The sequence below is a fragment of the Mobula birostris genome, chromosome 8, assembly GCF_030028105.1.
Source record: "Mobula birostris isolate sMobBir1 chromosome 8, sMobBir1.hap1, whole genome shotgun sequence".
In the NCBI taxonomy this organism is placed as follows: domain Eukaryota; kingdom Metazoa; phylum Chordata; class Chondrichthyes; order Myliobatiformes; family Myliobatidae; genus Mobula; species Mobula birostris.
The window spans coordinates 2987895-3132073 of NC_092377.1; the positions used below are offsets into that span (position 1 = coordinate 2987895).

General features: G+C 46.4%; 1 protein-coding gene across 1 annotated transcript; it reads left to right on the forward strand.

The window, feature by feature from the left end:
• The first annotated feature begins 33047 nt into the window (after positions 1-33047).
• On the forward strand, positions 33048-78473 carry LOC140201104 (zinc-binding protein A33-like). The gene is made up of 6 exons (XM_072264707.1): positions 33048-33535; positions 52816-52911; positions 58493-58726; positions 62991-63013; positions 65024-65139; positions 72648-78473. Exons 1-6 carry the CDS (start codon positions 33122-33124, stop codon positions 73193-73195), a joined length of 1431 nt encoding a protein of 476 aa, XP_072120808.1. The 5' UTR covers positions 33048-33121; the 3' UTR covers positions 73196-78473.
• Positions 78474-144179: the final 65706 nt, after the last annotated feature.

A 144179-nucleotide genomic window follows, 5' to 3' on the forward strand; every position in this document is an offset into this window, starting at 1 on the left:
CACCACTCTCTGGCTAAAGAAATACCTTCTCATCTCCATTCTAAAAAGACGCCCCTCTATTCTGAGGCTGTGTCCTCTGGTCTTAGACTCTCCCATCACAGAAAACACCCTTTCTATATCCACTCTATCAATGTCTTTCACCATTCAATAGGTTTCAACTAGGTCACCCCTTATTCTTCTGAATTCTGGGGTATACAGGCCCAGAGCCATCAAATGATCTTCATATGACAAGTCAATCAATTCTGGAATCATTTTCACAAATCTCCTTTGAAGCATCTCCAGTTTAAGCACACTCTTTCTAAAGAAAGGGGCCCAAAACTACTCACAATACTTCAAGTGAGGCCTCACCAGTGCTTTATAAAGGCTGAATATCACATCCTTGCTTTTATATTCTAGTCCTCTTGAAATGAATGCTAACTTTGCATTTACCTTCCTTGCTACTGATTCAACCTGCAAATTAACCTTTAGAGAATCCTGCAGAAGGTCTCCCAAATCCCTCTGCACCTCAGTTTTCTGTATTTTCTCTCCATTTAGAAAATAGTCAACCCTTTTATTTCTTCTACCAAAGTGCACCACCATATACTTCCGACACTGGCATTTCTTTGGCCATTCTCCTAATCTGTCTAAATCCTTCCTCAAAACCTCCTGTCCCTCCACCTATCTTGATATTGTCTGCAAACTATTTTTTTTTAGATTATGAGGACATGCAGTCCTCTTTTATTGTCACTTAGTAATGCATGCAACAAACTTCACAACAAAGCCATCAATTACATCATCCAAATCACTGAGATATAGCATAAAAAGAAACTGTCCCAACAAAGACCCCTGTGGAACACCACGAGTCAATGGCCGCCAACCAGAAAAGGCTCCCTTTATTCTCACGCTTTGCATCCTGCCAATCAGTATCTTCTTTCTCCGTGATTTATTGTCATAATCACATCACGATTTCCCAAATACCCTCTACTAAGTCTTTGATGATGGATTCCAGTGTTCCCCTCTCCAGGATGTCCCCTCCTCCCTACATCGTCAACACCCCCCTCCTTCAAGGAGGGCCTCATTGAGTTGTAAGGAGTGCAGTGGAGATTTGAGAGGACGTTGCCAGGAATCAACAGAGAGACGTTGAGCAGGCTAAGGGTTTTATTTATTGCAGTGTGGGAGAACGAAGAGTAATCTTACACAGGTTTATAAAACCTCGAGGGGCATAGGTAGGGTGAATGCACTCACCATTTTTCCCAGATTTGGGGAGACAAGAACTGGGAGGCATAGGTTTAAGGTGAACATAGAACCAAGAACAGTATAGCACAGTACAGGCCCTTTGGCCCACAATGTTGTGCCAACCTTTTAACCTACTTTAAGATCAATCATACCCTTTCCTCCTACATAATCTATATTTTTCTATTATCCATGTGCATATCCAGCAGTCTCTTCTGGAGGACGACTAGATGGCGGCGTGACACAGCGCGCGAGGCCTCTCCGGTAATGAATGTCTGTAATCTGTCAAGTAGGAGGCCGTGTACAATTCTGATTTGATGGAGGCAGACGTGAGAGCACGGAGGAACATGTGGTGAAACTTCTGAAATGCCTGCTTCACTGCCGCTGCTACTGTGTGATCCGAAATCTCCAGAGGGGAAGGCCCCAAATCCTTGGCTTTGCCTGTTGCTTGGCGGCCGGGGCCGGGGTCAAAGTGCTCAGCAGCGATGGTGCTCAGTGTCGGAGGGCTGGTCGGAGGCTCGAAGTTTTCGGACGGACTCAGAGTTGGACTGTGGTCAGGTGCTTCCGGGGTGCTGCATCAGCAAGTTTGCGGCGCTGGAAGTTCATGGCAGGGAGAGCTTCTCCCTTCTACCGTCTGCGTGAGATGTTGGGCTATTGGGACTTGGAGACTCTTTTTTTTTACTGTGCCCATGGTCTGCTCTTATCAAAGTATGGTTTTGCTTTGTACTGTTGTAACTATATGTTATAATTATGTGGTTTTTGTCAGTTTTAGTCTTGGTCTGTCTTGTGTTTCTGTGATATCATACCGGAGGAACATTGTATCATTTTTTAATGCATGCATTTCTAAATGACAATAAATGAGGACTGAGTGTCCTCATAATCTAATCTAATCTATGTCCCTAATGTACCACCCCAGGCAGGGCCTACTAGACACCCATCACCTCTGTGTAAATGTCCTACATCTGACATTCCTCCCTATACTTTCCTTTTTATTCTTCTTCTGAGGGCTCCATCAGTCAGGTTCGATCATGGATATTGCATCCTAGCTGTCCAGATATGCAAGTCAGGGCAGCACGATATGGAGAGCAAGCTCCCTCTCTCTACGCATCTGATGAACCCAAAGGAACAGAAGAGACTGATACAGTTTGGCACCAGCTGCATTGCAGGAGTTGCCAGTTAGCATTGAGCTCAACGTGGGACTCTCTTAGGGATTCCAACTCCAGATTTTTCCTTCGGGGTTTATTCCCAAAGCCTTCCCCATGAGTGGGTATAGCCACAAGTTAGTGGAGGTTTGAGATCAGAGTTTTCTTTCAAGGTGAGCTGCCAACCACAGCTAATGAGTTCCATCTGCCCAAAGCAACTGGTTTTAAAGCACCAGTAACCTGCCTTTGCCCCATCTCCTGTCAGTAGAAACGGTTCCGCTGGACTTAGTAGCTAAGCCGCACATGAAGCCCTAGAGCTGGACTTGATTGTCAGAGAGTATTTGAGACGCACGCCATTGGGAACATTTAGTAGGTAGCAGGAGCTTATGCCCATTACCACCCCCAGTTTAACAACCTTAAAGAACCTTTCCTCCTTATTATGCCCCTTCTATAAGGAATTTTCACCATGTATAAAGGTCTGTAGCTGTCCACTCTATCTAAACCTCTTGTCACCTTCTACAACTCTATCAAATCACCTCTCATCCTCCTTCTCTCTAGTCCTAGCTCACACAACCTATCCTCATAAGACATGCCTCTAATCCAGCCGGAACTCTTTGACTCTATAAATAAAACAGTGAAAGTCATGTTCCAACACCGTCACCATGTTTTACAGGTGTTTACTCTCATTTCTTTTGTGCTTCTTCTATCAGCCTCTATTTATTCAGCAGCCGTTTTAACCACTTTCACAAGCTGACACTAATAACCCCATAGTTCTTGGTTTCTCTACCCTGTTTACAAATGCATCCTAACTTATGTTCTTTGCCTTTGCAGAAGTGAACAATTACAATGTTTAAATGACACTTGGACAGATACATCGATATGAAAGGTGAAGAGTGATAAGGGCCAAACGTGGCTCAGGATTACACCTTGAGAGCCAATGAGAGAGGACAGATACAAGAGAGGGGAGAGATTTCAAAGAGACCTGAGAGGCAACTTCCTTACCCAGAGGGTAGTGACAACCTGGAATGAGCTGCCAGAGGAAGTGGTTGATGGGGGTATTCGGACAGGTACCTGCAGGGGATGGGCTTGGAGAGTTATGGGTCAAATGCAGACAAATGGGATGAGCAGGAAGCAGTTGTGCCGAATGGCCTGTTTCCAAGTCATGTGACTCCATGACACCTTAGTCAGAATGGAAGAGTTGGGCCAAAGGACCTGTTCCATGCCATGTGACTCTATGACACTTTGGTAAGCATTAATGTGTTGGGTTAAAGACATGTTTCTGTGCTGTGTGACTCTATTTAATAAAACGTTAAAAGTCTGCAGTACAAAATTAGACCTGATATTTTTAGATATGTGCATGAAAATGCGGAAGATTATATGAAAGTACAGTTTTGTTTTCTATTTCTGCCAGACATCAAGCAGCCAATAATAGTTCCTTTATTTATAATGCAGAGAACCATGGCTGGCAGTTTTACATCTCTGAAGCATAGTTCAAAGTAAATGTATTTATTTATTACATATGTATCACCAGATACAATCCGACATTCATTTTCTTGCAAGCATTCACAGTAAGTACAAGAAATACAATAGAATCAATGAAAGACCACACATATCAAGACAACCGGTATGCAAAAGGCAACAAGCTGTGCAAATACAAAAAGAAAAAGAGAGTAACAATAATAATAAATACATAAACAATAAATTTCGAGAACAGGAGATGAAGAGTCCTTTCCATCGGTTGTGGAAACTGTTCAGTGATTGGGCAACTGAAGTTATCCCATTTGGTTCAAGAGCTGATGGTTGAGGGTAATAACTGTTCCTGATCTTGGAGGTGTGAGTCCTCAGGTTCCTGTACCTTCGTCCTGATAGCAGCAGTGAGAAGAGAGCATGGACTGGATAGTGGGGGTCCTTGATGATGGATGCTCCATGTAGATGTGCTCCATGGTGGGAAGGACTTTACCCTTGATGGACTTACTGTAAATATTTACCATAAGTTTACTGTAAAATATTTTATTTCACATATAGATCATGGAAGCTCAAATCCCACCTGGGTTTTGACTAGATACTTGAGTCGGCAAATCCAAAATCACTGGCAAGTCTGGAGTCCGAGGCTTGGAGTTTGAGGTCCCATCACCGATGGGTCCTGGGGCCGATGCCAAAGATTGAAGCCCAAAAGTCAAGCAGAAGTCTGGAAGTTGTCAGGAACTGTTGAGGAGGCTTGGCCCAAAAGCAAAGCAGCAGAAATGATTTAATGGTGAGCGACAACTTTACTTGTTGTTGTCGTGGCTATCCCTCGAGGTCGAGGATGATGGTCTTCATCCTGTTGATCTACTTATGGGCTCTCAAGTGGCTGATGAGTCCAATCTTGACTTTGAAAGTTCTTCCGCGTTCAGGACAGGTAGTTCCAGATGGCAGATCGGGCTTTGGTTGTTGCTGCCTCTCTTTCCACTTTCTGCTAATTCTGCACATCTGTTGGCTTCGAAAGTTGCTGTTCCTTCTCAGATGATGGCTTGCCAGAGTTTCCTTTCCTTGGCATTGGTTTCCCAATTGTTGATGTCGATGTTACATTTCTTCATGTTGGCTTTTGAGACGTCTTTGAATCTCTTCTGTTGTCCGCCTCTTTTACGTTTGCCTTCTTTAAGCTGGGAGTAGATGATTTGTTTCGGTAGATGTTCGTCTTGCATCCGAACAACATGGCCGTTCCACCTTAGTTGGTTCTTGATGACTTAGGCTTCAACGCTTGTTGTTTTTGCTTCATTTAGCACACTGACATTGGTTCTTTTAACTTCCCAGCTGATATTTAAGATGTTTCAAAGACAGCGTTGATGGAACTTTTCAAGTGCCTTCAGATGTTGTCGGTATGTTGTCCAGGTTTCTGATGCATACAGGAGCGTTGGGATCACCACTGCTTTGTACACTAACATTTTGGTGTCTGTTCGGATGTCACGATCATGAAAGACTCTTGTTCGGAGACGTCCAAAAGCTGTTCCAGCGTATTTAAGATGATATTGGATCTCGTCATTGAGGTCGACATTGGAGGAGAGATGACTTCCAAGATATGGAAAGTGGTCCCCGTTTTCCAGGGTTGCTTTTCCAAGTTGAATTGATGGTTCTATCCAATTTGTCTCAGTTGGTGACGGTTGATAGATGATCTGAGTTTTCTTGGAATTGATGGTAAGTCCAAGTTTCATGTATGCACGGTTGAAGGCAGTCAGGATCTGTTGTAGGTGGTTTTCTGAAAGAGCTGCAACACTGTTGTCATCTGCGTACTGGAACTCGATGAGGGAACTTGTGGATGTCTTCGTTTTGGATTTGAGATGGGCAAGATTGAAAAGTCTGCCATCTGTTCTGCAGACAATTTCCATTCCTGGGGATAGGTCGTCCCTGATAATGTGGATGGTTGTCGCAATGAAGATGGTGAACAAAGTTGGGGCAATCACACATCCCTGTTTTACTCCTGATCTAACTTGAAAAGGCTCACAGTTACTGTTGCTGACCATGACTGTGGCAAGCATGCCATTATGGAGGAGTCTCGGGATTCGAATGTACTTTTCAAGGCATCCATAGGTGGATAGGACATCCCATAGGAGTTCCCTTGATACCGAGTCAAAGGCTTTGGTGAGGTCGATGAATGCCATGTACAAAGGTTGGAGTTGTTCATGACATTTTTCTTATAGTTGTTGCATTGTGAAGATCATGTCGATTGCTCTACGTGATGGTCTAAAACCGGCTTGTGTCTCCGGAAGGATCTTCTCAGCTAAAGGCTTGAGCCAGTTGTTCATGATGCGGGTGAGGATCTTCCCTGCTGTTACTAACAGGGAAATTCCACGATAGTTTCCACATTCAGATTGATCACCTTTCCTTTTGTAGATGGTAACGAATGCTAAGTCTCTAAAGTCTGCTGGTGAGCGACAACTTTACTAATCAACTGCAAAATAACAAGCCACGAGGGAACATAAAACAAGAGAGAATAGACACTGAACACCACAGGCAACAGGGTAACTGAAGGCCAGGAGCAACTAGTTGCGGCTGGCTGGTTTGATGAGTGAACAAGGATTGTGGATATGAGCTGGGTTGAAATAGGCTGCAGGTGATGAGTTGAAAACTAGTGGCAGATTACTTCTGTTAGCTGGGTGGAGACTGGGAGGTGCCTGTTCGTGCAGGCCTGATAGAATTCAGAGTCCAATAGCCAAAGCCCTGGGTCCACAAGTCTGAAGCCCACTGGAGAAGTCAGAGGCCACCGGAGGTCTGTCCAGGGTTGGAGGACTGTGCGTGTGGGAGAGTGGAGGGGAGGAGCTTTGTTGCTTGTTATGTTCTGTGTTTATTTATTTACTTATTTAGAGATCAGCGCAGAGCAGGCCCTTCGGCCCCTATAGCCACATCAACTAGCAACCTCCCTATTTAACCCTAGAATAATCACAGGATAATTTACAATGACCAATTAACCTACTATCTGGTACTGTGGCAGGAAACTGGAGCACCCAGAGGAAACCCACACATTCCACAGGGAGGATGTACTCCTTACAGAGGATACTGGGATTGAACCCTGATCCCTGATGCTACAAGCTATAATAGCATTACACCAACCACTATGCTATTGTGGCCCCTGTGTACTGTTCTAACAAACACTGTGGACATGCTATGTTGGTGACATATGGGGGCTGCTCCCACCACATTCATACTCAAATTGCCAAATAAACTTATCCCTTCTGCCTACACAATGTCCATACCCTTCCATTTTCCTCACATTCATGCGCCTATATAAACTTCTCTTAAAAGTCCCTGATGTATCTGCCTCTACCACCACCCCAGGCGAGCATTCCAGACACCCACCGCTCTCTGTAAAAAGCTTTCCCCTCATACCTCCTGTGCCCTTTGTTGTTCTATGTCACTGACCTCATGAGGACCAGACCCTGAGCTGAAATAAAGGATCAGAAAGGTGTAGTTTGAGAGGGGTGTGGGTCAAACACAGAGATATGGCATCTGCTCGGGTCAGCAGTGTCGAGATGGGCTGAAGGGGTTGTTTAACTCTGTGGCTCTATGAACAGCAATGCTACCACAAAACACAACAGGGAAGGCAGAAGTCATTTCGCCAAAGGAAATGATTCTTTCAGGTTAACCACAATCTGGACATAACATCACTCAAACAATAAAGTAAAAATCTGGTTTCCACTTCGAATTAGCACAATGCAGTCAGCAGTTAGTGAACTTTTATTAGAAGGAAGCTATTCATCCCACTGTGTCTATGAGAGCAAATCCCCACGTCTTCCATTCCCATGAATTCCAGAAGAGGTTCACGAGGATGATACCGAGAATGAAACTTTTAATGTATGAGGACGTTTGATGGCTCTGGGCCTGTACTCACTGAAGTATAGAAAAATGAGGGAGATCTCATTGAAACCTACAGATATTGAAAGACCATGCTCAAAATGCTGGAGCAACTCAGCAGGTCAAGCAGCATTGATGTAGGGGAATAAACAGGCAGTGTTTCTGGCTGAAACCCTTCTTCAGGACTGGAAGGGTTTTGACTTCTCCAGTGCGTTCAACACCATCCGCCCTGCTCTGCTGGGGAAGAAGCTGACAGCGATGCAGGTGGATGCTTCCCTGGTATCATGGATTCTTGACTACCTGACTGGCAGACCACAGTACATGTGCTTGCAACACTGTGTGTCTGACAGAGTGAACAGCAGCACTGGGGCTCCACAGGGGACTGTCTTGTCTCCCTTTCTCTTCACCATTTACACCTCGGACTTCAACTACTGCACAGAGTCTTGTCATCTTCAGAAGTTTTTGGATGACTCTGCCATAGTTGGATGCATCAGCAGGGGAGATGAGGCTGAGTACAGGGCTACGGTAGGAAACTTTATCACATGGTGTGAGCAGAATTATCTGCAGCTTAATGTGAAAAAGACTAAGGAGCTGGTGGTAGACCTGAGGAGAGCTAAGGTACCGGTGACCCCTGTTTCCATTCAGGGAGTCAGTGTGGACATGGTGGAGGATTACAAATACCTAGGGATACGAATTGACAATAAACTGGACTGGTCAAAGAACACTGAGGCTGTCTACAAGAAGGGTCAGAGCCGTCTCTATTTCCTGAGGAGACTGAGGTCCTTTAACATCTGCCGGACGATGCTGAGGATGTTCTACGAGTCTGTGGTGGCCAGTGCTATCATGTTTGCTGTTGTGTGCTGGGGCAGCAGGCTGAGGGTAGCAGACACCAACAGAATCAACAATCTCATTCGTAAGGCCAGTGATGTTGTGGGAATGGAACTGGACTCTCTGAAGGTGGTGTCTGAAAAGAGGATGCTGTCTAAGTTGCATGCCATCTTGGTCAATGTCTCCCATCCACTACATAATGTACTGGGTGGGCACAGGAGTACATTCAGCCAGAGACTCATTCCACCGAGATGCAGCACAGAGCGTCATCGGAAGTCATTCCTGCCTGTGGCTATCAAACTTTACAACTCCTCCCTTGGAGGGTCAGATACCCTGTGCCGATAGGCTGGTCCTGGATTTATTTCGTAATTTACTGGCATAATTTACATATTACTATTTAACTATTTATTACTATTTTTCTATTACTATTTATTATTTCTATGACTATTACTATTTACTAATAGTAGTATTATTATTACTATTTCTATTGTTATTATTTATGGTGCAGCTGTAACGAAAATCAATTTCCCCCAGGATCAATAAAGTATGACTATGACTATGACTATTTTAAGGTGTTTGGAGAAATGCATACGGGATGGGGGTTGTAAGGGAGGGGTTTGTCAGAGGTATTTGTTTATTTATTTGTTGTTTTTTCATACACAGAGTGGTGGCTGTGTGCAACAAAAAGGTTGGGGACCCCTGGACTAGAGCATAGGACAACATAGAAATCTACAGCACATTACACCTCTTGTGCACCTTTGGTCCACAATGTCATGCTGACCACGTAACCTACTCTAGAAACTGCCGAGAATTACCCTACTGCATAGCCCTCTATTTTTCTAAGCTCCATGTACCTATCTAAGAGTCTCGTAAAAAACGCTATTGTATCCGCCTCTACCACCTTCGCTGGCAGTGCATTCCACACACCCACCATTCTCTGTGTGAAAAAATTTATCTCTGACATCCCCTCAGTACCTTTTTCCAAGCACCTTAAAACTATGCCCCCTCATGTTAGCCATTTCAGCCCTGGGAAAAAGCCTCTGACTATCCACACGATCAATACCTCTCAACAGTTTATACACCTCTATCAGGTCACCTCTCATCCTCCGTCACTCCAAGTCCAAGTTCACTCAACCTATTCTGATAAGGCATGCGCTCCAATCCAGGCAACATCCTCGTAAATCTCCTCTGCACTCTCACTATAGTATGCACATTCTACCTGTAGTGAAGTGACCAGAACTGAACACAGTACTCCAAGTGGGGTCTGACCAAGGTCTTAGCTGTAATATTGCCTCATGGCTCTTGAACTCAATCCCACAGTTGATAAATGCCAACACACCATGCCTTCTTAACAATACTGTCAACCTGCGCAGCAGCTTGGAGTATTCTATCAACACAGACCCCAAGATCTCTCTGGTCCTCCACACTGTAAAGAGTCTTACCGTTAATACTATATTCTGCCTTCAAATTTGATGTACCAGAATGAACCACTTCAGACTATCTGGGTTGAACTTCATCTGCCACTCCTCAGCCCAGTTCTGCATCCTATCGATGTCTTGCTGTAACATCTGACACCCCTCCAGACTATCCACAACACCCCAACCTTTGTGTCCTCAGTAAACTTACTAACCCACCCTTCAATTTACTCATCCAGGACATTATAAAAATCACAAAGAGGAGAGTAACACTCAAAACACGCTGGAGGAACTCAGCAGGTTGGGCGGCACCCGTGAAAACGATCAGTCAACGTTTCGGGCTGGGACTCTTCATCGGGACTGTAGAGGGAAGGGGCAGAGGCCCTATAAAGAAGGTGGGGGGAGGGTGGGAAGGAGAAGGCTGGTAGGCTCCAGGTGAAAAACCAGTAAGGGGAAAGATAAAGGGGTAGGGGAGGGGAAGCAGGGAGGTGATAGGCAACTGGGGGAGGGGGCAGAGTGACATAGGGATAGGGGAAGGGAGGGAGAGGGAATTACCGGAGGCTGGAGAATTCTATGTTCATACCAAGGGACTGGAGACTGCCTAGACAGTATATGAGGTGTTGCTCCTCCAACCTGAGTTTAGCCTCATCATGGCAGTAGAGGAGGCCATGTATGGACATATCTGAATGGGAGTGGGAAGCAGTTGAAGTGGGTGGCTACTGGGAGATCCTGTCTGTTTTGGCGGACGGAGGTGCTCGACGAAGCAGTCCCCCAATTATCCGCTGACACATGGTGTGAGCAGAATTACCTGCAGCTTAATGTGAAAAAGACTAAGGAGCTGGTGGTAGACCTGAGGAGAGCTAAGGTACCGGTGACCCCTTTTTCCATCCAGGGGGTCAGTATGGACACAGTGGAGGATTACAAATACCTGGGGATACGAATTGACAATAAACTGGACTGGTCAAAAAACACTGAGGCTGTCTACAAGAAGGGTCAGAGCCATCTCTATTTCCTGAGGAGACTGAGGCCCTTTAACATCTGCCGGACGATGCTGAGGATGTTCTACGAGTCTGTGGTGGCCAGTGCTATCATGTTTGCTGTTGTGTGCTGGGGCAGCAGGCTGAGGGTGGCAGACACCAACAGAATCAACAAACTCATTCGTAAGGCGAGTGATGTTGTGGGGATGGAACTGGACTCTCTCACGGTGGTGGCTGAAAAGAGGATGCTGTCTAAGTTGCATGCCATCTTTGACAATGTCTCCCATCCACTACATAATGTACTGGGTGGGCACAGGAGTAAATTCAGCCAGCAACTCATTCCACTGAGATGCAACACAGAGCGTCATAGGAAGTCATTCCTGCCTGTGGCCATCATACTTTACAACTCCTTCCTTGAAGGGTCAGACACCCTGAGCCAATAGGCTGGTCCTGGACTTATTTCATAATTTACTGGCATAATTTACATATTACTGTTTAACTATTTATGGTTCTATTACTATTTATTATTGATGGTGCAACTGTAACGAAAACCAATTTCCCCTGGGATCAATAAAGTATGACTATGACTATGACTATGAAATGAAGGAGGAAGATGCCAGAATACAAAAGGAAGGAGGACAAGCTAAAAGGTGATAGGTGAAGCCAGGTTAATGGAGAAGGGGGATGAAATAAGAAGCTGGGAGGTGGTAGAAGAAAAAGGCAAAGGGATGAAGAAGAAGGAATCCGATAGGATGGGAGAGGAGAGTGGAGCATGGGAGCAAGGGAAGACAGAGGGATACAAGGCAAATGTGATAGAATATTGGAAGGCCTAGATAGAGTAGACATGGAGAGGATACTTTCTATAGTGGGTGAGTCTAAGACCAGGGGGCACAGCCTCAGAATACAAGGACATCCCTTTAGAACTGAGATGGCAAAGTGTTTCTTTAGCCAGAGGGTGGTGAATCTGTGGAGTTCATTGCTACAGACAATGAGTATATTTAAAGCAGAGGTTGATAGGTTCCCGATTAGTTAGGGCGTCAGAAGTTTTGGGAGGAAGGCAGGAGATTGGGTTTGAGAGGGAAAATAAATCTGCCATAATGGAATGGCGGAGCAAATTCAACGTGCAAAATGGCCTAATTCTGCTCCTATGTCTTATGGTTTTATAGTTCAACTCCACCACTTACATACACATTGGGGAGGCAATTTACACTGGCCTCGCCAATTAACATACTGAATACCCCACTGTCTCTCCAAATACAACTTTGGAATATGAGAGAAAGCCAGAGTACCCCAAAGGGAAAACCTGCCGTGAGAGTGAGAACAAGCAAATTTCACACAGGCAGCTCCGGGCCTTGGGATCAAACCTGGGTCTTGAGTGCCATGAAACAGTGACGCCATCTGCTGGACTACTGTGCTACCCCTTCCAAACTCAAATGGAGGTTATGGAGTAAACTCAATTATGGTGGTACAGGAGGAGCCGCAAATTAGATTGGGAAACTCCACTGGAAACTTTCACAGTCATTACATTTCAAACTCAAAGTAAATTTATTTTCAAAGTACGTGTATGTCACCATATACAACACTGAGACTTACTTTCTTGCAGGTATTTAGAGAAAAATAAAGAAATACAGTAGAATACAACACAAAGAGTAACAAACAACTAGTGTTCAAAAGATGACAACCAGTATAAATATAAATAAATAAACACAGAATACAGAGACTGTAGGTTGCAGAGTCCTTGAAATTGAGTCTGCAGGTCATAGAATCAGTTCAGAGCTAAGGTGAGTGAATTTATCCACACAGGTTCAGCGGTAGCTGGTAATAGCTGTTCCCCTCCACCATCATGGCCAGTGAAGAGCAGGACTGAGAGAACTGGACTGCATTCCTTGGAGGTTAGAAGAATGAGGGGAGACCTCATAGAAACTTTTCAAATGTTGGAAGGCATGAACAGAGAGGATGTGGCAAAGTTGTTTCCCATGATGGGGGAGTCTAGTACGAGAGGGCATGACTTAAGGATTGAAGGGCGCCCATTCAGAACAGAAATGCGAAGAAATTTTTTTAGCCAGAGGGTGGTGAATCTATGGAATTTGTTGCCACGGGTGGCAGTGGAGGCCAAGTCATTGGGTGTATCTAAGCAGAGATTGGTAGGTATCTGAGTAGCCAGGGCATCAAAGGATATGGTGAGAAGGCGGGGGAATGGGACTAAATGGGAGAATGGATCAGCTCATGATAAAGTGGATGAGCAGACTCGATGGGCCGAATGGCTGACTTCTGCTACTTTGTCTTATGGTCTTATGGTCTTAACACAGAACAGCACAGCTCAGGACTCTGATGACACAGGTCAGGATCGATCTAAGCACCAGTCCGAATCAGAAAGGTTGGGTACAGGCCGAATTGAGGCAACGGGGTCCAGGCCCCAGAGTGGATTGAAGTTACTGAACCCGATGTTTGGACAACTTAAGCATCGGGCCAGTTTGAAAAGGTCAGGGTGTTAGAGTCCGAGGGCTCTGCACTGAACTAGGGGTTCATGAACAAACTCTCTTTGTGGACTTCAGATCAGAACGCATTTGCTTGTGTTTATTGGTTGCATGATTTTTTCTTCTTTTCTCTGTACTTTGGGGTGTTTAACTGTCTTATTTTTACGGGTTATTTTAGGTTTCTTTATTTTATGGCTGCCAGTAAGGAGATGGATCTCAAGGTTGTATAATGTATACATACCTTGATAATAAATGCATTTTAACCTTTGAACTTTGATTGAGATAACAGGTCAGGACTGAGACAACCTTTAGAACATACAACAGCACAGCACAGGAGCACGACCTTGGGCTGACAACGTTAGTATTGATTTTTACTTAGAAATACAGCACAGAACAGGCCATTCTGAGCCTTCAAGTCACACTGCACAGCAATCCACCAAGTCTAATCACAAGACAAAAAAGAAAAAGGAGCAGCAAATTTGTGGCTGTAACCAAGATTGTGGATGTAGTGGACAATGAGGAAGGCTATGACTTGCAGAGGGTGCTGCCACCACAAGTGGCACATGAGAGCTCCATTTCAACGTTTATGAGAAATTCCGATAGGTACCTGGATGGTAGGGGAATGGAGAGCTATGGTCCCTGTGCTGGTGCAGGCAGTTTAAATGGTTTTGGCATGGACTAGAGCAGTGGTCCCTAACCACCAGGCCACAAAGCATATGCCACCGGGCCGCGAGGAAACGATATGATTTGGCGATATGAGTCAGCTGCACCTTTCCTCATTCCCTGACACACACTGCTGAACTTGAAATAACCTACCAAATCACACCAAATAACACATAAAACCTAAAATAACACTAACATATAGTAAAAGCAGGAATGATATGATAAATACACAGCCTATATAAAGTAGAAATAATGTATGTACAGTATAGTCTCACTTAACAGAATCGGGAAGATTAAGCCAAAACCGATTTGTAGAAAAAAAAATCGGCACATACACGCATGCGCACACAAGTGCCCTCGCAAGGCTTCATGGTCATGGTAGTCTTTCTCGGGGTAAACACAAGCATCCCGTATTTAACTAATACTTTTGTCCCTTATTTGGGAGTGAGAAAATTGGCAACCCTACTTGAACACCTCCCCCCCCGACCCCCTGGTCGGCCGGTCCGCAAGAATATTGTGAATATTAAACTAGTCCGTGGTGCAAAAAAGGTTGGGGACCCCTGGACTAGAGCATAGGACAACATAGAAATCTACGGCACTTTACACCTCTTGTGCACCTTTGGTCCACAATGTCATGCTGACCACGTAACCTACTCTAGAAACTGCCAAGAATTACCCTACTGCATAGCCCTCTATTTTTCTAAGCTCCATGTACCTATCTAAGAGTCTCGTAAAAAATGCTATTGTATCCGCCTCTACCACCTTCGCTGGCAGTGCATTCCACACACCCACCATTCTCTGTGTGAAAAAATTTATCTCTGACATCCCCTCAGTACCTTTTTCCAAGCACCTTAAAACTATGCCCCCTCATGTTAGCCATTTCAGCCCTGGGAAAAAGCCTCTGACTATCCACACGATCAATACCTCTCAACAGTTTATACACCTCTATCAGGTCACCTCTCATCCTCCGTCACTCCAAGTCCAAGTTCACTCAACCTATTCTGATAAGGCATGCGCTCCAATCCAGGCAACATCCTCGTAAATCTCCTCTGCACTCTCACTATAGTATGCACATTCTACCTGTAGTGAGGTGACCAGAACTGAACACAGTACTCTAAGTGGGGTCTGACCAAAGTCTTAGCTGTAATATTGCCTCATGGCTCTTGAACTCAATCCCACAGTTGATAAATGCCAACACACCATGCCTTCTTAACAATACTGTCAACCTGCGCAGCAGCTTTGAGTATTCTATCAACACAGACCCCAAGATCTCTCTGATCCTCCACACTGTAAAGCGTCTTACCGTTAATACTATATTCTGTCTTCAAATTTGATGTACCAGAATGAACCACTTCAGACTATCTGGGTTGAACTTCATCTGCCACTCCTTAGCCCAGTTCTGCATCCTATCAATGTCCTGCTGTAACATCTGACACCCCTCCAGACTATCCACAACACCTCAACCTTTGTGTCTTCAGCAAACTTACTAACCCACCCTTCAACTTACTCATCCAGGACATTATAAAAATCACAAAGAGGAGAGTAACACTCACAACACGCTGGAGGAACTCAGCAGGTCAGGCAGCATCCGTGGAAAAGATTGGTCGACGTTTCGAGCCGGAAACCTTCGTCAGGACTGTAGAGGGAAGGGGCAGAGGCCCTATAAAGAAGGTGGTGGGAGGGTGGGAAGGAGAAGGCTGGTAGGTTCCAGGTGAAAAACCAGTAAGGGGAAATATAAATGGATGGGGGAGGGGAAGCAGGGAGGTGATAGGCAGGAAAGGTGAAGAAGGAATAGGGGAAAACACAATGGGTAGTAGAAGGAGATGGAACCATGAGGGAGGTGATAGGCAGCTGGGGGAGGGGGCAGAGTGACATAGGGATAGGGGAAGGGAGGTGGAGGGAATTACCGGAAGCTGGAGAATTCTATGTTCATACCAAGGGACTGGAGACTACCTAGACGGTATATGAGGTGTTGCTCCCCCAACCTGAGTTTAGCCTCATCATGGCAGTAGAGGAGGCCATGTATGGACATATCTGAATGGGAGTGGGAAGCAGAGTTGAAGTGGGTGGCTACTGGGAGATCCTGTCTGTTTTGGCGGACGGAGCGAAGGTGCTCGACAAAGCAGTCCCCCAATTATCCGCTGTCACATGGTGTGAGCAGAATTATCTGCAGCTTAATGTGAAAAAGACTAAGGAGCTGGTGGTAGACCTGAGGAGAGCTAAGGTACCGGTTACCCCTTTTTCCATCCAGGGGGTCAGTGTGGACACAGTGGAGGATTACAAATACCTGGGGATGCGAATTGACAATAAACTGGACTGGTCAAAAAACACTGAGGCTGTCTACAAGAAGGGTCAGAGCCGTCTCTATTTCCTGAGGAGACTGAGGTCCTTTAACATCTGCCGGACGATGCTGAGGATGTTCTACGAGTCTGTGGTGGCCAGTGCGATCATGTTTGCTGTTATGTGCTGGGGCAGCAGGCTGAGGGTGGCAGACACCAACAGAATCAACAAACTCATTTGTAAGGCCAGTGATGTTGTGGGGATGGAACTGGACTCTCTCATGGTGGTGTCTGAAAAGAGGATGCTGTCCAAATTGCATGCCATCTTGGACAATGTCTCCCATCCACTACATAATGTACTGGGTGGGCACAGGAGTACATTCAGCCAGAGACTCATTCCACTGAGATGCAACACAGAGCGTCATAGGAAGTCATTCCTGCCTGTGGCCATCATACTTTACAACTCCTTCCTTGAAGGGTCAGACACCCTGAGCCAATAGGCTGGTCCTGGACTTATTTCCTGGCATAATTTACATATTACTATTTAACTATTTATGGTTTTATTACTACTTAATTACTTATGGTGCAACTGTAATGAAAACCAATTTCCCCCGGGATCAATAAATTATGACTATGACTATGAACATTGAATTCTCCAACTTCTGGTAATTCCCTCCCCCTCCCTTCCCCTATCCCTATCTCACTCTGCCCCCTCCCCCAGCTGCCTATCACCTCCCTCATGGTTCCACATCCTTCTACTACCCATTGTGTTTTCCCCTATTCTTTCTTCACCTTTCCTGCCTATCACCTCCCTGCTTCCCCTCCCCCACCCCTTTATCTTTCCCCTTACTGGTTTTTCAACTGGAACCTACCAGCCTTCTCCTTCCCACCCTCTCCCCACCTTCTTTATAGGGCCTCTGCCCCTTCCCTCTAAAATCCTGACGAAGGGTTCCGGCCCGAAACATCGACCGATCTTTTCCACGGATGCTGCCTGACCTGCTGAGTTCCTCCAGCGTGTTGTGAGTGTTGCTTTTACCCCAGAATCTGCAGGTTATTTTGTGTTTACAAAGAGGAGAGGTCTGATAACAGATCCCTGCAGAACACCAGTGGGCACTGACCTCTATGCAGAATATGAACCAGCTACAACCACCCTTTGCCTTCTGTGGGCAAGCCAATTCTGGTTCCACAAAGCAAGGTCTCCTTGCATCCATGCCTCCTTACATTCTGAATGAGGCTTGTATGGGGAACCTTATCAAATGTCTTACTGAAATCCATATACACTACATCCACTGCTCTACCTTCATCAATGTGTTTTGCTACATCCTCAAAGAATTCAATCAGGTTCGTAAGGCACGACCTGCCTTTGACAAAGCCATGCTGACTATCCCTAATCAGATTATGTCTCTCCAAATGCTCATAAATCCTGTCTTTCAAGATCTTCTCCAACAAGATCGACTAGATGGGCCAAAAGACATTTGTTTCGGTGATGTACTTCTCTATAACTCCATGATAATTCACAAAGACCAATTAACTATGTCTTTGGACTGTGGGAGGAAACCAGTTCATCCAATGGAAACCCTTGCAAACTGAAAGGAACATGCAAATTGTTTACAGAGGATGCTGGAAATAAACTCTGAACCCCAAAGACTCTCGCTGCCTTCATGTCACGCTAACCTCCACACTACTGTGGCGCCTCTTGTGTTGAGCTAATTCAGCAAATCACAACTAATTCTATCTGCCTGCATATGGTTATATCAAGATGCAGATACATCAGGGACATCTAAAAGACTCCAGGATAGTCACATGGATGAGAGAAAAATGGAGGGTCATGAGGGAGGGTAAATGCAGCAGACCCTCTGCTTTAACTGCTGAGTTTCTGCAGCATTCTGTGTGTGTTGCTCTGGATTTCCAGCATCTCCTGTGTTTATGATTGCAGTGCCTGACTTTTACGGGAAGGAGGCAGGGCAGCTTGTCAGGGACATAGGGCTCTCCAGCAGTGAGATCAGCCTCCCAGAGATCTGGGCAGAATGTGGGAGCTCTCCCTGAGGCTCAGCTGATCTATCAGTGGGTCGCAGCAGCGCAGGTCTGATGCAGTTCGGAATCACAATCAGATTTATTAGCATTAACATACAGTATGCCATGAAATCTGTTTTGTAGCAGCACTGCAATGCTATACAGAGAAAATTATCATGTTACCACAACAAATATGGAAATAGGCAGTGCAAACAGACAGCAAAATAGTGAGGTCCATCCTACCACCAAACACATCTTTACTTAGTCCCACTCTCCACCTTCCATAAGGATTTCTCCTTCCATGATTCCCTTGTCCATTCTTTCCTCCCTCCTGCCATTTGCCTCTGCAAGTGACCATCATGCTACGTCTGGCCATTCACCTCCTCCCACACCTCCATTCAGGGCCCCAGACAGTTCTTCCAGGTGAGGCAACACTTCACCTGTGAACCTGTTTGGTTTGCCTATTATGTCCGGAGCTCCCAATTTGGGCTCCTTCACATTGGTGGGGCCAGACGTAAATTGGTGGACTGCTTTGTCAAGCACCTCTACTTCATCTGCCAAGCCAAATTTACTGGTGGGTAACCATTTTAAATCCTATCCTCAATTCTGTTCTGACATGTCAGTCCATGGCCTCCTCTACTGCCACGATGAGGCCACCCTCAGGGTGGATGAACAACACCTCATATTTCATCTGGGTATCCTCCAACCTCCAATGAATATTGATTTCTCCTTACGGTAATTTATTTTTCTCATTTTTGCTTCTCCCTCCCCTTTCCCTCTTCAACTATTCCCACACTGGCCTCTTTAAGTCTTCTCTTAAACTGGCTGTCTCGTCCCCACCTCTTTTCCTTTCTCCTATGGTCAGCTTTCTTCTCCAGCCCTTTACCTTTCCTAACCACCTGGCTTCACCTATCACCTTCCAGCTCAACCTCCTTTGGTATCTTCCTCCTTACTCTCCAGTCCTGAAGAACGGTCTGGGCCTGAAACATTGACTGCTTATTCATTTCTGTAGATGTTGCCCGACCTGAGTTCCTCCAACAGTTTGTGTGTGTTTCCCTGGATTTCCAATGTCTGCAGAATTTCTTATACGAGTGAGGTAGTATGAGTTCAGAAATCTGATGGGGACGGGGAAGAAGCTGTTCCTGAAATATTGACTGTGGGTCTTCAGGCTCCTGTACCTCCTCCCTGATGGTAGCAATGAGAAGAAAGCATATCCTGGGCAGTGAGAGTCCTTAATGATAGATAACAACTTTTTGAGGCAACACCTTTTGAAGATGTCCTCAAAGGTGGAGAGGCTAGTGCCCATGATGGAGCTGGTTGAATTTACAATACTCTGCAGTTACTCTACAATACTTACTATTTCTGACCCTGTGAATCTTTTTTTTTGGTGTCTCCATACTAGACAATAATGCAACCAGTCTGAATACTCTTGCTGATACATCTGAAGAAATTTACTGGTGTCTTAGGTGACATTCTGCATGATCAGTCATGTCTATCCAATCTTATAGAGTTTTTTGAGGAAGTTACTAGGAAAGTGGATAAAGGCAAGGCACTGGATGTTGGTTACGTGGTCGTTAGCAAGACATTACCAAGACATTGCCTCACTACAGGAAGGATATGGAACCCATAGAAATGGTGCAGAGGGGATTTACAAGGGTTTTGCTTGGATTGGTGAGCATGCCTTATGAGAATAGGTTGAGTAAACTCGGCCTTTTCTCCTTAGAGCGATGGAGGGTGAGAGGTGACCTGATAGAGGTGTACAAGATGATGAGAGGCATTGATCATGTGAATAGTGTGACAAGAATACACATAGATTAAGATGTTAGCTGCCCTGTGCTGGCACTGGTGGGGTCAGCAGTTGATCTGCCACCCGTCTTCAGGAGAGAGAGAGATAAGGAAAACAATGAAGCAGCTATGGGAGATGTTAATGAAGGGGAAGGAGAGCTGTCAAGATCGGCTCCCCCTTTGAACCCTGAACTGTTTGAAGTGATGGACAGGCGATACCCCAGCAGGGGGATAAAAAGGGACAGGTTCGCTAAGGCAAGACACACGACACCCGAGGTAACAAGACCCTGGAAGCGGTGCGTCTCGCACAAGTCGGTGGGAAGTACCGGGCCATAAACGCACAGGGTGGAAAGGCACGATCGGCGGGAACCTGGTGTGTGTCCACCCTTGCCTGGGTGCCAGGTTCACCGCAGGGAAACGATCGTATCTGGAAACGGAGGGGTCACGGTCGGTGACCTCAGATGACATCACAAAGGACTCGCCCAAAAGCTGACTGCGAAGGTCTGTGTGGAATCCTTGAATATTCATTTGTTTTGCTCTCTCTCTCCTTCCCCCCACTGTCCATCGCCACGGCAGCAATTACTGCGAACGGAACTGAACTAAATTGAACTGAACTTTGCGTCACTTTGAAACTGGTCATTTACCCCTAGACAACGATAGAGCTTAATTGATGCTGTTATCTTAATTCTGTGTACATGTATGTTTATCATTGCTGAGCTGTTGCATTTATTATCCTTTTGATTAGAGTACTGTGTTGCTTGTTTCTTTAATAAAACTTTCTTAATTCTAGTAATCCAGACTCCAACTGAGTGATCCATTTCTGCTGGTTTGGCAACCCAGTTACGGGGTACGTAACAATAGTCAGAGGCTTTTCCCCAGGGGTGAGATGGCTAGCACGAGAGGGCACAGTTTTAAGGTGCTTGGAAGTAGATACTGAGGAGATGTCAGGGGTAAGTTTTTTACACAGAGAGTGGTGAGTGTGTGGAATGGGTTGCCAACGATGGTGGTGGAGGCGGATATGATAGGGTCTTTTAAGAGACTCCTGGATAGGTACATGAACCTTAGGAAAACAGAGGGCTATGGGTAACCCTAGGTAATTTCTAAGGCAAGGACATGTTTGGCATAGCATTGTGGGCCGAAGGGCCTGTATTGTGCTGTAGGTTTTCCATGATTCTATTTGACAAGCTGCCGTGTGGGAGGTTGGCCAAGAAGGGTCAGTTGCTCGGCATTCAGAATGAGGTAGTAAATTGGATTAGGCATTGGCTTTGTGAGAGAAGCCAGAGAGTGGTAGTAGAGGATTGCCTCTCTGACTGAAGCCCTGTGACTAGTGGTGAGCTGCAGATACTGGTGTTGGGCCTGTGGTTCTTTGTCATCTATATCAATGATCTGGATGATAATGTGGTTAACTGGATCAGCAAATTTGCAGATGACACGAAAGTTGGGAGCGTAGTGGATAGTGAGGAAGGTGATCCTGGCTCGCAGGGAGATTTGCATCATCTGGAAAGATTGGTTGAAAAATGGTGGATGGAATTTAATGCAGACAAGTGCGAGATGTTGGACTTTGGTTGGACCAGCCAGGGTAGGTCTTACATAGAAATGATAGGGCACTGAGCAGCGTGGTAAAACAAAAGGATCTGGGAATACAGGTACATAATTCATTGAAAGTGGTGTGACAGGTTGATAGGGTTATAAAGAAAGCTTTTGGCACATTGGCCTTCCTAATGAATGTATTGGTACAGAAGATGTGATGTTATGTTGAAGTTGTATAAGACATTGGTGAGGACTAATTTGGGGTATTCTGTGAAGTTTTGGTCACCTACCTACAGGAAAGATGGAAACAAGGTTAAAAGAGTACAGAGAAAATTTACAAGGATGTTGCTGGGACTGGGGGAGCTGAGTTATAAGGAAGGACACCTTAAGAACATAGAAGATTGAGATGAGATTTTATGGAGATATACAAAATTATGAGGGATATGGATAGGGTAAATGCAAGTAGGCTTTTTCCACTGAGATTGGGTAGGACTACAATGCAAGGTCCTGGATTAAGGGTGAAAGGTGAGAAGTTTAAGGGGAACATGAGGGGAACCGTCTTCACTCAGGGGGTCGTGAGAGTATGGAATGAGCTGCCAGCAGAAGTGGTGCACGCAAGCACAATTTCAACATTTATGAGAAGTTTGAATAGGTACATGGATGGTAGGGGTATGGAGGGCTATTGTCCTGGTGCATGTCGTTGGGGGTAGGTAGCTTAAATGCTTTTTACATGGACTAGAAGGGCCAAGGGGCCTGTTTCTGTGTTGTACTTCAGTGACTGGTTGACTGGAAAGAGACACTAGCAGGAAGGACAGCAGAGCAGCAATGGCTGGAGTTTCTGCGAAAAATGAGGGAAGTGCAAGACAGATATATTCCAAATAAGAAGAAATTTTTGAATGGAAGAAGGACACCACCGTGGCTGACAAGTGAAGTCAGAGCCAAAGTAAAAGCAAAATAAAGGGCATTCAAGGAAGCCAAAGCTGGAGGGATATAGAGGATTGGGGAGCTTTTAAAAACTTGCAGAAAGAAACTAAGAAGGTCATTAGGAAGGAAAAGATGAATTATGAAAGGAAGCTGGCGACTAATATCAAAGAAGATACTAAAAGCTTTTTTAAGTATATAAAGGGTAAAAGAGAGTCAAGGGTAGATATAGGACCAATAGAAAATGACGCTGGAGATATTGTAATGAGAGACACAGATGGCAGAGGAACTGAATATGTATTTTGCATCAGTCTTCACAGTGAAAGACATCTGCAGTATATCGGACATTCAAGAGTGTCAGGGAAGTGAAGTATGTGCAGTGAAAATTACAACTGAGAAGGTGCTCAGGAAGCTTAATGGTCTGAGGATGGGTAAAAATCCTGGTCCTGATGGAATGCACCCCCGGGTTCTGAAGGAAGTAGCTGGAGAGATCGCGGAAGTATTAACAATGATCTTTCAAGAATTGATAGATTCTGGCATTGTACCAGATGACTAGAAAATTGCAAATGTTACTCCGCTGTTTAAGGAGGGTGCGAGGCAGCAGAAAGGAAACTATAGACCTGTTAGCCTGACATCAGTGGTTGGGAAGTTGCTGGAATCGATTGTTAGGGATGAGATTATGGAGTACCTGGAGGCACATGACAAGATAGGCCAAAGCCAGCATGGTTTCCTGAAAGGAAAAACCTGCCTGACAAACCTTCTGCAATTCTTTGAGGAAATTACAAGTAGAGTAGACAAAGGAGATGCAGTAGACGTGGTGTACTCAGATTTTCATAAAGTCTTTGACAAGGTGCTGCACATGAGGCTGCTTAGCAAGATAAGAGCTCATGGAATTACAGGGGAGTTACTAGCATGGGTGGAGCATTGGGTGATCGGCAGAAAACAGAGAGTGGGAATAAAGGGATCCTATTCTGGCTGGCTGCCGGTTACCAGTGGAGTTTCACAGGGGTCAGTGTTGGGACTGCTGCTTTTTACCATGTATGTCAATAATTAGGTCCATGGGATTAATGGATTTGTGGCTAAATTTGCATTTGATACAAAGATAGGTGGAGGAACGGGTAATGTTGAGGAAACAGAGAGCCTGCAGAGAGACTTAGTTTAGGGGCATGGGCAAAGATGTGGCAAATGAAATACAATTTTGAAAAGTGTATGGTCATGCACTTTGGTGGAAGAAATAAACGGGCAGACTATTATTTAGCTGGGAGAGAATTCAAAATGCAGAGATGCAAAGGGACTTGGGAGTCCTTGTGCAGGATGCCCTAAAGGTTAACTCCAGGTTGAGTCAGTTGAAGGCAAATGCAATGTTGGCATTCATTTCTGGAGGTATAGAATATAAAAGCAGAGATGTGATGTTGAGTCTCTATAAGGCACTCGTGAGACCACATTTAGAGTATTGTGTGCAGTTTTGGGCACCTTATTTTAGAAAGGATATATTGACATTGGAGAGGGTTCAGAGGAGATTCACAAGAATGATTCTAGGAATGAAAGGGTTACTATATGAGGAACGTCTGGCAGCTCTTGGGCTGTATTGCCCGGAGTTCAGGAGAATGAGGGGGCATCTCATAGAAACATTCCGAATGTTAAAAGGTCTGAACAGATTAGATATGGCAAAGTTATTTCCCATGTAGGGGATTCCAGGACAAGGGGGCACGACTTCGGGATCGAAGGACGTCCATTTAGAATAGAGATGCAGAGAAATTACTTTAGTCAGAGTGTGGTAAATCTGTGGAATTTGTTTCCACAAGTGGCTGTGGAGGCTAAGTCATTGGGTGTATTTAAGGCAGAGATAGATAGGTTCTTGATGAGCCAGGGCATCAAAGGGTATGGGGAGAAGACAGCAGAGTGGGGATGACTGGGAGAATTGGATCAGCCCATAATTGAATGGCGGAACAAATTCAAAGGGCCGAGTGGTCTACTTCTGCTCCTATATCTTATGGTCTTATAGAATGGTGAGTGCTTAGAACATGCTGCCAGGGATGGTGGTAGAGGCTTTGAAGACACTAGGGGCTTTTAAGAAACTCTTAAGACAGGCATATGTATTGTAGAAAGATGGAGGGCTATGTGGGAGGGAAGGGTTAGATTGATTTTACATTAGGTTAAAGGGTCAGCACAAGATGTTTGATGTTCTATCGGGTTGTTGACATTAACTAATTCACGCATCAGTGCCCTACAATTTTCAGTTTTTAGTAACATTCCAGCATACATCAGGTCTAGGGGCAATGTTTCATAAGCAGAGCCACTGTGCTCTATAGGTGACCAGCATTGAAGGGCAGCGGTTAACTGACCGCATCAGGGATCCAGCCACATGGATTCAAATCCCAGCAACGGTGCTGCGAGATTTAATCTCTGTTTCAATTCTGGAGTTTAGGATCATATGTTTCATAGGTTCTCAATTAGTCAGGGCACCAAAGGTTACGGGGGGAAGGCAGGAGAATGGGGTTGAGAGGAATAATAAATCAGCCATGATGGAATGGTGGCGTAGACTCAGTGGGCCGAATGGCCTCATACTCCTCCTACATCATATAGTCTTATGGGCTACAGTCTTTCAAGTTTAATAACCTCTCTTTCTTTAGATCAAACATGGGCAAACAGAATGGACTCGGTCAGGAAACCTGGTCAGCATGAATAAGTTGGGCTGAAGGGCCTGTTTCCATGCTGTATGACTCAATAGGTCAAGAAAAATTTGGGGTGGCATTGCAATGAAGCTGAAGTTACCAGACCTGTCCCTCTTACAGCCAAGTCTCACTAATGGCAACAATATCATAATTCCAGGTGTCGATCCATGCCCTGAGCTCATCCCTCTTCCCTACAATATTCCTTCCACTGAAATATACACAACTGAGAACATTAGTCCCACAATGCTCAACCTTTCAATTTCTGTCTTTGTATGTAGGCTTAACAGCATCTTTCTCCACAACCACTCCTCTATCTGTTCTAGTGCGTTGGATCCCTTCTCCCTACAATTCCAGAATATGGGGAGATTGATAGAGGTATACAAAATTATGAGGGATATAGATGCATTTAATGCACGCAGGCTTTTTCCATTGAGGTTGGTTAAGACTAGAACTGGAGGTCAGGGGTTAAGGGTGAAAGGTGATGTATTTAAGAAGAACATGAGGGGGAACTTCTTCACTCTGAGGGTGGTGAGAATGTGGAATGATTTTCCAGCTGAAGTAGTAGAAGTGGGTTTGAAATTTGGATAAGTACATGGATGGCAGGGGTATGGAGGGCTATGGTCCGGGTGCAGTCAATGGGACTAGGCAGAAAACAGTTCAGCATGGGCTGAAGAGCCTTTCTGAACTTTAGTGCATGTAGACTGTATGTATATATGTATATACATATGTATATATGTATGTATATATGTATATGTATATATGTATTTATGTATATTGTATATACATAAAGCTACGCTAGGTGATATGTATGTAGTGGTGGTTGGGGGTGTTGAGGGCTGGGTTGATGGGTGGATGTGTTGATCAGCCTGACGGCTTGGGGAAAGTAAATGTTTTTGAGTCTGTTAGTCCTGTCATGGATGGTAGATAGCCTCTTCCTGATGGGAGTGGGACAAGCGGTCCATGTGTTAGGTTCCCATTCCACCTCAACGTACAGCTGTTTTAATCCTGACCACACACTACATCTTCGGACTTCCCATTCCAGTCAGCAGCTACAAAATTCTCACTGTTTAAATTCAACTTCCTCTTTTATTTAACTTTGTAATCAGTTTGGCTTGTTGGTATTTATATTTCAACATGTCACACACTTAAACCATAAGACATTGGAGAAGAATTAGGCCTTTCAGCACATTGAGTCTGCTCTGCCATTTCATCATGGTTGTTCCATTTACCTCTCAATACCATTCTCCTGCCTTCTGTCCTTAACGTTTCATGCCCTGACCAATCAAGTACCTTTCAACCTCTGCCTTAAATACACCCAATAACTTAGGCCTCCACAGATTCACCACCCCCTGCCAAAAGAAATTGTCCAGAAGCATCAAACAAATAGGCTTTTCATTCCTGGGATCAATCTTGTGAACCTCCTCTGATCCCTCTTGAATGTTGGCACATCATTTCTTAAATAAGGGGCCCAAAACTGCTCACAATATTCCAGGTGAGGCCTCACCAATGCTTTATAAAGCTTCAGCATTACATCTTTGCTTTTATGTTCTAGTCCTCTTGAAATGAATGCTAGCATTGAGTTTGCCTTCCCTACCATCAACGCAACCTGCAAATTAACCTTTAGGAGATCCTGTACAAGGGCTCCTAATTCCCTTTGCACCTCGGATTTTTAAATTTTCTGCCCACTTAGAAAATAGTCTATGCTTGGCTCCTTCTAACAAAGTGCATGACCATACACTTCCCAACACTGTATTCCATCTTGAATGGCAGCGATGCTTCACTACCAGATGAACTAAATGCCTTCTCTGCCTGCTTTGAAAGGGAAAACACAACTACAGCTGTGAAGATCCCTGCTGCACCTGATGACCCTGTGATCCCTGTCTCAGAGACTGATGTTAGGCTGTCTTTAAAGAGAGTGAACCCTCGCAAGGCCGAAGGTCCCCATGGAGTACCTGGTAAGGCTCCGAAAACCTGTGCCAGTCAACTAGCGGGAGTATTCAAGGACATTTTCAACCTCTCACTGCTACGGGTGGAAGCTCCCACTTGCTTCAAAAAGGCAACAATTATACCAGTGCCTCAGAAGAATAATGTGGGCTGCCTTAATGACTATCGCCCGGTAGCACTCACATTGACAGTGATGAAATGCTTTGAGATCTTATTGAATGGCGGGCAGACTTGATAGGCCGGATGGCCTACTCCTGCTCCTATTTCTTATGTTCTTATGTTGAGAGGTTGGTCATGACTAGACTGAAGTCCTGCCTCAGCAAGGACCTGGACCCATTGCAATTTGCCTATCGCCACAATAGGTCAATGGTAGATGCAATCTCATTGGCTCTCCACACTGCTTTAGACCACCTGGACAACACAAACACCTACGTCAGGATGCTGTTCATCGACTATAGCTCAGCATTTAATACCATCATTCCCACAATCCTGATTAATAAGTTGCAGAACCTGGCCCTTTGTACCTCCCCCTGCAATTGGACCCTCGACTTCATAACCGGGAGACCGCAATCTATGCAGATTGGTGATAACATATCCTCCTCGCTGACGATCAACACTGGCGCACCTCAGGGGTGTGTGCTTAGCCCTCTGCTCTACTCTCTATATACCCATGACTGTGTGGCTAGGCATAGCTCAAATACCATCTATAAATTTGCAGACAATACAACCATTATTGGTAGAATGTCAGGTGGTGATGAGAGGCCGTACAGGAGTGAGATATGCCAACTAGTGGAGTGGTGCTGCAGCAACAATCTGACACCCAACGTCAGTAAGATGAAAGAGCTGAGTGTGGACTTCAGGAAGGGTAAGACAAAGGAACACATACGAATCCTCACAGGGGGATCAGAAGTGGAGAGAGTGAGCAGTTTCAAGTTTCTGGGTGTCAAGATCTCTGAAGATCTAACCTGGCCCCAACATATCGATGTAGTTATAAAGAAGGCATGGCAGTGGCTATACTTCATTAGGAGTTTGAAGAGATTTGGCATGTCAACAAATACACTCAAGAACTTCTATAGTTGTACCGTGGAGAACATTCTGACAGGCTGCATCACTGTCTGGTATGGAGGAGTGGGGGAGCTACCGTACGGTACCAAAAGAAGCTGCAGAGGGTTGTAAATCCAGTCAGCTCCATCTTGGGTACTAGCCTGCAAAGTACCCAGGACATCTTCAGGGAGCGGTGTCTCAGAAAGGCAGCGTCCATTATTAAGGACCTCCAACACCCAGGACATGCCCTTTTCTCACTGTCACCATCAGGTAGGAGGTACAGAAGCCTGAAGGCACACACTCAGCGATTCAGAAACAGCTCCTTCGCCTCTGCTATCTGTTTCCCAAATGGACGTTGAACCATTGGACACTACATCACTTTTTTTAATACACAGTATTTCTGTTTTTTGCATGTTTTTTTTAAAATCTATTCAATATACATATACTGTAATTGACTTATTTGTTTATTATTATTTCTTTCTCTTCTATATTATGTATTGCATCCAACTGCTGCCGCTAAGTTAACAAATTTCATGTCACATGCTGGTGATAATAAACCTGATTCTGATTCTTTATTGGCATTCTCCTAATCTGCCTGAACCCTTCTGCAACCTCTCTGCTTCCTCAGCACCACCTGCCCCTCCATATATCATCGTATCATTTGCAAATTTGGCCAAAAATCCATCAATTCTATCTTCTAAATCACTAACATACAACATAAAAAAAAGCAATCACAAAACCGACTCCTGCGGCCAATTAGAAACGGCTCCCTTTATTCCCACTCTTTGCCTCCTGTCAATCAGCCAATACTCCATCCATGCTAGTATCTTTCCTATTATCTTGTTAAGCACCCTCATGTCAGGCATTTGGTCAAAGACCTCCTGAAAATCCAAGTACACAACATCCACTGGTTTTTATTTGTCTATCCTTCTTGTTATTTCCTCAAAGAATTCCAATTGATTAGTCAGTCAAGATTTCCCCTTAAAGAACTATGGACTATTTTATCATGTGCTTTTAAGTACCCCGAAACCATTTCCTTAACAATTGACTCCAACATCATCCCAACCACTGAGATCAGACTAACTGGTGTATAATTTCCTTTCTTCTGCCTCTCTCCCTTTTTAAAGAGTAGAGTGACATTTCCAATTTTCCATTCCTCCAGAATTATACCAGAATCTAATGATTCTAGAAAGATCATTACTAATGCCCCCACAATCTCTTCAGCCACCTCTTTCAGAATCCTGGGGTGTACACTGTCTGGTCCAGGTGACTTATCGACCTTCAGACCTTTTAGTTTCCCAAGGATCTTCTCCCTTGCAATGGCAACTTCACACACTTCTGACCCCTGACATTCTTGAACTTCCAGCATACTGCTAGTGTCTTCCACAGTGAGGACTTATGCAAAATACTTATTCATTTCGATCGCCATTTCCATGTCCCCCCACCCATTACTGCATCTCCAGCATCATTTTCCAATGGTCTGATATCCACTGTCGCCTCTTTTTTAATCTTTATATATCCGAAAAAAATCTACTGTTATCCTCCTTGACATCATTGGCTAGCTTACCTTCATATTTAATCTTAACAAATGCCGGTGATATTAAATCTGATTCTGATCATCTTTTCCCCCTATGGCTTTTTCTAGTTGTCTTCTATTGGTTTTTAAAGGTTTTCCAATCGTCTTACTTCCCACTAATTTTTGCTCTATGATATGCCCTCTATTTTGCTTTTATGTTAGCTTTGACTTCCCTTATCAGCCACAGTCGCATCATCCTGCCTTCAGAGTACTTCTTTGTTATGTATCTATCCTGCGCCTTCTGAATTGCTTCCAGAAACTCCAGGCATTGCAACTCTGCTGTCATCACTGTTAGTGTCCCCTTTCACTCAACTTTGGCCAGCTCCTCCTTCATGCCTCTGTAATTCCCTTTGCCCCAATGTAATACTGATACATTTGACTTTGGCTTCTGTCTCTCAAATTGCAGGGTGAACTCTAACATATTATGACCACTGCCTCCTAAGGGTTCCTTTACCTTAAACTTCTTAATCTAATCCAGTTTATTACACAACACCCAATCCAGAATAGTTGATTCCCTTAATGGGTTTGACCACAAGCTGCTCTAAAAAGCTATCTTTCAGTCATTCTATCATCCAGCACCAGCCTGATTTTCATAACTCTGCCCACAAGGATTCTATATCTTTCTATCCTATGTCACCTCTTTCTGAGGATTCATTTCATTTTTTATCAACTGAGCAATGCTTGCCTACCTGTTCTTTTGATACTATGTGTATCCTTGGATGTTAAGCACTCAACTATAATCTTTCAGCCATGGCCCAGTTATGCCAAATGTTTAACTGCACTACAAGATGATCTACCTTATTCCATATTCCTCATGCATTCAAATATAACACCTTCAGTCCTGTATCCATCACCCTTTTCATCTCCCCCCCCCCGTTACACCACTTCCCATCCCACTGACTGCAATTTTTCCTTTTTCATCTACCTGTCCTTTCTCACAGTCTCATTACACATGCCTCTGCTTGCAAACTGACAGTCCTATCCTCAACCCTATCACTCTGGCTCCCATCACCCTGCCAATTAGTTTAAACCATCCCCAACAGTTCTAGCAAACCTGCCTGCAAGGATATTGGTCCTCCTCAGGTGTAACCCATCCCTTCTCTACAGGTCATACCTTCCCCTGAAGGCATCCAAATGATCCAGATATCTGAACGCCTGCCCCTGCACCAGTTCCTCAGCCACATATTCATCTGCAAAACCATCCTATTCTTACCCTCACTGGCACGTGGCACAGACAGCAATCCAGAGATTTCTATCGTGGCAGTCCTGCTTTTCAGCTTTCTACCGAACTCTCTAAAATCTCTCTTCAGTGACTCCTCACCCTTCCTCCTTATATCATTGTTGCCAATGTGTACCAAGACCTCTGGCTGTTCACTTTCTCAGTTTAGAATTTTGGGAACCTGATCCAAGATGTCCCTGATCCTGGCACCTGGGAGGCACCTAGATGTCTCCATCGCACCCACAGAATCTTGTGTCTATTCCTGTATCTATGGAATCCTCTATCACTGCTGCAGTCCTCTTCTCCCCATTTCCCTACTGAGCCACAGCACCAGACCCACTGTCAGAGATCCGGTCACTGCAGCTTCATCCCCTCCCCCCACCTGTATGTCGTTGCACTCAGCGGTATGAAAACTGTTACACTTATTATTGAGGGAATGGCCACAGGGGTGCCCAGCTCCCTTCCCTCTCCTGATAGTCACTCAGTAACATAGGGGTGACTACCTCCCTGTAGCTCACATCTATAACCTCCTCATTTTTCCATATGAGCCGAAGGTGATCGAACAGCGGCTCCAGTTCCTTAGCACATTCTCTGACGAGCTGGAGCTCGATGCGCCTAGCGCAGTTGTGGTTATCCCCGAGGTTGAAGGTCTCCCGGCACTCCAATATCTCACACAAAGATCACAACACAGCCCCTGCACTAACTATACACTTACAGATGAGAAAAGAAGAAACTTTCCTTGCCCAAACACATGGATCAAAGCACTGCCCTGCTGAAAAAAAGACCAAATCCTGCGAAAGCTCCTTTTCAAATCTCTCGCTCTTGGACCTGCACGATGCCTGCTGCGCTGTTTGACTATAATAGAATTGCCAAAAATGCTCCTTGAGCTTTTTTTTATTTTTAAATTATTTTATTTAGAGATACAGCTTGGAACAGGCTGGTCCTTCCATCCCACCGAGCCACGCCACCCAGCAACCCACCTATTTAACTCTAGCCTAATCACAGGTCAATTTACAATGACAGATTAGCCTACCAGTCTTTGGACTGTGAGAGGAAAGCAAACTCCTGTCATCGTGGGGCAGGTTTGAAGGACTCTTGTGTTCCCATGAAACATGAGGGGAACGCAGCAGCACACTGCAGTCATTAAGGTTACAATCATCACTACAGCAACTGAATCCATTCCCTCCACTCTCTGTAAGGAGTTTGTACGTTTTCCTTGTGACTGCGTGGGTTTCCTCCCACGTTCCAAAGATGCACAAGTTAGAGGCGCACACACAAAATGCAGCTATCAGAGTGCATGACAATACACTTCCCAACACCATGCTCTATCTGTAAATAAAATGGAATCAGACACCAGCCAACACCCCTGGAGGTGTTGAAGCTCTTCGTCCAGCTTCCAATTGAAGAAAACTGCATCGTAACTGTACTGTGGTGGAGAGGAAGGCTCGACAATGGGCAGTCAAAACTGCCAGTGCACCACTGGCACCAGCCTACCTGCCATTAAGGACATCTACACAGAAAGCTGGCGGAAAAGGGTCAGTGACATCAGGAAGGATCCCACTCTGCTCATGGACTGTTTGTCCCACTCCCATCCACACCAGGACCACCAGACTCAAAAACAATAACTTCTTCCCAGCAGCAAGGCTGATCAACACCTCCACCCACTCCTCGCACCACTCCAGTCACCCCACGTACAGACAGTCCTGTGCCTAGTGTCACTTCATGGACATACAATCAATCTGTGTATATAAACTATCTTATATTGTGTTTTAAATTAGTATTGTGTTCTTTACCTTACTGTGATTTTTTGTGCTGCATAGATATGGAGTAAAAATTATTTCGCTCTCTTTTACACGGGTGTACTGGAAGTGACATTAAACAATCTTCAGTCTTGAATAATATGAACTGACAGAGGGAGCCCTTGCAGTTGTGGAAGAGGATAGGGGGCATTGTAGTACAGTACTGTACAGAATTGCCTGAACCTCCTGGAGGCGGTGCCAAGAAGACTGGGAAGTGAAACGTGCTCAGAGGTTTCTCTCTGTGCCGAGTCCTGTAAACAGGAAGCAGGGTCGTTCAGAGGAGCTTGGGGCAAAATGGAACAGGGACAACAGGTATCTTGGCTGGAGGACGAACTTTCCTGTCCTATCTGTCAGGATATCTTCAAGAACCCCGTGTTTCCACCCTGTCAGCACAACTTCTGCTGCGCCTGCCTCATGTGCTACTGGAAACAGAAGGGAGGCGGCGAGTGCCCCATCTGCAGGGAGAACTACTCCAGCAGCGACTTGAAGTGGAACCGGACGCTGGCCAACATCGTCGACTCTTTCCTGAAGGAGGTGAGCAAGGCCCGGGCGCAGAGCGAGTCCGGGGCGGTGTGTGAACAGCACCGGGAGCTGTTGAAGCTCTTCTGCCAGGAGGACGCCGAGGTGCTCTGCGTCGTGTGCCTGCACTCCAAGAAGCACCAGAACCACAAGTGCCTGCCTCTGGATGAGGCGGCGAAAGAGGGCAAGGTGAGGGTGACGGCCCTGGGGAGGGGAAGCAGGTGGCGGGGGCTGGGAGGGTGGCGAGGATGCCGTTCACTCTCTGTCTCTCACGCCCCCGCCCCGTCTATCGCGATCTGAGCGCTCCCCTCCCCCGCGCGCCCCTCCCCCTCCCCCGCGCTCCTCCTCCCCCGCGCGCCCCTCCCCCTCCCCTGCGCTCCCCTCCCCCGCGCGCCCCCTCCCCCTCCCCTGCGCTCCCCTCACCCGCGCGCCCCTCCCCCTCCCCCGCGCGCCCCTCCCCCTCCCCTGCGCTCCCCTCCCCCGCGCGCCCCTCCCCCTCCCCCGCGCTCCCCCTCCCCCGCGCTCCCCCTCCCCCTCCCCTGCGCTCCCCTCCCCCGCGCACCCCTCCCCCTCCCCTGCGCTCCCCCTCCCCCGCGCTCCCCCTCCCCCGCGTTCCCCCTCCCCCGCGCTCCCCCTCCCCCTCCCCTGCGCTCCCCTCCCCCGCGCTCCCCCTCCCCCTCCCCTGCGCTCCCCTCCCCCGCGCTCCCCCTCCCCTGCGCTCCCCTCCCCCGCGCGCCCCCTCCCCCTCCCCTGCGCTCCCCCTCCCCCGCGCGCCCCCTCCCCCTCCCCTGCGCTCCCCTCCCCCGCGCGCCCCTCCCCCTCCCCCGCGCTCCTCCTCCCCCGCGCGCCCCTCCCCCTCCCCCGCGCGCCCCTCCCCCTCCCCTGCGCTCCCCTCCCCCGCGCGCCCCTCCCCCTCCCCTGCGCTCCCCTCCCCCGCGCACCCCCTCCCCCTCCCCTGCGCTCCCCCTCCCCCGCGTTCCCCCTCCCCCGCGCTCCCCATCCCCCTCCCCTGCGCTCCCCTCCCCCGCGCGCCCCCTCCCCCTCCCCTGCGCTCCCCCTCCCCCGCGCGCCCCCTCCCCCTCCCCCGCACTCCCCCCCGCGCCCCCTCCCCCTCCCTGCGCTCCCCTCCCCCGCGCGCCCCCTCCCCCTCCCCCTCCCCTGCGCTCCCCCTCCCCCGTGCTCCCCCTCCCCCTCCCCTGCGCTCCCCTCCCCCGCGCGCCCCCTCCCCTCCCCTGCGCTCCCCCTCCCCCGCGCACTTCCCCCCCCCCCGCGCGATCCTTCCTCCCCCGCGCGCCCCCTCCCCCGCGCCCCCTCCCCCTCCCCTGCGCTCCCCTCCCCCGCGCGCCCCCTCCCCCTCCCCTGCGCTCCCCCTCCCCCGTGCTCCCCCTCCCCCTCCCCTGCGCTCCCCTCCCCCGCGCGCCCCCTCCCCTCCCCTGCGCTCCCCCTCCCCCGCGCACTTCCCCCCCCCGCGCGATCCTTCCTCCCCACGATCCTCCCCTCCCCCGCGCGCGACCCCTCCCCCGCGCTCCCCCTCCCCTCCCCTGCACTCCCCCTCCCCCGCGCGCCCCTCCCCTCCCCTGCGCTCCCCTCCCCCTCCCCTGCGCTCCCCCTCCCCGCGCACTTCCCCCCTCCCCCGCGCGATCCTTCCCCCCACGATCCTCCCCTCCCCCGCGCGCCCCCTCCTCCTCCCCCTGCACTCCCCCCCGCGCCCCCTCCCCCTCCCCTGCGCTCCCCCTCCCCCGCGCGCCCCCTCCCCCTCCCCTGCGCGATCCTTCCTCTCCCCCACGATCCTCCCCTCCCCCGCGCGCCCCCTCCCCTCCCCCTCCCCCTCCCCCTCCCCCTCCCCCGCGCGCCCCCTCCCCGTGCGCTCCCCCTCCCCTGCGCGCCCCTCCCCCTCCCCCGCGCACTTCCCCCCTCCCCGCGCGATCCTTCCTCCCCCCACGATCCTCCCCTCCCCCGCGCGCCCCCTCCCCCCCTTCGCGCTACCCCTCCCCCGCGCACTTCCCCCCTCCCCCGCGCGATCCTTCCTCCCCTCCCCCCGCGCTCCCCCTCCCCTCCGAATGTGGGGTTACTTTGCTTTGGCCTTACGGTCAGCACAGGCACGATGAGCCGACGGGCCTGTGGCTGTTCAGTGACTCCAGTAAAGGTTAAAAACCCATTGAGTTTGAACAGCAGACTGGATGGGAAAGGATGCTGGTTTTGCCATGGTGACAGCCCAGAGGAGGCTGTTCAGCCTGACCCATGGGAGGTGTTCATATCCTGGCAGACCAGATCTGCCTGGCTTTGCCTGGTCCATCAACATCCACCTGACAACTCCCTGAAATGAAACTTCAGCAACTATAGCCTTCCAGGTGAGGCCGCACTTCACCTGCGAATCAGTTGGAGTTGCCTATTCTATCTGGTTCTCGCAATGGTTCTCCTCTATATTAGACCATAAGACAGAAGAGGCTGCTTGGCCCATCCAGTCTGCTCTGCCATTCAATCATGGCTGATCCTTTTTTCCCCTCCTCAGCTGAGTCCTGACATAGATTGGGTGACCAATTTGTTGAGCATCTCCACTCCATCTGCCAAAAACAGATGGCCAAGCCTTTTAATTCTGATTCCCAATCCCATCCTGACATGTCAATCCATGGCCTCCTCTTCTGTCATGGTGAGGCCACACTCAGGTTGGAGGAGCAACACCTCATATTCTGACTGGATAGATTGCAACCTGATAGCAGGAACATTGATTTCTCCAACTTCCAGTAATTTCCCCTCCCTTCCCTATTCCTCAATTCCCCACTCTGGCCTCTTACTTCTTCCCTTCACCTGCCTATCACCTCCCCCCATTCCCCTCCTTCTTCTCTTTCTCCCATGGTCCACTCTCCTCTACTATCAGATTCCTTCTTCTTCAGCCCTTTACTTTTTTCACCTATCACTTCCCAGCTTCTTACTCCATCCTCTCCACCCACCTACTTTCTCCTATCACCTTGTAGCTTGTCCTCATTCCCCTCCCCCAATCTTCTTATTCTGGCATCTGCCCCCCTTCCTTTACAGTCCTGATGAAGGGTCTTGGCCCAAAACATCAAATATTTATTTCCCTCCATAGATGTTGCCTGACCTGCTGATTTCCTCCAGCATTTTGTGTGTGTGTTACTCTGGAATTGATTCGTAGTGTTAAGTCACTCACTAGGAGTGAAGTGGCTGACTTCCTAACTGGCTACGGGCCAGTGGCCAGCAGCAAGACTCATAAGCTCATTCAGCAGGGATAAAGGCTCTTTGGCCCAAATCCTCCATGCTGACCGTAGTGCCTAACTCAACCCATTTTGCCAAGTTTGGGCCATATCCCTCTAAACGTGTCTAGTGACATAACTTTCCAAATATCTATTAAACGTTGTCAATATACCCACTTCTACCACTTCTTCTGGCAGCTCATTCCACCATCCTCTGTGTAGAAAAATTTGCACCTCAGGTCTCCTTAAAACTGTCTCGGGGACAGCCAGCGTAATCAAAGATCCCACCCACCCCAGGCATTCACTCTTCTCCCCTCTCCCATCGGGCAGAAGATACAAAAGCCTGAAAGCACGTTCCAGCAGGCTCAAGGTCAGCTTCTGCCTGTCTGTCGTGACAATTGAATGGTTCTCTAATGGACTCTTGACCTTCTGATCTGCACCTTACTGCTTATCTGCACTCTCTCTGTAGCTGTTACACTTCATTCTGCTTTCTAACTCACTCTGTCTTGCTACTGGATCCAGATGGGAATTGGGAAGAGAGAGTGAGGCTGACGCTGCGCAACTCTCCCTCACTTAAATCCAAATCATGCGCTAGTCTTGACACCATCATAATGGTGTCGAGGTCCTCATCGACGAACAACTACCTCACTATAATGATTTGATGTGTGTGAGCAGTTTACAAGACAAGCTTTACACTGGATCTTGGTGGCTCGTAAGCCATTTCTAAAACACATGGCCACCTGTGGGCCTCAGAAGTGGCAGGGTGTCTGGGAGTCTGTGAACCTTTGAGCACCGAACAGTACAGCACAGAAACAGGCCCTTCAGCCCACAGTGTTTTGCCAAACCAATTACATTACCAATCAAATGGCTAACTAAACTAATCCCTTCTGCCTACACAATGTACATCTCCTTCCATTTTCCCCACAATCATGTCCCTGTCTGAACGTCTGTTAAAAATCCCCTGTCTCTATCCCCACCCCAGGCACCCACCACTCTGTGTGTAAAAAAAAATGTCGCCCCTCACATCTCTTTTGAAATTACCTCCTCTCACCTTAAATGCATGGCCTCTGATATTAGACATTTCAACCATGGAAAATAGTCTATCTACTCTTAAACTCTTATAAACCCCTGTCAGATCTCTCCTCAGCCTCGGCCACGCCAGAGAAAACAACTCAAGTTTCTTCAACCTCTCAAGCCCTCTAATCCAGGTAGCATCCCGGTGAACCTCTTCTGCACCCTCTCCAAAGCCTTGACATCCTTTCTATAGTGTGGGCAACCAGAACTGTATGATATACTCCAGATTCAAAGATTCATAATACATTTCTTAAAGTATATGTAGTATTCAGCCCTGAGATTCGTCTTGTTTCGTGGCTGCTGGAACAAAGAAACACCATGGAACCCATTCAAAGGAAACATCAAACACCCAATGCGCAAGAGAAAGAACAAATAATGCAAGCATCAAAAAAACGAGTGAAAAACAGAATATAAAGTTATTGAAACAGTCTGGGGTTGTTCAGTTCAGTTTCATTTAGTGTGGTGTTATCCGTTGGCTGCAGATGTGGCCTAACTAGAGTCTTATAAAGTTGTGTCTGAACTGCCTGCCGCAGGGCACCGCCCTGTGCCTCAATGTAGCCCTGGAAAAACATGCATCATTTGGAGAATTCTCCAACACACTCTCTCTCCTCTTGATCAGGTCTGTGCTGGACATGAGTGGTCTCAGCCTTGTCCCTGACACTACAGCCACCAACCAAGCCCATCTTAGAAAGAAAGAAAGATTCGCTTTCCTTGTCACTTTGAAACATCGAAACACACCACAGTGAATTGTGTTGTTTGCATCAACAACCAACACAGTCCGAGGATTGTGCTGAGGTCACCCCACAGGTATCGTCACGCTCCCAGCACCAACACAGCCTGCAAGTTACGACTATAAATAATAGGTGCCAGGCTCATGTAGCAGTTAGTGTAATGTTACTGCAGTGCCAGTGAGCATGGTTCATGTCCCGCAGCTGTCCTTTAAGTAATTTGTACATTCCCCCTGTGACTGCATGGGTCTCCTCCAGGTGCTCTGGATTCCTCCCAAACTCCAAAGACATTGGTCACCTGTGTAGTTGCGTGCCACAGGTTTATTGGTCACGTGTGTAATTGCGTGCCACAGGTTTATTGGTCACGTGTGTAATTGTGTGCCACAGGTTTATTGGGCTGGAAGGGCCTGTTACCATGCTGTATATCTTAAAAAAAAAATAATGCTGACTGGTGCATCTTGAGAACATGGGAGGAAACCAGAGCACCCAGAGAAAATCCACTGGTAACAGGGAGAATGTACAAACTCTTTGTAGATAGAGGTTGGAATTGAACCCCAGTCGCCAGCGCTGAAATCATGACACACTGGCCACTTTGCTAGTGTGCCGTGTTATCTTCTTCATGCTGGAAACACATGTCAGGTCAGACAGCTTCCAAAATTCAAAGTAAACTTATTATCAAAGTACATGTATGTCACCAGATACAACCCTGAGGTTTATTTTCTTGCGGGCATTTTCAGTAAACACAAAGATACACAATCGAATCAGTGAGAAAACACATACAAGATGGACAAAGCCCCAATGTGCAAATTTAACAAAGGAAAACGACTAAGCAATAGATATCAAGAACATGAGGTGAAGAATCCTTGAGAGTGAACCCATAGGTTATGGAAACAGTTTAGTGTTGGGGTGAGTGCAGTTGAGCGAAGTTATAAGATATCAGAGCAGAATTGAACCATTGGCCCTTCAAGTCTGCTCTGAAGTCATCGCCTCTGGTGATAACACATCCAATTAGAGAAAGGCATAATGATTCGGGTTCAGGACGCATCAGAACTGCTCTCCTCAGTATTTTCTGATTTCTGGTTGCATTCGCAGCATCAGCAGGCTTTTTCTGTTTTGCATTACTTTCTGTTCCTGTCTGTGACTGGAGAAATGGGCCCAAAGCTCATTCAGTGTCCAAAATCACGTGTCTCTGGTCTATCATCTGACCTTCTATTTATCTCACCGTACTGAGTACCAACTGTCATTCAAACAGTTCCTCCCATCTCTGTCTGTGGAAGAATACAAGCAAGCAATGTCCTTGGAGAAAGTATAAACAACATGTGAGCAGTCTTCGTCTCTCTCTCTCTCTCTCTCTCCTTTAAACAAGGTGTTTGCGTTAAATAACTTTCTCGCTCTCTCTCAAAAACACATGTCGATGTTAAATATCTCTCTCTCTCTTTTCAAAAGCACAGTTCATAGGGGTAATTCAGGACCCCGTCACACTCAGGTTGGAGGAGCAACACCTTATATTCTGTCTCCAACCTGATGGTATGAACATTGATATCTCAAACTTCTGATAATGCCCCCTCTTCACCATTCCCCATTCCCCTTTCTCATTTCCCCCTCTCACCATATCTCCTTACCTGCCCATCACCGCCCTCTGGTGCCCCTCCCCATTTTCTTTCTTCCACGGCCTTCTGTCCTCTCCTGTCGGATTCCCACTTCTCCAGCCCTGTATCTCTTTCAACAATCAACATCCCAGCTCTTTATTTCACCCCTCCCTCCTCTCCTGGTTTCACTCATCACCTTGTGTTTCTTCCTCCTGTCCCTCCTCACCTTCTAACTTTGACTTCTCATCTTTTTTTCTCCGGTCCTGTTGAAGGGTCTCAGCCTGAAGTATTGACTGTGCTACTTTCCACAGATGCTTCCTGGCCTGCCGAGTTCCTCCAGCATTTTGTGCGTGTTGCTCAGATGTCCAGCTTCTGCATTTGTTCTCTTGTTTTCTATATCCTTCCATTGTCAATCATGAACCAAAAACCAGAGGGCATGGCTTAAGGTGAGAGGAAAGAGATTTAATAGATACCTGAAGGGCAGGTAATAGATAACTGAAGGGCAACTTCCTCACCTGGAAGGTGGTCCATCTATACAGCAAGCTGCCAGAGGAAATGGTTGAATCAGGTATGTTAGTATTTCAAAGGCACTTGGACAGATGCATTGATAGGAAAGGTTTGATGGATATGGGCAAATGGGACTAAATTAAGTGGAAGATGTTGGTCAGCATGGACCAATTGGGCTGGTTCCCATGGATTTTTATGTATTTTCTTTAGAAATACAACATGGTAACTGGCTCTTTTGACCTAACAAGCCCCATGCTGTCAAATTACACCCATACGACCAACTAACCTAACTCTTCGAGCACATCTACAAGGAGTTCTGCCGCAAAAAAGTAGCATCCATCATCAAGGACCCCCACCAGCTAGGCCATGCTCTCTTCTTGTTGCTGCCATCAGGAAGGAGGTACAGGAGGCTCAGGACTCACACCACCAGGTACAGGAACCGTTACTACCCCTCGATCATCAGGTTCCTGAACCAACTCAATATTTATTTATTATTTTGTATGTGCACAAATTGTTTTCTTTTGCACAATGTTTACTTATCCGTCTTTACGTGTGTGTATTTTTTCATTGAATCTGATGTATTTGTTTGTTCTACTGTGAATGCCTGAAAGAAAATGTATCTCAGGGTAGTATATGGTAGCATACATAATTTGATAATAAATTTACTTTGAACTTGGAATGTGGGAGGAGAGAGGTGCACCCGGAGAAAACGCAACCAGTCACAGGGTCACAATGTACAAACTCCTTACGCAGTGGAATTGACCCCGAGCTGCTGGCATTGTAATGATGCTAGGCTGACCACTTCACGACTACGCCCTGACTCTAGGACCCCAGGACTCCTTTTCCGCACATTTTTAATTACTCTGTGTGCTGTCTGTTGTCCCTTTCTCATTCGACATCTTTGTTCGTTCTTTTGAAAAAGACAGGTCCTTCCCCTTAGAGATGAATAACCGCTTCTATCAGAGTCAGAGTCATCCAGCGCAGAAACAGGCCATTCTGCCCACCTAATCCATGCTGTCCATGATGCTCATCTACTCCAGTCCCTCTTGCCTATGTCTGGCCCACATTTTATTTTAGTTAGAGATATAGCAATGAATAGACCCCTAGGGCTTCAACACCACCAGAAACCCACCTGACACTGGACAATTTACAATGACCAATTAGCCAACTAACTGATAAGTCTTCAGACTGTGGGAGGAAACCAGAGCACCCGGAGGAAATCCACGCATTTCATGTACAAACTCCTTACAGAGGACATCGGAATGGAACTCTGAAATGTGGAGCACCAAAGTTGTAATAGCCACCACGCTACCACAGTGCCGTAGAACATTTCTAACCATAGACCTGTCTTAATGTCATCGAAACGTTGTAACTGTAGTCATCTCCACTACTTGAAAAGAGGATGCTGTCCAAGTTGCATGCCATCTTGGTCAATGTCTCCCATCCACTACATAATGTACTGGGTGGGCACAGGAGTACATTCAGCCAGAGACTCATTCCACCAAGATGCAACACAGAGCATCATAGGAAGTCATTCCTGCCTGTGGCCATCAAACTTTACAACTCCTCCCTTGAAGGGTCAGACACCCTGAGCCAATAGGCTGGTCCTGGACTTATTTCATAATTTACTGGCATAATTTACATATTACTATTTAACTATTTATGGTTCTATTACTATTTATTATTTATGGAGCAACTGTAACGAAAACCAATTTCCCCCAGGATTAATAAGGTATGACTATGACTATATAGCTGTGTCTACTTCATCTGGCAGCCCATGATAAATTATTTTCTGAATTTCCCTCAGTAATCTCCTGTTGAAAACCTTTCCAGCTGTGAGCCAGTGCTGGGCACTTGATTGGCTCATTGGCCCAGTTCCCAGTCTGTCGGAGAAGGGTCAAAGTCCCTTGGTAGCCCTCCCTTCCCTTTTCATCAACCTCTGCTGGTGGCAACACCTCCCTCTCAAAGTCAATGTCAAAGTAAAATTTATTATCAAAGTGCATATATGTCACCATAAACTATCTTGAAATTCATTTTCTTGCAAGTATTTTGCAGGAGAATAAAGAAATCCAATAGAATTAGAACATAACATAGAACATAGAATAGTACAGCACAGTACAGGCCCTTCGGCCCACAATGTTGTGCCGACCCTCAAACCCTGCCTCCCATATAAGCCCCCACCTTAAATTCCTCCATATACCTGCCTAGTAGTCTCTTAAACTTCACTAGTGTATCTGCCTCCACCACTGACTCAGGCAGTGCATCCCACGCACCAACCACTCTCTGAGTAAAAAACCTTCCTCTAATATCCCCCTTGAACTTCCCACCCCTTACCTTAAAGCCATGTCCTCTTGTATTGAGCAGTGGTGCCCTGGGGAAGAGGCGCTGGCTATCCACTCTATCTATTCCTCTTATTATCTTGTACACCTCTATCATGTCTCCTCTCATCCTCCTTCTCTCCAAAGAGTAAAGCCCTAGCTCCTTGGAATTTATGAAAAATTATGCATAAGCACAGATTAACAAACAATCATGTGCAAAAGAAGACAAATTGTGCAAATAAGAAGGGAAAAATACCGAGAACATGAGTTGTAAAGAGTCCTTGAAAGTGAGTCTGTAGGTTGTAGTGTCATTTCAGCATTGAGGTAAGTGTAGTTATCCATGCTCGATTCAGTGTAGGGGTGTCTCCACTTCCTCAGGAAACTGAGGTGAGTTAGGCTCCCCCCCCCCCCCATTCTTACAGGAGCACCATTGACAGTGCCCTGACAGCTGCATCGCCGTCTCATACAGGGATTGCAAAGCATCTGACTGCAAGGTCTGCTGAGAGGATCATTGGTGTCTCTCTTCCACTCATTAGACCTGTTTATCAGGAGAGCTGCATACACAGGGCCCTCTGCATTGTTAGTGATCCCTCCTATCTGTCCAGCAATCTCTTTCCCCCCCACCATCAAGCAGGAGATGCCATGGCATTAGGACAAGGACTGTTCGGATGGGAAACAGCTTCTTCCCCCAGGCCATGAGACTACTGAACTCCCTGCCGCCACCCAGGTCTCTTCACGAACGAAGTATCAGTAGCATTACACTGTTTGCATTTTAACTTATGTCGTAAATGCACCTTATCGTCTGTTAATTTATTTGTGGTTACGTTGCTTTGTGTTATGTGTGTGGGTGTCAGGTACATGTACTGTGTTGTGCTCCTTGATCCAGAGGAACATTGTTTCATTTCGTGATGTACATGTGTACGGTTGAATGACAGTAACCTGAAGTTGAACTTGAACTTGAGTAACATTTCCTGAACCTGATGATACGGGTCCTGAGCTTCCTGTACCTCTCCCATTGGCTAGAAGATACAAAAGCCCATTAAGAACATATGACTAGGCTTAAGGACAGCCTCTATTCACACCACTCCCCGCCATTATAAGACTCTTAAATTCACCTCTTGTACAATAAACTCCTGATCTCCCAGTCCCAATGAAGGGCCTCAGCCTAGAACGTCAACTCTTTATTCTTCTCCATGGATGCTGCCTGACCTGCTGAGTTCCCCCAGCATTTTGTGTGTGTTTCTCTGGATTTCCAGCATCTGCAGAATCTCTTGTGTTTATAACCTCCCAGGCTATCTCATTGTGCGTTTCACAAACAAGAGAAAATCTGCAGATGCTGGAAGTCCAAGCAACACACACAAAGTGCTGGAGGAACTCCGTGGAACGCTGTCCGACCTGCCGAGTTCCTCCAGCCTGTTGTGAGTGTTGCTTTGACCCCAGCACCTGCAGATTATTTTGTGTTTCAGGTGATAGGTGAAACTGGAAGGAGGGAGGGGTGAAATAAAGAGCTGGGAAGTCGATTGGTGAAAGAGATAAAGGACTGGAAAAGTGGGAATCTGATAGGATGGGACAAAAGCCATGGAAGAAAGAAAAGTGGGTAGGAGTGTCAGAGGTGGGTGATGGGCAGGGAAGGAGATAAAGTGAGAGAGGGAAATGGGAATGGGGAATGGTGAAAGGGGGGCATTACCAGAAGTTCGAGAAATTGATATTCACGCCATCAGGTTGGAGCTCTACCACACTCAGGTTGGAGGAGCAACACCTTATATTCCATTTAATAGCATGAACATCGATTTCTTGGACTTCCAGTAATCCCCCCCCCTTCACCTCAGCAGGCCAGGCAAGTTAGATAGCAAGGAAGATTCATGCACAAAAGGGAGACACTGCCTGGCGGATCAGCCATTGACGGAGTGATCTGAGGCAGAGTGGTAGGGCTTCGGTGAGGTAAATGGGTGAGTGGACTTTTTTTTCCTTTTTTTTCAGAGGAATAAAGCGCATGTCGGGAGGGTTAGTACTTTGCTCTGGGTGTCAGATGTGGGAATCCTGGGACTCTTCCGGTCTCCCAGATGGCCACATCTGCCCCAGGTGCACCGAGATGCAGATCCTGAGAGACCGTGTCGGGATCTGGAGCTGTGGCTTGATGACCTACAGCTTATTAGGGAAAGTGAGCAGGAGACAGATAGGAGCAACAGGGAGTTAGTCACCCCGAGGCTGCAGAAGTTAGATAAGTGGGTGACAGTCAGGGAAGGGAAGGCCACCTCTGTGGCCATCCCCCTCAGTAATCGTTATCTCGTTTTGGATGCTGTTGAGGAGGGTGACCTGACAGAGGACGACCACAGCGATCGGGTCTCTGCACTGAGCCTCGTTCTGTGGTGCAGAAGGGAAAGAGGAATGAGGAATGCGGTAGTCATAGGGGATTCTATAGTGAGGGGAACTGTCAGCCTGATAGAGATACCTGCATGGTGTGTTCCCTCCCAGGTGTCAGGGTACAGGATGTCTCAGATCGGGTGCAGAGCATTCTGAAGGGAGAGGGTGAACAGCCAGAAGTCTCGGTACACATTGGTACCAATGACATAGGTAGAAAAAGGGAGGAGGTCCTGAAGAGAGAATTCAGAGGCTTGGGTAGGAAGCTGAAAAGCAGGACCTCCAGGGTGGTAATGTCGGGATTGCTGCTTGTACCACATGCTAACAAGTGCAAGAATAGCACGATCAGGCATATTAATGTGTGGCTGAGAGACTGGCGTAGGGGACGGGGCTTCAGATTCCTGGATCATTGGGGCCTCTTCTGGGGGAGCTATGACCTGTACAAAAAGGACGGGTTACCCCTGAACCCAAAGATTTCCAAAATCCCAGCAGGCAGGTTTAATAGAACTGTTCGGGAGGGTTTAAACTAATTTGGCAAGAGGATGGGGACCGGAGTGATAGGGCTGAGAAAGGGGAAAACAAAAATAAATTAAAGATAGAGTGCAACAGAGATTATAGAAAGAACAGGCAGGAGATGGGGCATAATCACAGCCAATGGCATGAGTTACAGGGCAATAGAGGTGTGGTGCAGTTAAAACAGAAAGCAACAAATACTGGACTGAAAATGTTACATTTGAATGCACACAGTATATGAAATAAAATGGACGATCTTGAAATTCAGCTACAGATTGGCAAATATGACATTGTGGCCATCTCTGAAACTTGGCTAAAGGATGGCTGCCATTGGGAATTGAATGTCCAAGGATATTCGGTGTATCGGAAGGATAGGTTAGTAGGCAGAAGGGGTGGTGTGGCCCTGTGGATTAGAAATAATATTAAATCATTAGAAAGGGATGACAGAGGATCGAAAGGTGTAGAGTCTATATGGGTTGACTGAAGAATTGTCAAGGGTAAAAGGACCCTAATGGCAGTTGTATACAGGCCTCCAAACAGCAGCCAGGATGTGGATTACAAATTACAGCAGGAGATAGAAAAGGCATGTCAGAAGGGCAATGTCATGATGATCATTGGGGATTTTAACATGAAAGTGGATTGGGAAAACCGGGTCAGTACTGGACCTCAGGAGAGAGAATTTGTAGAACGTCTAAGGGATGGCTATTTAATTGTTGAGCCCACTAGTGGATCGGCTGTGCTGGATTAGGTGTTGTGCAATGATCCCGAGGTGATAAGAGAGCTTGAGGTTAAGGAACCCTTAGGGAGCCATGATCACAATAAGATCGAATTCACATTGACATTTGAGACAGAAACTAAATTCCACTGTGTTGCTATTTCAGTGGAATAAAGGAAATCACAGTGGCATGAGAGAGGAACTGGCCAAGGTTGACTGGAAAGGGACACTAGCAGGAAGGACAGCAGAGCCGCAATGGCTGGAGTTTCTGTGAAAAATGAGGGAAGTGTAAGACAGATATATGCCAAATAAGAAGAAATTTTCCAATGGAGGAAGGACACTACCATGGCTGACAAGTGAAGTCAGAGCCAAAGTAAAAGCAAAATAGAGGGCACATAAGGAAGCCAAAGCTAGTGGGAAGATAAAGGATTGGGAAGCTTTTAAAAACTTGCAGAAGGAATCTAAGAAGGTCATTAGGAAGGAAAAGATGAATTATGAAAGGAAGCTGGCGACTAATATCAAAGAAGATAGTAAAAGCTTTTTTAAGTATATAAATGGTAAAAGAGAGTTGAGGGTAGATATAGGACCAATAGAAAATGACACTGGAGATAGTGTAATAAGAGACACAGAGATAGCAGAGGAACTGAAAGCATATTTTGCATCTGTCTTCACAGTGGAAGACATCTGCAGTATACTGGACATTCAAGAGTGTCAGGGAAGTGAAGTATGTGCAGTGAAAATTACTACTGAGAAGGTGCTCAGGAAGCTTACTGGTCTGAGGGTGGATAAATCTCCTGGACCTGATGGAATGCACCCTCGGGTACTGAAGGAAGTAGTTGGAGAGATTGCGGAGGCATTAACAATGATCTTTCAAGAATTGATAGATTCTGGCATTGTACCAGATGACTGGAAAATTGCAAATGTTACTCCGCTATTTAAGAAGAGCAGGAGGCAACAGAAAGGAAACTATAGACCTGTTAGCCTAACATCAGTGGTTGGGAAGTTGTTGGAATTGATTGTTAGGGATGAGATTACGGAGTACCTGGAGGCACATGACAAGATAGGCCAAAGCCAGCATGGTTTCCTGAAAGGAGAATCCTGCCTGGCTAACCTTCTGCAATTCTTTGAGGAAATTACAAGCAGGGTAGACAAAGGAGATGCAGTAGACGTGGTGTATTTGGATTTTCAGAAGGCCTTTGACAAGGTGCCACACATGAGGCTACTTAGCAAGATAAGAGCCCATAGAATTACAGGGAGGTTACTAGCATGGGTGGAGCATTGGCTGGTCGGCAGAAAACAGAGAGTGGGAATAAAGGGATCCTATTCTGGCTGGCTGCCGGTTACCAGTGGAGTTCCGCAGGGGTCAGTGTTGGGACCACTGCTTTTTATGATGTATGTCAATGATTTGGACTATGGGGTTAATGGGTTTGTGGCTAAATATGCTGATGATACAAAGATAGATGGAGGAGCAGTTAGTGTTGAGGAAACAGAGAGCTTGCAGAGAGACTTAGATAGTTTCGAGGAATGGGCAAAGAAGTGGCAAATGAAATACAATGTTGGAAAGTGTATGATCATGCACTTTGGTGGAAGAAATAAATGGGCAGACTATTATTTAGATGTGGAGAGAATTCAAATTGCAGAGATGCAAAGGGACTTGGGAGTCCTTGTGCGGATACCCTAAAGGTTAACCTCTGGTTGAGTTGGTGGTAAAGAAGGCAAATGCAGATGTTGGCATTTATTTCTAGAGGTATAGAATATAAGAGCAGGGATGTGAAGTTGAGGCTCTATAAGACACTTGTGAGACCACACTTGGAGTATTGTGTGCAGTTTTGGGCACCTTATTTTAGAAAGGATATACTGACATTGGAGAGGGTTCAGAGAAGGTTCACGAGAATGATTCCAGGAATGAAAGGGTTACCGTATGAGGAACGTCTGGCAACTCTTGGGCTGTGTTCCCGAGTTCAGGAGAATGAGGGAGGAATCTCAGAGAAACATTCCGAATTGTTAAAATGCCTGAACAAATTAGATATGGCAAAGTTATTTTCCATGGTAGGGGAGTCTAGGACAAGAGGGCACAACTTCGGAATTGAAGGACATCTGTTTAGAACAGAGATGCAGTGAAATAATTTCAGTCACAGGGTGGTAAATCTGTGGAATTTGATGCCACGAGCGGCTGTGGAGACCAAGTCACTGGGTGCATTTAAGGCAGAGGTAGATAGGGTCTTGATTAGCTGGGGCATCAAATGGTATGGGGTAAAGGCAGGGAAGTGGAGATTACTGGAAGAATTGGATCGGCCCATGATTGAATGGCAGAGCAGACTCGATGGGCCGAATGGCCTAATTCTGCTCCTCTATCTCATGCTGTTATAGTCTTATAAGAGTGTTGAGTGCTTTCACCACACTGCCAGGGGGTGGTGGTAGAGGAGGATACATTAGGGTCATTTAAGAAACTCTTAGTTAGGCACATGGATGATAGGAAAATGGAAGGCTGTGTGGGTGGGAAGGGTTAGATTAATCTCAGAGTAGGTTAAAAGGTCATACACTCAAAACTTCTATAGTTGTACCGTGGAGAGCATTCTGATGGGCTGCATCACTGTCTGATATGGAGGGGCTACTGCACAGGACCGAAAGACGTTAGATAGATAGATAGATAGATAGACAGTTACACTTTATTGATCCTGAGGGAAATTGGGTTTCGTTACAGCTGCACCAACCAAGAATAGAGCATAAATATAGCAATACAAAAACCACAAACAATCAAACAACAAAATGCAAACTATGCCAGATGAAAATAAGTCCAGGACCAGCCTATTGGCTCAGGGTGTCTGACCCTCCACGGGAGGAGCTGCAAAGTTCGATGGCCACAGGCAGGAACAACCTCCCGTGACGCCCAGTGTTGTATCTCGGTGGAATATGGCCGAAGTCCAACAGTAACAAGTTCAACATCAGGTCTACAAACACATTCCCTGATCGTAATATGACCCGGATTGCACCATCTGTTGTTAACCAGAACAGTAAGCACCCAACTCCCTCACACTTACCGCTCTCAGTGCACTTCCGGTCAGTCCGAACGGTCTGGAAGCCGTCCATGGAAAAGTTTTGACGGGTATGTCCTCGTGCAGCCCCGTTCCAGTGAAACACATAACACTGCTCTCCCGAAATGTTCTCTGACACCCGGCTAGCGCCGTGAACTCGTCCATTTTATTACCCACCGAACTCCTCTTCTCCACAAGTCTCTGTTGTCTCGACCCGGTCCTCTTTCCTCGACTTAGTGATCCTCCCCTGCATCCGCTGTGTGTTTTCCTCCAGATTTCAGCAGGGGTGTCCGCCACTCTGCTCGCTCAACCTGCCGGCATAAGCTCAATCAGCTGGTCCCTGGAATAAACAATGCGACCATACTGCTGCCCCGCTAATAAGGCGTGTCAGAATGTAACTATTTCCAGCGCTAAAAACCCAAATAAAACTCTCTCTACCAGAATGTTAGAGAGGGTGCAGCTTCAACGTGATACTATGAAAAAAAATACAAAAATAACGTAAGTTAAAAAAGTAAGAATACTCGTTGGAACGGCTGTAACAGGCTGCATGCACGACCGGCGCAATCACACGTCGCAGAGGATTGTAAATTTAGTTGGCTCCATCTTGGGTACTAGCCTACAAAGTACCCAGGACATCTTTAGGGAGCAGTGTCTCAGAAAGGCAGTGTCCATTATGAAGGACCTCCAGCACCCAGGACATGCCCTTTTCTCACTGTTACCATCAGGTAGGAGGTACAGAAGCCTGAAGGCACAGACTCAGCGATTCAGGAACAGCTTCTTCCCCTCTGCCATCCGATTCCTAAATGGACTTTGAAGCTTTGGACACTACCTCACCTTTTTAAAAAAAATACGGTATTTCTGTTTTTGCACATTTTGTAAATCTATTCAATATATGTAATTGATTTACTTGTTTATTTATTATTATTATTTTTATTTATTATTGTTTTTTCTCTCTGCCAGGTTATGTATTGCATTGAACTGCTGCTGCTAAGTTAACAAATTTCACATCACATGCCGATGATAATAAACCTGATTCTGATTCTGTACTGTGCTGCTGTGTTCAGTGTTCCGTGTATATCAATACACTGCAAAATGATTTGGTCGGTATAAAAAGTACTAAAGTCAAGCTTTTCATTTCATTTCAGTACATGTGACAAAAATAAACAAATTTCCCAATTATCAACATTCAGACAGAACCAGAATGAGTTAATATTTCATGAAATTGTCTTCTTGGATGGTGGTAATGCTGTTCTTTTGAAAAAGTTTGTGCATTTTGAAATCACACACACCCCAACATAGAGTCACAGACAACTACAGTAAGAAACAGGCCCTTTGGCCCATTTAGTCCATGCTGAACTATTAATCTGGCCATTCGCATCTACTTGCACACGAACCATAGCCCTCCATACTCCTCCCATCCATATACTTTTCCAAATTTCTCTTAAATGTCTTTTGCATTTTTTATTCTCCATAAGCACCTCATTTACTCTTACCTAGCTATACCTGCTCTGCACCTCCTTCTCCTTCTTAACCAGAACTTCAAGATCTCTCAAAATTCAAAGTTCTCTAAACCTGTTATCCTTGTCTTTTATTCTGACAGGTGCATACAAGCTCTGTACGCTAAAAATGGCACTTGTGAAGGCCTCCCACTTACCAAGTACACCTTTGCCAGAAAACAGCCTGTCCCAATCGACACCTGCCAGATCCTTTCTGTATCCATCAAAATCGGCCTTTATCCAATTTAGAATCTCAACCCGTGGACCAGGCCAATCCTTCTCCACAATTATCTTCAAACTAATGGCATTCTGAACATATTCAGAGAACTGTTGTAGGTAGCTGCAGAGATCAGGACAGAGTGTGGCATAGCAGCAGCACTGTTCCAGAGATCCTGGTTCGATCCTGACCTCCAGCGCTGTCTGTATGGAGGTGCGTTTCCCCGAGTGCTCCTAGGGCACCAGCCGCTCTAAACCATCCCCTTCTGTGTCAGTGAGTCTGCAGGGAGACTCATAGTCCAAGGGTACACTGGGGGAAGCCCACAAGCCTTGCCACATAGTCCGGTGCCAGCGTAACATGCCTACAATGTTCAATAGAACATTCCAATAACAAGATCAACAATTTCAAAACAAAATCAAAAATAAAGCCCTTTTCCACTCTCCCCACCCACCCACCTACTCACAAGCACTGACAGGCATCCAACCCCAGAATAGGCTGCCATGGGGCCTCAACTTCTAAACTCGCCAACTTCAGTCTGTGAGCTTTGACTTTCAGTATCAACTCCAGGGATGATACTGAATACCAGTCTCACTAATCCCATCTGCCTGCACATGGCATAACTCTTTTAAATAACACTGCCCTGTAACTTCACCAAAGATTTCAAGTACATTTATTATCAAAGTATGTATACAAAATTCAACTCAAAATACCATGGAAACGGTAAGAAAACATCAAACACCCAACATGCAAAAAAAGAACAATTTGTTCAAATGGCTAAAAGCAAGCGAACAACACAGAATATAAAACATCAAACTAGGAGTCCAGTAGTAATCAGCTTAGTTCAGTGCAAAGCGATATGGCCCTAGCATTCACCCAATCCACCTGGAAGCACCCAGCACTCACAACTCCCATCTCCCCTAACCTTTCCGCGCTCTCACCTCAATCCTACATCCTCTAGTACAATATTTGACACTTTTGGAAAAGGAATCTTAACATCTGCTCCATCTGTGCCCCTTGAAATCTTATAAAACGCAGTGAAATGCATCGATTGCATCAATGACCCATGCAGTCTGAAGATGTGCTGGGGGCTGCCTGCGAGTGTTGCCATGCTTCTCGTGCCAACGTAGCACGTCCACAACTCACCAACCCGAAGTACTCACTAACAAAGTATTGGAACAACTCACCAACCCAAAGTACTCACTAACAAAGTACTGGAACAACTCAGCAAACTCACTGACCCGAAGTACTCACTAATAAAGTACTGGAACAATTCAGCAAACTCACTAACCCGAAGTACTCACTAACAAAGTACTGAAACAACTCAGCAGCTTGGGCAGCATCTATGCACAAGAGTAAACATGTCAGAATGGGAAGGGGAATCGGGATTGAAATGTTTGGCCACTGTTTGTCCTGCTTCTGGCGGATGGTGTGGATGTGCTGAGCGAAGCGGTTCCCCCAGTTTACGATAGGTTTCACCAATGTAGAGGACATTGAGAACACCAGACTCTAACCCAAACCTGTACTTCTCCTGAATGTGGGACAAAACCGAAGGACCCAGAGGAAACCCAGGCAGTTACAGGGAGAATGTACAAACTCCTTGCAGACAACAGCAGAAAGTGAATCCCGGTGCTGTAAACCATTGTGCTAACTACTACGCTACCCATTTATTTTTCAACTAATTTCTTCAAACTAATATTCTTTCAGGATGTACTGGGGATATCAATTGAAACCCTAAAAGCTAAGAAAGAGAAGTTCCTTGGGATCAAGAAAGAATATGACCTGACTTTAAACCACATTAAGGTGAGCTATTTAACATGGTCTCTGAAAGACTGAATGCACCACAGGCTTTCTTTGTATAAAGCTGAAATCTGCTCTGCTTCATTTCGGTTCACACAACGGGGGAGGTCGAGTTCCGAACTTACAATAAAAATGCAATTCGTGTCACAGAGACACAGTACACTGCAGCACAGAATGAGGGTCTTCAGCCCATCTAGTCAATGCCAACCTGTTTTTCTGCCTAGTCCCTGTTAACTGCACCCTGACCATATCCCTCCATACCCCTTCCATCCATGTACACATCATGAACTCTCTGAGTACAGGGTCCAGAGAAACTGATGTTGCCGTCTCTAGTCACAGACTCTCTGAGTACAGGGTCCTTCTCGGTAAGTCGGGGTTACTGTTGGAGTGGGTTCAGTGCTCAGCAGGAAATAGAGGTTGTCCAGAGTGATCCTGGGGATGGAAAGGTATGAGGTGTGTTTGATGGCTCTCTGAGCCTGTACTTGCTGGAATTTTGAAGGATGAAAGGGGGATCTCAATATCAAATATTGAAAGACCTAGACAGAGTGGATGTGGAGAGGATGTTTCCAACTGTAGGGGAAGTCCAGGACCAGAAGGCATGGTCTCAGAATAGAAGGACATCCCTTTAGAACAGAGATGAGGAGAAATTTCTTTAGCCAAAGGGTGGTGAATCTGGGGTATTCATAGCCAGATGGCTGTAGAGGCCAAGAATTGAATATATTTAAAGCAAGGGTTAATAGATTTTTGATTAATTGGCATCAAAGTTTATGGGTTGAAGACAGAAGAATGGGGTTGCGAGGTGTAACTAATCAGCCGTGATGTTGTGTAATAATCGTATTAGGGAGCTTAACGTAAAGGAACCCTTAGGAGGCAGTGATTATAATATGATTGAATTCATTCAGCAATTTGAGAGAGGGAAGCGTAAGTCAGATGTATGAGTCTTGCAATGGGTTAAAGGGAATTACAGAGGCATGTGAGGAAAGCTTGACCAGGTGGATTGGAGGAGGATACTGGTGGGGATGACAGCAGAGCAGAGATGGCTAAAGTTTCTGGGAACCATTCACAAGGCACAGGATAGATCTGTCCCACAGAGGAAGAAGTTCTCAGATGGCAGGGGTAAGCAACTGTGGCTGACAAGAGAAGTTAAGGACTGCATAAAAGCTAAGAAAAGGGTAGCAAAAGTGAGTGGGAAGTTTTATGACTAGGAAGCTTTTTAAAATCCAACAAAAAACAACTAAAAAAAGCTACAAGAAGGGAAAAGATAAAATCTGAGGGCAAACTAGCCAATAATAGACAGCAGGATACCAAAAGTATTTTCAGTTTTATAAAGAGTAAAAGGGAGGTGAGAGTTGATATTGGACCATTGGAAAATGATGCTGGTGAGGTAGTAATGGAGGACAAAGAAATGGATACTTTACATCAGTCTTCACTGTGGAAGACACTAGCTGCCAGAGGTCCGTGAGTGTCAGGGAGCAGGAGTGAGTGCCATTGCTATCACAAGGCAAAAAGTGCTAGTGCTAGGCATTCTCCGTAACCTTTGACACCCCGACTAATCAAGTAAATTATAAATGGTCTCTGTACTCTCTATGTAAAAAGCAGAGAGGGCTAGTCTGATACAGACACACATCTTGGGCACTGTGTACCAGGTACAGTGTGATCAACTGTAAAAGCATAAATGGATATTTGGATAATTGAGGACCAATTGGGTAAAGTGATAATGGATCAGAGATCTGAGCCTCACACTGTGACAGTTTTGTGTAATTGTGCATTCAATCATATGTTGCTTGGTTCAAAGTTCAAATATACAGCCCCGAGATTCATTTTCTTGTGGGTATTCACAGTAAATACAAAGAATCAATGAAAAGATGCCCACAACAAGATGGACAAACAACCAATGTGCAAAGGACAACAAATGTGCAAAGACAAAGGGGGAGAAAAAGAACCAAATAATAACAAGAATAAATAAGCGATAAATATCTTCGCTGTGCGAGACACTAGCAGTGTACCAGATGTGGTAGAGTGTGAGGGAAGAGAAGTGAATGCAGTTACTATTACAAGGGAGAAGGTGCTCAAAAAGCTGAAAGACCTACGGGTACATAAGTCACCCAGACCAAATGAACTGCACCGTTGGGTTCTGAAAGAGGTAGCGGTTGAGATTGTGAAGGCTGCAGAAGGATTTAGACAGATTAGGAGAATGGGCAAGAAAATGGCAAATGAAATACGTTGTTGGAAAATGCATGGTCATGCACTTTAGTAGAAGAAATAAATGTGCAGACTATTTTCTAAGTGGGGAGAAAATGCAAAGGGACTTGAGAGTCCTTGTGCAGAAAACCCTAAAGTTTAACTTGTAGGCTGAGTCAATGGTGAGGAAAGCAAATGCCATGTTAGCATTCATTTCAAAAGGTCTAGAATACAAGACCAGGAATGAGATGCTGAGGCTTTATAAGGCACTGGTGAGGCCTCACTTTGAGCATTGTGAATAGTTTTGGGCTCCTCATCTTAGAAAAGATGTGCTGGCATTGGAGAGGGTCCAGAAGAGGTTCACAGTTTAAGAATAAGGGGTAGGCCATTTAGAATGGAGTTGAGGAAAAGCTTTTTCACCCAGAGAGTGGTGGATGTATGGAATGCTCTGCCCCAGAAGGCTGTGGAGGTCAAGTCTCTGGATGCTTTCAAGAAAGAGATGGATAGAGCTCTTGAAGATAGCGGAATCAAAGGTTATGGGGATAAGGCAGGAACTGGATACTGATTGTGGATGATCAGCCATGATCACAGTGAATGGCGGTGCTGGCTCGAAGGGCCAAATGGCCTGCTCCTGCACCTATTGTCTTTGTCTATTGTCACAACGTTGATTCTGGGAATGAAAGGGTTATCATCTGAGAAACATTTGATGGTTCTGGTACTGAACTCACTGGAATTTAGAAGTTTGAAGGGGGATCTCATGAAACCTTTTGAATGTTGAAAGGCCTAGACAAAGTAGATGTGGAAAGGATGTTTCCCATGGTGGGGCAGTCGAGGACAAGAGGGCACAGCCTCAGGGTAGAGGGGCATCTTTTTAAAATAGAGATGTGGAGTAATTTCTTTAGCCAGAGGGTGGTGAATTTGTGGAATTTATTACCACAGGTAGCTGTGGAGACCAGGTCATTGGGTGTATTTAAGACGGAGCCTAATAGGCTCCTGATTGGGCACGGTATCAAAACTGACAGGGGTAAGGCCTGGGAGTGGGCTGAAGAGGGGGAGAGCCATGAGTGAATGGCAGAACAAACTCGATGCACCAAATGGGCTAATTCTACTCCTATGTCTTATGGTCTAAGTGTCAAGAACATGAGACGAAGAGTCCTTGAAAGTGAATCCATAGGCTGTGAGAACAGTTCAGCGATGGAGTGAGTGAAGTCATTTCCTCTGGTTCAGGAACCTGATGGTGAGGGGTAATAACTGTTCCCGAACCTGGTGGTGTGGGTCCTGAGGCTCCTGTACCTTCTTCCTGACGGCAGCAGTGAGAAGAGAACATGTCCTGGTGGGTGGCAGTCTTTGTTATTGATAATGTGGCAGTGGTTCATGTAGATGTGCTCAATGGCGGGGAGTGTTTCACCCATAATGGACACTATCTTCTGTTGAAGGACACTGGTGTTTTCGCCCCAGGCTGAAGGTGCTGGGCTCTGTTAGGACTTTATTCCCTATCTGAATGCAGTGAGATTTAATGGAGCAACAGTAGACAATAGACAATAGGTGCTGGAGTAGGCCATTCAGCCCTTCGAGCCAGCACCGCCATTCACTGTGATCATGGCTGATCATCCACAATCAGTATCCAGTTCCTGTCTTATCCACATAACCTTTGATTCCACTATCTTTAAGAGCTCTATCTATCTCTTTCTTGAAAGCATCCAGAGACTTGGCCTCCACAGCCTTCTGTGGCAGAGCATTCCATACATCCACCACTCTCTGGGTGAAAAAGTTTTTCCTCAACTCCGTTCTAAATGGCCTACCCCCCTATTCTTAAACTGTGGCCCCTGGTTCTGGACTCACCCATCAGCGGGAACATGCTTCCTGGCTCCAGCGTGTCCAATCCCTTAATAATCTTATATGTTTCAATAAGATCCCCTCTCAGCCTTCTAAATTCCAGAGTGTACAAGCCCAGTCGCTCCATATGACAGTCAATATACTCACTGCTGTAACACCGTGCAGCTATAGAAGTCTGTGAAAGTTTTAGATGACATGCTGAATCGGCGTAAACTTCCAAGAAAGTAGAGGTGCTGCTGTTCCTTCTTTGTGATGTCACTTACGTGCTGGGCCTAGGACAGATCGTCTGATATGGTGAAGCAAACTCACTAACCAACCCTGTACTTCCTCATCTAAGTCATTTCTAAAATTCTCAAGGAATCCCAGAAATGTCAATAATACAATTATCTAAGGGAGAATCTCTGACCTGAAATTTTTTCTCCATTTCTCTCACAACAGATGCTACCTGACCCACTGAGTATTCGCAACAATTTGTGGTTTTGTTTCAGATTTCCAGCATTTACTGGATTTTTTTGATTTCCCGTCGCGGTTAGCATAATGCTATTACAGCGCCAACTGTAAGATTGGGTTCAATTCCCACTGCTGTCTGTCAGGAGTTTGTATGTTCTTCTGACCACATGAATCTCTTCCAGCTGCTCCAGTTTCCTCCCACATGTGGAAGACGTTAGGATTAGTGAGTTGTTGGAATGCTACGTTGACGCTGGAAGGGAAGCATGGGGACATTTGTGGGCTGCCCAGAGCAATTTTTCCTGCATTTGATTTGACGCAAACAACATGTAGCACTGTGTATTTTGATGTGTATGAATCACAAAAGGTTGGTGTGCAGGTGCAGCAGGCTATCAAGAAGGCAAATGGAGTGTTGGCCTTCATTTCTAGAGAGATTGAATTTAAGAACAGGGAGGTCATGCTGCAACTGTACAGGGCACAGGTGAGACTGCACCTGGAGTACTGTGTGGTGTTCTGGTCTTACTTGAGGAAGGATATACTGACTTTGGAGGCAGTGTAGAGGAGGTTCACCAGGTTGATTCCAGAGATCAGAGGATTAGACTATGAGGAGAAATTGAGTCGCCTGGGGCTGCACTTGCTGGAATTCAGAAGGATGAGAGGAGATCTTACAGAAATATAAAATTATGAAAGGGATAGACAAGATGGAGGCAGGAAAGTTGTTTCCACTGGTAGGTGAGACTAGAACTATGGGACATAGCCTGAAGATTCAGGGGAGTAGATTTAGGATGGAGATGAGGAGGAACTGCTTTTCCCAGAGGGTGGTGAATCTGTGGAATTCTCTGCCCAATGAAGCAGTAGAAGCCAGCTCAGTAAATATATTTAAGACAAGGTTGGATAGATTTTTGCATAGTAAGGGAATTAAGGGTTACGGAGAAAAGACAGATAGATGGAGCTGAGTTTACAGACAGATCAGCCATGATCTTACTGGATGGCAGGGCAGGCTCGACGGGCCGGATGGCCGACTCCTGCTCCTATTTCTTATGTTCTGATGTACATGTGACAAATAAAACTAATTCTTAAATCTTTAATCTTTAGACTCTGTTAACTACTGTTGTTCCAGAGCCAGGCCTCAAGAACGGAACGACAAATCAGACAGGAATTCCAGAAACTTCACTCTTTTCTCCACACGGAGGAAGCAATGCTGCTGGACAGCCTTCGGAATGAGGTGAAGAACCAGGTTCAATCAGTGCAGGAGAAGGTGAAGAGAATCGCTGAGGAGATTTCCATGCTGAAGGCTAATATCAAAACCATTGAGTGCCAACTCAGCCAGCGAGACACTGCGCTCTTCTTGCAGGTGAGTGGGAGAAGCCCCAGCAAACAAAGTTCAACCCTAGGAACAAGTACCAAAACGTCCAAAGTAAATTGTATAAGACATTGATGGGGCTTAATTTGGAGCAGTGTGTACAGTTTTGGTCAGAAAGATGTAAATGGGGTTGAAAGAATACAGAGAAAATTTACAACGATTTTGCCAGGTCTGGAGAACCTAATTTATACAGAAAGATTAAATATGTTAGGACTTTATTCCTTGGAACATAGAAGATTGAGAGGATATTTGATGGAAGAGTACAGAATTGTGAGGTGTATAGATAGGGTAAATGCGAGCGAGCTTTTTCCACCAAAATTGGGTGGGACGACAACCGGAGTGTGAAATGAACTGCAAGTGCAAGTGGTGCATGTGAGCGTGATTTCAAGTTTTAGGAGAAGTTTGAGTAGGTACATGGATGGTAGGTATGTGGAGGGCTATGGTCCTGGTACAGGTCGATAGGAACAGGTAATTTAAATGTCTTGGCACAAACTAGATGGGCCAAAGGGCCTATTTCTGTGCCATACTTCTCTATGGTCATGACTCTAAATTTTGTTACAAAGTACATATTTCACCATATACAGCCCTGAGATTAATTTTCTTGTGGGCATTCACAGTAAATACAATGGAATACAATAGAATCAATTAAAAACCGCACACAAGTTGGGCAAAGAAACAATGTATAAAAGATAACAAGCTGTGCAAATATAAAAATAATAATAATACATAAATAAATAAATAAATAAGGAATGCATATCGAGAACATGAGATGAGGAGTCCTTGCAAATGAGTCTATAGGTTGTGGGAACATTTCAGTGATGGGGTGAGTGAAGTTATCCCCTCTGGTTCAGGAGCCTGATAGCTGAGGGGTAATAACTGTTCCTTAACCTGGTGGTGTGAGTCCTGAGGCTCCTGTGCCTGCTTCCTGATGGCGGCATCGAGAAGAGAGCACGGCCTGGATGGTGGGAGTGCTTGATGATGGATGCTGCTTTCCTGTGACACTGCTAGATGTTGATGAGAGGCCTTTACCTGTGATGGACTGAGCCATATTCACTACTTTTTGTACGAAAAGGCCAAGAGCTGATTGATTCCATTGGGTCCGAGGAACCTCCTGCCTGGGGGCATTCAGCCCCCTCCTGTGCTAGCTCATTCCCACATCCTGCTCCACATCTTCCACACTCATCCACTCCCATGATCAGCCAGACCTGGGATTGAGACCCAATGGTCAAATTGCCCTGAGCAGTGAGCCCTGGGGTCGAAGACAAAGGTCAAAGCCACATGATTGGCCAGTCCTGAGGTCGAGACCTGAACGTGAAATTGCCCTGGTCAGTGAGTCCCAGTGTTAAGGATTGATCATCAATGTCACCTGATCAGTCCTGGGGTAGTCCGAGCACTAAAGTGTGTGAGTCTGGGTCAGGGACTGGAGGCTCAGGGACGGCCTGTCCTGGGGCTCTCTCCGTGTGTGGGTGGGTGGGTGGGTGGGAAAGGGGCTTGTTGTGCTGCTGTTGTTTTGTTGTTATGTTGTTGTTCATGCTTGTGTTGTTCTGCTGACCATTATGGTATGCTACGTCCATGCCAGGATGTATGGCAACACTTGTGGGCTGCCCCCAGCATATCCTTTGGTTGTGTTGGTTGTTAACACAAACAATGCATTTCACTGTATGTTTTGATATCCATGTGAAAAACAAATCTAAATCTATCTAATCTTATCCCCACTGACATCCATAAACCAGTTCCCACTACTTTCTCGGGGATTGATTTCTGGATCCCAGAAAACTGCCATCTCCCTGCTATTCTCTGCCCCCAACTTTGGCCTTTATTTGTGGACCTCTGGCCTCTGGCTATTAGTCCTCTCCAAAGAGAGCTCTTCCACTCGTCTAACCCAACATTTCAAAGTATTTTAAGTCTTCCTAAAGTCACCCATCAGCTTCCCTATTGGAAGGAGACCATTCTAACTTTCTAATGACATGCTGAAATACTCTGGACCATGCTAAGCCATTCCATCTCGCTGGTGACATGCCAGACTATGCTGCACCATTCTGGACTATTCCGACTCTCTGGTGACATGCTAGACTATTCTGGACCGTACTAGACCATTCTAACTCTGTGCTGACATGCTAGACCATTCTGTACCTTGCTGGTCCACAGCAGATGCCATCTCATTGGCTCATTACTCAACCCTGGACTATCTGGACACCAAAGAGGCATACATCAGGATTTTCTTTATTGATTACAGCTCAGAATTCAATACTCTTGCATCTACTCGAAACTAAACAGTAAGCTTCTAGACCTTGGTCTCAATACCTCCTGATGAAGGGTTCCAGCCCGAAACGTCGACCGATCTTTTCCACAGATGCTGCCCGACCTGCTGAATACCTCCTTGTGCTCAATTTGCTTACTTACAGACCCCAGTCAGTTCGGACTGGCAACAACATTTCCTTCACAATCTCCGTCAGCACAGGTACACCCCAAGGTTGTATGCTTAGCTCCTGTCTACTTGCTTTACCCTTATGACTGTGCGGCTAAGCTCTGCTCCAATGCCATATTCAAGTACTTCGATAATAAAATCATTATCCACTGCGATGTACCATCAGACGTTGGAGTGGAATTGGGCCATTGAGCCATTTACTGCTGTACCAGTCTATCATGGCTGACCTATTATCCCTCTGAATGCCATTCTCCGCAGATGCATAACCCTCTGGCTTAAGAATTTCCTCCTCATCTGTGTTCTTCCTTCTATTCTGATCCCACGCCCTCTGGTCCTGGACTCCCCCATTATTGGAAGCATCCTTTTCACATCCACTCTGTATAGGCCTTTAAATATTCAATAGGTTTCAATGTGATTCCCTTGCATTCTTCTAAACCCCAGCGAGTACAGGCCCAAAGCCTTCAATTGCTGCTTGTATATTAACCCTTTTATTCCTGGAATCATTCTTGTGAAGCTCCACTGCATCCATACCAATGCCAGCTCATCCTTTCTTAAATAAGGGGCTCAAACTGTTCACAGTACTCCAAGTGCAGTCTGACCAATGCCTTAAAAAGCCTCAGCATCATATCAAGCAACACACATCAAAGTTGCTGGTGAACGCAGCAGGCCAGGCAGCATCTCTAGGAAGAGGTACAGTCGACGTTTCGGGCCGACACCCTACGTCAGGACTAACTGAAAGAAGAGTTAGTAAGAGATTTGACGAAGGGTCTTGGCCCGAAACATCGACTGTACCTCTTCCTAGAGATGCTGCCTGGCCTGCTGCGTTCACCAGCAACTTTGATGTGTGTTGCTTGGAATTCCAGCATCTGCAGAATTCCTCGTGTTCAGCATTATATCTTTGCTTTTATACTCTAGTTCTCTTGAAATGAATCCTGACATTGTATTTGCTTTCCTTTCCACTGACTCGACCTGTCCACGGTCCCTCTGAGCATCAAGAGTTGTGAACAATGAATTACTCTTAGGGTCTGAGTGGAGAGTCAGTGAGTGGGTTGTAGAATTGTACCATCGTCACCTCGGATTATAAATCTGTTATCCACATGCCTCATGCATCACCAGGAGATGGGACTACATCATTCAGCTTTTGACTTCAGAACATCTCATTGAACATAGAACATTACAGCAAAGCCCTTCGGCCCACAATGTTGTGCAACCTTTTAATCCACTCCAAGATCAATCTAACCCTTCCCTCCCACATAGCCCTCCGCTTTTCTATCATCCATGTGCGTAGTCTCTTAATTGTTCATAATGTATCTGCCTCTACCACCACCCCTGGCAGGGCGTTCCACTCTCTGTGTAAAGAAATCACCTCTGATATCCACCCTATACTCTCTTCAACCTCCTTAAAATTATGGCCTCTCGTAATATCCATTTCCGCCCTGGGAAAAAGTCTCTGGCTGCCTACTCAATGTATGCCTCTGGTCATCTTGTACACCCCTACCTAATTACCTCTCACCCTCCTTCACTCCAAAGAGAAAAGCCCTGGCTCGCTCAACCTTTCCTCATGAGACATGCTCTCTGATCCAAGCAGCTTCCTGGTAAATTTCTTCTGCACTTACATGCTTTTATAGTGTTAGGCTGCATTTTTAACCTATAAAATATGCTGCATTTCTTAATGTTCAGAGACAGCTCATCTTATTTGCCCAAGCCTGGGTCAACTGCCAGTACCTCGGTAGCGGGTTTGCCCGAAACATACGCGGTGTATTTAATGAACTTTGGATCCACACTATTCGTATAACTCAACTAAATCCTCTCTTCTTTTTCTTCTAGAATCTTCCAGCAACCAAGAAAAGGTACGAACAACATGTGTACATTTTGTGATTTTTGGTCTTGCTTTCAAATTCAAGTTCAATTTGAAGATTATTGTTATCTGACCGTACATATATGGTTGGTATCCGACTGTCTTGAAGGACAATAGGTGGTGACGATGATCATCACAAGCCTGGATGGAAGGTATGGAGATCCTAGAGATGCCCAGTCGTCAAGACCCCTCTCAGCCTCACCAGTGTAGTCCAGAGGAAAGCTTATGAAACAATACGCTTGGCACCTTCTGGCTGCAGGAGCTGCTGGGAGGATGTTCAATGACGTCCCGCTGCCTTAGGGTCCACTCCGAATTTGCTGTCTGGGTTTAATCCTGTAGCCTTTGTATCTCCTGAGGCTGCCCACAAGGCAGTGGGACTATTTACCCACAGCTGGGGATCTGGTTCACAAGCACCAGGGCCTGCGTGCTATGTGTGCAGGGGCCAGACCTATTCCCCGTCCCCTGGAGTTCAGCCTGAATCTGAAAGAAGTTCAGTTTCCATGTATCGCCAGCGAGGAGGCACTACACAAGGCTTGCTGTTGGAGAGGCAAGGAGGGAGACTGGCAGGGAGAGACCTACACATCCAGCTCTCCTTTTCGCAAGACTGCTAGCCAGCGGTGGAATCTGAAAGTGAGAGTGACAAGCACTACCCGCTACACTACCACACTAGGTACATCACAACAACCATTTTGACACCATGTACACAACCAAACGAAACAATAGTCCTCTGGACCATGGTGCGTCCACAGAACATAAGTTAAATATAATTCAAAAATGTCGGTAGTGTGCAACACAGGTAAACAGTAAACCCCTCACTGTCCTGGTGATGAGACCTCAGTGTTGACAGGGTATTCATTAGTCTCACGGCCTGACAGAGGAAGCTGTTACCCAGTCTGACAGTCCCAGTCCTGATGCTCCTGTCCCTCCTTCCTGACTGTAGTGGGTCAAAGAGATTGTGGGATGGGTGGTGGGGATCCTCAACAATGCTTAAAGCTCTTCGTCTGCAACACTCCTGGTAAATGTCACAAATGGGGGGGGGGGGAGGGAGACCCCAGTGATCCTCTTGACAGTTTTTATTATCCTCTGTAGGGTCTTGCGGTCCGATGCCTTGCAGCTTCCGTACCACACAATGATGCAGTCAGACAGGAGACTGTTGGTAGTGCTCCTGTAGAAAGTTGTTAGGATGGGAATGGGAAGTCTTGCTTGCCTCAGTCTCCTCAGAAAGTTTAGACGCTGCTGTGTCTTCTTTACTGCTGAGGAGGTGGTGTGAGTCCAGCCTTGCCCTCCTCACTCACTGTCCATTGAGAATTAAAAGGGAATTGAGGTACAGGAGGCTTGGGAAGGTAGAGGCTGGTTTACTGAAAGGCTGCCAGCATGCAGAGGATCCGAAAGAGTTCATGTGGTGACAGTGGGCACAGAGGAAAGCAGACGGTTCTTTGGCCTTTGTTGGAAGATAGTTTGTATTCATGTGTAAAAATATCCTGCTATTATTGTTCAGAATTAGAATTAGGTTTCTTATAAGACCATAACACATAGGAGCAGAATTAGGCCACTCAGCCCATCATGTCTGCTGCGCCATTTCATCATGACTGATTTATTATCCCTCTCAACCCCATTCTCCTGCCTTCTCCCTATAACCTTTGATGCCCTGATCAAGAATCTATCAACCTCTGCTTTAAATGCACCCAATGACTTGGCCTCCACAGCTGTCTATGGCAATGAATTCCGCAGATTCGCTACCTTCTGTTGTAAGGTGATGCCTCTCTGTTCTGAGGCCGTGGCCTGTGGTCCTAGACTTCCCCACTATAGGAAACACCCTCTCTACTTTCTCACTCTCTAGGCCTTTCAGTATTGAGCAGAATACTACAGCAAGTACGGTGCCTTCGGCCTACGATGTTGTGCTGAACCATATAAACTTACTCCACCATCAATCTAATACTTCACTGATTCCAGATGGAAATTCCTCCTCGTTCACCCTCTCTGATATCTTCTCTCTTTCCAGGGCTCAGTGTGCTCTGGAGGACCCAGAGCCACTCTCCGCGATGATCAACGTGGGATATTACGTGGGTTCACTGCAGTACCGAGTCTGGAGGAAAATGCTGACAATCATCAATGCAGGTTTGTGCCCCTCACCACTGACCCGAGACCGGAGTGCTCCCTCCGTCAGTGCCTTAAACCTGGAACATGAGGACACAAATTCCCATTTCTGTCCGCTGAAAGCATTTGAGGAATTTTATTCTTTCTGGAGGGTGATGACCAGTGGTGTTCCACAAGAATCTGTTCTGGGAACCCTGCTCTATGTGATTTTTATAAGTGACTTGGATGAGGAAGTGGAAGGGAGGTTAGTAAGTTTGTAGATGCCATGAGAGTTGGCGGCGTTGTGGACAGTGTAGAAGGCTGTCATAGGTTACAATGGGACATTGGCGGGATGCAGAGATAGGCTAAGAACTGGCAGATGGAGTTCAACTCAGAAAAGTGTGAAGTGATTAACTTTGGAAGATCAAATTTTATGGCGGAATACAGGGTTAATGGCAGGATTCTTAACAGTGTGGAGGAACAGAGGGATCTGGGGTTGTCCATAGATCCCTCAAAGTTATCGCTGCTGGGTAAGAAGTCATGTGATGTGTTGGCCTTCGTTAGTCAGGGGATTGAGCTCAAGAGCCGTGTGGTAATGTTGCAGCTCTATGAAACTCTGGTTAGACCAACTTGGAACATTGTGCTCAGTTCTGATCCCCTCATTACAGGAAGGACATGGAAGCTTTAGAGAGGGTGCAGAAGAGATTTACCAGGATGCTGCCCGGGTTAGAGAGCATGGATTATGAGGGTAGGGTAAGCAAGCTAGGGATTTTCTCTCTGGAGTGAAGGAGGATCAGAGGTGTATAAGATAATAATAAGTGGCAAAAATCTAGTTGGCAACCAGAGATATTTTCCGAGGCTAATGCTCAGCTCACATGAAGGACATCATTTGAAGGTGACTGGGGGAAAGTACAGGGGGATGTCAGAGGTGGGGTTTTACAGAGAGTGGTGGATATATGGAACTCACAGCCAGGGCTGGTGGTAGAAGCAGATACATTAGGGACATTTAAGAGATTCTAGATAGGCATATGGATGATCGAGGAGTGAAGGTCTACATGGGAGGGAAGGATTAGTTTTATTTTATTTTATGTATTTATTTAGAGATCAAGCGCAGAACCAACCCTTCCAGACGCCCAGCAATCCACCTACTTAACCCGTTCCTAATTTACAATGACCCATTAGCCTACTAACCGGAACGTCTTCGGACTGTGGGAAGAAACTAGAGCACCCAGAGGGAACCCACGAAGTTACAGAGAGGGCATACTGACTTTCTTACAGAGAACTCCGGAATTGAATGCCAAACTCCAATGTCCCAAGCTGTAATAACATCACGCTAACCACCATGATGCTGGTCTTGGAGTTGGTTAAAGCGTGTCAGCATCGTGGGCCCACGGGCCTATACAGTGCGGTAATGTTCCAACTGGGTTAGGATGAGGGCAATACTGTTGGAAGAGGCACCGTGGTGAGAAGGGGTTTAACGAATGAGGAAGGGCAGCTCCCGTCAGCCATGGTCCCTTTGGAACTCGGAGCTGTTGGCCTCAGCTCCTACTGAGACACAGCCTGGAGATTCCCAGACACTGCACACTGGGCAGTGACAGGACAGATGGAGGGGGGGAGTACTGGGCCGACCGTATGCTCCTCTGAGTTCCTCCAGCTCAACTACGAATGTTGCATCCCAGCTCTCTACACTGCTTACGCAAGCCAGTACAGGACGATATGGAGAGCAAGCTGTGGCCCGTACAGCAGGCTCTCCCTCCCCACACAGCTGATACAGTTTGGCACCAGCGGTGTCGCAGGAGCTGCCAGTCAGCATTGAACTCAACATAGGACTGCGTTAGGGAGTCCAACCCCGGATTTTTCCTCAGGGTTTACTCCCAAAGCCTTCCCCCTGTGTGGGTATAGCCGCAAGGCAGCAGAGGTTTGAGATCAAAGCTTTCCTTCTTCTGGATGAGCTGCCAATGATGGGTGATGAAACATAGAAATATAGAAAATAGGTGCAGGAGTAGGCCATTCGGCCCTTCAAGCCTGCACTGCCATTCAGTATGATCATGGCTGATCATCTAACTCAGAACCCTGTACCTGCCTTCCCTCCATACTCCCGGTCCCTTTAGCCACAAGGGCCATATCTAACTCCCTCTTAAATATAGCCAATGAACTGGCCTCAACTGTTTCCTGTGGCAGAGAATTCCACAGATTCACCACTCTCTGGCTAATGAAGTTCCACCTTGTCCACGTCAATAAACAATAGGTTGATGCCTGAAGCTTTATGCAGCATTGGTTAGACCGCACTCAGAATACTGTAAGCAGCTTTGGGCCCCTTATCGAAGGAAAGACAATGGAGAGGGTCCAGAGGAGGTTTACGAGAGTGATCCCAGGAATGAATCAGAATCAGGTTTATTATTACCGGCATGTCTCGGGAAATTGGTTAACTTAGCTGCAGCTGATCAATGCAATATAGAAGGGGGGAGGGGGGGGGGAGGTAAAAATAAATAAATAAAATCAATTTCCCTATATGTATATTGAATTGATTAAAAATCATGCAAAAAAACAGAAATATATTAAAATGTGAGGTAGTGTCCAAAGATTCAGTGTCCATTTAGGAATCGGATGGCAGAGGGGAAGAAGCTGTTCCTGAATCACTGAGTCTGTGCCTTCAGACTTCTGTATCTCCTGCATCATGGTAACAGTGAGAAAAGGGCATGTCCTGGGTGCTGGAGGCCCTTAATAATGGACACTGCCTTTCCGAGACACTGCGCCCTAAAGATGTCCTGGGTACTTTGTAGGCTAGTACCCAAGATGGAGCTGACTAGATTTACAACCTTCTGCAGCTTCTTTCAGTCCTGTGCAGTAGCCCCTCCATACCAGACAGTGATGCAGCCTGTCAGAATGCTCTCCATGGTACAACTATAGAAGTTTTTGAGTGTATTTGTTGACATGCTAAATCTCTTCAAATTCCTAATGAAGTATAGCCGCCTTCTTGTCTTCTTTATAACTTCAACTATATGTTGGGGCCAGGTTAGATCGTCAGATACCTTGACACCCAGGAACTTGAAACTGCTCACTCTCTCCACTTCTGATCCCTGATGAGGATTGGTATGTGTCCTTCGTCTTACCCTTCCTGAAGTCCACACTCAGCTTTCTCGTCTTACTGACGTTGAGCACAAGATTGTTGCTGTGACACCACTCCACAAGTTGGCATATCTCTCTCCTGTACGTCCTCTTGTATCCATCTGAGGTTCTACCAACAATGGTTGTATCATCATGAAAGGATTAATGTATGAGGAACATTTAATGGTTCTGGGCATGTACTCCAAAAGATATAGGAGCAGGATTAGGCCATTTGGCTCATCAAGTCTGCTGTGCCATTTCACCATGGAAGATCCTTATTTACTCTCAACCCCAATCTCCTATCTTTCCTCTGTATCCCCTCATGCCCTGAACAATCAAGAGTCTGTCAACCTCTGCCTTAAATGTACATAAAGATGTGAGGTCCACAGCTGCCAGCGAATTCCACGGATTCACCACCCTCTGGCTAAAGAAATTCCTCCTCATCTCTGTTCTAAAAGGATGCCCTTCTATTCTGAGGCTGTGTCCTCTGGTCTTACATTCCACCATAATAAGAAACATCCTCTCCACCTAGACTTTTCAATATTCGATAGGCTTCTATTAAGGCCGTTCACCAGTTGATGGGTTTCAATTAGGTCACATTTCAGTCTTCTGAATTCCAGTGAATACAGGACCAGAGCCATCAAACGCGCTTCATATGACAAGTCATTCAATCCTGAAATCATTTTCACGAGCCTCCTTTAAATGCTCTCCAGTTTCAGCACATCCTTTCTAAGACAGCTATATCGGACCCCGGTCAGACCCCACTTGGAGTACTTTGCTCAGTTCTGGTTGCCTCACTACAGGAAGGATGTGGAAACCATAGAAAGGGTGCAGAGGAGATTTACAAGGATGTTGTCTGGATTGGGGAGCATGCCTTATGAGAATAGGTTGAGTGAACTCGGCCTTTTCTCCTTGAAGCAATGGAGGATGAGAGGTGATCGGATAGAGGTGTAAAAGATGATGAGAGGCATTGATCATGTGGATAGTCAGAGGCTTCTTCCCAGGGCTGAAATGGTTGCCACTAGAGGACACAGGTTTAAGGTGCTGGGGAGTAGGTACAGAGGAGATGTCAGGGGAGTGTTTTTAACACAGAGAGTGTGAGTGCGTGGAATGGGCTGCTGGCAATGGTGGTGGAGGCAGATACGATAGAGTCTCCTGGATAGGTACATGGAGCTTAGAAAAATAGAGGGCTATGGGTAAGCCTAGTAATTTCTAAGTTAGGGACATGTTCGGCACAACTTTGTGGGCTGAAGGGCCTGTATTGTGCTGTAGGTTTTCTATGTTTCTATGACAAGGGGCACAAAACTGCTCACAATACTCCCAATTGAGGCCTCACCAGTGCTTTATAAAGTCTCAACATTACATCCTTGCTTTTATATTCTAGTCCTCTTGAAATAAATGCCAATATTGCAATCGCCTTTTTTAAGAACATAGGGAATAGGAGCAGGAGTCGGCCATCTAGCCCATTGAGCCTTCTCCACTATTCAATAAGATCATGGCTGATCATCTCCACCTACCTGCCTCTTCCTCATAACCCTTAATTACCCTAACTATTCAAAAATGTATCCAACCTTGTCTTAAATATATCCTCCTCATCTCTATCCTAAATCTACGCTCCTGAAGCTATGCCCCCTAGTTCTAGTCTCACATACAGTGGAAACAACTTTCCTGCCACTATCTTATCTTATCTATCCCTTTCATAATTTTATATGTTTCTGTAAGACCTCCTGTCATTCTTCTGAATTTCGGAGAGTACAATCCCAGGCGACTCTATCTCTCCTCATAGTCTAACCCTTCAGCTCTGGAACCGACCTGGTGAACCTCCTCTGCACGCAGTACTCCAGGTGCAGCCTCACCAGTACCCTGTACAGTTGCAGCATAACCTCCCTGCTCTTAAATTCAATCCCTCTAGCAATGAAGGCCAACATTCCATTTGCCTTCTTGATAGCTTGCTGCATCTGACAGACTCACTCTGTAAACTAACTTTCTGGGAGTCGTGCACGAGGACTCCTAAATCCCTCTGCACCTCTGTTTGAACGCTCTCCCCATTTAGGTAATAGTTTACACTGTTGTGCCTTTGACCAAAATACATTTCTCAACACTCTATTCCTTCTGCCACTTTTTTGCCCGTTCGTCCAATTTGTCTGTCCAGGTGACTCATCTACCCTCAGACCTTTCAGTTTCACAAGAACTTTCTCTCTATTAATGGTAACTTCCCACACTTCTTGACCTCTGCCACATGGAGCTTCCAACTTGCTGCTCGTGTCTTCCACAGTGAAGACTGATGCAAAATACTCACGCTTTTTGTCCACCATTTCCTTGTCCCCCCACCCCATTATTCCAGCATTGTTTTCCAGTGGTCTGATATCCATTCTCACCCCTCTTTTACACTTTATGTATCCGAAGAAACTTTTGGCATCCTCTTTCATATTATTGGCTAGCTCACTTTTGAGTTCCATCTTTTCCTTCTTACTGACTTTTTTATTTGTCTTCTGTTGGTATTTAAAAGCTTCCCAATCCTCATATTCCTGCTAATCTTTGCTCTATTATCTGCCCTCTCTTTGGCTTTTATGTTGGTTTTGACTCGTCTTGTTAGCCATGGTTGTGTCATCTTGTCTTTAGAATATTTCTTTCTCCTTGGGATGTGTATATCCTGTGCCTTCCAAATTGCTTCCAGAAATTCCAGCCATTGCTGCTCTGCCTTCATCCCTGCCACTATTCTTTTCCAATCAGTTCTGGCCAATACCTCTGTCACGCCTCTGTAATTTCCTTTACTCCACTGTTATACTGATACATCTGACTTCAGCTTCTCTTCGCAAATTTCAGGGTGAATTCGGTCATGTTTCCCATTAAGGTTCTTTTACCTTAGGCTCTCTAATCTGGGGTTCTAACATTTACCTGTTGTTCATTCTTTGGGGAAACTCCTCTGTTTTTGTGGATGGTTGTGAAGAAAAAGCATTTCAGGATGTATATTGTATACATTTCTCGAACATTAAATTGTACCTTTGAACCTTTCAAAGTCTGGTTCATTGCACAGCACCCAATCCAGAATAGCTGATTCTCTAGTGGGCTCAACCATGAGCTGCTCTAAAAAGCCAACTCGTAGGCACTCTAGAAATTCCTCCTCTTGGAATCCAGCACCAATCTGATTTTCCCAATCTACCTGCATATTGAAATCCCCCATGACCATTGTAACATTGCACTTTTGGCATGCATTTTCTATCTCCCGTTGTAACTTGTAGCCCACATCTTTACTACTGTTTGGGGTTCTATATACATCTCCCATCAGGGTCTTTTTACCCTGGCGGTTCCTTAGCTCTATCCACAACAATTCAACACCTTTCGACCCCATGTCACCTCTTTGAATGATTTAATTTCATTTTTACCAGCAGAGAGCACATGCCACTTCCCTTTCTGCCTTCCTGCCTGTCCTTTCGATACAATGTGTATTCTTGGACATTAAACTCCCAGCTGTAATCTTTCAGCCATGATTCAGTGTTGCCTACAACATCATACCTGCCAATCTGCAACTGTGCTGCAAGTTCATCTACCTTATTCCACATACTGTGGGCATTCAAATATAACACCTTCAGTCCTGAGTTAACCCTTTTCAATTTTGTCTGCCTTTTACGTCTCCTGCAACCTAGGGGTAACTATCTCTCTGTAGCTCCTGTCCATCAGCTCCTCATTCTCCCGTGTGAGTCGAAGGTCATCGAGTTGCAGCTCCAGTTCCTTAATGCGTTCTGTCAGGATCTGCAACTCGATACACCTGGTGCAGATGTGTTTATCCAGTCTCTAGACTCCCTACATCCCACACAGAGTACAAAACACTGCCCCTGGAGCCATTCTCACTAAACTAGGCACTGATAGATGAGGAGTGAACAAATAAGAACAGAGAGGAAGTAACTTACAAGTCAGTTTACCTGGAGTTGAGAAGAATGATGGTGGATTGCATTGAAACCTATTGAATATTGAAAGGCCAGATGGAGTGACTGTGAAGAGGATGATTCCTGTAGATGATTCAGAATAGAGACGTCCAGTGAGAGTAGAGATGAAGAAGATTTTTTTATTCATGGGGTGGTGAATGTGTGGAATTCATTACCACAGGTGGCTGTGGAGGCCAAGTCATTGGTGTATTTAAAGTGAAGGCTGATAGGTTTTTGATTAATATGGGGGTCAAAGGTTACAGGGAGAAGGCAGAAGAATGGGGTTGAGAGGGATAATAAATTAGCCGTGATGGAATGGAGCAGAAGACTCGATGGGCCAAATGGCCTAATTCTGTTGCTATGTTTCATGGTGTTATGGTCTGGGAGGCTGGAGTTGACGTGTGCCATGGCCTGCCTCTTAAAGCACTTCTTGCAGATAGATATTGATAGACTGGGAGGTAGTCATGAGAGAACATAATTGTGTTACCTTGTTTTTCTGGTTTCCCTGGATGGCAGTGCCAGTCACACTGGACCCGAATACAGCCGCTCCCTGGCTCCAGCTCTCCGAGGACCTGACCATGATGGGCTACTTCCCGTCCAAGCAGCGGCTGCCGGACAACCCCGAGCGGTTTGACTCCTGCGTCTCGGTACTGGGTTCGGAGGGATTCACCATGGGCAGGCACCACTGGGACGTGGACGTGAAGGGACAGAGCGGATGGTGCCTAGGAGTGGCCAAGGAATCCGTCCGGAGGAAAGATGTTCTTCAGGTTGACACGGAGAACGGGTTTTGGGCCATTGGCATGATGGATGGAGGGGAATATTATGCCTGTACGTCGCCCTGGCGCACTGAATTGTCTATTAAGCCCCAGATCATCCGTGTCTATCTGGACATCAAGGGAGGAAAGGTGTCGTTTTATAACGCTGAGAACATGAGCCTTCTCTTCAGCTTTACAGACACCTTTACTGAGAAGCTGTACCCTTACTTCTGTCTGTGCTTGGAACCAGACACCACCAAGCTCGCCACAATGAAAATCTGCCCACTCAAGTTGACTTTACCAAATTAGAGTCCACTGTTTCCTGCTGGAACAGGGTACGGCTCTGACACCATCCTGCCATTGAACAGTAAACACAAGACAGTCTGCAGATACTGGAAATCCAGAACCGAGGCCCTCTACTGCTCAGGGTCAACTATATGTGCTGTGTCCTGTCGCCTATCGCCTATTGGTGCTGTGTCCTATCTGTCTGTCAGTCATGGGTGTTGTGTCCTATCAGTCTGTCACCTATGGGTGCTGTGTCCTATCTGTCTGTCAGTCATGGGTGCTGTGTCCTATCGGTCTGTCACCTATGGGTGCTGTGTCCTATCAGTCTGTCACCTGTGGGTGCTGTGTCCTATCAGTCTGTCAGTCATGGGTGCTGTGTCCTATCAGTGTGTCACCTATGGGTGCTGTGTCCTATCAGTCTGTCAGTCATGGGTGCTGTGTCCTATCGGTCTGTCACCTATGGGTGCTGTGTCCTATCAGTCATGGGTGCTGTGTCCTATCAGTCTGTCACCTATGGGTGCTGTGTCCTATCTATCACCTATGGGTGCTGTGTCCTATCAGTCTGTCACCTATGGGTGCTGTGTCCTATCTATCACCTATGGGTGCTGTGTCCTATCAGTCTGTCACCTATGGGTGCTGTGTCCCATCTGTCTATCACCTATGGGTGCTGTTTCCTATCAGTCTGTCACCTATGGGTGCTGTGTCCTGTCTATGACCTATCGGTGCTGTGTCCTATCAGTCTGTCACCTATGGGTGCTGTGTCCTATCAGTCATGGGTGCTGTGTCCTATCAGTCTGTCACCTATGGGTGCTGTGTCCTATCAGTCTGTCACCTATGGGTGCTGTGTCCTATCTATCACCTATGGGTGCTGTGTCCTATCAGTCTGTCACCTATGGGTGCTGTGTCCTATCTGTCTATCACCTATGGGTGCTGTTTCCTATCAGTCTGTCACCTATGGGTGCTGTGTCCTGTCTATGACCTATCGGTGCTGTGTCCTATCAGTCTGTCACCTATGGGTGCTGTGTTCTATCAGTCTGTCACCTGTGGGTGCTGTGTCCTATCAGTCTGTCAGTCATGGGTGCTGTGTCCTATCAGTGTGTCACCTATGGGTGCTGTGTCCTATCAGTCTGTCAGTCATGGGTGCTGTGTCCTATCGGTCTGTCATCTATGGGTGCTGTGTCCTATCAGTCTGTCACCTGTGGGTGCTGTGTCCTATCAGTCTGTCAGTCATGGGTGCTGTGTCCTATCAGTGTGTCACCTATGGGTGCTGTGTCCTATCAGTCTGTCAGTCATGGGTGCTGTGTCCTATCGGTCTGTCACCTATGGGTGCTGTGTCCTATCAGTCATGGGTGCTGTGTCCTATCAGTCTGTCACCTATGGGTGCTGTGTCCTATCTATCACCTATGGGTGCTGTGTCCTATCAGTCTGTCACCTATGGGTGCTGTGTCCTATCAGTCTGTCACCTATGGGTGCTGTGTCCTATCTGTCTATCACCTATGGGTGCTGTTTCCTATCAGTCTGTCACCTATGGGTGCTGTGTCCTGTCTATGACCTATCGGTGCTGTGTCCTATCAGTCTGTCACCTATGGGTGCTGTGTCCTATCAGTCATGGGTGCTGTGTCCTATCAGTCTGTCACCTATGGGTGCTGTGTCCTATCAGTCTGTCACCTATGGGTGCTGTGTCCTATCTATCACCTATGGGTGCTGTGTCCTATCAGTCTGTCACCTATGGGTGCTGTGTCCTATCTGTCTATCACCTATGGGTGCTGTTTCCTATCAGTCTGTCACCTATGGGTGCTGTGTCCTGTCTATGACCTATCGGTGCTGTGTCCTATCAGTCTGTCACCTATGGGTGCTGTGTTCTATCAGTCTGTCACCTATGGGTGCTGTGTCCTGTCTATCACCTATCGGTGCTGTGTCCTATCAGTCTGTCACCTATGGGTGCTGTTTCCTATCAGTCTGTCACCTGTGGGTGCTGTGTCCTGTCTATCACCTATCGGTGCTGTGTCCTATCAGTCTGTCACCTATGGGTGCTGTTTCCTATCAGTCTGTCACCTGTGGGTGCTGTGTCCTGTCTATCACCTATCGGTACTGTGTCCTATCAGTCTGTCACCTATGGGTGCTGTGTTCTATCAGCTATGGATGTTGTATCCTAGCTGTCTACACAAAACACAAGCCAGGGCAGTACGATATGGGGAGCAGCCTGCTGCCCATGCTGCAGACTCCCCCTCTCCTCTCGGCTGATGAACGCAAACGAGCAGCCGAGACTGATGCAGTTACACAGCTCAGCATCAGTAGCATCACAGGAGATGCCCGTCAGAGTTGATCAAAAACATAGGACCGCCTTAGGGATTTCATCCTCGGATCTTTCCTCGGGTTTACTCCTGTAGCCTTCCCCGTGAGTGACTTGTTTAAGGCACCATTAATCTGCTCCTGTCAGTAGAACTGGTTCCTTTAAGCCACACATTAAGACCAGGTGCTGGACTGGTTGTCAGAGGCTATTTGACATGCACGCCATTGTGGAGCATTTAATAGGTCATGGGATCTTATCCCCATGTGCATTCGGGCATACTTAGCAAATCTATAGAACAATAACTGAAAACAGTATCTGTAAACTGTAAACAAACTGTGGAAATGCAGATAATAAATAAATAAATAGCAATAAATAACAAGCATGAAATAACAATATAAGAGTCCTTAAATGAGTGTAGCTATCCCTTTTTGTTCAAGAGCCTGGTGGCTGAAGGCAGTAACTGATCCTGAACCTGGTGGTGCGAGTCCTGGGGCTCTTGTACCTTACACTGGATGGCAGCAGTGAGAAAAGAGCAAAGTCTGGGTGCTGAGGATCTCCAATGATGGATGCTGTTTTTCTATGTCAACTTTTCATGTACATGTGCTCAATGTTTGGGAGGGTTTTACCCATGATGTACTCGCCCAAATCCACTACCTTTTGTAGGGGTTTCCATTCAAAGGCATTGGTGTTCCCATACCAGGCCATATCCAACCAGCCAGCACACTTTTCACCACACATCTAGAGAAGTTTGCCAAGGTTTTCGATGACATGCCGAACCTCCGCAGACTCCTGAGGAAGTAGAGGTGCTGTTATGCTTTCTTCACAATAATATTCAAATGATGGGTCTCGGACAGGCCCTCTGAGATAGTGACACCCAGAAATTTAGAGTTACTGAATCTCTGCACCTCTGATCCATCACCGAGTTCCCCATCGCAGATCAGTGGAGGACCAACAGTTGGTGAAATGAATGACATGCTACAGTCAGGATAGTGGCTTGGTTGTTAGATTGCTGGGCCCCGGGCACCATCCAGAGGTCACAGCAAAGCCGCAGAGACCCCAAGTTCCAATCCCAAGAAGGCAGCCGGGCATCCAATTTATTAACTGTAAGCTTAATGTCAGACATACCCACCCAGGGTATAAATGCCACCAAATTTAGCTTCTCGTAGCAGTAAATATTTAAAGAGCAAGACACATAAAATACTGGAGGAACTCAGCAGGTCAGACAGCATTGATGGAGAGGAATAAGACCATAAGACATGGGAGCAGAATTAGGCCATTCAGCCCATTGAGTCTGATCTGCTATTCCATCATAGCTGATTATTAATCCTCTCAACCCCATTCCCCTGCCTACTCCCCATAACCCTTGATGCCTTTACTAATCAAGAACCTATCAATCTCCACTTAAAATATACCCAACGATTTGGCTACATCCGTCTGTGGCAATGAATTCCATAGAATTCACCACCCTCTAGCTAAAGAAATTCCTCTGCATCTGTTTTCTAACTGGATCTCCTTGTGTTCTGAGGCTGTGCCCTCTGGTCATAGACTCCCACACTGCCGGAACACCCGTGCATCCTCTCCACATTCACTCTATCTGGAATAAACAGTCAATGATCCATTCTCTTTGCCTATTAGATTCCTCTTCTTCAGCCCTTTACCTTTTCCACCTGTCCCCTCTCAGCTTCTCAGTTCACTCACCTACCTTTCCTCCTCACTTGGACTTGCCTGTCACCTGTCAACTTGAACTCCTGCCCCTCCCTCCACCTTCACCCTTAATTTCCAGAATTGATGATGCGTCTCAACCTGAAATATTGACTTTTTATTCCGCTCAATGGGTGATGCCTGACCTGTTGAGCTCCCCCAGCACTTTGTATGTGTTGTTCTGCATTTCCAGCATCTACAGAATCTCTTGTGTTAAAGATTATAGATTAGCATCTTTTGTCAGGTGTACATCGAAACATACAGTGAAATGCACCATTTGTATTAACGACCAACACACTCCGAGGATGTGCTGGGGGCAGCTGGCATTGGTCACCGTGATTCCAGTGCCAACATAGCATACCCACAACTAACTAACCCTAACCCGTACATCTTCGAAATGTGGTATGAAAACGGACCACTGGGAGAAAGCCACATGGTCACAGTGAGAATGTACAGTCTGCTTACAGACAGCAACAGGAATGAAATCCTGATTGTTGGCACTGCAAAGCATTATTTTAGCCACTACACTACTGTGCCAACTGGAATACAATACAGTCGGACTTTTCAGGCGTGTTCAACAGCCTGATGGCAGTGGGGGAGAAGCTGTTGTTGAACCTCAAGGTGTGGGTCTTCAGGTAGTGGTACCTCCTGCCTGAAGGCAGAATTGAGCGGACGGCACGGCCCAGACGGTGGGGTCTCTGAAGATTGACGTTGCCTTCCTGAGACATCAGCTCTTGTAGATGTTCTCAATGGTGGGAAGAGTTGTACTCATGATGGAACTGGTTGAGTCCTCCACTCTCTGTAGCCTCTTGTGTTCCTGTACACTGGAGATCACACACCAGAACATGGTACAACTAGGTGTGATCACACTATCCCCTTGTGTTCCTGTGTACTGGAGATCACACACCAGAATGTGGTACAACTAGATGTGATCACACTATCCCCGTGTGTTCCTGTGTGCTGGAGATCACACACCAGAACGTGGTACAACTAGATGTGATCACACTATCCCCGTGTGTTCCTGTGTGCTGGAGATCACACACCAGAACGTGGTACAACTAGATGTGATCACACTATCCCCGTGTGTTCCTGTACACTGGAAATCACACACCAGAACGTGGTACAACTAGGTGTGATCTCACTGATCCCCTTGTGTTCCTGTACACTGGAGATCATACACCAGAACGTGGTACAACTAGGTGTGATCTCACTGATCCCCTTGTGTTCCTGTACACTGGAAATCACACACCAGAACGTGGTACAACTAGGTGTGATCTCACTGATCCCCTTGTGTTCCTGTACACTGGAAATCACACACCAGAACGTGGTACAACTAGGTGTGATCTCACTGATCCCCTTGTGTTCCTGTGTGCTGGAGATCACACATCAGAACATGGTACAACTAGGTGTGATCTCACTATCCCAGTGTGTTCCTGTACACTGGAGATCACACACCAGAACGTGGTACAACTAGGTGTGATCTCACTGATCCCCGTGTGTTCCTGTACACTGGAGATCACACACCAGAACGTGGTACAACTAGATGTGATCACACTATCCCCATGTGTTCCTGTACACTGGAAATCACACACCAGAACGTGGTACAACTAGGTGTGATCTCACTGATCCCCTTGTGTTCCTGTGTGCTGGAGATCACACACCAGAACGTGGTACAACTAGATGTGATCTCACTGATCCCCTTGTGTTCCTGTACACTGGAAATCACACACCAGAACGTGGTACAACTAGATGTGATCTCACTGATCCCCTTGTGTTCCTGTGTGCTGGAGATCACACACCAGAACGTGGTACAACTAGATGTGATCTCACTGATCTCTTTGTGTTCCTGTACACTGGAAATCACACACCAGGCAGTAATATGACCAGACAGAATTCTGTCCACTGTACATCTATGAGGCTTGTTGGAGCCTTAAATGAATGTAGTCAAAGCCTCTTCAGCCAAAACCTCAGAATGCAAATCAGGTTTAACATCACTGGCAAACTGTCTGTCATGAAAGTTGTTGCATTGTGGCAGCAGAACAGTGCAATGCATTATAATAAGTATGTTTTTAAAAAATGAATTAATCAAGTAATGCAACAAGAGAACAGAAAGTAAAACAGTGAGATAATGTTCATGGGTTTACAGACCGTTCAGAAATCTGATAGCAAAGGGGAAGAAGTGGGGTCTTCAGTCTCCTGCACCTTCCCCCTGATAGTAGCAATGAGAAGAGGGCATGTCCTTGCTCCCATTTCAAATGCCTGTTTTTTTTTAATTCTTCCTGCCAAACATCATAAATAAATAAATAATTCACCCATTTCTTTATCTTTCGTGGAGCCTGGTCTGTGCCATTGCTCGCTCTGTCTCCTGTGCTGTTAGATTCAGACTGAGATCAGTCTCCTGTGCTGTTAGATTCAGACTGAGATCAGTCTCCTGTGCTGTTAGATTCAGACTGAGATCAGAGTCTCCCGTGCTGTTAGATTCAGACTGAGATCAGTCGGATTCAGAGTCTCCTGTGCTGTTAGATTCAGACTGAGATCAGAGTCTTCTGTGCTGTTAGATTCAGACTGAATTCAGAGTCTCCTGTGCTGTTAGATTCAGACTGAGATCAGTCTCCTGTGCTGTTAGATTCAGACTGAGATCAGTCTCCTGTGCTGTTAGATTCAGACTGAGATCAGAGTCTCCTGTGCTGTTAAATTCAGACTGAGATCAGTCAGATTCAGAGTCTCCTGTGCTGTTAGATTCAGACTGAGATCAGAGTCTCCTGTGCTGTTAGATTCAGACTGAGATCAGAGTCTCCTGTGCGGTTAAATTCAGACTGAGATCAGTTGGATTCAGCGTCTCCTGTGCTGTTAGATTCAGACTGAGATCGGTCGGACTCAGAGTCTCCTGTGCTGTTAGATTCAGACTGAGATCAGAGTCAGATTCAGCGTCTCCTGTGCTGTTAGATTCAGACTGAGATCAGAGTTTCCTGAGCTGTTAAATTCAGACTGAGATCAGAGTCGGATTCCTTTATTTGTCACATGCACGTTGAAGCCAATAATTAAATGTATCATCTGCATCACCGACCAACACAACTGAAAGATGTGCTGAGGGCTAGCCTGCAACTGTGGCCACACATTCTGGCATCACCACAACAAGCCACCTATTCTCGGCAGAATAACACAAGAAGCACCAATAACAGCAACAGAGAAACAGCCCTTCGGCCCATCTTGTTATCCTCTCACGTCCCATCGACTCACATTCAGATCATAGCCACTCACACTCTTCCCATCCGTGTACCAATCAAATTTCTGTTGAACTTGCACCCACATCCACGACTTCCACTGGCAACATGTTCCACACTCTCACCACCCTCTGAGTGAAGAAGTTTCCCCTCATGCTCCCTTAAACATTACACCTTTCACCCTTAACCCACGACCTCCAATTCTCGTCTCACCCAACCTCAGTGGAAAGAGACAGCTTGCATTTACCCTATCTATACCTGCACATTATTTTGTATACCTCTATTAAATCTGCCCTCATTTTCCTATGCTCCAGGGCTAAAGTGCCAACCTATTCTATCTTTCCCTATCCCTTAAGTCCATAATTCCCAGCCACATCCTTGTAAATTTTCAAAGCTCAAAGTAAATATATTATTAAAGGAGATATATAGAGTCATAGAAAATACAGCATAGAAACAGGCCCTTCAGTTCACCTAGCCCATGCCAAAAGCATTTAAACTACCTGCTCCCATCAACCTTCACTGCAACCATTGCCCTCCATATCCCTACTATCCATTTACCTCTCCAAACTTCTCTTAACTCTTGAAATTGAGCTCTCGTCCGTGACTCATGCTGGCAGCTCATTCCACACTCTCTTGACTCTCCCATCTCCTCGATTCAGTACTTTCTTTTATGAAGACCAATGTGCCGAACGCTTTCTTTCCAAACCCGTCTACCAGTGACACCACTTCCGATGAATTATGGACCTGAATTCCCAGATCCCTTTGTTCTACTGCATTCCTCAGTGCCCTGCCGCTCACTGTGCAGGAGCTACCCTGGTTGGTTCAACAGAAGTGCAATTCCTCGCATTTGTCTGCATTAAATTCCATCTGCCATATTTCAGCACACAAACACCAGGAATTCTGCAGATGCTGGAAGTTCAAGCAACACACATCAAAGTTGCTGGTGAACGCAGCAGGCCAGGCAGCATTTCTAGGAAGAGGTACAGTTGATGTTTCAGGCCGAGACCCTTCGTCAGGACTAACTGAAGGAAGAGTGAGTAAGAGATTTGAAAGTTGGAGGGGGAGGGGGAGATCCAAAATGATAGGAGAAGACAGGAGGGGGAGGGATGGAGCCAAGAGCTGGACAGGTGATTGACAAAAGGGATATGAGAGGATCATGGGGCAGGAGGCCCAGGGAGAAGGAAAAGGGGTAAGGGGGGGAAACCCAGAGGATGGGCAAGGGGTATAGTGAGAGGGACAGAGGGAGAAAAAGGAGAGAGAGAAAAAGAATGTGTGTATAAAAATAAATAATGGATGGGGTACAAGGGGGAGGTGGGGCATTAGCAGAAGTTAGAGAAGTCCATGTTCATGCCATCAGGTTGGAGGCTACCCAGATGGAATATAAGGTGTTGTTCCTCCAACCTGAGTGTGGCTTCATCTTTACAGTAGAGGAGGCCGTGGATAGACATATCAGAACGGGAATGCGATGTGGAATTAAAATGTGCGGCCACTGGGAGATCCTGCTTTCTCTGGCGGACAGAGCATAAGTGTTCAGCGAAATGGTCTCCCAGCCTGCGTCGGGTCTTGCCAATATATAGAAGGCCACATCGGGAGCACCGGACGCAGTATATCACCCCAGTTGACTCACAGGTGAAGTGTTGCCTCACCTGGAAGGACTGTCTGGGGCCCTGAATGGTGGTGAGGGAGGAAGTGTAAGGGCATGTGTAGCACTTGTTCTGCTTACAAGGATAAATGCCAGGAGGGAGATCAGTGGGGAGGGATGGGGGGGACGAATGGGCAAGGGAGTTGCGTAGGGAGCGATCCCTGCGGAAAGCAGAGAGGTGGGGGAGGGAAAGATGTGCTTAGTGGTGGGATCCCGTTGGAGGTGGCAGAAGTTACGGGGAATAATATGTTGGACCCGGAGGCTGGAGGGGTGGTAGGTGAGGACCAGGGGAACCCTATTCCTACTGGGGTGGTTGGAGAATGGGGTGATAGCAGATGTGCGTGAAATGGGAGAGATGCGTTGAGAGCAGAGTTGATGGTGGAGGAAGGGAAGCCCCCTCCTCTAAAAAAGGAGGAAATCGCCTTCGTCCTAGAATGAAAAGCCTCATCCTGAGAGCAGATGTGGCGGAGATGGAGGAATTGCGAGAAGGGGATGGCATTCTTACAAGAGACAGGGTGAGAAGAGGAACAGGCCAGGTAGCTGTGAGAGTCTGTAAGCTTATAGTAGGCATCAGTAGATAAGCTGTCTCCAGAGATAGAGACAGAAAGATCCAGAAAGGGAAGGGGGGTGTTGGAAATGGACCAGGTAAATTTGAGGGCAGGGTGAAAGTTGGAGGCAAAGTTAAGGAAGTCAACGAGCTCAGCATGCATGCAGGAAACAGCGCCAATGCAGTCGTCGATGTAGTGAAGGAAAAGTGGGGGACGGATACCAGTATAGGCTTGGAACATCGATTGTTCCACAAAGCCAACAAAAAGGCAGGCATACTTTTACTTTTTTAAGCCTTCTTTGAGTGATCCAATTTTTTTACTTTGGAAAAATAAAGGTATTAATTCTTTTTTGGATTTATTTAAAGAAGGTAGACTGATGTCCTTTGAACAATTAGTTGATAAATATTCTCTTTCATACTCACCCATTTTACAATATCTCCAACTTAGACATTTCTTACAAAAATATTTAAGTAATTTTCCTCACATATTGGATGCTGACCTGTTAGATGCTATTATGAGTATGAACCTTTCGATGAAGGGTTCCTTTGGAAGAATTTATAATTTACTATTGCAATGGGATAAGTGTCCTTTATTTAAGATTAAACAAGATTGGGAAAAGGAATTCATTTGACTTTTACAATGAAAGATTGGACGCGGATTCTGAACTGGTTAACTCTTCTTCGATCTGTGCTAGTCATTCACTGATTCAATTTAAAATTGTACATCGTTACCATTTGACGAAGGAGACATTGTCTAAAATATTCCCTGATGTTGATAGTTATTGTGATAGATGTAAAACTGAGACAGCTACACTGACACATATGTTTTGGTCTTGTTCTATACTGGAACAGTTCTGGAAGTCAGTTTTTTTTGACAATTTCTAAAGCACTTAAAATTAATTTACAACCTAACAAATTAACTGTGCTTTTTGGAATAATTTCTCAAAATGTCCATGGTATCTGTGTCTGACCAACACATTATTGCATTTGTTACATTGACAGCTAGAGGGGCCATTTTGTTGAAGTGGAAGGATACATCAGCTCCCACGTTATCACAATGGTTCTCTCAAGTGATGCTATGTCTTAGTTAGGAGAAAATTAGAAGTTGAACCTTTGAACCTATGTTTGATTTTGAGAAAAGATGGGGCTCATTTGCTCGTTATTATCATTTGAGTTAATTGATGGATTCTCCATGATCTAATTTTAAATTTTTTTGGTACTTTTTTTTTGCTGGCGGTTTGATGTTGATCTTTAGAAGCTTTATGTATGATGCATGGCTCCGGGGTTGAACACCTAATGGGATTTTTCTTTTTTCTCCGCTTTTCTTGCTTAGTAGCAGTTTTTTTTCATCACAAATTTTTTTCAATCTTTATATAATTTTTTTTTCTTGAGACATTGTAAGTGTTGGTTACTTCGATGTACTCATGTTTATTTTGAAAAAAATAATAAAAAGATTTGAAAAGAAAGAAAAAGGCAGGCATAGCTGGGACCCATACGGGTGCCCATGGCTACACCTTTAGTTTGGAGGAAGTGGGAGGAGCCAAAGGAGAAATTATTAAGAGTAAAGACTAATGCTGCTAGACGGAGGCGAGTGGTGGTAGAGGGGAACTGGTTAGGTCTGGAATCCAAAAAGCAGTGGAAAGCTTTGAGACCTTCCTGGTGAGGGATAGAGGTATAGAAGGACTGGACATCCATGGTGAAAATAAGGCGGTGGGGGCCAGGGAACTTAAAATCATTGAAGAAATTCAAAGCATGAGAAATGTCATGAACATAGGTGGGAAGGGATTTAACAATGGGGGATAAAACATTGTTGAGGTATGCAGAAATGAGTTCAGTAGGGCAGGAGCAAGCTGAGACAATGGGTCTACCTGGACAGGTAGGTTTGTGGATCTTGGATAGGAGGTAGAAACGGAAAGTACGGGGTGTGGGAACTATAAGGTTGGTGGCAGTGGATGGGAGATCCCCAGAGCTGATTAGGTTGGTGATTTTTATTTATTTATTTAGAAATATAGTGCAGAATCAGTCCTTCCCATCCTTTGAGCTGCTCTACCCAGCAAACCTTAACAATCCCGATTTAATAATATTAACAGATAATAAAAGATTTTCTGTTGACTTAAAGTGCATATATGACATAGTTAAACATGGAACAATGTAATGCTTCTTCCTGCTACATCGTTCTAGCAGGATGTTCAGAGGCTTCACAGCTTTGGGGCAGAAGCTGTTACCCAGTTTAACAACCTTGTTCTTATGCTGCAGTACCTTCTGCCTGATGGTATGAGGTCAAAGAGATTACTGGATAGATGGGAGGGGTCATTGACAATGCTGAGGGCTCTGCAACTGTTCTGGACAGGGGGAGGGGGAGAGACCCTGAAAAATTTTTTGGTGGGCTGCAATCAGCAGTATGTTGGTGACACAGAACAATGTTTGTAAAGAGCTCAGGGCCTTTCCAATGGGCTGCAATCAGCGCAGGGCCAATAAAAAGAAAGGAGGTGTAGGCGGAGCGGCCATTGTGGGAGTGGGGCAGTGTTAGAGTGGTCTGGCTTCAGTACAACAGGCTCTGCAAGCACAGGTGGAGGTTGTAAGTAAATTTCCAGTAAGTTCTTTATTTTGTCAGTATATAGTGCACTGAGACTGGATTGGAAGGTAGTGGTATGTTCTTTGTGTAAGATGAGGGATCTCCAGAACACCTCTTATCTCCCTGGTAACTACATCACGTGAGGTGCATTGAGCTATTGTTCCTTAGACCCTGTGTTAACGAACTGGAGCTGCAGATCAATGGCCGTCGGCTCATACCGGAGAATGAGGAGGTTATTGATCAGAGATATAGGGAGGTAGTTACCCCTAGATTGCAGGAGGCAGGTACCTGGGTGACTGTTGGGACAGGGAAAGGGGATAGGTAGCCAGTGCAGAGTACCCCTGTAGCTGTATCCCTCAATAATAAGTGTACCACTTCAGATACTGTTGAGGCAGACAACCCACGGGGGGTGGGGATGGGGGGGGGGAGGGATCTACAGCAACCGGCTCTCTGACACTGAGTCTGCCTCTGTGGCTCAGAAGGGAAGTGGGGAGAAGAGAATTGCAGTAATGATAAGGGATCCTATAAATAGAGGAGCAGAAAACTGATTCTGTGGACATGAAACTGATACCAGGATGGGACTGTATGTTGCCTCCCAGGTGCCAAGGTCAGGGATGTCTCGGATCTGGTCCATCGTGTTCCAAAGGGGGGAGGATGAACAGCTGGAAGTTGTGGTACATATTGGTACCAACGACATAGGTAGGAAAGTAGAGGGGGTCCTACAGAGAGAATATAGGCAGTTAGGCAGAAATCTGAAAAGCAGGACCCTAAGGTAGCAATCTCAGAATTGCTTCCTGTGCCACAGGCCAGTGAGGGAAAAATAGGATGATTTGGCAGATAAATGCGTGGCTGAGGAACTGGTGCAGGGGGCAGGGTTTCAGATTTCTGGATTATTGGAATTGATTCTGTGAAAAGTGAGGTGGGGGCCTCCGTTGGTCAGAGTTGGCCATGGATATTATGTCCTAGCTGTCTAAATATGCAAGCCTGGGCAGTACGATTTGGAAATCAAATTGTTGCCCATGTGTCAAGTTCCCTCTCTCTAAGCAACTAATGAACCCAAAGGAACAGCAGAGACCGATACAGTTTGGCACCAACAGCGTCGCAGGAGTTGCCAGTCAGCATTGAACTCAATGTAGGACTGCCTTAGGGACTCCAGCTCCGGATTTTTCCCTCGGGGTTTACTCCCGAAGCCTTCCCCATGAATGGGTATAGCTGCAAGGCAGCGGAGGTTTGAGATCAGAGTTTTTCTTCTCCGAGATGAGCTGCCAACCACGGCTGACAAACCCCATCTGCCTGAATCGACTGGTTTTAAGGTGCTTGTAACTCGCCTTTGCCCCCTCTGTCAGTAGAAACAGTTCCACCAGACTTAGTAGCTAAGTTACACATGAAGGACAGGAGCTGGACTTGGTTATCAGAGGCTATTTGAGGCACACGCCATTGGGAGCATTTAATAGGTAGTGAGAGCTTGCCCCCATTACTACCCCCGGCTATAACAACCTTAAGGAGCCTGTGAAAGCTACAACCTGTACCAAAACAGTGGGCTACACCTGATCTCAAGGGGGCCAATATCCTAGTCGGCAGGTTTGCTGGATCTCTAAGGGAGGGTTTATACTAATTTGGCAGGGGGGTGAGAAACAGTGATGAGGCTGAGGATGAGGCAGCTGCTATACAAGTAGATGCAGTGTGTAGTGAGACTGTCAGGAAGGACAGGCAGATAATAGGGTAAAATTCCAGTCAGTGGGATGAGGTGCAATGTAACAGGGAGACAAAATCAAAAAGGGTGACGAATACAGGACTGAAAGTGTTATATTTGAATGAATACAGTATACGGATTAAGGTAGATGATCCTTTAGCACAGTTACAGATTGTCAGGTATGACATTGTAGCTGAAAGAAGATCATAGTTAGGATCTTAACATCCAAGGACACACAGTGTGTCAAGAAGACAAGCAGATAGACAGAGGGTATGGGATGGCTCTTTGCTGTTAAAATATGAAATAAAATCTTTGGAAAGAAGTAACATAGGATTGGAATGTATAGAACCCTTGTGGGCAGAGTTATAAACTTGTAAGTGTAAAAAGACCATGATGGAAGTTATGTACAGGCCTCCAAACAGTGGCCAGAATGTTGACTGCAAGTTACAATGGGAGATAGAAAATGCGTGCCAAAAGGGCAACATTTTGATAGTCATGGGGATTTCAAAATGCAGGTAGATTGGAAAAAATAAGTTGGTGCTGGGTCCCAAGGGAGGAATTTGTAGAATGCCTGCAAAATGGCTTTTCTAAGCAGCTTATGGTTGAGCCCACAAGGGGAATGGTAATTCTAGATTAGGTGCTACGTAATGACTCAGATTTGTTTGGGGAATTTAAGGTAAAGGAGCCCTGAGGAGACAGTGACCATAATATGATATAATTCAGCCTGCAATTTGGGAAGGAAAAGATAAAATCTGATGTATTAGATTAGATTCAACTGTATTGTCATTGTGCCGAGTACAGATACAAAGGCAATGAAATGCATTTAGCATCTGACCAGAAATGCAAAGAATAGTGTTATTTACAAAATAACTGCGAATAGAAAAAGTGCTACAGCACACAAATATAAAAGTACTGAGACAGTACAATACGGATGCAATACTGCTTAGCGCTGTGATGTGAGGTTCAGCAGGGTCACAGCCTCAGGGAAGAAGCTCTTCCTGTGCCTGCTGGTGCGGGGGCGGAGGCTCCTGTAGCGCCTACCGGATGGGAGGAGAGTAAAAAGTCCATGGTTAGGGTGAGATGTATCCCTGATAATGCTTTTCGCCCTGCCCAGGCAGCGTTTATGGTAGATGTTCTCAATGGTGGGCAATTGGGTGCCGATAATCCACTGGGCAGTTTTCACCACACGCTGGAGTGCTTTGCAGTCCGATACGGGACAATTGTCATACCACACTGAGATGCAGTTGGTGAGTATGCTCTCGATGGTACAGCAGTAAAAGTCCATCAGTATCCTGGGATAGAGGTGAGCTTTCTTGATGCTCTGCAGGAAATAAAGGTGCTGTTGCGCCTTTCTGATCTGGATGGGAGTTCAGGGACCAGGTGAGATCCTCGGAAATGTGGACATCAAGGAATTTGAAGTTTGATACACGCTCCACTACAGTTCTGTTGATGTAAATGGGGACGTGAGTGTGACTTCTGGCATTATTACAGATAATACTATCAATATTACAGTGGAGTAAAGAGAATTACAGAGACATGAGAAAAGAGCAGGTCAGATCTGATTGGAAAGAAACACTAGCAGGGATGATGGCAAAACAGCAATACCTGGTGTTCCTGGGAGAAATTCAGAAGGCACAGGACAGCTCCATCCCCCAGATAAAGAAGCATTCTAAAGAGAGGATGTGGCAACTCTGGCTGACAGGGAAATCAAAGACAGCATAAAAACTAAAGAGAGGGCATATAATGTAACAAAAAATAGTTGGAAGGTGGAGGATTGGGAAGCTTTTAAAACCAACTGAAAACAAGTAAAAAAAAGGCTACAAAGACAGAAAAGATGAAATACGAAGGTAAACTAGCCAATAGTATAAAAGAGGATACGAAAAGTTATTTTCAAATATATAAAGAGTAAAAGAGAAATGAGAGTGGATATCAGACCTCTGGAAAATGATGCCGGAGAGATAGTAATGGGGAACAAAGAAATGGCGGACAAACTGGTTAAGTATTTTGCATCAGCCTTCACTATGGAAGGCACGAGCAGAATGCCAAAAATTCAAGTGTTGGGGGGCAGAAGTGAATTTAGCTGCTATTACTAAGGAGAAGGTGCTTGGGAAACTGAAAGGTCTAAAGGTAGATAAGTCACCTGGACCAGATGATGTCCATTCCGGGGTTCTGAAAGAGGTGGCTGAAGAGACTGTGGAGGCATTAGTAATGATCTTTCAAAAATCACTAGATTTTGGAATGGCTCAAAAGGACTGGATAATTGCAAATGTCACTCCACTCCCTAAGAAGGGAGGTAGACAGAAGGAAAGAAATTCTAGGCTAGTTAGTCAGTGGTTGGGAAGATGTTGGAGACTATTATTAAGGTTGAAGTTTCGGGGTACTTGGAGGCACATGATAAAATTGGCCAAAGTCAGCATGGTTTCCAACAGGGGAAATCTTCTCTGACAAACCTGTTGAAATTCTTTGAGGAAATAGCAGGCAGGATAGACAAAGGAGAGTCAATGGATTTTGTATATTTGGATTTCAGAAAGCCTTTGACAAGGTGCCGCACATGAAGCTGCTTAACATGTTAAGAGCCCATGGTATTATAAGGAAGGTACTGGCGTGTCAGAGATTGGCTGTTAGAAGATACTCATCCTGATGAAGGGCCTTGGCACAAATCGTTGACTTTTTTCCATAGATGCTGCCTGATCTGCTGAGTTCCTCCAGCATTTTGTGTGTGTTAGTTGGATTTCCAGCATCTGCAGATTTTCTCTTGTTTGAAATTAATTTCAGGTTAAGTCGGTGTTAAAGAAGGGAAATGGAATGTTAGATTTCATTTCGAGAGGATTAGAATACAAAAACAATCATGTAATGCTGAGGCTTTAGAAGGCATTCATCAGACTGCACTTGAGAATTATGAGCAGTTTTTTGGGTTGCATTGGAGAGGGACCTGAGGAAGTTCACAAGAATGATCCCAGAAATGAAAGGGTTAACATATAAAACCATAAGACACGGGAGCAGAATTAATCCAGTCAGCCCATCAAGTCTGCTCCGCCATTCCACCATGGCGGATCCTAAATCCCACTCAACACCATACACCTGCCTTCTCGCCATATTCTTTGATACCCTGACCGATCAGGAAACGATCAAATTCCACCTTAAATATACCCACGAACTTGGCCTACACTGCAGTCTGTGGCAGAGTGTTCCACAGATTTACTACTCTCTGGAAATTCCTCCTTACCTGCGTTCTAAAAGATCACCCCTCAATTTTGAGTCTGTGCCCTCTAGTTCTTGATACCCTCGCCGTAGGAAACATCCTCTCCACATCCACCTTATCTAGTCCTTTCAACATTCCGTAGGTTTCAATAAGACACCCACATTCTTCTAAATTCCAGTGAGTACTGACCCAAAGCTACCAAAAGCTCCTCATATTTTAACTCTTTCATTCCTGGAATCATCCTCGTGAACCTCCTCTGGACTCTCTCCAATGACAACACATCCTTTCTGAGATATTGGGCCCAAATCTGTTGACAATACTCCAAGTGCAGCCTGACTAATGTCTTATAAAGCCTCAGCATTATCTCCTCGCTTTTATGTTCTATTCCTCTTGAAATAAATGCTAACATTGCATTTGCCTTCTTTACCACAGACTCAATCTGTAAATTAGCCTTCTGGGAGTCTTGCACGAGGACTCCTAAGTCCCTCTGCACCTCTGATGTTTGAATTTTCTTCCCATTTAGATAATAGTCTGCACTATCGTTCCTTTTACCAAAATGCATTATCATACATTTCCCAACACTGTATTCCATCTGCCACTTTTTTGCCCATTCTTTTTTGCTCATTTGTCTAGGTCCTGCTGCAATCACATAGCTTCCTCAGCACTACCTGTCCCTCCACCTATCTTCGTATCATCCACAAACTTTGCCACAAAGACATCAATTCCATTATCTAAATCATTGACAAGCAATGTAAAAATCAGCAGTCTCAATATTGACCTGGAGGAGCACTAATCCTCAGAATCCCTCAGTTCTCTCACTGAGCTATGAAACAGGAGTTAACATCACTCACTGGGTCTGACAGGCAATAATAATCATAATAAATGAATAAGCAATAAATATCAAGAACATGAGTCCTGAAAATGAGTCCATAGGTTGTGGGAACAGTTCAGTGATGGGGTGAGTGAAGTTGAGTGAAGTTCTCCCGTCTGGTTCGGGAGCCTGATGGTTGAGGGGTTATAACTGTTCCTGAACCTGGTAGTGTGAGTCCTGAGGCTCCTGTACCTCCCTCCCAATGGCAGCAGTGGAAAGAGAGCATAGCCCTGCAAGAGAGCTCCATGTAAATGTACTCAATAGTGAGAAGGGCTTTACTCGTGATGGACTGAGCTGTATCCTCTACTTTTTGAAGGATCTTCCAATCAAGGATGTTGGTGTTTCTGTAGCAGGCTGTCAATATTGAGGATATTGAAATGCTGCTCAGCCAATAAATGTTCTTTTATATGCCATCCCTTCTTCCCCTCCCCACCCCACTGCTGTCTGTAAGGTGTTTGTATGGGTTAGTAGGTTCATTGGTCACATGGGTGGAGCTGAGCATGCAGACACTTGGAGCTGAAAGGGTCTGTATCCCTACATAATCAAAATGGAGATTTGGGCTGGTGCTTCTGGATCGAGGTTTTGTCTGTGAGGTGACTTCGGAGAACCTCATCCTCCAACAGACATTTCATCGTGAAGATTCGAGAATGCGTCACGAAAGCGTTTATCATTATCAGAGCAGACTTCGAACATGGAACAGGATATTCAGTTCATAATGTCATGCTGAACTAATAATTAACTAATAAATAGGTAATCAATTGCTGACTAAACTAATCCCTTCCACCTACATAAAGACCATATTCTTTTATTTTCCTCACATTCATGTGCCCATTCTTAAACACCTGTAATATACCTGCCTCTTCCACCCTGTGGGCAGCGCATTCTAGACAAATTGAACTCAGGTCACACACATCAAAGTTGCTGGTGAACGCAGCAGGCCAGGCAGCATCTCTAGGAAGAGGTACAGTCAACGTTTCGGGCCGAGACCCTTCGTCAGGACTGGTTGACCTCAGGTCACTGGTTCTGTAATAGTGTTACACTAACGGCTATGCTACTGTGGAGAACCCATTTTACTTACTCCATTGTCTTCCCTGGAGTAAAAGATTTAGATCAAGCCTCGGTTGTAATATGTTGAACTTTTGCCTCTCTGCTTTTGTTTTCTGTTGCCGTGCTAATAAATCCCTGAGGGGAGCCCTCATACTGGTACGTTCCTAGTTCAGTGGACTGCTTACTAACGTTTAGACAGGCCCCGCCGATATGAATTCCTGTATCACAGCTCAGCACAAGGATAAATCTGCCCTCTGAGCCAATGACACTTCTCAGTTTAATCAGCATGTTCAGCTTCCTCCTGGTTGTTTGAATATTACCTCCTCGTGAACCCCTGCCTGCCCAGGGACTTGCACCCACTGCAATTCGCCTACCTCCACAACAGGTCGGCAACAGATGCAAGCTCACTGGCTTGCCACTCGGCTTTGGGACACCTCGACAAGCACAAAACAACATCTGGCTGTTTTGGACCCCTCATCTTAGAAAAGATGTGCTGGCATCGGAGAGGGTCCAGAGTAAGTTCGCAAGGATGATTCCAGGAATGAAAGCATTATCATACGAGGAATGTTTGATGGCTCTGGGTCTGTACTCGCTGGAATTCAGAAGGATGAGGGCAGATCTCATTGAAACCTTTCAAATGTTGGAAGGGCTAGACAGAGTAGATGTGGAAGGGATGTTTCCCATGGTCGGAGAGTCTAGGACAAGAGGGCACAGCCTCAGGATAGAGGGGTGCCCTTTCAAAATAGAGATACAGAGAAATTTCTTTAGCCAAAGGGTGGTGAATTTGTGGAATTTGCTGTCACAGGCAGCTGTGGAGGCCAGGTCATTGGGTGTATTTAAGGCAGAGACTGATAGGTTCTTGATTGGACATGGCATCAAAGGTCACGGGGAGAGGGCTGGGAAATGGGTTTGAGGAGGAGGGAAAAAAAAGGATCAGCCATGATTGAATGGCGGAGCAGACTCGATGGGCCAGATGGCCTAATTCTGCTCCTATGCCTTATGGTCTATGGTTTTACGGGATAAGCTGCCCCTACCTATTTCTTGTTGCCGTTGGAGTGCGACTCAAATAGCCTCAGACAACCAAGTCCAACTCCTGGCCTTCACGTGTGGCTTAGCTACTAAACCTGGTGGAACCATCTCTACTGGCAGCTGTGTACATACATCTACTGGTGCTTCTGGACACATCTTCAGTGATGTTCCTGGAATCATCGGGTGTTTCGGGTCTTTCAACATCATACAACCTCCTCCAGGTGACCCAGCCGGGGCTGATCAGACCCCAGCTTGGGTCCAGATGGCTAGCTACTTATGACTCCATGGCTCCCCTCTTTTGAGCCACAGCCATCTTGAGGCCCTCTCCGCCGCATCGGTGGTACTGCGGATGGCTCTCCTCTTCCTCTTTCCCTCGATGCCCAAAATGCTGAAGGCTCTAACTAAGGAACGGGCTATGAATCCCCAACAACCAACCTCCACTGGGAGACACCTCGCTCTCCATCCAGCCTGCTGACAGTTGCTGACCAGTCCTGCGTACTTGGAGAGCTTCCTTAAATGGCAAAAATGGATTAATTACTAGCACCTTAAAACTAGTCCTGGTTGACAGCTCAAAGAGAAGAAAATCTCTGATCTCAAACCTCTGACACTTGTGACTATACCCACTCAGAAGGAAGGCTTCATGAGTAAATCTCCAGAAAAAATCCGGAGCTGGAATCTCTCAGGCAGTCCTATGTTGCGTTCGACACCGACAGGCAACTCCTTTGGTGCCGCTGGTACCAAACTGTATCGGTCTCTGCCGTTCCTTTGGATTCATCAGCTGCATGGAGAGGGGGAGCCTGCTGCACGGGCAACAGCTTCCTCTCCATATCGTACTGCCCTGTCTCGCTCTCCACATCGTACTGTCCTGTCTTGCTCTCCATATCGTACTGCCCTGTCTCGCTCTCCATATCGTACTGCCCTGACTCGCTCTCCATATCGTACTGCCCTGACTCGCTCTCCATATCGTACTGCCCTGTCTCGCTCTCCATATTGTACTGCCCTGACTTGCTCTCCATATCGTACTGCCCTGTCTCGCTCTCCACATCGTACTGCCCTGTCTCGCTCTCCACATCGTACTGTCCTGTCTCGCTCTCCATATCGTACTGCCCTGTCTCGCTCTCCACATCGTACTGCCCTGTCTCGCTCTCCATATCGTACTGCCCTGTCTGGCTCTCCATATCGTACTGCCCTGACTCGCTCTCCACATCGTACTGCCCTGTCTCGCTCTCCATATCGTACTGCCCTGTCTCGCTCTCCATATCGTACTGCCCTGTCTGGCTCTCCATATCGTACTGCCCTGACTTGCTCTCCATATCGTACTGCCCTGTCTGGCTCTCCACATCGTACTGCCCTGACTCGCTCTCCATATCGTACTGCCCTGTCTCGCTCTCCATATCGTACTGCCCTGTCTCGCTCTCCATATCGTACTGCCCTGACTCGCTCTCCATATCGTACTGCCCTGACTCGCTCTCCATATCGTACTGCCCTGTCTCGCTCTCCATATCGTACTGCCCTGTCTCGCTCTCCACATCGTACTGCCCTGTCTCGCTCTCCACATCGTACTGCCCTGTCTGGCTCTCCACATCGTACTGCCCTGTCTGGCTCTCCACATCGTACTGCCCTGTCTGGCTCTCCACATCGTACTGCCCTGTCTGGCTCTCCACATCGTACTGCCCTGTCTCGCTCTCCATATCGTACTGCCCTGTCTGGCTCTCCACATCGTACTGCCCTGTCTGGCTCTCCATATCGTACTGCCCTGTCTCGCTCTCCACATCGTACTGCCCTGTCTCGCTCTCCATATCGTACTGCCCTGTCTCGCTCTCCACATCGTACTGCCCTGTCTCGCTCTCCACATCGTACTGCCCTGTCTCGCTCTCCACATCGTACTGCCCTGTCTCGCTCTCCATATCGTACTGCCCTGTCTCGCTCTCCACATCGTACTGCCCTGTCTCGCTCTCCATATCGTACTGCCCTGTCTCGCTCTCCACATCGTACTGCCCTGTCTCGCTCTCCATATCGTACTGCCCTGTCTCGCTCTCCATATCGTACTGCCCTGACTTGCTCTCCATATCGTACTGCCCTGTCTCGCTCTCCATATCGTACTGCCCTGTCTCGCTCTCCACATCGTACTGCCCTGTCTCGCTCTCCACATCGTACTACCCTGTCTCGCTCTCCATATCGTACTGCCCTGTCTCGCTCTCCACATCGTACTGCCCTGTCTCGCTCTCCACATCGTACTGCCCTGTCTCGCTCTCCATATCGTACTGCCCTGTCTCGCTCTCCATATCGTACTGCCCTGTCTCGCTCTCCATATCGTACTGCCCTGACTTGCTCTCCATATCGTACTGCCCTGTCTCGCTCTCCATATCGTACTGCCCTGACTTGCTCTCCATATCGTACTGCCCTGTCTCGCTCTCCACATCGTACTGCCCTGTCTCGCTCTCCATATTGTACTGCCCTGACTTGCTCTCCATATCGTACTGCCCTGTTTTGCTCTCCATATTGTATTGCCCTGTCTTGCGTATCACATAACTGGCCAGGACAGAACATTCATGGTCAATAACAAACAACAGACAGCCTCTGGCCATAGACACACCATGAAATGTGCCGTTTGCATCAACGGGTCTAAGGGCGAGCAGGGAGCAGCCCACAAGTGTCACCATGCTTCCAGCTCCATCATAACATATCCACAACTTAGGAACCTTCGGAATGCAAAATACTAAGGGCATAGATCGAGTGGACAGCCAGAGACCTTTTCCCCAAAGCAGAAATGTCTGATACAAAAGACATAATATTAAGGTGACTGGAGGTAATCTTTGGAATGTGGAGGAAAACTGGAGCACCCGGAGGAAACTCATGCAGTCAAGGGGAGAATGTACAAACTGCAGGATCTGAACCCGGGATGCTGGTGCAGTGAAACATTAAGTTATCCCAGCTGGAAGATGTTCCATTCCCAAAGTCACCGTCACATCCTCACTGTGACACATGCACTGGAAAGTTAGATAAACTGATGTTAAATTAAATACGAAATAAAAAGAAAGAATGTTCAAGGTACTCAGTAGTTACAGACCGCTACTTGATTTTTTTACAGCTGCACAGACCAACCATTGCTCTGAGCAGGAAATCTTTACATGGCCTGAAAACTGTGCAGCATTTTAATAAAACATTTTGTAAAAGAAGATTTCAGCTGCACAGCAACAATGCCTATGTGTGTGGGAGCATTGCAGTTACTCTGCGGCAGCACGTTCGTGCAGCTTAGAGGGAATAATGATTACCTGTTTGCCTCAGTAACTCGAAGTAAATTTATTCTCAAAGTTCATATCTATCTGTTCACAATACACATTAATAATCTGGAAGGGGGGACCGAGTGTAGTGTATCTAAGTTTGCTGATGATGCTAAATTGAGTGGGAAAGCAAATCATGCAGAAGATATGGCGAGTCTGCAGAGAGCTATAGATAGGTTAAGTGACTGGGCAAGGGTCTGGCAGATGGAGTACAATGTGGATAAATGCAAGGTCATCCACTTTGGAAGGAAAAATGAAAGAGCAGATTATTATTAAAATAGTAAAAAAATGTGCAGAGGGATTTGGAAGTGCTTGTGCATGAATCACAAAAGGTTGGTTTGCAGGTGTAGCAGGCTATCAAGAAGGCAAATTAATGTTGGCCTTCATGGCTAGAGAGATTGAATTTAAGAGCAGGGAGGCCATGCTGCAACTGTACAGGGTACTGGTGAGGCCGCACCTGGAGTACTGTGTACAGTTCTGGTCTCCATACCTGAGGAAGGATATACTGGCTTTGGAGGTAGTGCAGAGGAGGTTCACCAGGTTGATTCCAGAGTTTGGGGGTGGGGGGTTAGACCCTTCCTTTGCTCCCTGTATACCCATGACTGTGTCACTACCCACAGCTCCAATCTGCTAATTAAATTTGCCGTTGACACTACATTGATTGGCCTAATCTCAAACAATAATGAGGTGGCCTACAGGGAAGAAGTCATCTCCCTGACACAGTGGTGTCAAGAAAACAACCTCTCCCTCAATGTTGCAAGAACAAAAGAGCTGGTTGTGGATTACAGGAGGAATGGATACAGGCTAACCCCTGTTGATATCAATGGATCTGGAGTTGAGAGGGTGAACAGCTTCAAGTTCCTCAGCATCCACATCACTGAGGACCTCACGTGGTCTGTACACACCAGCTGTGCGGTGAAAAAGACACAACAGCGCCTCTTTCACCTCAGAGGTTGTGGAAGTTTGGTTTGGGCCCCCAAATCCTAAGAACTTTCTACAGGGATACAACTGAGAGCATCCTGACTGGCTGCATCACTGTCTGGTACGGGAACTGTACTTCCCTCAATCGCAGGACTCTGCAGAGAGTGGTGTGGACAGCCCAGCACATCTGTAGTTGTGAACTTCCCATGATTCAGGACATTTACAAGGACAGGTGTGTGAAAAGGGCCTGAAGGATCTTTGGGACCCAAGTCATCCCAACCTCAATCTAGTCCAGCTGCTACCATCCAGGAAACGGTACCGCAGCATAAAAGCCAGGACCAACAGGCTCCTGGACAGATTCTTCCAGCAGGCCATCAGACTGATGAACTCACGCTGATTTGAGTGTATTTCTATGTTACATTGACTGTTCTATTTATTATAAATTATTATGATTGCACATGGCACATTTAGACAGAGACGTAATGTAAAGATTTTTACTCCTCATATATGTAAGAAATAAAGTCAATTCAGTTCAATACTATGAGGAGATTGAGTCACCCGGGACTGTACTCACTGGAATTCAGAAGGATGAGAGGAGATGTTATTGAAACATATAAAATTATGAAAGGGATAGATAAGATAGAGGCAGGAAAGTTGTTTCCACTGGTAGGTGAGACTAGAACTAGCGGACATAGCCTCAAGATACAGGAGAGTAGATTTAGGACAGGGATGAGGAGGAACTGCTTTTCCTAGAGAGAGGTGAATCTGTGGAATTCTCTACCCAATAAAGCACTGGAGGCTACCTCAGTAAATATGTGTAAGAGAAGTTTGGATAGATTTTTAAATAGCAGGGGAATTAAGGATTATGGGGAAAAGGCGGGTAGGTGGAGGTGAGTCCATGGCCAGATCTGCCATGATCTTATTGAATGGTGGAGCAGGCTTGATAGGCCAGGTGGCCAACTCCTGATATTTCTTTTTCAATTTTTTTATATTAATTTTCTACATAGGAGAATACAGAGTTCAAGAAAAAAATGTCAAATACATTATACTGAAAGGCACATACAAACTCCTTATTCTATATTCATAAAAATTAATTAATTCATAGTATTGAAATATAGTAAATTTATTAAATGAAAAAAAATCTAACCCACTGCCAAGACCGAAGCTGATTAGTTAAGAAGAAAAAGGGGAAAAAAGTATATTATTAGTCATCATCTGTGCTTTAACGGCAAATCAAAGGTTTTGAAAATAGTTCAAAAAAGCTTCCCACAATGTGGTGAAAGTCTTGATTAGATTCAGAAATTGAATACCAAATCTTCTCTAAATTTAAACATGACATCACTTCACGCAGCCATTGAACGTGAATGGGTGGGACGGCACCTTTCCATTTAAGGAAGAGCCCTCCTGGCCATGAGAGAAATAGAAGCCAAAACGTGCAAATCAGATTTCTCCAAAATAATCTCCTTTCCTCCAACAATACCAAATAAAGTGGTCAAAGGATTAGGCTTAAAATCTACTTTAAAAAGTACGAGAAGTTTTGAAATACTTCTTTCCATTGTCTTTCAAGACTCAGGCATGTCCAAAACATATGAATGAGTGAAGCTTCTTCATTATTACATTTATCATAATACGGAGATATATCCAAATAAAAGCGAGACAACTTATCCTTGGTCATGTGGGTCCTATGAATCACTTTGAATTGTAGGGGAGAGTGGTGAGCACATAACGATGAAGTGTTAACCAATTTTAAAATTTCCTTCCAAGTTTCCTCAGAAATTGCAACATTCACAACATGCTGGGGGAAGTCAGCAGGTCGGGCAGCATCCGTGGAAACGATGAGTCGACGTTTCGGGCCAGAACCCTTCGTCAGGACTGAAGAGGGAAGGGGCAGAGGCCCTATAAAGAAGGTGGGGGAGGGTGGGAAGGAGAAGGCTGGTAGGTTCCAGGTGAAAAACCAGTCGGGGAAAGATAAAGGGGTGGGGGAGGGGAAGCAGGGAGGGGATAGGCAGGAAAGGTGAAGAAGGAATAGGGGAAAACACAATGGGTAGTAGAAGGAGGCGGAACCATGAAAACACAATGGGTAGTAGAAGGAGGTGGGACCATGAGGGAGGTGATCGGCAGCTGGGGGAGGGGGCAGAGTGACATAGGAATAGGGGAAGGGAGGGGGAGGCAATTACCGGAAGTTGGAGAATTCTATGTTCATACCAAGGGACTGGAGACTATCTAGACGGTATGTACCATCTAGGTAGCCTCCAGCCCCTTGCTATGTACCGTCTAGGTAGTCTCCAGCCAGCTTGGTATGTACCGTCTAGGTAGTCTCCAGCCAGCTTGGTATGTACCGTCTAGGTAGTCTCCAGCCAGCTTGGTATGTACCGTCTAGGTAGTCTCCAGCCAGCTTGGTATGTACCGTCTAGGTAGTCTCCAGCCAGCTTGGTATGTACCGTCTAGGTAGTCTCCAGCCAGCTTGGTATGTACCGTCTAGGTAGTCTCCAGCCAGCTTGGTATGTACCGTCTAGGTAGTCTCCAGGCCCTTGGTATGTACCATCTAGGTAGTCTCCAGCCAGCTTGGTATGTACCGTCTAGGTAGTCTCCAGGCCCTTGGTATGTACCGTCTAGGTAGTCTCCAGCCAGCTTGGTATGTACCGTCTAGGTAGTCTCCAGCCAGCTTGGTATGTACCGTCTAGGTAGTCTCCAGCCAGCTTGGTATGTACCGTCTAGGTAGTCTCCAGCCAGCTTGGTATGTACCGTCTAGGTAGTCTCCAGCCAGCTTGGTATGTACCGTCTAGGTAGTCTCCAGCCAGCTTGATATGTACCGTCTAGGTAGTCTCCAGGCCCTTGGTATGTACCGTCTAGGTAGTCTCCAGCCAGCTTGGTATGTACCGTCTAGGTAGTCTCCAGGCCCTTGGTATGTACTGTCTAGGTAGTCTCCAGCCAGCTTGGTATGTACCGTCTAGGTAGTCTCCAGCCAGCTTGGTATGTACCGTCTAGGTAGTCTCCAGCCAGCTTGGTATGTACCGTCTAGGTAGTCTCCAGCCAGCTTGGTATGTACCGTCTAGGTAGTCTCCAGGCCCTTGGTATGACACCCCTTAACCAACAGCACAGAGAAGTAAAATAAGTTTGGAAATGGTCAAATTACATCATATGAAAATGCTGAATGAATGGCCTCCAAGTTTTTTCAAATTTAATGGAAGGATCATAAACCACACTTTTAATTTTTTCCAAATTCAAACACAACATAGTTTGTGAAAACCAGTGAAATACAGTAGGAGGGTTAATCTCTTTCCAATTCAGCAAAATGGATCTTCTAGTCATTAAAGTAAGAAATGCAATCATCCGGCGTGCTGAAGAGGTTAAATAATTTGAGTCTATCATTGGTAATCCAAAAGTAGCAGTAATTGGATGAGGTTGTAAGTCTGTATTCAAAACCGTTGAAATAATTTTTCTGGCTACAAATTGAATCTTAATAAGAGTGAATTACTTCCCCTAAATAAGTAGGTACCTATTTATGGATGTTTATCATTTAAATTGGTTACTGACTCATTTATATATTTAGGGATAATAATTACGAAAAAGTATAAAGACTTATTTAAAGCTAATTTTTTACCTTTAATTGATCAGATTAAACTTTTGTTTACTAAATGGTCACCAATTTCTTTGTCTTTGATTGGTCGGATTAATGCTATTAAGATGATTATTTTGCCCAAATTTCTATATGTATTTCAATCGGTTCCAATTTTTATCCCAAAATCTTCTTTCAATAATGTTGATTCAAAAATTTCCTCATATATCTGGCAGAACAAAAATCCTAGGTTAGGTAAAAGGTATTTACAGAAATCTAAAAAGGAGGGGGGGCTCGCCCTCCCAAATTTTAGATTCTATTATTGAGCAATTAATATTCGATATTTAAAATTTTGGTTACGAGATTTGGATGTATATTTAACTCCACATTGGGTAAATCTTGAATATAATTCATTACAAGGGTCTTCTTTGGGTTCAGTTTTAGGAACGTTGCTTCCTTTTATTTCTTCTAAATTGTATAAGCAAATGAATAATCCAATAGTTAAGCATACTTTACATATATGGTTTCAATTTCGAAGATTTTTTGGGTTTAATCAATTTATTTTAGCAAGTCCTATTATACCTAATTTCCTTTTTCAACCTTTCACTATGGATCAAGCTTACTTTGATTGGAAAACCAAAGGTATAGCACGTTTTCGTGATCTATTTTTGGATAATTGTTTCATGTCTTTTGATCAACTTTCTAATAAATATAACTTACCTAGATCTCACTTTTTTAGATATCTACAGATTAGAAACTTTTTAATTACTGCTTCTCCTAATTTTCCACACTCATATCCAATGGATACTTTGGAAAAAAATTTAGATCTAAATCTCTCTCAGCAAAGTGTTGTAGCAATTATTTATAATACAATTGTGAATTATGTCCTGATGTTTCCAATAAAATTAAAGCTGATTGGGAAAGAGAACTTAAGACTATTATACCGATTGAAAAATGGGAAAAAATTCTTCAATTGGTTAATTCATCCTCTATATGTGCTAAACATGTGTTGATACAGTTTAAAGTGGTGCACAGGGCTCATATGTCCAAAGATAAACTATCTCGTTATTATTCTCACATTAATCCTATATATGATAGATGTCATTCTGAGATAGCCTCTTTAACTCACGTGTTTTGGTCATGTCGTTTGTTGGAAAAATATTGGAAAGATATTATTGATCCTTATTCTTTTTGAGGATAAGCAAAATGGAAGCCTCATAGAAAGACTGAGGCAGCCTGCCCAACTTAAATGTATCCGAAAAAACTGAACATAAATGAGGTATAAGCAGTGAGGAAAAGGTCTTATAAAACTCTCCAGAAAATCCATCTGGATCCAGAGCTTTCCTTGAGTGCAATGAGCGCACAGCCTTGACAATTTCCTCAAAAGAAGTAGGTTGTTCCAACTGCTTTCTGTTGTCAACAGAGATTGTGGGAATGGTTAATTGGTCTAAAAAATTGTTCATTACAGTGTTATCCTTAGGAGAGTCAGAGCTATAGAGTCGAGAATAAAACTCTCTAGAAGTATCATTTATTTCTAAATGATCAGTTGTCCTAGCACTGTTAGCTTTACATATTTCTTTAATCTGCTGTTTAGCTATAAAGGTTTTAATTTGGTTAGCCAATAATTTACCTGTTTTGTCTCCATGAATATAAAATTGACTTTTATCTTTTAGGAGCTGAGTTTCGATTGGATAAGTTAAAACGAGATCGTATTTAGTTTTAATTTCAACACGCCTTTTACATAAAGCAGGATCTGGAACCAAGGCATACTGTTGGTCTAATTGTTTCAACTGGTTAGCTAAATTACTTCTCTCTTTATTAGCTTTTTTCTTAATACTTGCAGTATAAGAAATAATTTGTCCTCTAATATATGCCTTAAGGGCATCCCATCGGATAAGACTAGAAGTCTCCTCTAACGTATGCTCTTCAAAAAAAAGAGTAATTTGTCTCTCCATAAACTTTAAAAAATCTTTATCAGATAACAAAGTTAGATTAAAACGCCAAAACCTGTTTGTTTGAAGAAGGCCAGGGAGATTTAAAGATAAGAACACAGGAGCATGATCTGAGACAACAATCTCTTTATATTCACATGATCGAACAAATGGAATCATTTGGCTATCAATAAAAAAGTAATCAATCCTGGAATATGTATGATGGACATGAGAGAAAAATGAATATTCCATGTCTACTGGATGAAAAAAACTGCCAAACATCAACAATACCACATTTCATTAGAAAAGATTTAATAAACATAGCTGATTTATGTAGTATCACTAGTTTAAAAGGTGAATGATCTAAAGCTGGATCTAAACAACAATTGAAATCTTCTCCCATCACCAATGAGTACAGACTCAGATCTGGCAAAAATGAAAAAAAACACTCAAGGAAGCTTGGGTCATCTATGCATTGGCAGATACCATTAATTTGTTATCTAGCTTCCCTGATACTATAACAAAACACCCATTAGTATCAGAAATTACCTTATGTTGAACAAAGGAAACTTTATTATCTGTAAGGATCGAAACTCCTCTGGCTTTAGTCTGAAACAAAGAATGGAAATGAGACTTCCTCCATTGATTAAAAAGGTGTGAATTATCACATTTACGTACATGAGTTTCTTGAAGAAAAACAATTGGTACCTTAAGTTTTTTAATATAGGAAAAAATCTTATTTCTTTTCACAGGGTGATTTAGCCCTTTCACATTAAAACTAATTAAATTAATACTTTGATCCATTTTAAAACTATTCATAAGAAAGGTTAAAGTAACAATCAGAGGAATGTATATTAAACCCAAACAATAAACCTTGAGATATGGTAGCTAGACAACAGAGTTGACTAAATTTCCAAATCAGCTTCAAGAAAAAAGAACCACCCATCACCCTCCCTCCTCCCAAAGAGAGAAAATCGGCCAAAAGGCAGCCCACTAATATCATCCCCCCAGAAAAGCCTGCTGGAACCGCTCCAAAGAATTCAAGGTTGATTACTGTTCCAAGCAAGACAAAGCAAAATGCAGTAAAAAAAAATAAGCTTATACAGTTTTACCAAACAAAAGAAGCAATTATTCATACTGAAAAATATTAGACAGTTATATTTCTAAATCTAAAAATTTCTGAGCCTCTTTGTTCGTAAGAAACCATTCCTTTGAGCCATCTTGCATTGTAACTCTCAGCCGAGCCAGATAACAAAGAGAAGGCTTGAATTTTTTACTATAAAGTTCTGCCATAACTTTTTTAAACTTAACATGTTCTTCCATAACTTCCGATGAGGAATCTTCAACAATACGAATCTTCTGACCCTTGTAGTCAATTATACCTTTCCGACGGGATTCACAAATCAAAAGGTCCTTTATTTGAAATTCATCAAAGCATATAATGACCGATCTAGGTCTTGATTCTGAAATCGATCTATAAATAGGCGATCTGTGAACATGATCAATCAAAAGTAAAGACTGTATAATATCAGGGAATAATTCCATAAAAAGGTTTGCAAAGAATTCCTTAGGATTATCTCCTTCCATTAACTCTTTAAGTCCCAAGATTCTTAAGTTTTTCTCCTACTTCTATTTTCCAAATCAATAATCTTCTGTCTCAGTTTTCTGTTGGACTTGGATTGTTTTTCATACAGCTTTTGCAGATCATCAGTTTTCTTATCCAGTATCATTATAATGTCTTCATGCTCTTTTATCCTCTTATCATGCTCGATTAAAGTTTCTTGAATAACATCCAGTTTTGTACCGATTTGTTTAACTTCAAAGCTGATTTGTTGTGAATCAGTCGACACTTCTTTTCTGAACTGATGAAACTCCTCGGTAAGCTTTTGTGAGTCTGTAGAAAGCTTTTGAAGCAAGCCTGTAATCGATTCCAAAGCTGCTTTGGTAGCCATAGTATGGTAATAACACGTTTAACAGTCATGTTTCAAAAGGTTGGAAGCAAAAAAGGAAGTAAACTAGGAGCACCGGGAAAGACCTGTGACTCCATCAGCAACCAGCAGGTGAGTCCTGTCCTATTTCTTATGTTCTTATTTATCACCATATACAAGCCTAAAATTCATTTTCTTGTGCGCATATGCAATAAGTCCATCATAGAATAACCATACTGTAGTAGAATCAATGAAGGACTGCAGCAACTTGTGTAAAAGACAACAAACTGCAAATACAAAAAAGAGAGAAATAATAATAATAAATACTGTAAATAAACGATAAATATCAAGAACATGAGATGAGGAGTCCTTGAAAGTGAGTCAGTGGACTGTGAGACAGTGACAGGGCAAATGGAGTGAAGTCATCCCTTTTGGTTCAAAAACCAACCCTCTTGGCTGAGGGGAATAACTGTTCATGAACTTGATGGTGTGAGTCCTGAGGGTCCCTGTACCTTCTCCCTGATGGCAGCAGTGAGAAGAGGGCATGTCCAGGCTGGTGGGGGGATCTCTGATAATGGATGCTACTTTCCTACGATAGCAGTTAGCGTAGATGTCTCCTCACTCACTGACCAGCAGAACGGTTGCATAATATTCTGCTTCTATTTCAATAGTTTTTCTTGAATCTTGCTTTAATACCTCTTCCTCTGATGTGTCCGTACCACCTGTTTTATTCTGTCCACCCTCACTATTGACGCTCTGTCCTGACTCTGTTCCCTGGTGTTTCACTAACCTCTGGTTCCTGCTCTCCTTAACCTCGCTTTCTTTTCATTTCCCTCTTTCCCCTCAGCCCAACTCTTTCTTGTCAGACACATTCTCTCGCCTAGTTCCTCTAGCAAATTTTTCTCCTGCGATATCTCTCTCTCCTCCTCATGGGATCTGATTCTACCCCTGCCCCTGATAGGATGTTCCATACATACGTCACTCTCTGTGTAAAAAACTAACCATTGACATCCCCCCTATATTTTCCTCCATGCACCTTATTATTCTGCATGCCTCTATTAAGTCACCTCTCATCCTCCTTCATTCCAAAGAGTAAAGCTCTAGATCATTCAACTTTTTCTTATAAGACATGCTTTCTAGACCAGGCAACATCCAGGTAAATCTCCTCTTCACCCTCCCTAAAAGTTCCACATCCTTTCAATAATGAGGCAACCAGAATTGAAGACGACACTCTAAGTGTGGTCCCACAAGAGTTTTATAGAACTGCAACATTAACTCAATCACCTGACTAATGAAGGCCAGCACACCATACACCTTCCTAACCACTCTATCAACTTGTGTAGCAATTTTGAGGGATCTATGGATGTAGACTCCAAGATCTCTTTGTTCCTCCACACTTCTAAGAATCCTATTGTTAACCCTGGATCTGGCCTTCAAATTCAACCTTCCAAAATGAATCACTTCATACTTTCCTGGATTGAACTTCATCTCTCACTTCTTAGCCCAGCTCGCATCTTGTCAATGTCCTGTTGCAACCTACAACCCTCTATGCTATCCACAGCAACACCAAACTTTGTGCCCTCTGCATACTGACTAACCCACTCTTCCTCTTCCTCATCCAAGTCACTTTTAAGCATCACAAAGGGCATGGGACCCGGAACAGATCCCTATGGAACAGCACTGGTCACTGACATCTAGACAGAATACACTCCATCTACAGCCACCATTTGCTTTCTATGGGAAGCCAATTGTGTATCCACACAGCCAAGTTTCCCTGGAAACCATGCCTACTGACTTCCTGAATGAGCCTACCATGGGGAGCCTTATCAAATCATAAACACAAGAGGTTCTGCAGATGCTGGAAATCCAAGGCAACACACACAAAATGCTGGAAGAACTCTGCAGGTCAGGTGGCATCTATGGAAATGAATGAACAGTCTATATTTTGGGCTGAGACCCAAGGAAGGTCTCCTTCTCAAATGCCCTACTAAATTCCATATACACCTCATCCGATGCTTTACCTTCATCAAAGTGCTCTGTCACATTCTCAAAGAGTTAAATCAGGCTCGTGAAGCATGGGCCTTCCCTTCACAAAGCCACGCTGACCATCCCTAATCAGACTATGCTTCTCCAAATGCTCGTAAACCCTGTCTCTATGAATCTTCTCCAATAATTCTCCTGCCACTGATATATGACTCACTGGTCAATAATTCTGTGGGTTATCCCAGCCACCATACAGTCATCTGGTACCATTCCTGTGGCCAGTGAGGATGCAAAGATCATCACCAAAAGTACAGCAATCTCTTCCCTCCCTTCCCAGAGTAGCCCAGGGTTCCGTTTCACAGCCACATTCCAACGATGTGTGGGACTCGTGGGGCGATTGGCAGCTGTAAGTTGTCCCAAGTGTGTGGGTAAGAGGGAAGAATCTGGTTGTGGGGGAGGGCAGAGTGGGTTAGTATGAGATTGGTGTAAGTTCATGGCTGATGGGCTGAAGGGACTGCTTCTGCCCTGTAGGACTCTCTGAGTGACCTCACGTCAGAATTAGGAGCTGGAGATGGCCTTCTCCACCATTCAACCAGATCATGGCTGATCTGACCATGGACTCAGCTCTGTCTACCCTGTCTTTCCCTCAGAACACTTAATTCCCCTGCAGTGCAAAAATCTATCAAACTGTGTCTTAAGTATATTTAATGAGAAAGCCTCCACTCCTTCCCTGGGCAGTGGATTCCACAGATTCACTACCCTCTGGGAAAAACATTTTCTTCTCAGCTCCATCATAAGTCATAAATATACTCCCCAAATCCCGAGACTCTGTCCCCCAGTTCTAGTGTCACTCACCAATGGAAACAACTTTCCTGCCCCGATCTTATCTGTCCCTTAAATAATTTTATATGATCATTATAAATTCCTGCTGAACGCAGATCTGAAGTTTGAAGGTTCCCATCATTTGCTCCACAAATCGCAGGAGGAACTCAGTGAGTCATGCAGCGTTCGGGGTGGAAAGTGAAGAGTGGACGATTCGCGTGGAGATGTCAAATATCCTTATCCCCCCCTCCTCTGCTCCATCTGCAAAAAGCAAAATTTCCCAGTGGCCATCTGCTTTAATTCCAATCCCCATTCCTGCTCTGGCACGTGGGTTCACGGCCTCCTCTTCTGCCATGATGAGGCCACTCTCAGGTTGGAGAAGCCTCACCTCATTTTCCATCTAGGTAGCCTCCAACCTAATGGCGTGAACATTGATTTCTCTTTCTGCTAATTTTTCCCCTTCCCCTTCACCACTCTGGCCTCTTACCTGTTCTTCTCACCTGCCTATCACATCCCCCTGGTACCCCTCCTGCTTCCCTTTCTCCTGTGGTCCATCTCCTCCCTTGTCAGCTTCCTACCTCTCCAGCCTTTCACCTTTCTAGCCACTTGGCTTCACCTGTCACCTTCCTGCTTGTCTGCCTTTCCCTCTCCCACCTTTCTGTTCTGGCCTCTCCTCTTCCTATCCAGTCCTGATAAAAGGTTTCGGCCCGAAACATCGACCGTTTATTAATTCCACCAGTTCTGCCCGGCCTGCTGAGTTCCCCCAGCATTTTGTGTGTGTGGTTTGGATTTCCAGCCTCTGCAGCCTCTCCTTTCTCTCCGTCTCCCTCAGTTCTCACCACGGCTGTGAGACTGACGGTGTTCGAGCAGAGAGTGATGAGCTCACACACTGCTTTCCTGAAATGATATCACACTGGCAATTTCCTGAAACACTCTATCGATCAGCGCTCAAGTCCCATCACCACGCAGACTGAAATTAAAATTGCCAGCAGCTCCCTGATTTGCAGTCAACAGCAGTGAGGATTCAGTGACCTCAGGCAGTCTGACGCAGGGTTCACAGACAGAATTGATGATGGAAATGGGGAGGGGGATGGGAAATGAGATTAAAGATTATTGATTAGGAATAAGAATTTTGAAAGATTAGTCTTGTTTGTCACATGTAAATCAAAACATCAAAATAAGCGACACAAAGCCAACATTTCATCCCTGAATTAATCAAAAGATCAGAATCAGAATCAGGTTTAATACAACTGCCACTTGTCGTAAACTTGCTATTTTGCAGCAGCAGTACATTGTAAGCACCACATAATAATACAAATACTATAAATTACAGTAAGAAATAGATAGTGTCACAGTGTCATAGAAAAGTACAGCACAGAAATAGCTCCTTCAGCCCATCTAGTCCATACCAAGCCAATTAAACTGCCTACTCCCATCGACTTGCATCAGGACCATAGCCCTCCATACCCCGACCATCCAAACTTCTCTTAAATGTTGAAATCAAGCTCACATGCACACTTGTGCTGGCAGCTTGTTCCACACTCTCACCACCCTCTGAGTGAAGCAACACTCACAACATGCGGAGGAACTCAGCAGGTTGGGCAGCATCCGTGGAAAAGATCGGTCGACGTTTCAGGCCGGAACCCTTCGTCAGGACCCTCTGAGTGAAGAAGTTTTCCCTCATGTTCCTGTTAAAATTTTCACCTTTTTAACACATGACCTCTAGTGTAGCCCAACCCAACCTCGGTGGAAAAAGTCTGTTTGCATTTCCTCTATCTATACCCCACAATTTTGTATACGTACCTCTATCAAATCTCCTCTCAATGTTCTCTGTTCCAGGGAATAAAGTTCTAACCTATTCAATCTTCCCTTCTAACTCGGGTCCTCCAGTCCCAGCAACACCCTTGTAAATTTTCTCTGTACTTTTTCAATCTTATTTACATCTTTCCTGGAGGAAAATGACCAAAAATAATTAAAATTCATCTAATTAGAGAAAAAAGAAAACTAAAAAAAAAAATCCTCTACTGTCAAGATGAAGCCGCACTCAGGTTGGAGGAACAACACCTTATATTCCATCTGGGTAGCCTCCAACCTGATGGCATGAACATTGACTTCTCTAACTTCCGCTAATGCCCCACCTCCTCCTCATACCCCATCGGTTATTGATTTATTTATTTATTGATTGATTGATTATTATATTTTTTACTCTCTTTTTTCTCCCTCTGTCCCTCTCACTATACTCCTTGCCCATCCTCTGGGCTCCCCTCCCCCTTTCTTTCAACCTGGGTCTCCTGTCCCATGATCCTCTCCCTTCTGCAGCCTCATATCCCTTTTGCAAATCAACTGTCCAGCTCTTAGCTCCATCCCTCCCCCTCCTGTCTTCTCCTATCATTTTGGATCTCCCCCTCCCCCTCCCGCTTTCAAATCTCTTACTAGCTCTTCTTTCAGTTAGTCCTGACGAACGGTCCCGGCCTGAAACGTTGACTGTACCCCTTCCTATGGATGCTGCCTGGCCTGCTGCGTTCACCAGCATTTAGTGTGTGTTGCTTGAATTTCCAGCATCTGCAGATTTCCTCGTGTTTGTGCTAAAAATATGTAGTAAGATTGTGTACATAGATTCGTTGTCCATCCTGAAATCAGATAGCGGAGGGGAAGAAGCTGTTCCTGAAATGTTGGCTGTGGGTCTTTAGGTTCCTATATCTCCTCCCTGATGGTAGCAATGAGAAGAGGGCATGTCCTGGGTGGTGGGGGCCCTTAATGATGGATGTTGCCTTCCTGAGGCATCATCTTTTGAAGATGTCCTCGTTTCTGGGAAGGCCAGTGCCCACAATGCAGTTGGCTGAGTTTACAACATTCTGCAATTTTTTTCCAATCCTGTGCAAAATGCTGTCACCTCTCCCTCTCTCTCTCGCTGTCTCTCTCTCTACAACACAGAAGACGTGGGTCTTTTATGTGGAAAGTGGTGGGTCCGTGGTCAAGGCAGGTACATTAGGGTAATTTAAGAAACCCAGATTAGGCTCACGGATGAAGGGAAAATGGAGGGCTATGTGGGAGGGAAGGGTTAGATTGAGCTTGGAGTAGGATATCATTAAAATCTACCAAATATTGAAGGCCCAGATAGAGTGGACATGCAGAGGTTGTTTCTAATAGTGGGGGGAGTCTAGGACCAGAGGGCCCAGTCCCAGAAAACAAGGATGTCTCTTTAGAACAGAGATAAGGAGGAATTTCTTTATCCAGAGGGTGATGGATCTGTGGAATTCATTGCCACAGATGAATGTGGAGGTCAAGTCATTGAGTATATTTAAAGTGGAGGATGATCGGTTCTTGATTAGTCAGGGAGTCAAAGGTTACAGGGAAAAGGCAGCAGGATGCGATTGAGAGGTAGATCAGCCATGATGGAATTGTGGGACAGAAGGAATGGGTCCAGTTGCCTAACTGTGACTCTGTCATATGGTCTAACTGTCCAGTGGTCGGGACGTGTCTGGACACTGTGACTGTCGTATGGTCTAACTGCCCAGCAGTCGGGACGTGTCTGGACACTGTGACTCTGTCCTATGGTCTAACTGCCCAGCGGTCGGGACGTGTCTGGACACTGTGACTGTCGTATGGTCTAACTGCCCAGCGGTCGGGACGTGTCTGGACACTGTGACTGTCGTATGGTCTAACTGCCCAGCGGTCGGGACGTGTCTGGACACTGTGACTGTCGTATGGTCTAACTGTCCAGCGGTCGGGACGTGTCTGGACACTGTGACTCTGTCGTATGGTGTAACTGTCCAGCGGTCGGGACGTGTCTGGACACTGTGACTCTGTCGTATGGTCTAACTGCCCAGCAGTCGGGACGTGTCTGGACACTGTGACTCTGTCGTAGGTTCTAACTGCCCAGCGGTCGGGACGTGTCTGGACACTGTGACTCTGTCGTATGGTCTAACTGCCCAGCGGTCGGGACGTGTCTGGACACTGTGACTCTGTCGTATGGTCTAACTGCCCAGTGGTCGGGACGTGTCTGGACACTGTGACTCTGTCGTAGGGTCTAACTGCCCAGCGGTCGGGACGTGTCAGGACACTGTGATTCTGTCGTATGGTCTAACTGCCCAGCCGTCGGGACGTGTCTGGACACTGTGACTCACCCAAGTGAAGTCAGACTTCAGACCCTCTCTCCCTTCCTCCCTCCTCCCCTCCTCAACTATCATGGTGAGAGAGCTGATGTAATGTTTGGCTACAGTCCATCAGAATGCAGCGAACAAATCCCACAACAGTACAGGAATAGGCCATTCTGCCCACCATGCTGTACTGACCAAACTTAACCCCTCCTGTCTGCACATGATCACCTTCTAAAGGTGATGCCTGAAAAACACATGCACCATTAAGGACCCCCATCACCCAGGCGTCACTACTATCAGGGGGGAGGTACAGGCTCCTGAAGCCACACTCTATGATTCAGGAACAGCTTCTTCCCCTCTGCCATCGGATTTCTGAATGGACAATGAACCTCTGAACACGACCTCACTGTATTTTTTCATTCTCCTTTTGCACGACTTATGTAAGTTAATTATATATATATTTCTTATTGTGATTTATAGTTTTTTATTGATATGCATTGCAATGTGCTGCTGCTGCAGAACAACAGATTTCATGACATATGCCAGAGATATTCAACCTGATTCTGATTGTGATGGTCCATATCTCTGTCTGTTCAGGTTAAACACCCCTGTCCTATCTGGCTCCACCCCCAACCCAAGCACCCACCACTCCCTGTGTAAAAATCCTCACCCTGCACAACTCCTTTAAACTTTACCCCCTCAGAGGCTCTGTGTGTGTGTGTGAGGACACAGGAGGAGGGTGTGGGGCAACAACTCACTATCCAGTTAGCCCATTCTCAGTACCCACCACTCCCTGTGTAGAAACCCTCCACCCCACCCCCACATCGCCTTTAAATTCTACCCCCGTCAGAGTGTGCACGGTGAGGACACACGAGGAGGGTGTGGGGCAACAGCTCTCTACTCCAGGCAGCCTCACAGACACTGTCAGGAAAAGGGACCCAAAAACCAGGGGGCACAGGCTTAAGATGTGAGGGGAGAGATTTATAGGGGAAAAAGGAGCATCTTTTCAGAGGGTGCTGAGGATGTGGAATGAGCTGCCAGAGGAAGTGCTGGAGGTGACCACTCCTATATTTGAAAAGCACTTGGACAGATGCGTTGACAGGAAAGGGTTAGAGGAAGGTGGGCCAAATACAGACAAATCGGACTGGTTTAGATGGACACCTTGCTCAGCAAGGATTGAAGTTCAAGTTCATCTGAATGTATGTACATACGTACAACCAAATGAAACAGTGTTCTTCTGGACCACAGAACATATATCACATAAACCATAAATAAGCTGATAAAATATTATTCAGAATGCATGTAGAGCACAGCACAGGTAAACAGTAAACAGCTCACTGTCCTGGTGACGAGACCTCAGTGGTGACAGGGTATTCATTAGTCTCACAGTCTGAGGGAAGAAGCTGTTACCCAGTCTGACAGTTCCAGTCCTGATGCTCCTGTCCCTCCTTCCTGACCGTAGTGGGTCAAAGAGATTGTGGGATGGGTGGTGGGGATCCTCAACAATGCTTCAGGCTCTTTGTCTGCAACACTCCCGGTAAATGTCACAAATAGAGGGGGGAGGGAGACCACAATCATCTGGACACTCACTGGCCTCACAGCATACTGAGCAGAATAGATTGACATCATCCTCCCCCCATAGCTGGCATGCCCTGAATCACCGTTTACTGTATCCTAATGGGTCCTTCTCAGTCTCTTGCTGGGACCTAGAGCTCTACAACACAGAAACAGGCCCTTCAGCCCATCTAGTCTGTGCCAAACTATTATTCTGCCTAGTCCCATCGACCTGCACTCAGACCATAACCCTCCATACCCTTCATCCATGTATTTATCCAAACTTATCTTAAATGTTGAAATTGAACTCAGATCCACCACTCCTGCTGTCAGCTCGTTCCACACTTTCACCACCCTCTGAGTGAAGAAGTTCCCTCTCAGGTGCCTGGTAAATATTTCACCTTTCACCCTTAAAAGAGCCCTGAGGCACCAGTGATCACAATATGCTAGAATTCACCCTGCAATTTGAGAGAGAGAAGCTAAAGACAGATGTATCAGTATTACGGTGGAGTAAAGCAAAAATTGATGAGGAAGTATTCTAAAGAAAGGATAAAGCAACTGTGTCTGACAAGAAAAGTCAAAGACAGCATAAAAGCTAAAGAGAGGGCATATAATACAGCAACAATTGAGAGAAAAGATGAAATATGAAGGTAAATTAGCCAATAATAAAGAAGAGGATACCAGAAGATTTTTTACGATATAAAGAGTAAAAGAGAAATGACAGCGTATATTTGATTGATGGAAAATGACAATGGAGAGGTAGTAATGGGGAACAAAAATAGTGGAAGGACTTAGTAAACATTTTGCTTCACTGTGGAAGACACGAGCAGAATGGCAGAAGTACAAGAGCGTCACGGGAAGAAGTGAATGAAGTTGCTGCGACTAGGGAGAAGATGCCTGGAAACTGAAAGGTCTGAAGGTAGATAAGTGTAAAAGAGAGTCAAGAGTGGATATCAAACCACGGAAATGATGCTGGAGAGGTGGTAATGGGGGACAAGGAATCGGCAGATGAACTGAATAAGTATTTAGCATCAGTCTTCACTGTGGAAGACGTTATGGTGGAAGTCCCCGGTGTCAGGAAGCATGAGGTGTGTGAAGTTTTCACAACTAGAGAGAAGGGTCTTGGGAAACTGAAAGGTCTGAAGATAGATAAGTCACCTGGACCAGATGGTGCACACCCCAGGGCTCTGGAAGAGATGGCTGAAGAAATTGTGGAAGCATTAGTAATGATCTTTTAAGAATCCCTGGATTCTGGAATGGTTCCGAAAGACTGGAAAATTGCAAATGTCACTCCACTCTTCAAGAAGGGAGAAAAGCAAAATAAAGAAAACTATAGGCCAGTTAATCTGACCTCAGTGGTTGTGAAGATGTTGGAGTCAATTGTTAAGGATAAGGTTTCAAGGTACTTAGAGGCACATGACAAAAAGGGCCAAAGTTATCATGGTTTCCTCAAGGGAAAATCTTGTCTGACAAATCTGTTGGAATTCTTTGAAGAAATAACAAGCAGGATAGACAATGGAGAATCAGTTGATGTTGTCTACTTGGATTTTCAGAAGGTCTTTGACAAGGTGCCACACATGAGGCTGCTAAACATGATAAGAGCCCATGGTATTACAGGAAAAAACTAGCATGGATAAAGAATTAGGCTGGATGCAGGAGGCAAAAAGTGGGAATAAAGGGAAGTTGATCTGGTTGGCTGTTGATGACCAGTGGTGTTCAGCAGCGGCCTGTGTTGGGACTCATTCTTTTCACTTCACATGTCAATAATTTGGATGATGGAATTAATGGCTTTGTGGCCAAGTTTGCAGGTGGAGGGGGAGGTGGTGTAGAGGAAGCAGCGTATCTGCAGAAGGACATAGACAGATTGGGAGAAAGGGCAAAGTAATGGCAGATGGAACACAGAGTCGGGTAGTGAATGATCATGCACTTTGGTAGAAGGAATAAAAACGTAGACTATGTTGTAAATGGTGAGAAAATAAAAAAGTAAGAGGTGCAAAGGGACGTGGAAGTCCTCATGCAGGATTCCCTAGAAGTTAACTTGCAGGTTGAATTTGTGGTGAAGAAGGCAAATGTAATGTTAGCATTCATTTTGAGAGGACTGGAATATGGAAGCAAAGATATGGTGCTGAGGCTTTGTAAGACATTAGTCGGACCACAGCTGGAGCATAATGAGCAGTTTTGGGCCCCTTATCTTTACTGACATTGGAAAGGGTCCAGAGGAGGTTCACAAAAAAAAAATATTTTCAGGAAAGAACGGGTTAACATTTGAGGAGCATTTGATAGCTCTGGGCTATACTCACTGGAGTTTAGAAGAATGAGGGGGCCATCATTGAAACCTGCCTAATATTGAAAGGCCTAAATAGATAGAGTGGATGTGGAGGGGATGTTTTCTATGGTGGGGGAGTCTTTATAATCAGCCGATGATGGAATGGCAGAGCAGACTCAATGGGCTGAATGGCCTTATGGCCAATGAGTCCTCTGTCTCATGGCCTTAACCGATGAACTCCAGTTTTAGTTTCACCCAACCTCAGTGGAAAAAGCCTGCTTGCATTTGCCCTATCTATATCCCTCATAATTTTGTACACCTCTATAAAATCTCCTCTCAATCTCCCGGGCTCTGGGCAATCAAGTCTTCACCTATTCAACCTTTCCCTGCAACTCAGGCACTCAAGTCCCGACATTGAGCTCCTACAGAGGGAAACCATGCAGTAGTGATCTGGCTGAGGGCCCCCAGATGGCCATCCCTACCAAATGCCATTCCCTGCCTTTTCCCCTGGGGCTGTGGGAAAGAGCCTGGTCTCAGAGGGTTAATTGTTTCCACCGCAGGCTCCGATTCCACCGGCCAATCAGAGCTCCCATCAGCTTCCTCCAATCAGGGGGCGGTGATTGATGTCATGAGAGGAGCAGGAGGCAGGCGGCTGGACCAGACACATCAGTTTCTGCTGGTCCGGGTCCGGAGGTAGACACCTGCGGTAAGTGCGAGCGAGGCAAATACCGACCCGTCCGGCTGGGAATTTGCCGGGAAGCGCAGACAGCCGCTGCTATTACTGTGATTTTGCCAGGGATGCATGTGTGTGACTGCTACAGATTGCCCACACCAATTTACATCAATATAATGTTGTTTTTCCTGCTTTGTTCGGTGTTTTGATGAAATATTTCCCGAATTTTTTTTTAAAGAAGAGAATATTGTCGTGAGTGTATGAATGAATTGAGATTATCAACACCGTTTTACGTCAATATCACAGTGGTATTCTTGTTTTTGGCCTGTGATCTGATGAAATCTCTTGCATGCTGTTTGTTTCAAAATGAATGCAGTATTAGACATACAATCAATCAATGTATAAAAGGTATCTTATGTGTTTATATTTATTGTGTTTGTATTATCGTGTTCTATATCTTATTTTTTTTGTTTTGCATCGGATGCAGAGTAACAATCATTTTGTTCTCCTTTACACTCGTGTACTGGAAATGGCGTTAAACTATCTCGAGAATTTTGTCGCAAGGTTTGAACAAAGAAATCTGCTTTATTCCCCTCTCATAATCAGTTGCTGGAGTGTTGCGGGGATAAACGCCCTGGTGCGGGTATTGGGTATGAAGGGTAACGAGCGGTAATGGCTGTTCTGAGGGGCTGGGTTGTGGTCTCACCGCACCCTCGGCAATCTGCGCACGGCGTCCGATCAGCTTTGTTACCGCGGACATTCGATGTTTTGTGCCATCAGCTCTGTGCAAGACATAGAATTACCGTCAGTTACAATCAGAAATATTTAAAAATAGTGCAAAAAAACAGTGAAATAGTGAGGGTGTGTTCATGGCTCAGGAACCGTTCAGAAAGGGTGGGGGGGGGGTGGCTGCAGCTGTCCCTCTGTTTCAGCAAAAAACACACGCTGCCTAATATGATTTTCCGAACTGGATTATGTCTCGATGGAATCGCGGAGCTGGTCAAGTGAGACGAGATGCAGGGCGTGGTATGAGCCATTCTCGTAGGGGCGTGTGTCTGTGTCTGTGTGTCTGTTTGTCTGTGTCCGTGTGTGTCTATGTGTGTGTGTGTGTGTGTGAGACTGGTGACTGGGTGTGAACTGGGTCTGTGTCCGTGTGTGTGTGACTGGTGACTGGGTGTGTCTGTGTGTGAACTGGGTCTGTGTGTGTGTGTGTGTGTGTGTGTGTGTCTATATGTGTCTGTCTGTCTGTGTCCGTGTGTGTGTGTGTGTGTGTGTGTGTGTGTGTGTGTGAGAGAGAGAGAGAGAGAGAGACTGGTGACTGGGTGTGTCTGTGTGTGAACTGGGGGTCTCTGTGTGTGTGACTGGTGACTGGGTGTGTCTGTGTGTGAACTGGGGGTCTGTGTGTGTGTGTGACTGGTGACTGGGTGTGTCTGTGTGTGAACTGGGTCTGTGTGTGTGTGTGTGTGTGTGTATATATGTGTGTGCGTGTGTCTGTTTGTCTGTGTCCGTGTGTGTGTGTGTGTGTGTGTTTACGCGTCCCTGTCGTTGTGCCCTGCAGATTCCGATTCATTTCTTTATCGCACGAACATGGAAACATGCAGTGAAACGCGTGAACGACCAATTCACCCAAGGGTGCTGTGGGCAGCCAGCAAGTGTCGCCACCCATTTTGGCGCCAGTGAAGTGCAAATTCCCACCACGCCCTACCCAGCCTCACTGACGGGGCACAACAGGGTGGTACTGTGAGAGGTTTCCCTTTGAGCCGTCGCAGACTCAGAATGAGGGTCAGCTCTCTGTCCAGCGTCCGAGAAAGAAATTAGTCGGGTTTCTGAACATATGAGAAATTGGGAGTCTTTACAAGGAGGAGGTGCTGAGGCGCACTGGCGGCCATCGTTTCTCTCTACACCGGGACAGGCAGGAGAGGGGCAGAAATGCTTCTACCGTCGTCTGGTGTCTGTGTGTGAGAGTGCGCCGGCCACCCGCCCAGCCCGGGGCCAGTGTCGCCACTGTGAAACAGCTGCCGCTTCCTATGTTCAGGGATGTCCAGTGGAAAGGACGAGCAGGTTCAAGTTCATGGGCGTCGACATCTCTGAGGATCTGAAAAAGTCACCACGGTGCCTAGATTTCCTGAGGAGCTGGAGGAGATTTGGTTTGTCACCAAAAACACTCGCGAATTTCTACAAAAATGTGGAGAGTATTCCAACTGGGTGCATCACCGTCTGGTCCGGGGGAGCAATGCACTGCACAGCACTGTATCGCAGTAAGCTGCAGACTGTTGTGAAGTCACTCAGCTCCAGCAGGGACAATAGGCTCCCCAGCACCCCGGACAGCTTCAAAACGCGATGCCGCGAGAAGGCGGCATCGGTCATTCAGGACCCCAGCACCCAGGGCATGCCCTCTTCTCACGGTTACCATCAGGGAGGGGGTACAGGAGCCTGAACGCGCACACTCAACGATCCAGAAACAGCTCCTTCCCCTCCGCAGTCAGAACCTTTTCACTATTTTGGTCTCATTTTGTCCTGCTACCGCAAAATAACACATTTCACAGCATTTATCAGTGATCAGAAACGCGGTTTGGAGCGCTGATTTACCGCTCATCCTGTATTAGTGTTGTGGGAGGAGGTGTGACCGTGCGGAGTGCAGAGACAGGGCGCTGTCTGTCACGGCGCGGCGGAGTCCAGTCTGCACGCTGCGCTACTGCGGCCCCAGTCTGGTACTCGGCCTCACCCAGGCGACGACCCGGTGCGGCCGATGGAAAGATCGGATTGATTCCTGTCGACAAGCCAATTGTTAACACTCGGCTGAGAGATACCGGCGGCGTCAGACTCAAAGATGGACGCACCCTCCCAGGACAGGAACAGCTAGGCTGCCCAGGCAATGATTCTCCCTCCGCACTACCCCGCCACCCTCTCCCAGGACAGGGACATTAGGTTTGGACACAGAGTGATTCTCCCTCCACACTGTCTTGTAACCCTGTCCCAGGACAGGGACATTAGGCTTGGACAGAGAATGAATCTCCCTCCACACTGTCCGATCAACCCCTCCCATGATGGAGACAGTAGGTTTGGATACAGGGTGATTGTCCCTCTGCACTATCCTACCACTCTCTCCCAGGACAGAGACAGCAGGGTTGGACACAGAGGGAATTGCCCTCCACACTGCCCTGTCACCCTCTCCCAGGACAGGGACAGCAGGGTTGGACACAAAATATTGTTGTCCCTTAACTGTCCCATCAGGGGTGTTCGAGGTGAGATAAGCTACTGGTTTCTTCTCCTAGCCATGCAAACCTTTCGTTATTTCTTTATTTAACATGGAACAGAGAACCCTACAGGAACAGGCTCTTCGGCCCACAATGTTGTGTTGACCCAATTAAATTCATACTCAAATGGCCAACTAAACTAATCCCTTCTGCCTGCACAATGTCCATACCCTTCCATTATCTCACATTCATGGGTCTATCTAAACGTCTGTAGGGGTAGTGGAGGTATAATTTGTCCATCTGTGCTGATCACCCCATCCTTGACTAAGCTGGCCCACCGTGAAAACGATCTGTTATGAGTCAGCCTGATGCTTCCAGATCAGGCCATGCATAGCACGTACCTCCGCCGCACTGCTCAGGTGTGTTTCTGGGATACAGGGGCTAGCGACCCTTGTGCCTGTTCTCTGAGCGGCAGTGAACCATCTGATTGGCCTATCAGAGTTCTCTTTGGGAACCAGTTGACTTGATCAACATTTCTGATCTGGCTATTGTTTACGATTGCACTTAATAAAATAAAAGATCCCGATGTATCTGCCTCTACCACCACCCCAGACGCTGTGTAAAAAAGCTGCCACTCACATCGCCTTTGAACTTACCCCTCTCTCCTCTGGTAGTTCACAGTATGGCCTTATTGACCTGCTAGAAAGGAATCTCAGGTGGTATCGCATCCAGCTTGCTGGGTCTTTCCATGACTGAAGCCGGCCATGAGGGTTCGTGAACTCAATACTTCCTTTGCTGCTGGCTAGTGTGTGTCCTCGGCTGCAGAAGACACCACCTGTTTCCAGAGATGCTTTCTCCGTGTAGGCTGGGGAGCCACTATCAAATACTGTGACTGATGCCCTGCCCTGCGCTCGACCCCACTGATCCTGCCCCTGTGTTACAGTCCAGCATCTCCCTGTCATTCATAGAATCACACACCACAGAGACAGACCTTTTGGCCCATCAGATCCTTAGCAACCATCTCTACTAGTCCCATTCGATAGCAGTCGTACCCATCTCCACTCGTACCCATCTCCACTCGTACCCATCTCCACTCGTACCCATCTCCACTCGTACCCATCTCCACTCGTACCCATCTCCACTCGTACCCATCTCCACTCGTACCCATTTCTACTAGTCCCATTCGATAGCAGTTGTTACGTAGCCTTGGTGATTCGAATCAGAGAACACAACAGCACAGAAACAGGCCCTTCGACCCATCGAGTCTATGCCGATCTGTTATTCTGCCAAATCCCATCGACCTGGACCATCGCCCTCCAAGCCTCTTCAATACATGTTCCTATCCAAACTTCTCTTAAATGTTGTAATTGATCACACGCCCACCACTTCCACTGGCCCCTCGTTCCACTCTCCCACCACCCTCTGAGTGAACAAGTTCCCCCTATTGTTCCCCTTAAACATTTCATCTTTCACCCCTAACCCATGACCTCTGCTTATGTTCCCACCCAGCCTCAGTGGAAAAAGCCAGCTTGCATTCACCCTATCTATACCACTCATAATTTTGTATACCTCTGTCGAATCTCCCCTCATTCCCCTACGCTCCAGGGAATAAATTCCTAACCTATAACTAAGTGTTGAACCAGACGCTGCTGCACCACCCCCTCAGGTAAGGTGTCCAAATTCCAATCTCCCTCTAGGAATAAAGACAAACTTGTTACACCGATACAGACAGTGAAATGTGCCGTTCACATCAAATCAGATCAGCGCACACTGCACTGACATAGCACGTCCACAACGTACTAACCCTAACGGGTACGGGAGGGAACTGGAGAACCCGGGGGTTAGTCACGGTCACGGGACAACACAATCAGTGGCAAGAATCAAACCCTGATCAGTGATCACTAAGGCTACGCTAACTGACACGTTTAACTTCGCCATGGACGGCCACAAACCCGGCCGCGAAAGGCGGAGGGTTGGCCACCGGGCTAGCAACCTCATCACGTAAGAACATCAAAACCCAGAGTTGCAGACGCCCCAGATACCTCATCCCTGGGAGAGGAAAGATATTCACCTGGGAGGCGTATGAAGTCGTGCGGTGAAATTGAAAGCCTCTGCGCCGATCAGCCTTGGACGGGGGTGTGGGGGGGGGGGTGCTCTCTGGCGAGCTGCTGTCAGTGGTCAACGTCGTAGTAATGGTGATGGGCTTAAAGGGGGAAAGAAGAATTGCTACACTTTCTCAGATCCCATCCAACCATCTTCATCAGCTGTGGTTTTAGGGAAAGGTCCATTATCTGCCCCTTGTAGCTGTCTACATTTGTATCAGGACACCTCAGCATTCTCCATCGCCAGGAAAACAAACCCAACCTGTCCAATCTCTCTACTTCACTGGAGCACCCTCTCCCCTCCATTCACTTCCTTCCATAAGACATAGAAACCATAGAAACTACAGCACAGAAACAGGCCTTTTGGCCCTTCTTGGCTGTGCTGAACCATTTTCTGCCTAGTCCCACTGACCTGCACACGGACCATATCCCTCCATACACCTCCCATCCATGTATCTGTCCAATTTATTCTTAAATGTTAAAAAAGAACCCGCATTTACCACCTCGTCTGGCAGCTCATTCCATACTCCCACCACTCTCTGTGTGAAGAAGCCCCCCCTACTGTTCCTTTTAAACTTTTCCCCCCTCACCCTTAACCCATGTCCTCTGGTTTTTTTCTCCCCTTGCCTCAGTGGAAAAAGCCTGCTTGCATTCACTCTATCTATACCCATCATAATTTTATATACCTCCATCAAATCTCCCCTCATTCTTCTACATAGATGCAGAACTAGGCCATTCGGCCAACTCATCAGCCCTCTCTTCTCCATTCTCCAACCTTCTCCCCACAACCTTTGTCACCCTTACTAATCAAGAACCTATTAAGCTCCGCTTTAAATATACCCAGTGACTTGGTCTCCACAGCCATTGTGGCAATGAATTCCACAGATTCGCCATCCTCTGGCTAAGGGAATTCCTCCTCAGCTCTGTTCTGAGGCTGTGTCCTCCTGTCCTAGACACCCCCTTCATAGGAAACATGCTCGCCACTTCCACTCTATCTAGGTCTTGCAATATTTGATAGGTTTCTAATCAGCTGTCAAATGCTCCTTATACATTAACCTTTTCATTCCTGGAATATTAATCCTGAGGAGTGTGAGGTGATAATTTTAAGGACGTATCATCAAGATTATACATGCTGAATGGTGTTATCCAATGGAGTGTTGAACGGAGGGACTTTGGGGCACCTGACCAGGACTCTCTGAAGGTGGTCTTAGCAGATGTGTGTGTGCTGAGGAACTGATGCAGAAGGAAGGGTTTCAGATTTCTGATCCTTGGGATATCTTCTAGGGAATGTATGACCTGTACAAAAGAGACCAATATCCTTGTGGACAGGCTTACTAGAGCTGTTGGGGAGGGTGTTAATTAGTTTGGCAGAGGAATGGCAACCAGAGTGATGAATCGAAGGATGGGCCAGTTGGTGTAAGGGTAGATGCAGTGTGCAGAGAGACTGCGAGGAAAGATAGACAGTAGAAAAGGTGTAATTGCAGTCAGTGGGATGTAGGTGTGACCAGGAACAATTCCCTAATGGAATTTGTTAGGTGTGATCAGGAACAATTCCCTAATGGAATTTGTTAGGTGTGACCAAGAACAATTCCCCATATAATATGTGGACAGACGGACTGAAGAGGGAAAGCTCCTATCCCACTGCTATTATAATGCTAGCTTGGTATAAGGTGGACAATCTACCACATTATGAAGTTGCACCCTATTGTCTGCCTGCATTGCAGTCTCTCTGTAACCCTCACACTTTACGTATCTATTGACTGAGACATACAGCTTAGAACAGACCCTTCTGGCCCAACGAGCTGCACTGCCCAGCACTAATCACAGGACAATTTACAAAGACCAATTAACCATCTAACGGGTACATCTTTGGACTGTGGGAGGAAACCGGAGCACCTGGAGGAAACCAACACAGTCACTGGGAGAACGTACGAACTCCTCAGAGACAGCACCAGTATTGAATGCTGATCTCCAGAATGCCCTGATCTGTAATAACGGCCTCCTACCTTTCCCCACGGACCACTCCCCACCACTGAGACAGCCTGGGGGTCAGGTCAATCAGACCACTCCCCACCACCGAGAGAGCCTGGGGGTCAGGCCAGTTGCCCTGTCACTGGTCACCTTCTACACTGAACCCGATGGAGTGGCCTCACTCAGTGAAAGTCTGAAATCCCAGGCCACCAGGCTCAAGGATAGGGTCTACCCCCCCTGTTATATAATTATTGGGTGGTGCCCTAGAACAGAGAAGAGCACAATACAGGAAGAGGGCCTTCCGCCCACAATATTGTGCTGAATCAATTAAATTAGTAATAAGACCATAAGACATAGGAGCAAAATTTGGCCATTCAGCCCATCAAGTCTGCTCTGCCTTTCCACCATGGCTAATCACGGATCCCACTCAACTCCATACACCTGCCTTTTCACCATATCCTTTGATACCCTGACTGATCAGGAAACAATCAACTTCCACCTTAAATATACCCACAGACTTGCCCTCCACCGCAGTCAGTGGCAGAGCATTCCAAAGATTCACTACTTTCTGGCTAAAAAAATTCCTCCTTACCTCTGTTCTAAAGGGTGTCCCCTCAATTTTGAGGCTGTGTCCTCTAGTTCTGGATACCCCCACCATAGGAAACATCCTCTCCGTGTCCACCCTATCTAGTCAATAGACAATAGACAATAGGTGCAGGAGTAGGCCATTCGGCCCTTCGAGCCAGCACCACCATTCACTGTGATCATGGCTGATCATCCACTATCAGTATCCAGTTCCTGCCTTATCCCCATAACCTTTGATTCCACTATCTTTAAGAGCTCTATCCATCTCTCTTTTGAAAGCATCCAGAGACTTGGCCTCCACAGCCTTCTGGGGCAGAGCATTCCATATATCCACCACTCTCTGGGTGAAAAAGTTTTTCCTCAACTCTGTTCTAAATGGCCTACCCCTAATACTTAAACTGTGGCCTCTGGTTCTGGACTCACCCATCAGCGGGAACATGCTTCCTGCCTCCAGCGTGTCCAATCCCTTAATAATCTTATGTGTTTCAATAAGATCCCCTCTCAGCCTTCTAAATTCCAGAGTATACAAGCCCAGTCGCACAAATCTCTTGACATATGACAGTCCCGCCATCCCGGGAATTAACCTTGTGAACCTATGCTGCACTCCCTCAATAGCAAGAATGTCCTTCCTCAAATTTGGAGACCAAAACTGCACACAGTACTCCAGGTGTGGTCTCACCAGGGCCCTGTACAGCTGCAGAAGGACCTCTTTGCTCTTATACTCAATTCCCCTTGTTATGAAGGCCAGCACGCCATTAGCTTTCTTCACTGCCTGCTGTACTTGCATGCTTGCTTTCAGTGACTGATGTACAAGAACACCTAGATCTCATTGTGCTTCCCCTTTTCCTAACTTGACTCCATTTAGATAATAATCTGCCTTCCCGTTCTTACCACCAAAGTGGATAACCTCACATTTATCCACATTAAACTGCATCTGCCCCCTCACCCAGCCTGCCCAAGTCACCCTGCATTCTCATAACATCCTCCTCACATTTCACACTGCCACCCATCTTTGTGTCATCGGCAATTTTGCTAATGTTACTTTTAATTCCCTCATCTAAATCATTAATATATATTGTAAACAGCTGCGGTCCCAGCACTGAACCCTGCGGTACCCCACTAGTCACCGCCTGCCATTCTGAAAGGGACCCATTAATCGCTACTCCTTGTTTTCTCTCAGCCAGCCAATTTTCAATCCATGTCAGTATTCTGACCCAATACCATGTGCCCTAATTTTGCCCACTAATCTCCTACGTGGGACTTTATCAAAGGCTTTCTGAAAGTCCAGGTACACTACATCCACTGGCTCTCCCTTGTCCATTTTCATAGTTACATCCTCAAAAAATTCCAGAAGATTAGTCAAGCACGATTTCCCCTTCGTAAATCCATGCTGACTCAGAACAATCCTGTTACTACTATCCAGATGTATTGTAATTTCATCTTTTATAATTGACTCCAGCATCTTTCCCACCACCAACGTCAGGCTAACCGGTCTATAATTCCCTGTTTTCTCTCTTCCTCCCTTCTTGAAGAGAGGGACAACATTAGCCACCCTCCAATCCACAGGAACTGATCCTGAATCTATAGAACATTGGAAAATGATTACCAATGCATCCACAATTTCTAAAGTCACCTCCTTAAGTACCCTGGGATGCAGACCATCAGCTCCCGGGGACTTATCAGCCTTCAGACCCAACAGCCTATCCAACACCATTTCCTGCCTAATATAAATTTCCTTCAATTCATCCATTGCCCTCGGTCCTTTGGCCACTATTACATCTGGGAGATTGTTTGTGTCTTCCCTAGTGAAGACAGATCCAAAGTACCTGTCCAACTCATCTGCCATTTCCTTGTTCCCCATGATGAATTCACCTGCTTCTGTCTTCAAGGGCCCAATTTTGGTCCTAACAATTTTTTTCTTTTTCACATACCTGAAGAAGCTTTTACTATCCTCCTTTATATTCTTGGCTAGTTTACCTTCGTACCTCATTTTTTCCAGCATATTGCCTTTTTAGTTACCTTCTGTTGCTCTTTAAAAGTTTCCCAATCCTCCGGCTTCCCACTCGTCTTTGCTATGTTATACTACTTCTCTTTTATTTTTATACTGTCCATTACTTCCCTTGTCAGCCACAGTCACCCCTTACCCCCCTTAGGATCTTTCTTCCTCTTTGGAATGAACTGATCCTGCACCTTCCACATTATTCCCAGAAACACTTGCCATTGTTGTTCCACTGTCATCCCTGCTAGGGTATTGTTCCATTGAACTTTGGCCAGCTCCTCCCTCATAGCCCCATAGTTCCCTTTGTTCAACTGTAATACTGACACTTCCGAGTTTCCCTTCTCCCTCTCGAATTGTAGATTAAAACTTATCATATTATGGTCTCCAGCTCCTAATGGCTCCTTTACCTTAAGGTCCCTGATCAAATCTTTCAAAATTCAGTAGGTTTCAATGAGATCCCCCTTCTTCTAAATTCCAGTGAATACAGGCTCAAAAACTGCCAAACAATCCTCATATGTTAATCCCTTCATTCCCAGAATCATCCTTGTAAACTCCTCTGGACTCTTTCCAATGAGAACACATCCTTTCTGAGATATGGGGCCCAAATCTGTTGACAATACTCCAGGTGCAGCCTGACTAGTGTCCTGACTAGCTCAGCATTATCTCCGTGCTTTTATATTCTATTCCCCTTGAAATAAATGCCAACATTTATTTACCACAGTCTCAAACTGTATATTGACCTTCTGGGAGTCTTGCACAAGGATTCCTAAGTCCCTCTGCACCTCTGATGTTTGAATCTTCTGCCCATTTAGATAATAGTCTGCACTATTGTTTCTTTTACCAAAATGCATTATCATACATTTCCCAACGCTGTATTCCATCTGCCACTTTTTTGCCCATTCTTCCAATTTGTCTAAGTGCTGCTGCAATCACATTGCTTCCTCAGAACTAGCTACCCCTCCATCTTTCTTCGTATCATCTGCAGACTTTGCCACAAGGCCATCAGTTCCATTATCCAAATCACTGACAAACAATGTGAAAAGTAGCGGTCCCAATACTGACCCCCGAGGAACACCACTAGTCACTGGCAGCCAATCAGAAATGGCCCCTTTTTATTCCCATTCACTGCCTCTTGCCTGTCAGCCAGGCCTCTATGCTTGTCAGTATCTTTCCTGTGATGCCATGGGATTTTATCTTGTTAAGGAGCCTCATGTGTGGCACCTTATCAAATGCCTTCTGAAAATCCAAGTAAATGACATCTACTGCCTCTCCTTTGTCCAAGCTGCTTGTTACTTCCTCAAAGAACTCCAACAGATTTGTCAGGCAAGATTTCTCTTTACAGCAACCATGCTAACTTTGTCTTATTTTATCATTATTCTCCAAGTACCTCGAAATCTCATTCTTAATAATAGACTCCAACACTTTCCCAACCACTGAGGTTAGGCTAACTGGCCTATAATTTCCTTTCTTTTGCCTTCCTCCCTTCTTAAAGAGTGGAGTCACATTTACAATCTTCCAATCCTCTGGGACCATGCCAGAATCAAGCAATTCTTGAAAGATTATGACCAATGTATCCGTTATCTCTTCAGCAACCACTCTCAGGACTCTAGAAGGTAATCCATCTGGTCCAGGTGACTTAGCCACCTTAAGACCTTTCAGTTTGCCTAGCACTTTTTCCTTTGTGATAGCAATTGCTCCCTGACACTCATGGACCCCTGGCACACTGCTGGTGTCTTCCACAGCGAAGGCAGATGCAAAGTACCCATTAAATTCATCTGCCATTCCTTCATCCCCCATTAGTACCTCAGCAGCATCATTTTCCAAAGGTCCAATATCAACTCTCACTTCCTTTTCACTCTTTATATAATTGAAAAAAACTCTTGGTATCCTGCTTTATATTATTGGCTAGTCTGCCCTCCTATTTCATCTTTCCCTTCATATGGCTTTTTAGGTTTCCGGCTTTTTTAGTTGCCTGCCTTTTGTTGGATTTTAAAAGCTTCCCAATCATCCAACTTCCCACTCACTTTTGTTACCTTCTATGCCCTTTCCTTGGCTTTTTTTGCAGTCCTCAATTTCCCTAGTCAGAAACGGTCACCTAGCCCTGCCATTTGAGAACTTCTTCTGTGGGACTTATCCATCCTGCGCCTTGTGAACTATTCCCAGTAACTTCAGCCATCTCTGCTCTGCCGTCATCCCCGCCAGTATCCTCCTCCAATCCACCTAATCAGTTGGGTAACGAAACCAATCTCTTCTGCCTACACAAGGCCCATATCCTCACATTCCTCAGCCTACCCAAACGTCTGTAATGTTTACGGAGCACCCCAAGCTGTTTTAGCGTCATACGAACCGCCACGCCACCACGGAGCTAAACTTTATTTTGCATTCTGTTATTGTTTTAACTTGTACTCCCTCAATACCCTATGCAATGATTTGAACTGTATACAAGGCAAGTTTTACACAGTATCTTAGTACATGTGACAATAATACCAATTACAAATCTTTGGTCTGTAATTGTTAGTCCGCAGGGATATTAAAAATCCACCCTCCAGGTGTAGATGTTGAGACCGCAACCTGGGACAGAACATTGCATCTCTTCCTGCTGCCATCAGGAAGAAGGCACAGGAGCCTCAGGACTCACACCACCAGGTTATTACCCCTCGACCATCAGGTTCCTGAACCAGAGGGGTAACTTCACTCGCTACAACATTGAGCAATACCCACAACCTATGGACTCACTTTCAAGAAATCTTCATCTCATATTCTCAATATCTAAGACCATAAGGCCATAAAATTTAGGAACAAAATTAGACCATTCGGCGCATTTTGTCATGGCTGACCCATTTTCACTCTCAGCCCCAACCTCCCGCTTTCTCCCTGTATCCCTTCATGCTCTGACCAATCAAGAATCTATCAAACTCTGCCTTAAGTATACCCGATGACTTGGTTTCCACAGTCGCCTATGGCAACGAATTCCACAGATTCACCATCCTGTGGCTAAAGAAATTCATCCTTGTCTCTGTTCTAAATGGATGGCCCTCTACTCTGAGGCTTTGTCCTCTGGTCTTAGACTCTCCCACCATAGGAATCATTCTCTCCACATGCACTCTATCAAGGCCTTTCACCATTCAATAAGGTCTCCCTCATTCTTCTGAATTCTGGTGAGTACAGGCCCAGAACCATCAAGTGCTCCTTATATGAGAAGCCTTTCAATTTAGAATCATTTTTGTGAACTTCTTTTAAACCCTCTCCAGTTTCAGCATATCTTTTCTAAGATAAGGAGCACAAAACTGCTCACAATTCTCCAAGTGAGGCCTCACTAGTGCTTTATAACATTTCAACATCACATCCTTGCTTTTATATTCTAGTCCTTTTGAAATGAATGCCAATATCTCATTTGCCTTCCTCACCAGCGACTTAACCTGCAAATTAACTTTTAGGGGATCCTGCATGAGGACTCCCAAGTCCCTTTGCACCTTGGTTTTTAAAAAAAATTTCTGTCCAATTAGAAACTGGTCAACCCTTTTATTTCTTCTTCCAAAGTGCATGAGCATAGACTTCCTGACACTGCATTCCATGTGCCATTTCTGTGTCCATTCTCCTCATCTGTCTAAGTCCGTCTATACCCTCTCTATATCCTGAAAACCACCTGGCCCTCCACCTATCTACATATCACCCGCAAATGGCCTCAAAGCCATTTATTCCATCGTCCAAATCATTGATATTTATTGCTTATTTATTCATTATTATTATTATTTTGTTCTTTTTCACTTTTTGAATTTGCACTGTTTGTTGTCTTTAGCACATTGGCTGTTTGTCTATCTAGTTGTGTGTGTTATTTCATTGATTCTATTGTGTTGGTTGTATTTACTGTGCATGCCCACAGAAATGAATCTCTGGGTTGTACCTGGTGACATATATGTACTTTGATAATAAATTTACTTTAAACTTTGAACATCCAGCTGCTGGAAGGGTGGATCAAGGCTTCCTCTCTCTAACACACACAAAATGCTGGCGGAACGCAGCAGGCCAGACAGCATCCATAGGAAGAAGCACAGTCGACGTTTCGGGCCAACTCCAATGCCCATTTCTGGGCCTTGCCCTGAGCTCCCAGCAGAGGGAGCAATGTCTCCGTCCCAACCCTGGCAGACGCTCCCAACACACCAGTAGCTCCTGGCGTTCTGTCTGCCTTTTAGCCCCACCCTCTTCACCTTTGGTCATCCTGTATGGGGGGGTGGGGGGGGGTCAGAGAAAGAGGATGGACCTGCTCCTGGGACTGGCTGATAACTATCAGTGAAAGCTGGAGACGGGCAGCGGACGGTTCCGTCCGGGCTGACCACCTTGCAATGTTCAGGGGTTATTTCCATGCCCGGACAGTTGTGGGCAAAGTGCACATTGCACCCATGGGTAGCAGGTGTGCTGGCACAGCTGGACACTTGGGGGGTGGGGGATAAATGACATCTTCGATGAGGATGGGAAGTTAGTTCAGTCTGTGTCAGTCAGGAATTATCTGATTTGTATTAGTAATGTGATTGTACAGTGGACCACACACACACACACACACACACCAATAACTCCCTACAGCCTGAACCCGTAGGTTTAGCCACAGCCCAGAAGTGAGGCCTCTGAAGGTCAGCAGGCTCCACGGTTGAACCGAGAACATCACAGCAGTACTGTATCGGTTGGTGCAATGCAATGACAACTCGGGCCATCGTTTCTGGTGTTCTCTGTAAGCAAGTTTGGTCATTCCTTTCCGTGTTTGCATGGGTTTCCTGCGGGTGCTCCAACTTCCTCCCACAGTCCAAAGGCGTACTAGTTAGTAGGTTAATCGGTCATTATCAATTGTCCTGTGATTAGGCTAGGATTAACGTGCTGGGTTGCTGGCTGGCACAGCTCGAAGTGCCGAGAGGGCTGACTGTGCTCTGTTTCTCTAAAAGACAGTATGTCGAACATAGAACATGGGACATTACAGTACAGTCCCTTTGGTCCACAATGCTGTGCTGGCCTTTTAATCTACTCTAAAATCAATCTAACTCTTCCTTCCCACATAAATCATCCCATTTTCAAATCATCCCTATGCCTTTCTAAGAGAATATTAAATATCCCTAATATATATCTGCACTCACCACTCTGTATATTAAAAACCTTACCTTGAACTGTGCCTGTTATCGTACCTGGACCTGCTGTTTCTCTCCATACAATCCCCCTGCCACTGCACCACTCCCCCCTACCTCCCACAGGCCGACCAGTTAGTAGATTAACTACGGGAAGTTCTTTTGTTACAACAACAGCATTTAAGAACACACTTAACAGTGTGGAACTCAGCAGGTCAGGCAGCAATTATAGAGAAAAGTGCAGTCAACACTTGGGGCCGAAGGCTCTCAGTCCGAAATGTGGACTGTACTTTTTTCCATCGATGCTGCCTGGCCTGCTGAGTTCCGCCAACATTTTGTGTGTGTTGCTTGGATTTCCAGCATCTGCTGATTTTCTCTTGTTTGACACTTAACAGTGTGCAGACTTTAATAATAATGTACATATTAATTATATACACAATAATAATGTGGGAAATAATAAATCAGAGACTATTGTACTATGATGTGCACAGAGATGAACTGTTGTATACACTTATTGCATTTGATAGGAAGGATTTTCTGTAACAATCCTTGTGACAGCAGAGCTGAATGAGCCTGTTTGAAAGGGTGCTCCACTGCTTATTCCATTGGTTGTGAAGCGGATATGCCAGATTGTCCATAACGGATAACAGTTTGTTTAGTGACCTCCTCTCCACCACTAACTCAAAAGAGTCCGGGCTGTAGCCAAGGACGGATCCAGCCTTTTTGATGACTTCATTTAGTCTTTTTGCATCACCAGCACCGATGCTGCTCCCCCAACACAGAGCTGCAAAGAAGACTGCACTCGCTACAACAGACCGGTAAAAGATCTCCAACGTCCTGCTCAGCTTCCTTAGAACCTCAGCTTCCTTAGAAAATAGAGTCAACTCATACCCTTCAAGAAAAGGAGTAGAGATAACCCAGGAACTTATAGACCAGTAAGTCTGACTTCAGTGGTGGGCAATTTGCTGGAGAAGATCCTGAGGGGCAGGATTTATGAGCATTTGGAGAGACACAATCTAATTCAGGACAGTCAGCATGGCTTTGTCAAGGGTAGGTCGTGCCTTACGAACCTGATTGAATTCTTGGAGGATGTAACAAAACACATTGATGAAGGTAGAGCAGTGGATGTAGTGTATATGGATTTCAGTAAGACATTTGATAAGGTTCCCCATACAAGCCTCATTCAGAAAGTAAGGAGGCATGGATCCAAGGAGGCCGTGCTTTGTGGATCCAGAATTCGCTTGCCCACAGAAGATGATTGTAGATGGTCCATATTCTGCATGAAAGTCAGTGACCAGTGGTGTTCAGCAGGGGTCTGATTTGGGGCCCCTCTTCTTTGTGATTTTCATAAATGACCTGGATGAAGAGATAGAAGGGTGGGTTAGTAAGTTTACTGATGACACAAAGTTGGGGGTGTTGTGGATAGTCTGGAAGGTTGTCAGAGCTTACAGCGGGACATTGATAGGATACAGAACTGGGCTGAGAAGTGACAGATGGAGTTCAACCCAGCTAAGTGTGAAGTGGTTCATTTTGGTAGGTCCAATCTGAAGACAGAATATAATATAAATGGTAAGACTCTTGGCAGTATGGACGATCTGAGAGATCTTGGGCTCTGTTTTGGTAGGACACTCAAAGCTGCTGTGCAGGTTGACAGTGTTGTTAAGAAGGCATATAGTGTGTTGAATTCATATAGTGGACTGAGTTCAAGAGCCGTGAGGTATTGTTACAGCTATATAAGACCTTGGTCAGACCCCACTTGGAATACTGTGTTCAGTTCTGGTCACCTTACTACAGGAAGGATGTGGATACCATAGAGAGAGTGCAGAGCAGATTTACAAAGATGTTGCCTAGATTGGAGGGCATACCTTATGAGAATAAGTTGGCCTTTTCTCCCTGGAGCGATGAAGGATGAGAGGTGACCTGATAGAGGTGTATAAGATGATGAGTGTCATTGATCATGTGGATAGCCAGAGGCTTTTTCCCAGGGCTAAAATGGCTAACATGAGGGGGCACAGTTTTAAGGTGCTTGGAAATAGGAATTGATAGGATGTTAGGGTTAAGTTTTTCACACAGAGAGTGGTGGGTGTGTGGAGTGCACTGCCAGCGACGGTGGTGGAGGCGGATACAATAGAGTCTTTTAAGAGCCTTTTAGATAGGTATATGGACCTTAGAAAAATAGAGGGCTATGCACTAGGGAAATTCTAGGCAGTCTTTACAGTAGGTTGCATGGTCGACACAACATTGTGGGCCGAAGGGCCTGTAATGTCCTATAAATTTCTATGTTCTATGTTCTGGTAAATAGCCTTGGGGTCGGATTTCCAGTCAAGTCGAGGTGAACACCCAAGTATTTGTACTCCTCCACCACCACAACGACCTCTCCCAGAATGTATACAGGCTCCCAGACCACCTGGCTTAAGGACAGAGTCTACCTGGCATTCTATCATTATTGAGTGGCTCCTTAGAACATAAGAACAGCACAGCAAAAGGAACAGGTCCTTCGGCCGCAATGTTAAACTAGTAATCAAATGGACAACTAAACTAGTCCCTTCTGCCTACACAATGCGCATATCTTTCCATTATCCTCTCATCCATGTGTCTATCTAAATGTCTCTTAAAAGTCCCTGATGTATCTGCCTCTACCACCACCCCAGGCAGGGCATCCCAGGCACCCACAACTCTCTGATACAATGCCAGAATCTATCGATTCTTGTAAGATCATCGTTAATGCCTCCGCAATCTCTCCAGCTAATTCCTTCAGAACCCAGGGGTGCATTCCATTAGGTCCAGGAGATTTATCCACCCTGAAGACTCTTGGGCAGAAATGGCTAATACCATTCCAAGGTGATGGAGGAACGTTGGTGGGGGGCTGAGCCCTGTGAGTGGGGGAGGCCACAGGAGGAACTGCTCTCCCGACCCCTCCAACCCCTGCTCCTGTACTACTGGGAAACCAGCCCCAGAACATCAACCATTCGGGCCCAGTAACGTGGCGCTAACACCCTTACTGTGTGAGGTAAGAGCCGTAACGTGCAGCACCGAGCTCCCAGATGTCCCAGGTGTAACCGGCACTCATCAGCCTTTCCTCCCCAGCAGGGGTGGCGAACCACCCAAATGACCCGATAGGTGGAATTACCACATTTTTTGATGCTTTCCTCACTGCATTTGGTGTTTAATTCCCTGTAAATCTCCTTCCTTCCACAGGCGGACACCAGGAATTCGCATCCTCCATCCAGTGTTCTTGGATCTGCCGATCACTGCAGTCACCATGTCGCTGTCCGGTGTGTATCGCCCTGTCCTCAGAACCTCCTCATTGTCACTGTGAACCTGACCCAATTCACTATCCAGTCTGTATCACCCTATCCTCACAATCTCCTCATCCTCACTGTGACCCTGGCCCATCTCACTGTCCGGTGCGTATCACCCTGTCCTCACAATCTCCTCGTCCCTCACTGTGAACCCAGCCCACCTCACTGTCCGGTGTGTATCACCCAGTCCTCACAATCTCCTCATCCACACTGTGAACCGGGCCTATCTCACTGACCGGTGTGTATCACCCTGTCTTCACAACCTCCACATCGTCACTGTGAACACGACCCATCTCACTGTCCAGTCTGTATCACCCTATCCTCACAATCTCCTCGTCCCTCACTGTGAACCCAGCCCATCTCACTGTTGAGTCTGTATCACCCTGTCCTCACAATCTCCTCGTCCCTCACTGTGAACCCGACCCATCTCACTGTCTGGTGTGTATCAACCTGTCTTTACAACCTCCTCATCGTCACTGTGAACCCGACCCATCTCACTGTCCGGTGTGTATCGCTCTGCCCTCACAATCTCATCATCGTCACTGTGAACCCGGCCCATCTCACTGTCCGGTGTGTATCACCCTGTCCTGACAATCTCCTCATCCCTCACTGAGAAACCGACCCATCTCACTGTACAGTCTGTATCACCCTGCCCTCACAATCTCTTCATCCCTCACAATCTCCTTCTCTTCACTGTGAACCCGGCCCATCTCACTGTCTGGAGTGCATCACCCTGTCCTGACAATCTCCTCGTCCCTCACTGTGAACATGACCCATCTCACTGTCCGGTGTGTATCACCCTGTCCTCACAATCTACTCGTCCCTCACTGTGAACCCGGCCCATCTCACTGTCGAGTCTGTATCACCCTGTCCTCACAATCTCCTCAACGTCACTGTGAACCCAACCCATCTCACTGTCCAGTCTGTATCGCCCTGTCCTCAATATCTCCTCAGTCCCTCACTGTGAACCTGACCCATCTCACTGTCCAGTCTGTATCGCCCTGTCCTCACAATCTCCTTGTACCTCCCTGTGAACCCAACCCATCTCACTGTCCAGTCTGTATCGCCCTGTCCTCACAATCTCCTCGTCCTTCACTGTGAACCCGACCCATCTCACCGTCCAGTTTGTATCACCCTGTCCGCACAATTTCATCATCCTCACTGTGAACCCGGCCCATCTCACTGTCCAGTCTGTATCACCCTGTCCTCACAATTTCCTCATCGTCACTGTGAACCCGACCCATCTCACTATCCAGTCTGTATCGCCCTGTCCTCATGATCTCCTCGTCCCTCATTGTGAACCCGACCCATCTCACTGTCCAGTCTGCATCACACTGCCCTCACAATCTCCTCGTCACTCACTGTGAACCCGGCCCATCTCACTGTCCGGTGTGTATCGCCCTGTCCTCACAATCTCCTCATCCTCACTGTGAACCTGGCCCATCTCACTGTCCGGTGTGCATCACCCTGTCCTCACAATCTTCTCGTCCCTCACTGTGAACCTGACCCATCTCACTTTCCGGTGTGTATCACCCTGTCCTCACAATCTCCTCGTCCCTCACTGTGAACCCAGCCCACCTCACTGTCCGGTGTGTATCACGCAGTCCTCACAATCTCCTCATCCTCACTGTGAACCGGGCCCATCTCACTGTCGAGTCTGTATCACCCTGTCCTCACAATCTCCTCATCTTCACTGTGAACCTGGCCCATCTCACTGTCCGGTGTGTATCACCCTGTCCTCACAATCTCCTCGTCCCTCACTGTGAACCCAGCCCACCTCACTGTCCAGTGTGCATCACCCAGTCCTCACAATCTCCTCATCCTCACTGTGAACCGGGCCGATCTCACTGTCCGGTGTGTATCAGCCTGTCTTCACAACCTCCACATCGTCACTGTGAACCCGACCCATCTCACTGTCCAGACTGTATCGCCCTGTCCTCACTATCTCCTCAGACCCTCACTGTGAACATGACCCATCTCACTGTCCAGTCTGTATCGCCCTGTCCTCACAATCTCCTCGTCACTCACTGTGAACCCAACCCATCTCATCGTCAAGTCTGTATCACCCTGTCCGCACAATCTCATCATCCTCACAGTGAACCTGGCCCATCTCACTGTCCAGTCTGTATCACCCTGTCCTCACAATCTCCTCGTCCCTCACTGTGAACCCGACCCATCTCACTGTCCAGTCTGTATTATCCTGTCCTCATAATCTCCTCAGTCCCTCACTGTGAACCCGACCCATTTTACTGTCCAGTCTGTATCACTCTGTCCTCACAATCTCCTTGTCCCTCACTGTGAACCCGGCCCATCTCACTGTCCGGTGTGTATCACACTGTCCTCACAATCTCCTCATCCCTCACTGTGAACCCGACCCATCTCACTATCCAGTCTGTATCGCCCTGTCCTGACAATCTCCTCGTCCCTCACTGTGAACCCGGCCCATCTCACTGTCCATTGTATATCACACTGTCTTTACAACCACATCATCGTCACTGTGAACCCGACCCATCTCACTGTCCGGTGTGTATCACCCTGTCTTGACAACATCCTTATCGTCACTGTGAACCCGACCCATCTCACTTTCCGGTGTGTATCACCCTGTCCTGACAATCTCCTCAACCCTCACTGAGAACCCGACCCATCTCACTGTCCAGTCTGTATCACCCTGCCCTCACAATCTCCTTCTCTTCATTGTGAACCAGGCCCATCTCACTGTCTGGTGTGCATCACCCTGTCCTGACAATCTCCTCGTCCCTCACTGTGAACATGACCCATCTCACTGTCCGGTGTGTATCACCCTGTCCTCACAATCTACTCGTCCCTCACTGTGAACCTGGCCCAACTCACTGTCGAGTCTGTATCACCCTGTTCTCACAATCTCCTCGTCCCTCACTGTGAACCCGAGCCATCTCAGTGTCCGGTGTGTATCACCCTGTCCTCACAATCTCCTCATCCTCTCTGTGAACCGGGCCCATCTCACTGTCCGGTGTGTATCACCCTGTCTGCACAACCTCCACATCGTCACTGTGAACACGACCCATCTCACTGTCCAGTCTGTATCACCCTGTCCTCACAATCTCCTTGTCCCTCACTGTGAACCCGACCCATCGCACTGTCCAGTCTGTATCATCCTGTCCCCACAATCTCCTCAGTCCCTCAGTGTGAACCCGACCCATTTCACTGTCCAATGTATCACCCTGTCCTAACAATCTCATCATCCTCACTGTGAAGCCGACCCATCTCACTGTCCAGTCTGTATCACCCTGTCCTCACAATCTCCTTGTCCCTCACTGTGAACCCGGCCAATCTCACTGTCCGGTGTGTATCTCCCAGTCCTCACAATCTCCTCATCATCACAGTGAACCGGGCCCATCTCACTGTCCGGTGTGTATCACCCTGTCTTCACAACCTCCACATCGTCACTGTGAACACGACCCATCTCACTGTCCAGTCTGCATCACCCTGTCCTCACAATCTCATCGTCCCTCACTGTGAACCCGACCCATCTCACTCTCCAGTCTGTTTCACCCTATCCTCACAATCTCATCATCCTCACTATGAACCTGGCCCATCTCACTGTCCTGTGTGTATCACCCTGTCCTCACAATCTCCTCGTCCCTCACTATGAACCCGACCCATCTCACTGTCCAGTGTGTATCACCCTGTCCTCACTATTTCCTCAGTCCCTCACTGTGAACATGACCCATCTGACTGTCGAGTCTGTATCGCCCTGTCCGCACAATCTCATAATCCTCACTGTGAACGGCGCCCATCTCACTGTCCAGTCTGTATCACCCTGTCCTCACAATCTCCTCATCCCTCACTGTGAATCCGACCCATCTCACTGTCCAGTCTGTATCACCCGGTCCTCACAATCTCCTTGTCCCTCACTGTGAACCCGGCCCATCTCACTGACCGGTGTGCATCACCCTGTCCTCACAATCTCCTCATCGTCACTGTGAACCCGGCCCATCTCACTGCCCGGTGTGTATCACCCGGTCCTGACAATCTCCTCATCCCTCACTGAGAACCCGACCCATCTCACTGTCCAGTCTGTATCACCCTGCCCTCACAATCTCTTCATCCCTCACAATCTCCTGCTCTTCACTGTGAACCCGGCGCATCTCACTGTCTGGTGCGCATCACCCTGTCCTGACAATCTCCTCGTCCCTCACTGTGAACCCGACTCATCTCACTGTCCAGTGTGTATCACCCTGTCCTCACAATCTCCTCATCCTCACCGTGAACCCGATCCATCTCACTGTCCAGTCTGTATCGCGCTGTCCTCACAATCTCCTTGTCCTCAATGAGAACCCGGCCAATCTCACTGTCCGGTGTGTATCGCCCTGTCCTCACAATCTCCTCATCCTCACTGTGAACCCGGCCCATCTCACTGTTCGGTGTGCATCACCCTGTCCTCACAATCTTCTCGTCCCTCACTGTGAACCTGACCCATCTCACTGTCCAGTGTGTATCATCCTGTCCTTACAAATTCCTCGTCCCTCACTGTGAACCCGACCCATCTCACTGTCCAGTCTGTATCACCCTGTCCTCACAATCTCCTCATCCCTGACTGTGAACCCAGCCCATCTCACTGTCCACTCTGTATCACCCTGTCCTCACAATCTCCTCAACGTCACTGTGAACCCGACCCATCTCACTATCCAGTCTGTATCGCCCTGTCCTCACTAGCTCCTCAGTCCCTCACTGTGAACCTGACCCATCTCACTGTCTAGTCTGTATCACCCTGTCCTCACAATCTCCTCGTCCCTCACTGTGAACCCGACCCATCTCACTGTCCAGTCTGTATCAGACTGTCCTCACAATCTCCTCGTCCCTCACTGTGAACCCAGCCCAGCTCACAGTTCGGTGTGTATCACCCAGTCTTCACAATCTCCTCATCCTCACTGTGAACCGGGCCCATCTCACTGTCCAGTCTGTATCACCCTGTCCTCACAATCTCCTCGTCCCTCACTGTGAACCCGACCCAACGCACTGTGCAGTCTGTATCATCCTGTCCTCACAATCTCCTCAGTCCCTCAGTGTGAACCCGACCCATTTCACTGTCCAGTGTATCACCCTGTCATAACAATCTCATCATCCTCACTGTGAACTGGGCCCATCTCACTGTCCGGTGTGTATCACCCTGTCTTCACAACCTCCACATCGTCACTGTGAACACGACACATCTCACTGTCCTGTGTGTATCACCCTGTCCTCACAATCTCCTCGTCCCTCACTATGAACCCGACCCATCTCACTGTCCAGTGTGTATCACCCTGTCCTCACTATTTCCTCAGTCCCTCACTGTGAACGGCGCCCATCTCACTGTCCAGTCTGTATCACCCTGTCCTCACAATCTCCTCGTCCCTCACTGTGAATCCGACCCATCTCACTGTCCAGTCTGTATCATCCTGTCCTCACAATCTCCTCAGTCCCTCACTGTAAACCCGACCCATTTCACTATCCAGTCTGTATCACCCTGTCCTAACAATTCCATCATCCTCACTGTGAAGCCGACCCATCTCACTGTCCAGTCTGTATCACCCTGTCCTCACAATCTCCTTGTCCCTCACTGTGAACCCGGCCCATCTCACTGACAGGTGTGTATCACCCTGTCCTCACAATCTCCTCGTACCTCACTGTGAACCCGACCCATATCACTGTCCAGTCTGTATCGCCCTGTCCTCACAATCTCCTCGTGCCTCACTGTGAACCCGGACCATCTCACTGTCCGGTGTGCATCACCCTGTCCTCACAATCTCCTCATCGTCACTGTGAACCCGACCCATCTCACTGTCCAGTCTGTATCGCCCTGTCCTCACTATCTCCTCATCCCTCACTGTGAACCCGACCCATCTCACTGGCCGGTGTGTATCGCTCTGTGCTCACAATCTCATCATCGTCACTGTGAACCCGGCCCATCTCACTGTCCGGTGTGTATCACCCTGTCCTGACAATCTCCTCATCCCTCACTCAGAACCCGACCCATCTCACTGTCCAGTCTGTATCACCCTGTCCTGACAATCTCCTCATCCCTCACTCAGAACCCGACCCATCTCACTGTCCAGTCTGTATCACCCTGCCCTCACAACCTCTTCATCCTCACCGTGAACCCGATCCATCTCACTGTCCAGTCTGTATCGCGCTGTCCTCACAATCTCCTTGTCCTCAATGAGATCCCGGCCCATCTCACTGTCCGGTGTGTATCGTCCTGTCCTCACAATCTCCTCATCCTCACTGTGAACCCGGCCCATCTCACGGTTCGGTGTGCATCACCCTGTCCTCACAATCTTCTCGTCCCTCACTGTGAACCTGACCCATCTTACTGTCCAGTGTGTATCATCCTGTCCTTACAAATTCCTCGTCCCTCACTGTGAACCCGACCCATCTCACTGTCCAGTCTGTATCACCCTGTCCTCACAATCTCCTCATCCCTGACTGTGAACCCAGCCCATTTCACTGTCCACTCTGTATCACCCTGCCCTCACAATCTGCTCGTCCCTCACTCTGACCTGACCGAACTCACTATCCAGTCTGTATCACCCTTTCCTCACAATCTCTTCGTCCCACACTGTCAACCTGACCAATCTCACTGTGCAGTCTGTATCGCCCTGTCCTCACAATCTCATCATCCTCACTGTGAACCTGGCCCATTTCACTGTCCGGAGTGTATCACCCTGTCTTCACAACCTCCTCAGCGTCACTGTGAACCCGGCCCATCTCACTGTCCGGTCTGTATCGCCTTATCCTCACAATCTCCTCGTCCCTCACTGTGAACCTGACCCATCTCATTGTCCAGTCTGTATCGCCCTGTCCTCACAATCTCCTCGTCCCTCACAGTGAACCCGACACATCTCACTGTCCGGTGTGTATCGCTCTGTCCTAACAATCTCCTCATCCTGACTGTGAACCCGGCCCATCTCACTGTCCTGTGTGTATCACCCTCTCCTCACAATCTCCTCGTCCCTCACTGTGAACCTGACTCATCTCACTGTCCAGTGTGTATCACCCTGTCCTCACAATCTCCTCGTCCTCACCGTGAACCCGATCCAACTCACTGTCCAGTCTGTATCGCGCTGTCCTCACAATCTCCTTGTCCTCAATGAGAACCCGGCCCATGTCACTATCCGGTGTGTATCACCCTGTCTTCACACCCTCCTCATCGTCACTGTGAACCCGACCCATATCACTGTCCAGTCTGTGTCACCCTGTGCTCACAATCTCCTCGTCCCTTACTGTGAACCTGACCCATCTCACTGTCCAGTCTGTATCACTCTGTCCACAGAATCTCTTCATCCCTCACAATCTCCTCATCCTCACTGTGAACCCGACCCATCTCACTGTCCGGTCTGTATCACCCTGTCCTCGCAATGTCTTCATCCCTCACAATCTCCTCATCCTCACTGTGAACCCGGCCCATCTCACTGTCCGGTGTGTATCACCCTGTTCTCACAATCCCTCGTCCCTCACTGTGAACCCGATCCATCTCACTGTCCAGTCTCTATCGCCATGTACTCACAATCTACTCGTCCCTCACTGTGAACCCGGCCCATCTCACTGTCCGGTGTGTATCACCCTGTCTTCTTAACCTCCTCATCGTCACTGTGAACCCGACCCATCTCACTGTCCGGTGTGTATCGCCCTGTCCTCACAATCTCATCATTGTCACTGTGAACATGGCCCATCTCACTGTCCGGTGTGTATCACCCTGTCCTCACAATCTTCTCGTCCCTCACTGTGAACCTGACCCATCTCACTGTCCGCTGTGTATCACCCTGTCTTCATAACCTCCTCATCGTCACTGTGAACCCGACCCATCTCACTGTCCGGTGTGTATCGCCCTGTCCTCACAATCTCATCATCGTCACTGTGAACTCGGCCCATCTCACTGTCCGGTCTGTATCGTCCTGTTCTCACAATCTCCTCATCCTCACTGTGAACATGGCCCATATCACTGTCCGGTGTGTATCACCCTGTCCTCACAATCTTCTCGTCCCTCACTGTGAACCTGACCCATCTCACTGTCCGCTGTGTATCACCCTGTCTTCATAACCTCCTCATCGTCACTGTGAACCCGACCCATCTCACTGTCCGGTGTGTATCGCACTGTCCTCACAATCTCCTCGTCCCTCACTGTTAACCCGACCCATCTCACTGTCCGGTGTGTAACGCCCTGTCCTCACAATCTCCTCGTCCCTCACTGTGAACCCGACCCATCTCACCGTCCAGTCTGTATCACCCTGTCCGCACAATTTCATCATTCCCATTGTGAACCTGGCCCATCTCACTGTCCAATGTGTATCACCCTGTCTTCACAATCTCCTTGTCCCTCACTGTGAACCCGGACCATCTCACTGTCCGGTGTGGATCACCCTGTCCTCACAGTCTCCTCGTCCCTGACTGTGAACTCGACCAATCTCACTGTCCAGTCTGTATCACCCTGTCCTCACAATCCACTCGTCCCTCACTGTGAACCTTGCCCCATCTCACTGTCCGGAATGTATCACCCTGTCTTCACAACCTCCACATCGTCACTGTGAACCCAGCCCATCTCACTGTCCGGTTTTTATCGCACTATCCTCACAATCTCCTCGTCCCTCACTGTGAACCCGACCCATCTCACCGTCCAGTCTGTATCACCCTGTCCGCACAATTTCATCATCCGCACTGTCAACCCGACCCATCTCACTGTCCAGTCTGTATCACCCTGCCCTCACAATCTGCTCGTCCCTCACTCTGACCTGACCCAACTCACTATCCACTCTGTATCACCCTGTCCTCACAATCTCTTCGTCCCTCACTGTCAACCAGGCCCATTTCACTGTCCGGAGTGTATCACCCTGTCTTCACAACCTCCTCAGCGTCACTGTGAACCCGGCCCATCTCACTGTCCGGTCTGTATCGCCCTGTCCTCACAATCTCCTCGTCCCTGACTGTGAACCCGACACATCTCACTGTCCGGTGTGTATCGCTCTGTCCTCACAATCTCCTCATCCTGACTCTGAACCTGGCCCATCTCACTGTCCTGTGTGTATTTCCCTGTCCTCACAATCTCTTCGTCCCTCACTGTGTACCGGACTCATCTCACTGTCCAGTGTGTATCACCCTGTCCTCACAATCTCCTCATCCTCACCATGAACCCGATCCATCTCACTGTCCAGTCTGTATCGCGCTGTCCTCACAATCTCCTTGTCCTCACTGTGAAACGGACTCATATCACTGTCCAGTCTGTATCACCCTGTGCTCACAACCTCCTCGTCCCTTACTGTTAAACCGACCCATCTCACTGTCCAGTCTGTATCACTCTGTCCACACAATTTCTTCATCCCTCACAATCTCATCATCCGCACTGTGAACCCGGCCCATCTCACTGTCGAGTCTGTATCACCCTGTCCTAACAATCTCCTCGTCCCTCACTGTTAACCCGACCCATCTCACTGTCCGGTGTGTAACGCCCTGTCCTCACAATCTCCTCGTCCCTCACTGTTAACCCGACCCATCTCACTGTCCGGTGTGTAACGCCCTGTCCTCACAATCTCCTCGTCCCTCACTGTGAACCCGACCCATTTCACCGTCCAGTCTATATCACCCTGTCCTCACAATCTTCTCGTCCCCCACTGTGAACCCGGACCATCTCACTGTCCGGTGTGTATCACCCTGTCCTCACAATCTCATCATCCTCACTGTGAACCTGACCAATTTGACTGTCCGGTGTGGATCACCCTGTCCTCACAGTCTCCTCGTCCCTGACTGTGAACCCGACCCATCTCACTGTCCAGACTGTATCACCCTGTCCTCACAATCTACTCGTCCCTCACTGTGAACCCGGCCAATCTCACTGTCCGGTGTGTATCACCCTCTCTTCACAATCTCCCCGTCCCTCACTGTGA

Bases quoted from the DNA above. Each gene is read 5' to 3' on its own strand.
- LOC140201104 (XM_072264707.1), top strand. From the start codon at position 33,122: ATGGAACAGGGACAACAGGTATCTTGGCTGGAGGACGAACTTTCCTGT. The intron at 33,536-52,815 runs GTGAGGGTGACG...ATATTCTTTCAG, and splicing joins AGGCGGCGAAAGAGGGCAAG to GATGTACTGGGGATATCAAT. The intron at 52,912-58,492 runs GTGAGCTATTTA...CTGTTGTTCCAG, and splicing joins TGACTTTAAACCACATTAAG to AGCCAGGCCTCAAGAACGGA.